This window comes from Chiloscyllium punctatum, chromosome 8, assembly GCF_047496795.1.
Source record: "Chiloscyllium punctatum isolate Juve2018m chromosome 8, sChiPun1.3, whole genome shotgun sequence".
In the NCBI taxonomy this organism is placed as follows: Eukaryota; Metazoa; Chordata; class Chondrichthyes; order Orectolobiformes; family Hemiscylliidae; genus Chiloscyllium; species Chiloscyllium punctatum.
The window spans coordinates 50,484,174-50,628,352 of record NC_092746.1 but is presented as its reverse complement, the minus strand read 5'-3'; the positions used below and the strand labels follow the sequence as shown (position 1 = coordinate 50,628,352).

Below are 144,179 nucleotides of genomic sequence, written 5' to 3'. Positions count from 1 at the left end.
GAAGACTCCAGGACCAAATCTCAAGGAGGACAGAGGAAATGTTTTCAGGAGATGGTGAAGGACTCATTTAAAAGAGGGCAATTTATCATCATTGCATGGGAGGAACTTGCCACAAGCAAATGATATGAACTCTGCAAAGAAAAGCAATAGACGTGGAAGGAAAGAGACCAGAATTCTGGCCTCTGAACACCTCTAGCCTTACCCCCCACCCCTCCCCCCCCCACCCCCACACTCCCCCCCCCCCCCGACCTGCAAGACCATTCGCTACAGCAAGTCATCCTCTCTGTCAAAAGCCATCTGGCTCCAGGTCTGGCCAGCTGAGTCAGCCAAGGACTCTCAAATCATGAAGCCTCAAAGATGGCATCCTCGATTCAAGAGATAGACAACAATGTCACTGCAAATACTATCAGGTCTCCTGCCTCCCAACCTGTTACCACAGAGCTGGTCAAATTAAGTCCAAAGTTCCCACAATTTAAATTTACTCTGAATTTGAATGTATTTTTTCAGGGCAATAAGGGTTGGTGCTCCTATTTTTGAGAATTTGCTTCCAGTTAAAATGCAGCAAAGAGGATCTGAATAAGGACATAGTGAAGACATTCCACAATTGGATAGAACATTGATAAGACTGTACTTGGAGTACTGTATGTATTTTTGGTCCCCTTACCTAAGAAAGTACATCATTGCCAATGAGAGAGGCCAATAAAGGTTCTCAGGATGATGGGACTGTCCTATAAAGATTGGGCAAATTAGTCTGTACTCTCTGGAGCTTCAAAGCATGAGAGGTAATCTTATTGAAATCTAGTTCAAAGTATAGTTAAAAGGCTTAGATACAGGTCCACTGTTTCCCCGGTTCAGGAGACTAGAACAGGGCATACAATTTAAAAATAAGGGCAAGTCACTTGGGATTGATATGAGAACTATTTGTACTCAAAGGGTTGTGAACCTTTGGAATTTCTGACCCCAGAGAGTTGTGGAATCTCAATTATTGGGTATGTTTTAGATAGAGATTAACAGATTTTTAAGTACTAATGATTCAAATAATTGTAATACTAATGATATAATGGCATATGGCATTAGTGTATGAAAAGAGCACAGCAGACCATAATCAGCCATTGTTACATTGAATGGTAGAGCAAGCTCAATGGGCTGAATGGTCTGGGATGAGAGGGATGGTAGACACATGATACTCATGTATTTTACATCAATAGTTTCATTTTTTAAGACCCACTAGAAGTAGCTATCTGCTTCTGGATAAGTAGATTTGCCATAAGATTGAAATAAATTACCTGATCAGGGTAGGACTTATACACTTATTGATAAGGTACAGGGGAGTGTTACTAGAACCTTGGAGTGCAAGTTCATAGCTCCTTGAAAGTGGAGTTGCAGGTAGATAGGATAGTGAAGAAGGTGTTTGGTATGCTTTCCCTTATTGGTCAGAGTATTGAGTACGGGAGTTGGGAGGCCATGTTGCAGCTGTACAGGACATTGGTTAAGCCACTTTGGAATATAGCATGCAGTTCTGGTCTCCCTCCTATGGCATAGATTTAGGGTGAGAAGGGAAAGATTTAAAAGGGACCTAAGGGGCAACTTTTTCATGCAAAGTGTGGTGTGTGTATGGAATGTGCTGCCAGTGGAAGTGGTGGAGGCTGGTACGAATACAACATTTAAAAGCCATCTGGATGGGTATATGAATAGAAAGGGTTTAGAGGGATATGGGTGAATTGCTGGCAAATAGGATTAATTTAGGATATCTTTTTAGCATGGACGGGTTGGACCGAAGGGTCTGTTCCCGTGCTGTACACCTTTATGACTCTATGACTCTAATTTGGGCACAGAGTACATGTTTGTAGAAATCTGGCACAATGAAAACCAATATCCACCAATCTGAAATGAATGTTCTTCTGTTTAACTAGCTAGCAGATGTTCTTAAATGATGAAAATTTGATCTTAATTATTAATTTTACATTAACGTCCCTAGTACATTTTCTAATTCTGCGAGCAATCATTCTGATCAAGATTGATCTAATTAAATGAACATAAAGGTCAGAATATATTATTTATTAGGTGCTTGCATCGTTAAATCTGCCTGTATCCAAATCATCTTATATTTTTGGCTCAAAATAAGTAGATAACATCTTTTTTATCAAAGCTGGACATAGATAATCAGAGGATAAAGGGTCATCACTTATTTCTGTGCACTTAGCTTTTACTGCATCAATTTCCACATTTGAACCCAGCTGGATATAATTCATATTTTGTCTGCTGCTTTTGCCTTTCACATTGGAATCATACACCAATTTCAAGCTTGAAAAAGTGCTGTCAAACTTTTAGATTCAGATCTTGCACTTCAGCAAAACATCCAGCTTTTGGAAAATACACTTCTGCAAACTGAGAGCAAAATGCTGCATTTGTATGACACAAATATTAAAATGGTAGTGAATTGGGATTATGTGAATATTCTGCTGAGTTCCAAAAATGCCAAATATTTGTGCATTACTGGCCATTTTCATATTTTATACACCTTCTTCCATTCTCTGCCAAAGACAGGTTGGACTCACAGGCACCAGTACCGCTATAATGAGTAGGGAAAGGGATCAGATTCCAGATCCACCCCCGCTAGACAGGGATTGAAGCCCAAAGTTTATACACCAATTTGTGGAATTCACTACCCCAAAGTCTGGTGGATGCCAGGACATTGAGTAAATTGAAGGAGGAGATAGACAATTTTTGATTAGTACTGGGGAGGGTAGGAAAGTGGAGTAGAGGCTGAGATGAGATCAGTCATGACTGTATGAAATGGTGGAACAGGCTTCAGTGTGAATTGCCTACTCCTGCTCCTAGTTCTTAAGTTCTATACAATTTGTTCTTCACCAGTTATCTCACCAACTGAGTCAACCAGCCTCCAAGGAGTTCAAGGAGTCCAAGTTACCGTGACAACATATAGTTTCCATGCATGTTACAACATGGAACTATCCATAATGATGGTAGGGGCTTTGATTTCTTCCCATCAAATGACTGACCAGGATTCTCTCCAGCTCTTACATCCTGCCTTTGGCATGTGCTGGAAAGATTTAAAAGTTGATACACAATCTGTTTGGTCTCAGTATGAACTGGATGGGGTGTGCCATGAACCTTGGAGCTTCTGGCTCAGAGGCATGGACACTACTCACTGATCCATAAGCCCTCCTATTTTATTTGCACAAAAAACCAGTATCATTCTCATAAATGCTTTTTAAAAATGCAGATATGTGAATTTGAAACAGAATCTTATTTTCTATTTATCATGTCCATTAGAGGAATTCCTCCAAACCCTGAAAATACAATCTATGGTAAAATCGAGAGGTAATACTCAAAATCAAAGAACTCACATCTGCATATGTTTAACTGCTGCAACGTCAGTATTACAATATCATTGATGACTATATATGCAAAAAGCTACTGCCAAAGGACAAAGCAGTGTTTAACTGGAGAGAACTATAGTTTATCTTGTTGACACTAGAGTCATAAAGTTATGAAGACGTACAGCATGGAAACAGACCCTTTGGTTTACCTCGTCCATGCTGACCAGATATTCTAAATAAATCTAGTCCCATTTGCCAGCATTTCACCCATATCACTCTAAACCCTCCTTGTTCATATACCTAACCAGATGCCTTTCAAATGTAGTAATTGTACTAGTCTCCACCACTCCCTCTGGCAGCACATTCCATGCACACATGCTCTCTGTGTGAAAAGCTGCTCCTTAGGTCCCTTTTAAATCTTTCCCCTCTCACTCTAAATCTATGTCCTCTGGTTTTGGACTCATCCATCCTGAGGAAAAGTCTTTGTCTATTTATCCTATCCATGCCCCTCATGATTTTATTAACCTCTATGAGGTCACCTCTCAGCCTCCGATGCTCCAGAGAAAACAGCCCCAGTCTTTTCAGCCTCTCCTTATAGCAACTGGCAACATCTCTGTAAATATCTTCTGAACCCTTTCAATTTTCACAACATCCTTCCTATTGCAGGGAGACCAGAAATTGAAGGCAGTGTTCCAACAGTGGCCGAACCAATGTCTTGTATAGCCGAAATATGACCCACCACTTCCTATACTCAATGCTCTGACCAATAAAAGCAAGCATACCGAATGCCTTCTTCATTATCCTACCTACCTGTGAGTCCACTTTCAAGGGATTGTGAACCTGCACTCCAAGGTCCCTTTGTTCAGCAATACTGTAGCATCTCATATTTATCAAAATTAACTCCATCAGCCACTCCTAGGCTCATTGGCCCATCTGATCAAAATCTTATTGTACTCTGAGGTAACCTTTTTCATTGTCCACGACACTGCCAATTTTGGAGTCATCTGAAAATTTAATAATTGTACCTCCTATGTTCACATCCAAATCATTTATATAAATGAAACAAGCAGTGGGCCCAGCACCGATCCTTGTGGCACACCAATGGTCACAAGCCTCCAGTCTGAAAAGCAATCTTCCATCACTACCCTCTCTCTTCTACCTTTGAGCCAGTTCTGTATCCAAATGGCCACTTCTCCCTCTATTCTGTGTGATCTAACTTTGCTAACCAGTCTAACATGAAAAACCTTGTTGGAACCTTGTTGAATGCCTCACTAAAGTCTATATAGATCACATCCACACTGTACTATCTTTATCAGTCCTCTTTGTCACCTCTTCAAAATTCTCAATCAAGTTAATGAGACATGATTGCCTGTCACAAAGCCATGTTGACTATTTCTAATCAGTCCTTGCCTATCCAAATACATGTAAATCCTGTCCCTCAAGTCCCTCAGCCTTTCCTCATGAGACCTTCCCTATACCAGACAACATCCTGGTAAATCTCCTCTGCACCTTTTCCAAAGCTTCCAAGTTTTTTCTACAATGGGACCAGAATTGTACCCAATAGTCCAAGTGTGGCTGCACCAGAGTTTTGTACAGCTGCAGCTTGACCTTGTGGCTCTGAAACTCAATCTCTCTACCAATAAATGCTGACATACCGTATGCCTTCTTAACAACCTTATCAACCTGGGCGGCAACTTTCAGGGATCTATGTACATGGACACTGAGATCTCTCTGCTCATTTACACTACCAAGCACCTTACCATTAGCCCAGTACTCTTTACTCCTTCCAAAGTAAATCACCTCTTTTCTGCATTAAACTCTATTTGTCAAATCTCAGCACAGCTCTGCAGCTTATCTATGTCCGTCTGTAACCTGCAACATCCTTCAACACGATCACAACTCCACTAACCTTTGTGTCATCTGCAAATTTACTAACCCATCCTTCTACATCCTCATCCAGGTCATTTATAAAAATGGCAAACAGCAGTGGCCCCAAAACAGATCCTTGCGATACACCACTAGTAACTGAACTCTAGGATGAACATTTCCCATCAACCATCATCCTGTGTCTTCTTTCAGCTAGCCAATATCTGATCCAAACTGCTAAATCACCCTCAATCCCATGTCTCCATATTTTGTGGAATAGACTACCATGGGGAACCTTATCAAATGCCTTACTGGAATCCATATACACCTCATCAACCACTTTACCCTCATCCACCTGTTTGGTCACCTTCTCAAAGAACACAATAAGGTTTGTGAGGCACAATCTACCCTTCACAAAACCGTGTTGACTATCCCTAATCAACTTATTCCTCTCTCGATAATTATAAATCCTATCTCTTGTAACCTTTTTCAGCACTTTACCCATAACTAAAGTGAGGCTCACTGGTCTGTAATTACCAGGTTTTCTCTACAAGGGGACAACATTTGCTATCCTCCAGTCTTCTGGTACTATTCCTGTAGACAATGGTGACATAAAGATCAAAGCCAAAGGCTCTGCAATCTCCTCCCTGGTTTCCCAGAGAATCCTAGGATAAATCCTATCCTGCCCAGGGGACTTATCTATTTTCACTCTTTCCAGAATTGCCAATTTAGATAAATGTAAGATGTTGCATTTTGGGAAGAAAAACCAGGGCTCGACTTATACAGTTAATGGTAGAACTTTGGGCAATGTTGCTGAACAAAGAGACTTAAGGGTACGGGTGCATAATTCCTTGAAAGTGGAGTCGCAGGTGGACAGGGTGGTGAAGAAGGTGTTTTGTAAAAACCAAAAGAATGGTGGATGCTGTAAATCAGAAACAAAAACAGAAATTGCAGGAAAAGTCAGTGGGTCTAGCAGCATCTGTGGAGAGAAATCAGAGTTAACGTTTTTGTTACATTTGCCTTTATTGGTCACTACATGGAGGATAGGAGTTGGGATGTTATTTTGCAGCTGTACAGGACAGGTGAGGCTACTCATGGAATACTGTGTTCAGTTCTGGTCTGCCTGCTATAGGAAAGATGTTGTTAAACTTGAAAAGATTCAGAAAAGATTTATAAGGTGATGTTGCTGGGATTGAGCTATAGGGAGAGGTTGATTAGAGTGGGGTGTTTTTCCCCAGAGTGTCAGAGGCTAAGGGGTGACCTTATTGAGGTTTGCAAATTCACGAGGGGCAATGGATAGGATACATAAAAAAGGGCTGTTCCCCAGGGTAGGGGAATCCAAAACTAGAGGACATAGGCTTAAGGTGAGAGGGGAAAAATTTAAAAGGTACCTGAGGGGCAATTTTTTCACACAGAGGGTGGTGTGTCTATGTAACAAGCTGCCAGGGGTGTCTGTTTGCGTGCTATATAACTGTATGAGTATTTAAAATTCATGAATATGCTCTGCTGAGATCCTCTGTGTTAAATCTGCTGATGTAAACTCAACATCTGCAAAGAACTATTCTGAAGAATACATAGTTACTGAACTGTGTTGCTACTGTAGTACAACAATATCTTATTCAGATTTAGCACAGATCTGTGCAAACTGAGTCTGCAAGTTCACATGATTAAGTCAAATCAAGCTGATCAGAAAGCACGTTTAACTTTTCAAGTGTTCCTGTGTGCAGTTGCATCAAGTTCTGGCCACTATTACTCAAGATAAAACTCAGACCCAGACAAAATCAAAGTCAAAGAAAGAAGAATTCATACTGGAAGATCCCAGAGGAAAGGGAGAAGGGGATTGTCTGGATTAATAAGACCATGGGATGTTTCATCACAAATGGCTCCTAGCATGACGTGGTGATGACAGGAGAACCCAGTCCACATTTTTGAGCCACCTTAGCTGGCCAAAGCAAAGATTTTAATTCTGATTCAAACATAATTCTATCACTCTTCAATTAAAATATAATACTTTTCAAAATTGAGGAGCCAATTACAAGGTTTCCTTGAATGGAAGGAAGAGGAATTTTATGACTTATCAACTCCAAGTGAAATAATAAAACAAAATATCAAATACATATACAAACATAGATTAAAAAACTTTTAAAAAGGGGAGAATAGAACACTGCTCAGGGGGAGAATAGAACACTGATCAGAGGGAGAATAGAACACTGATCGGGGGGGAGAGTAGAACACTGATCGGGGGGAGAATAGAACACCAAGCAGGGGAAGAATAGAACACTGATCAGGGGGAGAATAGAACACTGATCGGGGGAGAATAGAACACTGATCGGGGGGAGAATAGAACTCTGAATGGGGGAGAATAGAACACTGAATGGGGGAGAATAGAACAACAAATGGGGGGAGAATAGAACACTGATCGGGAGAGAATAGAACACTGATCGGGGGGAGAATAGAACTCTGAACGGGGGAGAATAGAACACTGATCGGGGGAGAATAGAACACTGATCGGGGGAGAATAGAACTCTGAATGGAGGAGAATAGAACACCAAGCGGGGGGAGAATAGAACACTGATCATGGGGGAGAATAGAACTCTGAATGGGGAGAATAGCACACCAAGCGGGGGGAGAATAGAGCTCTGAATGGGGGGAGAACACTGATCGGGGGAGAATAGAACACTGAGCTGGGGGATTATAGAACACTGATCAGGGGAGAATAGAACACTGAAGGGGGGCTGGGGAATAGAACACTGAGCAGGGGGAGAATAGAACACTGATCGGGGAGGGGGGGAATAGAACTCTGAATGGGAAGAATAGAACACTGAGCAGGGGGAGAATAGAACTCTGAATGGGGGAGAATAGAACATTGATCGGGGGAGAATAGAACTTTGAATGGGGGAGAATAGAACACCAAGCATGGGGAGAATAGAACACTGATCAGGGGGGAGAATAGAACACTGATCTGGGGAGAATAGAACACCAAGCGTGGGGAGAATAGAACACTGAAGGGGGGCTGGGGAATAGAACACTGAGCAGGGGGAGAATAGTACACCGAATGGGGGAAGAATATAACACTGATCGGGGGGAGAATAGAACACTGATCGGGGGGAGAATAGAACACTGATCAGGGGAGAATAGAACACTGATCGGGGGGAGAATAGAACTCTGAACGGGGGGAGAATAGAACACTGATCGGGGGGAGAATAGAACTCTGAATGGCGGAGAATAGAACACCGAATGGGGGGAGAATAGAACACCGAATAGGGGGGAGAATAGAACACTGATCGGGGGAGAATAGAACACCGAATGGGGGGAGAATAGAACACTGATCGGGGGGAGAATAGTACACCGAATGGGGGGAGAATAGAACACTGATCGGGGGGAGAATAAAACACCGAATGGGGGGAGAATAGAACACTGATCGGGGGGAGAATAGAACTCTGAATGAGGGAGAATAGTACACCGAATGGGGGGAGAATAGAACACTGATCGGGGGGAGAATAAAACACCGAATGGGGGGAGAATAGAACACTGATCGGGGGGAGAATAGAACTCTGAATGAGGGAGAATAGAACACCAAATGGAGGGGAGAATAGAACACTGATCGGGGGAGAATAGAACACTGAGTGGGGGGGAGAATAGAACACCAAGTTGGGGGTATATCGCTTTTCATCAGTGGTATTTAGAAATTTGTCAATCTCTGTTGCACCAAAAGCCTAGACTTTCCAATACATATTTCTATACCTAGCCTCCAAATGTGAAGTTTCAACAGCAGTCCCTTAAATTTCCAAAGACTCCTCATTATCTGGATAATGAACAAATATCAACCTCAGGAAAGATTTCAAAACCTTTGTTGATTGATTGAATAAGCCAAATTTTGTTTAAAGGAAATCAAGGCATATTTGGAAGCACAGTGTTCAATGCCAAAGCACTAAAGATGTGGAATGTTTAAAAGGTCAGATATAAAAGCATGCAGACATCTCGAAAGATTGTAGGCTGGGAGAGATTGCAGAGGGAGGGACGGGAGACCATGGAGGAAACCGAAATCAAAAATGGGAATTTCAAATTCAAGGTGTTGTAGAATAGGGATAGTTTTGGTCAGTGAGTACAAGGATGGTGGGTGAACAGGACTTGTCTTGAGTGAAGCCTATTGAGAACTCAACACGCTTGAGAATGGAGTCCTTTCAATCATGAATTTCCATGGCAGCTTGTGCTACAATGGAAGTGGAAGTCATCAACCATCAAATGTTGAATGGATCCATAAGCATTTCTCAAAGAGCTAGGCAACACTCCCACACTGGAAAGGATGGACTCCATGTTCTGTGAAAAGCACTGTATCAAGTTGGCACTAGACTCCTGCACAATCCTCGGCATTGACCACAGGCTCTCTGGCAAACCCGCCAATACAACAACCATCTTACTATGCATAGCTATCAACCTTTTTTGTAGGTTCCACTTTCAAAGTTCTTACTGAATCCTCCCAAATAGAACATATTCCATACCATGTCTATCTCCAAGCTGGCACCTGTACTAGTCGTTCCCACCATCCTTGCTGCAGCCCATTCAGGCCCACAGTCTTAGCAGGTGTAGATCCTATTTCTGTGCTACAATATCAGAATCTGAGCTGATATCTGTGGATGTGAGAGTGAGTGACAATGATTCTTCTTCATCACCATCTTCCTGCTCCTTCAGCTCTTTCTCTGCCATATCTGCCTGGCCTGGTCACAACTCCAAAAGAAGAAAATCACAAGGTTAGCAATGTGGTGAGGGAATGAGATGGGGTGGTGATTGGGAACAATTAGAGATACATATTCATACCATCTGCTGCTTGTAAACCAGAAGACTTTATGATATGTGGGAGGTCAGAAACAGAATTAGATATGAGGATAGTTTCATCTTCAGTGTCTTCAGCCCCTCTACTAACTAAGGCCTCAATCACAGCCTCGCCAAAAATTGGGATTCTCTGTCCCTTCCGCTGGGGTAAAAACATGACTCACCCAGTTAATTGTTGCTGCCTGAGGTTGTGTCTCATTCTTGCTCCGAAAAAGAGACAGAAACGTCCAGTGAGTGTGAAACAATATTTCAAAGTGATGTGGCTGTCCTGGTTAAATAGCAAGAAGTTGTGCACCCTCTGTGATGTGGGTATGAAGTTCTCAATGATGACACTTATTGAAGATGAGATGAAGTAATGAACTATAGGCATTAATTGTGTTCGGCAGGGATTGTTGGTTGATTAGATCTGGTGAATTAGGCAGTGTTTGAGGCTCGTTGATCAGTTTGTACTTTATGGCATTTGATTTACCTGGGCTACTTGAGTCAGGTCAGTAAACCACTTGCAGCATGTTCAGGACTAGGATCTTGACATTGACTGTGGTGACTATCTGGTTACACTGATCTCGCAGCATCTGTCCATATAATCTCCTGGCTCCCTTTGGACAGAGGGCCTCTCTCTTCCTCATCATATCCTGATGTCTCACACAACATGTTGCACCAATCTTCTTGTAGATCTCACTGTTCTCCAGGCATTTGCAGCAGATGCTCCAGCCAGATTGCACTTCCCCCTCCGCAACTTTGGTTTTATGTCATGCAAGTTAGCCTTAAGTAGTCCTAGCGTGAAGATGGGCCCTCTGCTGAGGTATGCAGCCACTAGATAGGATGAACAGCACTGAGCTGTATGATTCAGTCATTAAAGTGAGAAAGCACCATGAAGCTTACAGCTACCTACGTTGAAAAAAACAAGCTTGGGTGAATCACACATCTTGGTCCCATTTTTTGAGCTTGTCAAATGCTGTGTCCTATAATGCAAAATTACAGAATTTGAATATCTAGTATGCCAAAAACTTGAAATGATTGCAGAAGAGTTTGAAAATGATGCAGTGAACTGAAAATTATTATTAAGACAGCATTTAAGGAGTTGAAAGCCATTTTAAATATATTCTTAAATGCAACAGTCATTTTGGGTTGTCATTGTTATGCTCATGATTACAATAGTTTGCTATTAGTTTCTAATAACCATGGTTATCTTAACTGATTATCTTAGAAAGGAAAGCTGATAAAGTTTGCATAATGTAATTTAGCGACTTGAGAAAGATGATCAGAACCAGATTTCATTCATCGATTTATATGATTTTCAATAACAAATACAAAAAGTTAGGATATTGGTATATTTGTGCTTCATTTGGTAATAGCATATAAATCAGTAAGGGTGCCATTATCAATACTGCAGCTAAACACCTTTTGCATTATTCATAGCACCAGGAATGTTCTCTGCTAATTAGTAACACCGCAACATTTACTCGAACAGCTGTAATAGTTGTCAGAGAGAAGAGTGCCATTATTCCTAATGTCTGTTGTAAAAACTTCCCTGAGTTCAATGCTGTTTCATAAGTGGTTCAGCATTTTAATTTTCTGGGAGCAACTCCCCAGACATGAAAACAACTTCTCCACACATGAAATTCTGGAGCATAACAACAGCATCCCCTTGTGATCAGGTTTGGACATGCATGTCCTGCTGCATAGGGGCAAAAGTGAGGACTGCAGATGCTGGAAACCAGAGTTTAGATCAGAGTGGTGCTGGAAAAGCACAGCAGGTCAGGCAGCACCCTGCTGCACATGTCCATCTTCAAAGGAAACACTTTTTGCAATGCAGCTTACTGTAACAACAGCTGGTTTCTCTGGTGGAATCCGTGAAATTAAACAGGAGCAGTTCAGGACTTTTGTTTTCCATTAATTGTATAACAACTGAAATTTTGCACAAACCTGTATATTGTGCTATCCTTTAGAGTAGACAGAAAATAGCTTTATTTCTCCCTTGGGAAACAGTCATCTACTATCCACAACTCAGATCCAGGCCTAAATTCTCACAGCCTTTGTGAGATCATGCCAATTCACAGCATCCTCTTACAAAAGCTTCACAGTCTTTGCAGCCCTTTCTAACACTGCCCAATGGTGTCTGTTTCTTTGTATTTATCTCTTGCTGTTCAAAGTAGAAAGAAAGGTTACTAGAGCCCACAACAAGTGCGTGGGACTTGCAATTCTCCAGCATAATGGCTTTGATTCATATATCAGTTACAGGCCCAGTGAACAGACTGGTTTTTGTCTTTCGCCTATGGGGGAAAATAACATCAAAGCTCACTCATTAGCCTCGTAATGATCTATTTTCTCAGCACTTCTGTTACAACTTGAAAAGTGGCATATTGGTTAAGAGATTGTATTTAATAGAAATTTATTATTGGGGTCAGAAGATCTCAACGCATCTTGTCTCGCAGAATTTAGGCTAATCTGTCTAGTTTCCCTGATGTTATCAGCCTTAGCATTTAAGGGGAGGTGATGGCCTAATGGCATTATTACTGAACTGTTGACCCAGGAAATGTCCTGAGGATCTGGATTCAAAGCCTACCATGTCAAATTGTGGAAGTTGAATTCAATAGCTACCTGGAATTAAGAGTTTAATGATGATCATGATTCAATTGTGGGAGGAAAAACCCACCTGGCGCATCAATACCCTTTAGGGAAGGAAACTGCCATCCTGATATGTGACTCCAGACCCACAGCAATGTGGTTGACTCTTAACTGCCCTTTGGGCAATAAATGCTGGCCTAGCCAATGATGCCCTCATCCCTTGAATGAATAAAAGAAATATACTTCTTACTACCATAATTGTCGTGGATTGTGGATTCATTTTCCACAGCCCATTTTTCATCTAGTCCTTCTCGACAGCAGTTTGGGTAGCGTCTACAAGGGAACCAGGCACTGCTGGGACTTTTGGAGCTCCAGAGTGCAGGTCTTCCTGCCAATGAGAGGATAGAAGTCTGACCCTGCAAATGACTGAGGCTGCCCACAACACTGTACAGCTCCAGAGAGGCTTGGTCTGCATCTATCAGCTCAGTACTGATTGTTCTTCCTGTCTGGGAGCAAGAGGGAGAGACATTAATTTCTGTCCTATGTCTCTGTGACTAGTGCAAACAGATAATAACTGATCATTAGTTTGCACTGACATTGTATCAGTCCTCGTCCATCTAATGAATGCAGTCATTATATTTATGTAATTCTTCACATGAAAAGATTTTTTGCCTAAATATAAATGTTAGTATAAGAAATGTATAAATGTCAAGCGTAAAACAATGATTCTCATCGACAAAAACATATTTGCTTCAATTGCTTCATGTTTCTTTTCCAAATTCCGAAACTCTGTCAACCTTTTAGCTCTCAGCATGTTTTTAAAGTACGTTGGATCTTCTGATCCCTTCACAGCTCCATCTTGGGCAGCATTTCATCTCTCTTACCTTGCATCTTCTTAAAGTTCGATTTGCGTCATCTTAGCTGCCTGGTATTTCTTCTCAGTGCGAAGAGTGAGTGCAGCCAGTGATAGTGTGACAAATATTTATCTGCTGTCAGTCAACCTCAAAGTAATTCTTTCAAGAATCTTTTTTCAAATCTACGATTGTACAGAGGTGAGTTCAATGTACAGTCAGTCTAGGCAATTTAAAAAGAGCAACATGCACTTTCCCCTCACTGTCTATTTGATTAGGAATTATACTTTGCATATAAATTGCATTCATGACTGACTTATTATTATTTTGCAAAATGATCTATAGCTGCATGGCCTTTGATTTTGCAAAACAAATCCCATGACAAATTTAAAATCCAAGTGGGGAATAGATAAAACTATTATTATAGATCTTTCGAACATGAATGTCTTTGGTATTATATTTTTAAAATATAGAGTGAAGGAGGCATTTGGTATATTTTATATTGTTTATATGTTAGTGATGAAATTCCAGATAATTGTATTTTATATGAACAGAAAGTTCTTGGTATAATTATAATCACTGTGTAAAAGAAGAGCTTGAAGACAAATTACTTTTTAGAAAACAGTAAAAATTGATAGAATGTTCCAGTATTCTTAAGATTGCAATGTATTTTTGCATTCAAATAAGCTCACAAATACACTGGACCTTATTTTCTGTAAAAGTACTGATGAGGTAATCAGCACTGCTATTTGAGAGTTAATCAGACAACAACCTCCGATCATCAAACATGCCATGAATCATCATCACAACTGCAATTCCTCAATGTGCTGCACTGTGTCATCGTATGCCAGCTCATTTAGAGACGTATGAATTTCATGCTGTTATGGAGCACAAACAACTATGGCATTGGGCATATTAGAGCTAAAAATGGAAAAATCTATTCACCAAATTAAACGACTTTACTGACTGAGTGGATTACAATGGTCATGACTGTACTGTCATTATTTACAAATGCTACTAAATTGCTTCTGCAAAGAACAAGGAGATGGAGACTGACTGTTTGGAACCTATCCCACTAATTCCTTTTATCCATCATGATAGCTGTTCACAATTTCAGCACTTGCAATGTTCTTCAGAAACACATCCCCACAGACAGAGGTACTTTGTTGCAGCGCTATATTGCCAAGAGACTTAACATTAAAAGGCAAGCTAACGTTGCTGTGTGATCTATACTAATTAAAATTACCAATTACAGTGGAAATAAATTGTTAAGTGTATGTTATACACTTAATGGTAAGTTCCTGTGGAGTGTTGTCAAACAAAGAGACCTTGAGTGCAGATTCATAGTTCCTTGAAAATGCAGTCGCAGGTAGACAAGGTAGTGAAGAAGGCTTTTGGTATGCTTTCTTTGATTGGTCAGAGTACAGGAGTTGAGAGGCCATGTGGCAGCTGTACAGGACATTAATTAGGCCACTTTTAAAATACTGTGTTCAATTCTGGCCTGCCTGTTATAGGAAAGATGTGAAATTTGAAAATGCTTAGAAAAGATTTACAAGAATGTTGCCAGGGTTGGAGAGTTTGAACTATAGAGAAGTGCTGAACAGACTTGAGCTATTTTCCCTGAAGTGTTGGAGACTGTGGAGCATGGATAGGGTGAATAGTCATGGCCTTTCCCCAGGTTAGGCGAGTACAAAACTAGAGAATCTGGGTTTAATATAAGAGGGGAAAGATTTAAAAGGGACCTTAGGGCAGCATTTTCATGCAGAGGATGGTGCATGTATGGAATAAGCTGCCAGAGGAAGTGGTAGAGGCTGGTACAATTACAACATTTAAAAGGCATCTGGATAGGTGTGTGAATAGGAAGGATTTAGAGGGATATTGGCCAAGTGTTGGCAAATGGGACTAGATTAATTATGATATCTGGTGTGCATGGATGAGTTGGACTGAAGAATCTGTTTTCCTAGACTCTATAAAAAGCTTATTTTCATGCAAACAACCTCTCTTGTTCTGAAAATCAATTATATAAGTGTGGAATTTATTAATTTTAGATTTTAACAATGATTGAGATTTTTTAAAATTAGCTTTTTCCAGTTTTTTGGTGTCTTATATTTCTTAATTTTGTTTTACTTTCTCTTTATTTCAAATTTTGAACAAAATTGGATTTTGAATTTAACTATTATCATTTAAATTTCCTAGTACAGACTTTGGGTTGATCAGATAGCTCCCTAATTTACATTAATTTTCAATAAAATCCTTTAGAACATCTCTAGCAAGTGCCAGTGTAATGAAATGCTGGCACTATAGATTCAGCCAGATTAAAATCTAGACCAATATGTGCTAAGGTGCTGAGCAGTACAGACCAATAAGTTTTAATCTCCAGCCTGTTCTCTAACTTAGGTGATAAAAGGAATGCTACGTTTGGCCTCCATCAGCCTCAAGTCAGGAAAAGTAGCCAAGGTAGCCATTTCTGATCATATCCACTGCTCTTGATTGAATATGCATGTGAAGGCAATGCTGCACTTCAATGTGATATCCCTGCCTCATGGCTGAATAGTTCAGCAGCATTTACTGCCAAGTCTTGCTAATAATGAACAGAGAATGGGTGAGGTGCTGAAAGGTAATTAGTGCTTTGAAAGCCCTCCTAAGCATGTTTCAATACCTTCAGTAAAACAAATGGAAAACATTATGGATCAACGATCTAAGACTCTCATTCATTGTTGGAAACTGGTGACTGAACCTTCTATTTTTTATATAATACAAATAGAATGCACTGAATAATCTCAGCAGGTCTGACAGCATCTGCAGAAATAGGAACAGAATGAATGTCTTGAGTTATATATGACTCATTTTCAATCTTTATTTAGAAGATCCATTCAGCAGCTCCTACAAAATCAGCACACCAAATGGGCAATAAAAGGAGCAAATCTATTTCCCACCATTTTGTAACACTGGATGTTAAAAGAAAATTGTGTTCTGACACTGTACTATTCCTATTACATGCTATTCCTTTTACTCTATTCATCTCCTCTTCTTCCCAACCTTTAATTGGACCTTTCCCATGTGCTTCTGGAAAGATTCCATAGATTTAAATTTAATTCCATAAAATATTTTAATAGCATTATTTTGTACTCCATATTCAGGATGATGTTAAAATTTATTCTGCATCTATCCCTGGTATTCAGTCATAATCCTTGGTTCGTTGGCCTTAGATCCACATTGCAGATTCTCAGTTTAGCAAATTAGTTTCATAATTTCTTTTCCTCTTAAATGTGGATTGTATTCACCCACTCTTTCTCCTGAACTACATGGATTAAAATACCAATCTTCACAACCACCTTCCTCTGAAGATGTTTCCATTTATTTCTGTAGGTACTGAAAATGGAAAACCGATTGCAGTAGATGAGAGAGCAATGACAAAGTTTTGTGACAATATGTCGCCTGAAGGCTATAGGGATGAAAAGGTATGGGGAGAAAGCAGGAGCCATGTACTGAGTTGAATGATCAGCCATGATCATATTGAATGGCAGAGCAAGCTCAAAAGGGTGAATGGTCTACTGCCATTATTTTCTATGTTTCTTTATTTCTGTGTAGGATCCCCACTGGGGCCATGTTTGGGGCACCCATTGTTGCAATAATATGAGAGGGCCCAGATTATGCAGTCCCTCATTGGTATTTTAAAGCACTATTGCAAACAAAGGTTAGTGAATCACCAGGAGGTAATGTTTCAAAGTGGGTCATTTAGTTATGATCCAAGTTTAGATCCCCCCCAGGTAGTCACCATACCTGCCTGTCAGGCAGACTGCATGCTTAATCTCACCAGTCATACATAGCTGGGCCAGACCTTTTGTTCAGATTTAGGTTTATTAGCATGTGCATTCAAGCATAGAGTACAAGAGTACAGTGAAAATTGTATCAAGTTGCCTTTCTTGGCGCCATCTTAGCTACAAAGGTACCTAGCCATGAAATCTTTGGTACAGAAATAGAAAATTAAAATAAGTTAAAATAGATCAGCACTACAGTATATTCTTAGGATAAAAGTAGAAAAGTTAAGTAATAAGTTAAAATGTCGGACAAGTCCTATTGATTGTCCAGTGAGCAGAAGATCTCTGAATCAGAATCTGTACCCAGTCAGTCAGCCAGCTCTGACATTCAGATGATGTCCTTATAAGAAACATTTGCAAACAGCTCTTAGTTTGGTTTACAGTCATTTCAGAAGCTTCCAACTGAAGTCGCAGTTGCAGCCTGCCCAAATAGTCACATGTTTTTGCCTCCATTGGATTTTAACATTATAACATGTTAACCTTATAAATATAAACAAGGCTCCTTCAACAACATCTTCTGAATCAGTGACCTCTCCCACCTAAAGAGACAATGTCAGTAGATGTACAAGATCTGGATTACCAGCAGGAGCATCTCCAAACCACACATCATCCAGACTTGAAACTATATTGACATTCTTTCGTTGTTACTGAGTCAAAATCCTAAAACTAGGAGCAGTTCAAGAAGACAGCTCATCACCACCTTCTCAAGGGCATTTAGGAATGGATAACAAGGATTGCGTTTGGCAGTGAAGCCCACATTCCATGAAATAATACATTTTTAAAATGGTATATATTAGAAAAAAGGTGGTGATATAGTTAGAACATCACTGGACTAATAACCTAGAGGCACAGAATAATGCTTTGATGACAAAGATTCAAATCCTACCATGGAAAGTGATGTAATTCAATTAACAGATCTGAAATATAAAGCTAGTTTCAGGAATTGTGCTATAAAGCTACAATTCTTTGTTGTAAAAACCCATCGAGTTCACTAATGTTCTTTAAAGAAAGAAACCTGCCATTCTTATCCAGATTGACCTTTGCGTGACTCCAGAGCTACTGAACTGTCCTCTGAAATGGCCTTGCAAAGCTTTCAGTTCAAGGACATTGAGGGATGGGCAACAAATACTGGCCTTCCAAGCAGTGCTCTTATCCCACAAAGGAACTAAGAAATGATTGCTTCCAAAAGGAAAGTAAAATTAATATCTGCAGGAATTTTGCATATGCAGGACATTTTACATGCAATAGCCAGCTGATATAAGGTTAGTGTAAATATAACAGAAATTTCCCAGCAATATAGAATTAATAACTTCACAACAGAAACAATATTGTTAGATTCACATTGTATTAGTGGAAATGCTGTTTGACAGCATAAATATTTTTTCAAGAAATAATTAGTGTTCAATACCTTAATGGGATGAATATTTTGAATATTATTTCTTGTATTTCATTTATTTTTATATCTTTTATTCTCTTCATTGTTAATTCTGTACCACACAATTTCATTCTGATTCTATTTGAACACAATGCAAGACTATCCTCACAAAAAAAAACTAAGTTGAGTGTGTTGACTGACATGCTGCAATTCCCTTTAGTTATAATTCCAGTCAGTTTCAATCATCTGAAGTGGGCAGAATAAATTTCACTTGAGTTTTCATTTTCCAATATTCTAGGGAGCAGAATATTGAATAAGTCAGGAAATGTTTTTTTTATTTCTTCTAGCAGATTATCAAACGCGTACATGTCAGCAAATATATTACAGAATCTCAAAATATTTTAATTAAGGGGAGTAAGATTGTGCTTGGTCATAACACATGAGGATAAATGTCATGTGTAAATAGATAATGATCATTTTCATTCCTTTTGAGCTATCTCCATTGAAATTTTCAACATTATTTATTCTCAGTAATGTATTTTGGAAGTTATTTAAAGCAGTATTGCATTGTCAGTGAACTGGCATGTGAGACATTTTACATTTTCTAACCCACACTCTGCAGTAGATTATGTAATTTTAAGCACAATAGCTTTATTGTTTCACCTCCGGCAGTCTGAAGCATATGTCCCATAAATAAAAAGAAATGATTTGTGATATTATGACCAAAACCATGTGTGAATGTTAACAGCACAATAAAACCCGTGTGGTAAATATCACAATGGATTAAAGCCCCGAAAATGGAAATCGTAAGGCGCTTCAGTGCAGCTTGATATGAATTCAATATCAACCTCATTAAATAGAAATATTGCAAATCATTTTCCAGATAGTAAGTCAGAACCAATAGAAACAGTGGTCTCATTACACATTTCCTTTGCTCTGCTCTCAGCTAATAGCATAGGAATAATTCAATGGATTGACATTCACAATAGGAAATCTTGTCCCTTAGGTCTACAGGCTGTGGACTTCAGGGTTCAAATGTTGAGACCAGAAGGAAGTGCTGAGCCCAGAATGTCTAGAAACTAGCCCAAACCAGCTATTTTCACAGAGGTAACTTCAGAATCATCTGCCCCCATGCAGGCCATCCTATCAAGAATGGTAGGCAGGCTCCTGATTCTGCCAATCCAATCCACTCAACTGGAGAGGAGGTCATTGCAAAGACTAGCTGGAGATTTGAGGTTTGTCTCCAATATAGAGTTGCCTCACAAAGGCATAAGAATGAATAATTATTTAAGAGGAGAAATCCTTACCTCATTGCTAAATACGTCTGCTTGGATCATTGGGGTAACATGAGTTATTCAATAGTCATAGCTAACTCCTTGAGGCAAAGAGCCATTGGCTACGATGGCACTTTAGCCCAATAGAATGGTAGAGAAGCTATTTCCATTAGGTTTGCAGTCTGTACAGCAACTAAGAGTTATTCCATTGCCATCAAAAGGCTCGCTGGGTTCTCTAAATCCTCCTTAAGTAGGGCATTTACATAGGCTGGCCACTATGATCCAGTGGGCAGGTAATGTCTGCGTTCACCCCACCCTCTTCTTCCAAGAACATTTCCTGATGACAGGAATTTATCAATGACTATCCCAATACCACTCCCAGCTATTTTCACATTCTTCCCCCATTGCCAATCTCCGTGTCTACCTTCAAAGGAAATTCTTGCCCTCTATGTCAGAAACAATGTCCACATTTTTCCAACCGGTCCAGTATCATTAACTTGCATTAATCTGTTCCAGCACGAATGGCTGGGCCACTGAATCTTGTGAGGCAAGCCCTTTTCCTTAAGTGAACAGGAATCTGGTGCGTGAAAAGTATCTACATGGAATCTCATGTAAAAGCTACCATGAGCTACCTTGATGACTGCTGGCACCCTTAACAGTCAGTTGGAAATGGTCTGCTGATGATTTCAACAGTGCTGCAATAACACTTTGTAATGACAACGGCATGAAAGAGGCATCCTTCATAAATGAATCATTAGAGGGATTGCTGTGGGAAGAGCCATTTGATGCTGATAGGCATCTATGAGTCAGAACGTCGCATCAATTCCCTCATGAATTGGTTATTTTAATTCCATTCTCACTAACTCGACATTGAATTTTCAACATATGTTTGAGTTTCATACAAAGAAGAGGAAATGAAGAAGGGATATTAGAGCTAAATTATCTTACAGTCTGCCCAAAGTTTGTGAGAAGATTTGTAGCTCAGGTGCTCATTGTTGTGGTTCTGTTCGCCGAGCTGGGAATTTGTGTTGCAGACGTTTCGTCCCCTGTCTAGGTGACATCCTCAGTGCTTGGGAGCCTCCTGTGATCTTTCCTCCGGCATTTATAGTGGCCTGTCTCTGCCGCTTCCGGTTGTCAGTTCCAGCTGTCCGTTGCAGTGGTTGGTATATTGGGTCCAGGTCGATGTGCTTATTGATTGAATCTGTGGATGAGTACCATGCCTCCAGGAATTCCCTGGCTGCTCTCTGTTTGACTTGTCCTATAATAGTAGTGTTGTCCCAGTCGAACTCATGTTGCTTGTCATCTGCGTATGTGGCGACTAAGGATAGCTGGTCGTATCGTTTCGTGGCTAGTTGGTGTTCATGGATGCGGATTGTTAGCTGTCTTCCTGTTTGTCCTATGTAGTGTTTTGTGCAGTCCTTGCACGGGATTTTGTACACTACATTGGTTTTGCTCATGCTGAGTATTGGGTCCTTCGTTCTGGTGAGTTTTTGTCCGAGAGTGGCTGTTGGTTTGTGTGCTGTTATGAGTCCTAGTGGTCACAGTAGTCTGGCTGTCAGTTCGGAAATGCTCTTGATATATGGTAGTGTGGCTAGTCCTTTGGGAACGAGGACATGTCACAACCCACACACACAGATGACAAGCAACATGAGTTCGACTGGGACAACACTACTATTATAGGACAAGTCAAACAGAGAACAGCCAGGGAATTCCTAGAGACATGGCACTCATCCACAGATTCAATCAATAAGCACATCGATCTAGACCCAATATACCAGCCACTGCAGCGGACAGCTGGAACTGACAACCGGAAGCGACAGAGACAAACCACTATTAATGCTGGAGGAAACATCACAGAAGCGCTTCACAGGAGGCTCCCAAGCACTGAGGATGTCACCTAGACAGGGGACGAAACGTCTGCAACACAAATTCACAGCTCGGTGAACAGAATTACAGTCTGCCTGATAAGTAAGATAGAACTACATTCTCCACTTTGGTTTGATGCAACCAAGGACTTTGAAAGATGTAAGGGTAGAAATTGTGCTGGACATAACCTATAAATCTTCCCTGAACTCAGGGGAAGTGCCAGAAGACAAACATTACAGCCTTGTTCCAGAAAGTGTGAAAGGATAGTTCCTTCACTTATCGGTCCGTCATTTTAGGGAAAGATTTTGGGAAAGCTTCTAGAAACAATTATTTGGGATGAAATTAGGAGTCACATGGAATAGGGTTGTTTGATTCGGAAGAGTCAGCTTTGATTTATAAAGGGGGAAATCATATTTAATAAACTAACTAGATGTAACAGAGAGGCTCAGAGGGGTTAATTCTGTTGATGTGGCATCTTAGATATCCAGGATACGCTTGACACAATGGCACATGACAGACTTGTCAGGAAAGTTAAAAGACATGACAGAAAATGGACAGTAATTATGTAAATTCAAAATTGGTTGATTAATAGAAAACAGAGCAATGGTGAAAGGATGCTGGAGGAAGGAAAGTAGTGGAGTTATCCAGGAATCAGTATTGGTACCCTTGCTTTTCCTGATATGAATTAATGATCTGGATCTCGGTGTATAGGGGACAGTTTCAAAGTTGGAGATGATAGAAAACTTGAAAGAATTGTAAGCCATAAAAAGGACAATGTGAAACTTCAAAGGGACTTAGACAAGCGGGCAGAGTGGGCTGTTAGGTTGCAGATGAGATTCAAAGGTGTGAGGTCTGAATTTCGAAAGAAGAACATTGAAACATAATACAAAATGGGGAATAGAATTCTAAAGAGGGTCCAGCAGCAGAGGGACCTAGGTGCACAGATTATTTCACATGACTGGACAGCGGAGGGAGCAGTCAGTGTTCTTGGTTTTACTAAACGGGGCATGGACTACAGGAGCAGGGAGATGAGGTTGAACTTGTATAAGACATTTGTTAAATCTCAAATGGAGTATTAGGTACAGTTCTAAGCGCCACATTATGCATTGGAAAGAGTGCAGAAATGATCTACTAGAATGATTCCAGGCATGAGAAACTTCAGTTATCAGGGAAGATTGGAGAAATTGGGACCGCTCTGCTTGAAGAGAAGAATCTAAGAGAAGAAGTTTTCACAATCATGAATAGGCTGGCTAGAGTAGATAGAGAGAAACTGTTCATACTCCTAAAAGAAACATGAATGAGAGGGCATAGGATTAAAGTGATGTGCAAAAGAAGCAAGGGTGATGTGAGAAAAGTGTTAAATTAGAGTGGTGCTGGAAAAGCACAGCAGGTCAGGCAGCATCCGAGGAGCAGGAAAATCGGATGCTGCCTGACCTGCTGTGCTTTTCCAGCACCATTCTAATCTAGACTCTGATCGCCAGCATCTGCAGTCCTCACTGATGCCTGATGTGAGAAAAGAAAAGTGTTTAACTCAGCGAGTAGTTAGGGTATAGAAGCACTGCCTGGAAATATGGTGATGGTAGGTTCAATTGAAGAGGGCATTGGATAATTATTGAGATATGGGGAGAAGATTGAGATATGTAGGAGACTGGCACAAGGTAATGATGCTTATTCCAAGAGCCAGTATAGGCATGATGGGCCAAATGCACATGACCACATGGCGCTGAAACCATGTCTGAGAAATTTACTAGAATCTTTGAGGAGGTAACAAGCAGGATAGATAAAGGAGAAGCATTAGACATAATATATTTATATTTTCAGAAAGCATTTGATAAGGTACCACATATTCAGTTACGTAACAAGATAAGAGCAAGATGACGGCAAAGTAGAACACTCCAGCTGGAGCTTGTCCGCTCCACCTGCTATGCTTCATCTTCTTTCTCTTCTCTTTTTCTCCATCCTAGTGCTTATTTTCCTTCTTCTTCTCCTTCTTTGTTTTTTTTTCCCAGCCTCTGATGACTATTGCCAGCCTCTGGCAAGTGACAATTCCCAGTTTGCAATGATGTCTCCCAGCCTGGCACAGCAGCCTCCTGCAGTGGCCTCCTGGCATTGGTGTGGTGACCACCCAGAATGCTTCAGCATGGCCTTATCCCCTAGGGACCTCCCAGTATGGCGTGGTGACCATCCAACCTGGCACAGCAGCCTCCTACAGTAGCTTCCCTGTGTTGGTATGGTGACCACCCAGCCTGGCGCAGCATGACCTCATACCCTAGGGGCCTCCCAGTGTGGTGTGGCAACCACCCACCCTGGCGCAGCAGCATCCTCCCACAGGGGCATCCTGGTGTGATGTGGTGACCTCGCGGCTTCCTGCAGTGGCCTCCCAGCATGGAATATCACCAGTGCAGTGCGGACTGGAAGCTAAGTGCCAGCACGGTCTGCTGGACTGAACTCCTTTCTGTCATGCTGTACATTTTATTTCTGTATTGTCTAAACTTTTGTAACTAAAGAAGCTATGCCTAGGTACTTTTGCATCCAAGTCGGCACTGTAAATTTTTCATTGTATTCGTTGAGTATATCTGACAGTAAAGGCTATTCTATTCTATTGAAACTGGAGTTAGTATATTAGCCTGGATCAAGAATTGGCTTCTGAATAAAAGGCAGAGAGTTGGGATAAGTGGAGTGGGGTGCATTTTCAGGATGGCAACCTGTAACTAGTGAATTGCCACTAGTGGATGGTTAGTGCGGGGGCCACATTTACTTGCAGTATATGTGAATGCTTGGATGAGGAAAGTGAATGTATACTATATTCGAGTTTGTAGATGACACTAAAATGGGTGGGAAGGCATGTGTTAAGAATGTCTGCAAAGAGATATAGACAGGTTAATTGAGGGGACAAAAACTTGACAATGTGGGGAAATGTAAGGTTATGCAGTTTGGCAGGAAGAATAGAGGAGCTGAATATTATTTAAATGGAGAAAGACTGCAAAAAGATGGAAAACAATGAGATTTTGGAGTCCTTGTCCAGGAATCATAAAGAGCTAGCATCCAAGTTCAGTAGGTAATAGGGAAAGCAAACAAAATACTGGCCTTTATTTCAAAGGGAATGGAATATAAAAATCGGGAGATTTTGCTCAAACTTTATGTGGTACTAGTCAGACCGCAACTGGAATAATGTGAACAGTTTCTTTCTAAGGAAAGATTGGTATTGAAGACAGTCCAGAGAAGATTCACTAGGTTGACACTGTATCGAGGGACTGTATTATCAGGATGATGCATTTGAATAGGTTGTAGCTTGACCCTTTGGAATTTAGAAGAATGAAAGGTGACCTTATTGAAACATTCAAATTTCTAAGAGGATTTGACAAAGTAGATATGGAAAAGTTGTTTCCCCTTGTGAGAGAGGACCGGGCAACATAATTTCAGAATAAGGGGGTTACACATTTAAGACAGAGATGAGGAGGAAATATCTTCTCTCAGAGAGTGGAGAACCTGTGAGGTGACAAGGATAGGTTGTTAGGTATTTGCAAGGCTGAGGTAGACAGATTTTTAATCAACAAAGGAGTCAAGGGTTAAGGAAGAAAGCAGAGTTGAAGATTATTAGATCAGCCATAATCTCATTGAATGATAGAACAGACTCAATAGGTTGAGTGGCGTACTTCTGCTATTACCTAGAAGATAAACCAGAGAACAGCACAATACAGGAACTGGCCTTTTAGCCCACCATTTCTTCACGCAACATGACCTGCCAAGTTTTATGCTCAATGCCCCGACCAATGAAGACATGCATGCCGTACACCCTCTTTATCATCTTATCCCCTTGTGTTTCCACTTTCAATGTACTATGGACGTGCACCCCAAAGTCTCTCTGTTTATCAATGCTCCTAAGGATCCTACCATTTACTGTATACTTTCCTCGTCTTCTGGTCTTATGGTGTAAAATATAGCTAAAAGCACAGGTTCGATCCTTGTAGTTGAGGTAGTTGATTGAGACCTGCCTCCTCATCTTACCGCATGCTTGCAGTGTGGTTACCCTCAAGCAATATACAATAAACCCATCAATTGTCTCTCCACTCTAGAAAGATGCCTTTGGTCATCAGGACAACAAGCACTCCACAGCAACTTTAAAATAAATAAATGGATTCAATGCAAGTTGCTTTCCATGGTGACTCTCGATAGTAGATTATCTAAATTATTGTGCATTTACCTATGTTACATTCTGCAAGCATGCACCAGCTCTTTCAATTTGGAGGAAGAATGCAAACACTAGAAAGTTTGAACATGATTACTCCTGACTTGCTGTGAATATGTGATTTAATATTTCATTGGTGGTCTGATTGTTTCTCTGCATCAACATAGTGATTCAGAGTCTACTACGATACGTTTCTTTTAACTTCATCCTTTAGAGTTTCAGCATTATTCATTTTCTCTGGCTCTGTGCGACCCTTTATCTGTTTAGATGACTTGCGTGTTTTGTCCAACTCATTATGAAATTCCCCGGCTGCCTCCTCAAATTCCATTGCTCCTTTTAGGCGATGGTAAATTTGCACTGAGTGTTTGAAGCCAAGATGTTAATGTGGATTAGAATTTGTAGGAATCCCAAAACAATTGCAGGTCACTCCAGTCAGTATTCTGATATGATAATTTCATTGCTAAAAAGCCAATTTTCTGCCGTGCAGAGTTGATTGGGAGACCAAGCTTTATTATGAAGCTTTAAATCACGCTCAAACTTTTGCCATCTTTGGAACTACTTTTATCGCTGTTGCCTACATGAAACCAAAATATGAGTTATATTGAATGATGTGAATGGCACCGTGGAGATCAGGCCATTTAGCCTGGTATAGCATTGTAATCCTCCTCCCACCCTATCCGAATTCCAGACAAACAGTGTCTGATTTATGATGCCAAACCAAAATACAATATTCAGTGGGGACTTGAATTAAAAAAAGGCTGAAATACTGAGCAGGTTCAGGCAAGATCTGTGGAATGAAAAACAGGATTTGTGAGCTGAACTTGACGAGGTGCCTGATTCTATGGCTTTGCAGCTACAATGTTGGAGAAACAATGGCTGATGCATCAATGTTTCAGGCTGAAGGTGGGATAACCCTCCTCCTGTGGGCAGCAAGTCCCACCTCAAAGGGAGCTGCTGCCTCACTAGAAGCTAGCAACTACTGAGTTCACAAGCAAGATGTCTTACTGCAATCACACAGGGCATTGGTCAGGCCACATCTGTAATATTGCCTGCAGTTTTGGTCTCCTTATCTGAGGAAGGATGTTGTTGTTATAGAGAGATTGCAGCAAAGATTTACCAGATGGATTCCTGGGATGACAAGACTGATATATGAGGAGAGATTGAGTTAGTTAGGATTACATTCACTGGAGTTTAGAAGAATGAGGGGGAAAGCTCACAAAAACCGATAAAATTCTAACAGGATTAAACAGGCTAGATGCAGGAAAGCTCATCCCACTGGTGGGGGAGTCCAGAACCAGAGGTTTAAGGATAAGGGGTAAACCTTACCGGTCTGAAGTGAGGAGTGATTTCTTCAGCCAGAGAGTGGTGAGCCTGTGGAATTCAGTATTTTAGAAAGTGGTTGAGGCCAAAACATGTCTTTTCAAGAAGGTGGTAGATATAGCTATTGTGCCTTAGGGGATCCAGAGATCTGTGTGATGGGGGTGGGGGGGGGGGAGTGGGGGGAGGTGGGGGGGGGGGGATGAAGACAGGTCTAGGTTATTGAGCTCAATGATCCACCTTGATCATATTGAATGGAGGAGCAGGCTCAAGGGCTGGATTAGCCCCCTCCTGCTCCTGACTGATGTTTCTATGTATCTTTGAGAAAGCAGTGCTGCTTCAGGGTTTTATACATGTGTAGGGGTTCTCCTCAAGGACAATTAATGGTGAATAATAAATATTGTGCCTTGCCAAAGTCATGCAACATTCCTTAAACTAATTAAAAACCCCACAGGATCAGATCCAAACAGCCAGGATTGAGCACAGTGGGTAGCCAAAATGTAAGGTGCTCCATCTCCTGCTCAGAGATGGCATCTTTCAGTTTCAGCACTATAATGCTTTAAAATCAAAATATCAGAAATAAATGCATATTTGAAACAATTTAATTTTAATTGCTGAATTGAATTGTTGAAGCAGTGGTGGTAGGAAGTGGCACAGTAGTTCAATGGTTAGCATTGCTGTCTCACAGCACCAGCAACCTGGGTTCAAATCCACCCTTGCATTTTCTCCTGGTGTCTGCATGGGTTACCTCTGGGTGCTCCAGATGTGAGGCTCACAATCCAAAGATGTGTAGATAAGTGGATTGCCCATAGTATCTAGGGATGTGTATGCTTGGTGGATTAGCCATGGGAAATGCAAGATTATGGGATAAGGTGGAGGTGAGTCTGGCTGGGATGCTCTTCAGAGTTTGCAATGGGCCAAATGGCCTGTTTCCACAGTGTAGGGATTCTATAATGAAGTGTTTCTTTTGCCTTTAGTAAAACAGTTCCTTATGTAAGCTTGAGGCAGTTCAAATTATGTGCAAGAACCTGCAACAGCAGAGCCTGCAGAAAGAAACACAGCCATAGAGAGTAGGCAAAGAGAGGACAAACCCAGAGATGTGGAACAGAGCAGAAAAGTTCCTGATTTTGTTTCATCGGCTCATGACTTTTATCTAATTAAACAATCAATTACTTTTAAACCTTAAAGAATTATATAAATACTTTTAATCTGTAAATAAATATGGTCATTTTTATTCATTCACTAAATGTGGTAATCACAAGTTAGACCAGCTTGATTGTCCAGGTTGCTTAGTCCAGGATGATGTCAACCTTCATGAGGTTTGTTGGAGCTGCACTCATCCAGGCAAGTGGGGAATGTTCCGTCACACTCCTGACTTGTGGTTTGTAGATGAGGGACAGATACTGGAAGAAACATAAGGCAAGTTACTCTCCACTGAATTCCGAGCCTTCAACCTAGTTTTGCAGTTATAGTATTTGTTTCTGGTGTTCCTTTTTCATGGTATTTCAGTTTCTGGTCAATGATAACCCCAGGTAGATGGTAAAAGAGGATTCAGCAACGGTAATGCCATTGAATGTCAAGGGGCAATAGCTATATTCTCTCATTGGTGATGGTCATTGCTCCGCACTTGTGTGACACCAGTGTCATGTCATACATGTACATGGTCTTCTCTAGTATCTGAGGTATCGTGAATAGAGCTGAGCATTGTACAATCATTGGCAAACATCCCCACACTGACCTTACAATAGAAGGAGACCATTGGTGAGGAAGCCAAAGATAGTTGTGCTGAGGACACGACCCTGAGAAATGCCTGGAGAGGTGTCCTGGGTCGAAGGTGATTGACGTACAACAATCACAGCCATCTTCTTTTGTGCCAGGTCTAACTCCTAGCAGCAGAAAGTTCTTCTCCTCTTTCTCATTATTTCTGGTTTTGTTCGTGCCCTTTGATGCCATTCACTGTTGTCTTGATGTTATGGCACCTCTGGAGTTCAGCTCTTTTGTCCATGTTTGAACCAAGGCTGTAATGAGGTCAGAAGTTGAATGGCCCTGGTGGAGCAAGTTTCTTGTTAGCAGTATCAATGACACTTTCCATCACTTTGCTAATGATTGAGAGGAAGCTCCAGCCCCCACCGCTTGCACCCCTTTTCTTTCCTGCTCCTACTGCAACCTCCAAGGCAGAAGAATCCTCCAGACTCAGTTAATAATCACTTCCAGAGAGCCAGAGATATATTGACAGCCATCCCAACAACTCATTCTGGAGAACCCTGGCTCTCTCCCACATTTGATGCTGATCAGTTCACCATTAAACATAACAGCAGCTTCTCACAGAATCTCTGTCTTTCACATGTGGGGATGATCTGCCCTGACCAATCATTATTTGATGGGGTGATGTGACCCAAGCTCAGGATTCTGACAGGCTCTCTATGATGTACTTCATCAAATGCCTTCTGGAAATCCAAGTAAAATGTATCCACTGGTTCTCCTTTATCCATAATAAAAGTTACCTCCTCAAAAGATTCCAAGAGACGGTTCAAACTTGATTTCCCTTCCTGAAAACCATATTAAGTCTGCCTGATTTCCTTTAAATTATCCAAATGGCCAGCTATATTATTTATTAATATATCATTTGCTTATTTAACCATGACTTCTAACTTTTCCTTATGACAGATATCAACCTAACTAGCCTGTAGTTTCCTACTTCTGACTCTCCTTTGTAGATAAATGATTTACATTTGCTATCTTCCAAAATAAGGGATCATCCCTGAATCAAGGGAATCTTGGAAAATTAAAACCAATGCATCCACTATCTCACTACCCACTTCTTTTAAGACTCTCAGATGAAGTCCATGAGGGTATTGTCAGCTCCAACAATTTACTCAGTCCCGAGTGATGCTCTTTTGACTGTGATTTTCTTGAGTTCCTTTATCCGTTCAATTTCCTGATTTGTTGCTGCTTCTAGGAATTTACTTGTATCCTCTATAACAAAAACTCATGCAAAATACCTGTTCAATTTATGTGCCATTTCCTTATTTTGCATTATTAATGTGCCAGTCTTTTATTGGGGCTTGATCCTTCAAATGTAGCACTTAAAAATCATGCATGTTGCGAGGAAATCAAAAATAATTGAAGACACACTTGTCAGAATGTTAAAAAACCTGGTTATTTGACCAATGCTAGAGGAACACATGCATGTATTTATTGTTTAATGCTTAATTATTTTTTCCATTTGACTCCATTGTAATGAAATGGATCTCATTTCATATGTCTTGTGCAAGCAAATGTTCAGAACCCTGAAGTATTCATAGATTTTTTTAAAATTCTGGAGCTAAAGGTTTAATCATTTTCAAAAGCAGGTCTGCAACAGAAAAATCTGCAGATTTAAATTCATTGGCAATCTGGCAAAGTCCTTTGTGAGGAATGGAAACTGACTATCTCTCCCTATCAGCTGAAAGTCAACTCTTGAACACATGTCTGCTTTACTGTCCAGGAATACACAAGGTTGAAAAGTCAACACCAACACTGCTGAAGTGGACCAGTGGATTAAACAATCTCATCTGCACCAGTTTACATTCGAGCATACCATGTTGTGAAGGTCATAGTTGAAGAACTACCCCCTTGCATTGCAGGTAAAGATGATCCTCTTGAACTCCAAGTGCTGAAAACCAGTTTAAAAGGAAACAGGATAAAGAACTGTTTCTCATTATGTGGGAATTCAATCATGGTCAAAAGGGATCAGAACTATAGAACAGACTCCAAACTAAGGATTATGAAGCTGATTGTTCACCTACCAATATCTACATTACTGATAACCTCCACAGCAATGACTGTAATATCAACTCTCTGCTCTGCATGAACAATTCAGAAATTGATATTGTTAAACATTTTATTTCATAATCTATGTAGCTTCTATGTTACGTTATTAATTCTTCTCACGTTTAATCATTAATAGACTCATTCTTTGAATAAGGACATCCTGGTTAAATTGGTTTCTTTTAAAACATGTTCATTTGGTTCTGGGAGAAAGTTTTCCACAAGGGAAGGGATCCCTTTTAATTAACGTGGTTCCAACCATCTAAACATGTGGCTGAATAAAGAAGGGGAGGTAGTACACCACTCCTCATCCAGGAGTTTAACAGTTTGTGGTACCTCGTCAGGAAGCATAACAAATTAGGGAATCTCACCCACTTTCTGTTTGCAACAGCAACAAATGCTGGCCTTACCAGCGATGCTCAGATTCCTTAAAAGAATGAAAATAAACAGTGCTTTGGGAAATACTAAAGTGAGAAAAGGTGCTGGAAGAAAAGAAAAACAATTTGCTGGAAAATCTCAGCAGCTCTGGCAGCATGCGAACAGAAATCAGAGTTAACCTTTCAGGTCAAGTTCTGAGGAAGGGTTCCTGGACCCGAAACATTAACTCTGATTTCTTCCCACAAATGCTGCTAGAGCTACTGAGATTTTCCAGCTATTTATGTCTATGCTTCAGATTTGCAGCATCCACGGTTCGTTCAGTGTTTTTGTTTTAAGAAAGCAGTGTTTTCATGAACTCCCTGTTGCATGTCCATTCATGAGGATATCAAGGATGGAAATGACTGGGATCCACTTCAATGCTTCCAATAATTGAATAATCATTCAACATAGTGCCTGAACATTCATTTGACCACCGTATTCGGAAGAAAATGTTATCAATGAATGTACAGGCAGGTAAGTCATCACCTTCAGAGAAAGACCAAAAACTGGAAGTAAAAGAGGCCTGTGATTTATTTTACATCTTTTAGAATACTATGTTGAATAATTTCAGGAATTCAAAATTATGACTAGTGGCTTGAAATCAAATGCAAATTGCCAAGCCTCTATTCAATAAAGAAACATCATATAGTTAAAGAAATAAATAATTTGCTGGCTGGGGGCATTAGGCAGGAAGACTGTGAAGCTCTGGTTTTGGGTGAGGCCAGAGGTTTGTTTGACAGGGTGAATTACTTATTCAAATTGAGCTGCTTTAAAATGGACGAATTGACAAGTTCATGGGCAGCAGCTGAATTGTTTGACCTAGAACCTGTGGGAAAACAGATGGTAGTATTAAGTGATGAATGTAATGTTAAATCCATTCTTTACTTATTCAAAAGCCTAAAATCATTCTGCAAAGGGCACCGGTTTCAAACAGAGTAGAGTTCAGGGAGGCTATCATATGCTTAATTAGGAAAGAAAATTATTCAGCAATCTTTTCCGATATTAAAAAGCAAGCAATCTTTTGTGCTGAAAGAAGAAATATGTTGAGGTTTTCAGACAATGTTGTGCTAAAAGCCAAATCAATAGATGCAAAATTTAATGAGTTTTGTGAGAGATTACATCTCCTGAAGGTTAGTGAAGCTATGGGTTGACCTATTGAAATGTAAAGTTAACATCGACAGGTAATAACTTAGCGGATTTTAGTACTTTCACTGGTACATTCCAGGAACTGTGTATTCACTGTTTCAGCTGCTGACTGTTTTTAATAATGAGATAATGTAGTAAGTGGAAAAATGTCTTTCGAAAACCTTTTTTTTGTGTCTCTAATTAAGAAAAAACATGGCTGCATTCAAATAATAGAACCATCTTAATTTTGAATATACTATCTCTCTGCAATCATTGGTTATTTTATTCCTTTTATTCCTTAATCCTTCTTACATAAAAGTGTTTCTGAGTTAGTTGCTAAAAACATCATCTCAGCATTTGCTGCAGAGTTCAGCAATGTCACTAAGAGCACTGTGGTTTCAAAACCATGGTTATGATATGATAAGCAGAGGTTAGGAGTTATATTATTGAAGCGAGATAGTATGTCTGGAAAAGGTTAGAGGGACAGGAAAAGTTCCATACCCACAAGAACTGGCCTGACTAAATATCTAGAATTTGAATGTCTTTGGTATCTTAATTGGATCTTAACAATGAGATCTTTCCAATCTGGACACAGGTAGAAGAACAGATGGGAGGTGGGCCAAGGCAGGCGTTGATTCTCTGCAGCTCCAACAAAGAGTTAACGCACTGACTCGTGAGTTCAGGAAAGTGCCACAGATCAGAGAGAGATAAGGATGAAGTGAATGCGCTGGATATAAGCTGGAGAGAAAAGAGAGGCCAAACAGAGAAAACAGAACTGCCCCAACTATTAATCGGACAGAATCAGATGGGAGGTTGATAGGAAACTGTCTTAATGCTTGCACTGCAGGAAGCCTGGTAATGGAACATTGTTGGTTCCAGCTGCAAGACTAGTCTCTGTAGTATTAAAGGTAGTTGGCGTCTCAGGCATGCAATAACTATTTCTTGTTGATAAACTGGTCTTAACCAATGGCCAAAAGTGTAAGCGCATATGTTAAACTTTACCCCCTTTAAGCATTCCCAATCACACAAAGAGACAAGACTGAATATTATATATGGATAAAAGAAACATCAGGCACAGTTTGATAGCACCAGTTCAAACCACTGACATCGATGAGTTATTTTCTTTCAGTTCTTCTTCAACTCTTCGCTGATGACACAAGCTTGTGGATATATTGATTCTCAGCTTTTTATTCACTGGTCAAGAATTCACTCTTTCAATGTCTTCGAAGGTCACTTTCCCATTTTCCTTTAAACAGGGATTTGCAGAAAGAACTGCTTTCAAAGGAAAGTTGAAGGAAAGTACCTAGCCACTAGTTATTTTATTTTTATTCCATACACAGGACGATAGGGAGAGATGCTTTCTTTTTGTAGGCTGGATATTTCTGCTGTATTGCCTATTGCTGTTATCTCATATTTTAAGTTTTTAAATTTTCAACAAAAGTATTTCTCAGAAATAGGAAGTTCTATTAGTTCTGTTCACTCAGTTTCTTACTCCAAAAGAAAATGTTGATCTAGAATATATATCAAATCTTCAATTGAAGCAGAAAAATATCAATTTAGTTCTGTAGTGAATTCTTCTGTGTCAGTATATTAAATTATATTGAGTTAACCTAGCTCCAAGTTCAATGCTCTTCGATTAATTCTGTAGAAAAATTCAGCAACTAACTCAAAGAAATACTCTAGCCTTCCTGTTTATTAAAGTTATCATTATAGCATGAATATTTTCCCACACGCCAACTTTTAGGTTCATTTCCCTGCTGTCAACAGCATTTGCTTGTGTTGTCACCAATATCCAATTTCTCAGATTGGAAGAGAGACCAGATTGCAGTAAGTAGCTGATCAGTACTTCTGTTGAAAGGATTACACTCCATTGGAACATCTGTGGTTTTGAAACATATCAGATTCAAATCAATTTTTCAGAAGCTCACTTTCTAACTATTTTTGAGCTACGTATGTCTATTGTGTATGAAGCAACAGTGCCTACACTTTCTAGTGACTTTATTTCAGCCACATCTATCTGCTCAGTGTGAGGGATGTCAGTTGTTTCAGGCCCCAGATCTAAGTTTGTTGATTCTAATTGAACATGAACTGTCCTGTACCTCAAGTTCAATGCACTTCCAACTTTCCATTTCTGAATCATAGCCCTGCTCCTCTTCATCCAAACTATCATGGAATTTCTCCACTTCAAAGCCTATATTGGAACACAGTTGAAAATATTGATACTATAGTTTGACACATCAGGTTCTAAAGGGGAAGTTGTAGTGGGATGTTCAACAACAACATTGTGCAATGTTTAGATATATACAGTGTGTATTCCAGGTCAACATTATTTTTATTTGGAGGAAGAGACTTGAGTGAACAGAATTAATAGAATTGTTCAATTGTAAAATGGCAGCCTGCATGGCCTTAGCATCTCCTTAGAGCAGAGTCATATTAGGGAGGCGATAGCTTAGTGGTACTACAGTTAGGTTGTTAATGCAGAGATCCTGGTAATCTACGAGGGACCTGGGTTTGAATCCCTTCAAGGCAGATGGTGGAATTTGAATTCAATAAAGAATCTGGAATTGAGGGTCTATTGATGACCACTCCATTGTTGGAAGAACCCAGCTGGATCACTAATGTCCTTCAGGGAAAGAAACTGCCATCCTTACCTGGTCAGACCTATGAGGAGTAAGTGAGGACTGGAGATCAGAGTCAAAAGTGTGGTGCTGGAAAAGCACAGCAAGTCAGGCAGCAGTGGGGAGCAGGAAAATCAACGTTTCGGGCATAAGCCCTTTATCAGGAATGAGGCTTGTGGGCTGGAGCTGAAAGTTAAATGGGAGAGGGTGGGGCTGGGGGAGGGAAGGTAGCTGGGAATGCAATAGGATGATGAAGGTGAGGGAGAAGGTGATAGGTCAGAGGGGAGGGTGGAGCAGATAGATAGGAAAGACGATGGACAGGTCAAGAGAGTAGTGCCGAGTTGGAGGCTTGGGACTGGGATAAGGTGGGGGAAGGGGAAATGGGGAAACTGGTGAAATATATCCCTGGGGGTGGGGTCTGTTTGTAGATGACAGAAGTGGCGGAGGATGATTTGAGTTATACGGAGGTTGGTAGGGTGGAAGATAAGGACCGAGGAGGTTTCTGTCCTTGATGTGTTGGCAGCAGGTGCAGGAAATAGAGGAGATGCACTGGAAGGCATTGTCAACCATGTGGGAGGGGAAATTGAGGTCTTTGAAGGAGGAGGCCATCTGGAATTTTCTATGGTGGAATTGGTCATCCTAGGAACAGATGAAGCGGAGGCAGAGGAATTGGGAGTAAGGGATGGCATTTTTACAGGAGGCAGGGTAGGTGGAGGAATAGTCCAGGTAGCTGTGAGAGTCAGTAGGTTAGTAGTGAAACTGGCCTGCTGTGATTTTTCAGCACCATGCTGTGCTTTTCCAGCACTAAGCTCTAGTCAGGGCTATGTGTAACTCCAAGGTAAAAACAATGACTGCAGATGCTGAAAATCAAATACTGGATTAGTGGTGCTGGAAGAGCACAGCAGTTCAGGCAGCATCCAACGAGCAGTGAAATCAACGTTTCGGGCAAAAGCCCACCCACAGTAATGTGGAGGACTCTTAACTGCCCTCTGGGCAATTAGGGATGGGCAATAAATACTAGCCAAGCCATCATCCAGTGAATGAATAATTTTTAAAAATGCCATTTCAAGAGCAGACTGAGAGAGGGGACATGATGCCACTTTCGGATATGTTAAATGATTCCCTCGGATACTGATTTAATTTCTAGAATTTACCTAAATTCTCATATTCTCCTGTACACTGGGAAAAAAGTTACTATTTCTTGAGCACTGTGATCAAAATGTAAATCTGATGGTATAGATAAATCTGCTATAGGACACTGAATATTTGTTTCATATTCTTCTGACTGAATAGACTTTTGTCCATGTTTTAGTCTTTTTAAATAGCAGATTCATGCACATTCCTTGATCAGAACTTTAGATTCAGACTGTTATCTCTTGCTTCAAACAAACCAACGACTTCTTTACCACAATTAGACATTAACTAATTGAATAATGCTGCCTTTGCATTAACCAAAATTTCCTTCCAGAAGATAATTAATTTTAAATTACTATAATCCCTTTGTTCAAAGCTGTAATTGTCTCAAAAAAACAGCCTCCAGAAATTGTGTTGTCAAATCCCTAATTATAAGGATATACTAAGGTCCTGCTTTTGTTTGAGGTAATCTGGCAACATGCAGCTGAATGACTCTTAATTCACTTGCCAGTTGTTGAAAGGTGCTGGTTTGATTAGATGTTGATGTTTTCTTATTACCTGGCATGCATGACACATATAACAGTACTGCATTATATCCTTATGAAGTCTTGGCCTGTAAAATGCCAGCTTGTCAATGCTCAAGGTTTCTATATTCTTACATGCCTAGTCATCAGAATTTCATATGACATTTGCAATATCTCCTTCCAACATCAAGCAGTACCAGTTATCTGATGAACAACAGTCTATTCCTCAGGCCCAGGTCTGGGAGGGTGTCTCCATTTCCTCATCAGAACTCCATTTTAACTTAATACTTTCTGGAACTCCTGCACCTTCCTGACTGTATAAGCAGACTGTAGGTACTTACTTAACTCCAAATCTGCTTTTGAGCCTCAATTAATGAAGATATGCGAAATACTTCCTATGAATTATACCCATACTTAAATAACATTTTGGTAACACAAACATCTGCTTGTTGCATTACTTTGACCTCTGCCATCCACTTTGATTACCTACTGCTTGGGTCACCACACATGTAGGAAAATACCTGAAATGGGTTCTTGAAATTTTCCATCTCTTACAATCACAGAAAGGTTGAATGAGGTCAGTGTTAATTTATAGCTTTCATTCCAACTAAATCATTACCCAGGAGTAATCCAAATCTGTCCACAGATAATTTATCAACAACTCCTACCAACACTGTTCTGGACAATGTCACACTCTAATCACACTTTGAACAATGGAGCCGGGATATACTCTCCACTTATGCCATTTAATCACACTCTGGCTTTAGTATCACTCTCAGGAGGGAAAGCCAGGTCCTTCTCCAGCAAGAATTCAAGTAGCTCCTGTGCCCTTTAAAAATATTTACAGATTTAGCTGCAGCATTTGAAGGGGTTAATCTCCCTTTTGACAAAAACCCTTTCAAACTCTTATCTCCTTATTCACCTCTCCTGCCATCACAGCAATATTTACCTACTGTCTCTTCCTCACATTCCCTACCGAGACTTATCCTTACAAACCCCGATAAATCCCATGGGTCTCCCTCAGCTTTCAGCATCCCCCCCCCCCACCCCCCCCAGGTTTTTAATCAGAAAAGAAACACTTTCACTTTCGAAATTTGCCTCCACTTTCAATATCTTCCTCGAGTTATTCCTTTGCCTGTCACTGTCTTTACTCTGGTGACTTACCTTCCTTTCACTCACTTGTGTTCTACCCTTCTCAACTTTATGAAGGTGACCAAAAAATGGTTTTGTTTTATGATAAATCAGCACATTGTTGTCAGCCAGTACTGCTGCCATCTGGCTGTTGTAATCTTTTGGTCTTCAATATGGGTTCTTATTCCCGGGCCTGATGGGATATATCCTAGGATTATGCGGGAAGCAAGACAGGAAATTGCAGAACTGTTGGCAATGATCTTTTCATCTTCACTGTCAATGGGGGTGGTGCCAGGGGACTGGAGAGTGGCGAATGTTGTGCCCCTGTTCAAAAAAGGGAAAAGGGATAACCCTGGGAATTACAGGCCAGTTAGTCTTACTTTGGTGGTAGGAAAAGTAATGGAAAGGATACTGAGGGATAGGATTTATGAGTATCTGTAAAGACACTGCTTGATTTGGGACAGCCAGCACGGATTTGTGAGGGGTGGGTCTTGCCTTACAAGTCTTATTGAATTCTTTGAAGAGGTGACCAAGCATGTGGATGAGGGTAGAGCAGTGGATGGAGTGTACATGGATTTTAGTAAGGCATTTGATAAGGTTCCCCATGGTAGGCTTATGCGGAAAGTCAGGAGGCATGGGATAGTGGGAAGTTTGGCTAGTTGGATACAGAACTGGCTAACCGGTCGAAGTCAGAGAGTGGTGGTAGATGGTAAATATTCAGCCTGGAGCCCAGTTACAAGTGGAGTTCTGCAGGGATCAGTTCTGGATCCTCTGCTGTTTGTAATTTTTATTAATGACTTGGAAGAGGGAGTCGAAGGGTTGGTCAGTAAATTTGCAGACGATATGAAGATTGGTGGAGTTGTGGACAGTGAGGAGGGCTGTTGTTGGCTGCAAAGAGACTTAGATATGATGCAGAGCTGGGCTGAGGAGTGGCAGGTGGAGTTCAACCCTGTCAAGTGTGAGGTTAGCCATTTTGGAAGGACAAATAAGAATGTGGAATACAGGGTTAACGGTAGGGTTCTTAGTAAGGTGGAGGAGCAGAGGGATCTTGGGGTCTATGTTCATAGATCTTTGAAAGTTGCCACTCAGATGGATAGAGCTTGTAAGAAAGCCTATGGTGTATTAGTGTTCATTAGAAGAGGGATTGAATTCAAGAGTCATGAGGTGATGTTGCAGCTGTATAGGACCTTGGTAAGGCCACATTAGGAGTACTGTGTGCAGTTCTGGTCGCCTCATTTTAGGAAAGATGTGGAAGCTTTGGAGAGGGTGCAGAGGATATTTACCAGGATGTTGCCTGGAATGGAGAATAGGTCGTACAAGGATAGGTTGAGAGTGCTAGGCCTTTTCTCATTGGAACGGCGAAGGATAAGGGGTGACTTGATAGAGGTTTATAAGATGATCAGGGGAATAGATAGAGTAGACAGTCAGAGACTTTTTCCCTGGGTACAACAGAGTGTTACAAGGGGACATAAATTTAAGGTGAAGGGTGGAAGGTATAGGGGGGATGTCAGGGGTAGGTTCTTTACCCAGGGAGTGGTGGGGGCATGGAATGCGCTGCCTGTGGGAGTGGCAGAGTCAGAATCATTGGTGACCTTTAAGCGGCAATTGGATAGGTACATGGATAGGTGCTTAAGCTAGGACAAATGTTCGGCACAACATCGTGGGCCGAAGGGCCTGTTCTATGCTGTATTGTTTTATGTTCTATGTTCTATGTTTATTCCAATATGCAGTGACTTTTTAAGTTCTTCCAAGACATTGGAAGAGAGCTTTATGCATGGTTCAAACTGGGGCAACTTTTTCACAGAGGGTGGTACGGGTACGGAATGAGCTGCCATAGGATGTGGTAGAGGCTGGTACAATTGCAACATTTAAAAGGCATTTGGATGGGTATATGAATAGGAAGGGTTTGGAGGGATATGGGCCGGGTGCTGGCAGATGGGACTAGATTGGGTTAGGATATATGGTTGGCATGAACGGGTTTGACCGAAGGGTCTGTTTCCATGCTGTACATCTCTATGACTCTATGACTCTACTGATGCCTGTAGCCATCTGTCAAAATTACTTTAATGTAGGTTTCTTAAATTTAAAAAAATGCCTGTATGCTTCAGGGACTAAGTCATTTTGCACAGAAACCTCCTCTGACAACAATGCAAACATTCCCTGTGCTTTACCTGTTAACTTGCACTGCAAGGGCAGTGCCCAATTTTCCTTCAGCCATTTCATCTGGCTTTTCCCCCTCTCAAATGACAAAAATGCTTCAAAATCCTTTTCATATAATGCTGGTAAGGCTAGGAAAATCTTAACCTAAAGTCCAGTAAAGAAATGTTCATAACTAGGGATTCCTACATTTGAGCTGAAAATGTGTTGCTGGAAAAGTGCAAGTCAGGCAGCATCCAAGGAGCTGGAGAATCGACGTTTCGGGCATGAGCCCTTCTTCAGGAAACCTGCTGCACTTTTCCAGCAACACATTTTCAGCTCTGATCTCCAGCATCTGCAGTCCTCACTTTCTCCTTGAAGATTCCTACATTTGAGCCTATATCCGTATCTAACATTTTCTCAACTGCAGCATTTTAAGCTTCTACTCCTCTTTCATTGCTCCTGTCCCTCATCCTTTTGCTATTCTAATTCTAGTTTGCATCTCTAGCTTTTTTCATTTTTTCCCCTTATGCTCAAGTTGCTTAAACTCTAACTCAGTACGAACTGGTTCTGATGTCTCACTATTTGAATCAATCACAGAATCCCTGCAGTGTGGAAACAGGCCATTTGGCCCATCAAGTTCATACAGACCCTCCAAATAACATCCTACACAGATCCAAGCCTCCTATCCTATACTTGTAATCCTGCATTTCCCATGGCTAATCCACTTGCATACACATTCTTGGACAATTTCACATGGTCAATCCAGCCAACCTGCTCATATTTGGACTGTGTGAGGAAACTGGAGCAGCAGGAGGAAACCCAAGCAGACACAGGGAGAATGTGCCAACTCCACACACTGTAGCCCAAGAGTGGAATCAAGCTCAGATACCCTGTACTGTGAGGCAGGAGTGCTAGCCACTGAGTCACCATGCCACCTGAACCCAGACCATGGTAGTGAAATAGCCAAATCCTAACCAAAAGATCACCAGGGATGATCTATGGAAAATTCTCTCCCAGAACTAAGTTAACACGTCTGGAATTGAACCCAAGTCCCTGGTGCTGTGAGGCAGTAGTGCTAACCATTGATCACCCGTGTCATCCATGTACTTCAGTACCTAGTCTCTCCTGTATCTCTGTAAGTCCAAGCTCTGTGCTGATCCTTCCATTATCATTGCTTTCTTAGCCCTGGTAGGCAATTTCATTCTTAATTTACTTGCCAATTCAATCAACTGCCATTTTGGAACTCTACGTCCATGGGGGACATTGCTTCCACCTGCAGGAAGGTTTTCACAGCTTCTTGTGCCAGCTTAATTTTTTTTGTCAAAACCAGGTATTTTGTTTTATTCTTTAATACTAACTATAAATCTACACCCAATATTTCATTACTTTTGTTTCAAAATCCCAAAACCTTGTCTCAACTCACTCAAATAGCACATTGGAAATTGAACCCCACTATTGCTACAGTCATCACAATGTAAAAGTTTGATTAAACCATCAAATTGCCCAATTCTACCTAACTGTTTGGTTCATGTTGAAAACGGTGTGTACTTTTTTCATGAACAAGACGACAACTATTTCTAGTACAGTAGTCAATCTTTTAAACCAATGGCAAAAAAAAACCATGCCAAATTAATAATCTATAACTTCACTTTTAAAAGGGATAAAGTTTTCCAACACGCTTAGGGACAAACACAAAGACAGATAAGACATGGGTGGCCAAGAAAAATGAGAGAAACAGTTCAATTGCACCAGTTCAGACTACGGATATCAATGAGTTGTTTTTGTTCAGTTCCTCTCAACTCTTTGCTGATTCTCAGTCTTTCATTCGTTGTTTGAAAATTCACTGTGTTAGGATTTCAAAAAATGTTTTTTCATTTCTACAGATTTCAACAGGAGATTCACCCAGAAAACAGCTTACAAATGAAAGGTGAGAGGAAAGTAATGAGCCATTAGGAACTTTTTTTTCAAAACCTTCCCCATACAGAAGGGAGAGACAGACAGGAGATAGAGAGAGAGAGAGAGAGAGAGAGAGAGAGACACACACAGACAGACAGACAGACAGAAATAGAGATGGGAGGAGAGAGAGAGAGAGAGAGAGATAAATTAAGAGTCTAATGGTGACTATGAAACCATTGTTGATTGTCGGAAAAACCCATCTGGTTCACTAATATATTTTAGGAAGGAAACTGCCATCATTACCTCCTCTGGCCTATATGTGACTCCAGACTCCAGCTATGTGGTTGATGCTTAACTGCTCTCTGGGTTGGGCAATAAATGCTGGCCTAGTCAGTGATACCCTCTTCCCATGAATGAATTTATTAAACGTCAGGCAGATGCTTTCTCTTTGTAGGTTGGGCATTTCTGCTTTACTGGCCACATATAAGGCTGTAGCCTCCTGCCCAAGGACCAATCAATAGGTTGTTACTATGGGAAATTTTCCAGAAGCAACAAAATTAGTGCCAGTTGAAAAGCCAATCAAAAGGTGGTTTATGGGCAGGATTGTCCTCAACACATACAGGCAGTGCCAACTTGTCTGGACCTCTCTCAGTAAAGTAACGTTGATTAGGTAATGCGAAATGTGGTCCAGTAACTTTTTAAAACTGCAAACATCTTTTACAATTTCCTTGGTTTAAAGCGATTTCTTTTCCCATTTTACAATCCACAATACAAAAAAAAGTGGTCTTTATCCGAGAACCAAGAATGATTATTTGTGAAATGACGCTGCAATTTCTGGTACTCTGACGATAATGATAAACCCATATAATGTTGAACAACCGGGTCATTGAGCTGAAGTGTTAGGTAGTTTGGAAGGATTTCAATATGAAGTGTTCGTAAATAAAATGTTAGATACATGTTTATCAATTGTAATATTACATCATACATATGTTAGACAACTAATATTAATTTTTAGTGTTGTCGGTTTTACTTTTTTTATTGCACAAATCAAACACTAATATCAATTTCTCAAAAAAAAAGCCGGTGTAGATATTGATCCCATGATATTTGGTCCAAACCTAGTTTAAAAAAATCTGACTTTTACATCAGCGCACAATCTCCTATTTCTATATTCATCAAAAATATTTTTTTTCATTCAAGATTTGAACAGCAAAATAGTATTTTGCTAATCAGAATCAATTCAATAAGAACTTAAAATTATAAGCCAGTGAGCATATCTACTAAAAGGAATAACTGCCAAAATACCAGTTAAACCTCTCGAGTCTAATGCAAAAAAAACTATTATAAAAGAACCTTTTAGTGAACAGATGTTAGCATTTTAAACAAAGGTAATAACTAATTAATTTGCACATCATATTGTGATATCACATACACTGTGGAATAAGTATTTCAGAAATTAATTCAACATATTGAGTTATTTCAATTCCTCCTGAATAATGTGCTCCCATTGTCATTCATTTCCAAGAAAGATTAATGTGCTCTCATTCCATTCTTTTTCAAAGGAAAATAGATCACCAATCGCAGGAAGGAAAAACTGGGACTTAAATAATAAAGCATATAAAAAAGATACTGGAAGAGGTTCACATCTGTTGTTTTTTTTGTCCTATCTTAAAACACACAAACAAGAGCAGTCTATGCATTACTAATGAATTCCCAGGGTCACTCATGGAGAAAATAGCAGTATTTGGTGAAGATCTTATTGCATTTATCCTAGGTTTTTCAATGCAGTGCTTTGTGTACTCAACAAGTTTGTAAAAGCAAATCTACGACAAAATATTTTTAAAAGACATTCCAAGCAATTTTTGTTGCAATTATAAGCTACTCAGAATAGATACGCAACAGGATATTACAGGGTCCAAGATGTTGTTGTGGTTCTGTTCGCTAAGCTGGGAATTTGTGTTGCAGACGTTTCGTCCCCTGTGCAGGTGACATCCTCAGTGCTTGGGAGCCTCCTGTGAAGCGCTTCTGTGATGTTTCCTCCAGCATTTGTAGTGATTTGTATCTGCCGCTTCCGGTTGTCAGTTCCAGCTGTCCGCTTTAGTGGCTGGTATATTGGGTTCAGGTCGATGTGCTTATTGATTGAATCTGTGGATGAGTACCATGCCTCTAGGAATTCCCTGGCTGTTCTCTGTTTGGATTGTCCTATAATAGTAGTGTTGCCCCAGTCGAATTCACGTTGCTTGTCATCCGCGTGTGTGGCTACTAAGGATAGCTGGTCGTGTCGTTTCGTGGCTAGTTGGTGTTCGTGTATACGGATCGTTAGTTGTCTTCCTGTTTGTCCTGTGTAGTGTTTTATGCAGTCCTTGCATGGGATTTTGTACACTACATTGGTTTTGCTCATGCTGGGTATCGGGTCCTTCGTTCTGGTGAGTTGTTGTCCGGGAGCGGCTGTTGGTTTGTGTGCTGTTATGAGTCCTAGTGGTCGCAGTAGTCTGGCTGTCAGTTCAGAAATGCTCTTGATGTATGGTAGTGTGGCTAGTCCTTTGGGTTACAGCATGTCCTCGTTCAATTGTCTTTCCCTTAGGCATCTGTTGATGAAATTGCGCGGGTATCTGTTTTTGGCGAATACATTGTATAGGTGTTCTTCTTCCTCTTTTTGCAGTTCTGGTATACTACAGTATATTGTAGCCCTTTTGAATAGTGTTTTGATGCAACTTCTTTTGTGTGTGTTGGGGTGGTTGCTTTCGTAGTTCAGGACTTGGTCTGTGTGTGTGGCTTTCCTGTATACCTTTGTGGTGAATTCTCCATTCGGTGTTCTCTGTACCATCACAGACTACCAGGCTTAGGCGGTTAGCACAGGATTCCCATTTCCTGGCTTGTCTTAGTGTTGGGCTAAAACCTATCAACAAAGACGGCATACTCAAACTACTGGACCTGTGCCTCACAACACACTTCACATTCAACAACCAAATATATGAACAAATCAACGGCATACCCATGGGCTCACCCATCTCTGGACTCATAGCAGAAGCGGTAATGCAAAGATTAGAACAAACATTCTTACCGCAAATTCAACCCAAACTCTGGGTCAGATATATGGATGACACCTTTGTAATCATTAAAAATACAGAAATAGAGAACATATACCGGATCATCAACACCACACTCACAGGAATCCGATTCACTAGAGAGGAAGAAAATGACAACCAACTCCCATTCCTAGATGTGATGATACAGAGAACACCTAACGGAGAATTCACCACAAAGGTATACAGGAAAGCCACACACACAGACCAAGTCCTGAACTACGAAAGCAACCACCCCAACACACACAAAAGAAGTTGCATCAAGACACTATTCAAAAAGGGCCACAATACACTGCAGTACACCAGAACTGCAAAAAAAGGAAGAAGAACACCTATACAATGTATTCACCAAAAACAGATACCCGCGCAATTTCATCAACAGATGCCTAAGGGAAAGACAATTGAACGAGGACATGCTGTAACCCAAAGGACTAGCCACACTACCATACATCAAGAGCATTTCTGAACTGACAGCCAAACTACTGCGACCACTAGGACTCATAACAGCACACAAACCAACAGCCACTCTCAGACAACACCTCACCAGAACGAAGGACCCGATACCCAGCATGAGCAAAACCAATGTAGTGTACAAAATCCCATGCAAGGACTGTACAAAACACTACATAGGACAAACAGGAAGACAGCTAACGATCCACATCCATGAACACCAACTAGCCACAAAATGACACAACCAGCTATCCTTAGTAGCCACACATGCAGATGACAAGCAACATGAATTCGTCTGGGACAACACTACTATTATAGGACAAGTCAAACAGAGAACAGCCAGGGAATTCCTAGACGCATAGCACTCATCCACAGATTCAATCAATAAGCACATCAACCTGTACCCAATATACCGACCACTGCAACGGACAGCTGGAACTGACAACCGGAAGCGGCAGATTCAAACCACTACAAATGCCGGAGGAAACATCACAGAAGCGCTTCACAGGAGGCTCCCAAGCACTGAGGATGTCACCTAGACTGGGGACGAAACGTCTGCAACACAAATTCCCAGCTCGGCGAACAGAACATAACAAAGAGCACCCGAGGTACAAGTCTTCTCACAAACTTTGAGGTCCAAGAGTCATATCACATGAAATTTATATTTGAAATGTAATGAAGTGTAAATCATTCTGAAATTTTCCACCCTTTTCCTACAAGAGGTGCTTGATAATAATGTTGTTTGAAGGCCCTGGGAGCATGTGTGCATGGAACGTCCATTTGAATTTCTGAGTGCTGTGGTGATTTCCTGGATTTGACATCTTCACAGGGCGGGCAGAGGGTTTGGGGACCTGTCTACATAAAGGCCTGAAGAGGTAATGGAGGCTGTAGTGCAAGTGCCTCAGGGCCTGCTGGACAATAGAGGGAATGAGCAGAGACTGAATAGGGCAAATGCTACACAGTACCCTCTGCAAATTTGAAGCCAGACTTTCATGATTGAAAGTGACATGAGAATGGAAGACCAAAACAATGCACTTAGCATCTCTGTGTACGTACACATTAAGTACCCTTCTGCATCACTATTCATATCAGAGTGTCCTGAGGCAGAGGCTATCTGCAAAATTATCAACCAGCAAGCAGACTATCAATTGCCTCTTTTCAGGCTGCAGCTCACTTGTGCTCAGTTCCTCACCACTCGCTGGCCCCAACACTAACACAGCCTCCAAAATGTGTACAGTGGGCTGACAGACGGCGTGGCATGGAAAACAAGTGGTCCATGTTGACAGCTTGCTCATCATTACCAGAGAGCAGGAGGAGATTGAATTGAGAGTTGAGATGGAACAGAAGGTTGGATCATTCAGTCATCCTGAATATTTCCCGCTGGCCCACAAATGGAGAACAATATCCTTCTTTGGGCTTAGAAAATGCATGCATGGAAACTTGTTCACCTGCCACCCATGTGCTCACTGACCTGCATTAGCTCCTGATCTTGCAACTGCTTGATTCAAAAATATATCTGTTTCAAATCTCTTCATGGTTTGACTCTCTCTCGGTCATCAGCTCCAGCCTTACAGTTGTCCAGTTTCACACAGTTTAATATGCTTTGATATTAAACTGTGTGAAAATATTTTCCCCATTCCCCCCTTTTCTCCTCCTATCCCTGCAGTACAGTTGTACCTCTAAGTCTCTCCTTTCTTACAGTAGTTGAAACTTATCACTTTGACCAAGCTTTTAATCATGTGATCTAATATTTGACTGCATAGTTCATTATCGTACTTCGCATTTTAATGTTCTTCACATAGTTTAGTATCATAAACTATTAAATATTTTCCACTTGTGTTTGGAGGGAGAGAAATTGTTCTTAAACAGATTTACCAGATCCAGGATTGACTTAAGATAATGCATGAACAGTTCCTGTTTAAGGTGAATTTGAGTCTCATCTGTAGTGTTAACTCTAGGAAGTGAAACATTGCTGATTACATGGGTTGGCAACAAACATTTATTAGACATAATACTCCTGCAAATGAATGCTTTTTAGTAATGTGCTTTCACCCTTCCTAAATGCTCAATTTCCTCCTTTACTCCTCATCTTTATTTATTTATTACATTTCTCAAACATGTCTTCATTTTCACAACAGCATGTTGAATGATTCCCTGATTTGTAATATGTTTTTTCTGTATACTCAGCTACTTCCTTTCATAATGGATTCTTTAATTTTCCCCAATGGCCAGTGTTAGGCTTACTAGCCTCCAGTTTCCTGTTTTCCAAATCCCTCCTTCTGGAAGTGTGTTTATTTTGCAGTTTTCTAATTTGCTGGTACCATTCCAGAATCTGGAAAATTTTCAAAGTTTTACAGACAATTCCTTTAAGACCAGAGATCTATCTGGCTAAGGAGACTTGTCAGTTTTTAGTGTCATTAGTGTTCCAAGTCATCTCTCTTGAGTTATCATTAAAATAATGATCCACCTCCCTTTTGGAGTATTGTGAAGAATAGTACAGAAAACCTGTTTAAAGTATTTTCAATTACCTTGATTCTTTGTTTAATTGTTCAGCCTTCCTCTCTTCAGTTGAAAAATGTGGCGCTGGAAAAGCACATCAGGAGCGTTGACGTTTCGGGCAGAAACCTTTCATCAGGAATATATATATATATATATATATATATTGTATATGTGTGTTGTGTGTGTGTTGGGGCGGGGGGGAAGCTGGGTGGTAAGAAAAGGAGCAGAGAGATAAATTAGGAGAGTGGAGCTGGGGGGCAAGGTAGATGGGAAGAAGGTGATAGGTGGATACAAGTGAAGGGGATTATAGCGAGAGGTGGTGGCCTGGCGCTGTTAGGTGGGAAGCGAGATGGCAAGGTAGGACAGGTCAAGAGGCAGAGTCGTGTCAGAGGGTTGAATCTGGCATGTGGTGGGGGAGGGGAGTTGAGGAAACTGGTGAAGTCAATGTTGATACCGCGTAGTTGAAGGTTCGCAAGGGGAAAAATGAGGCATGCTTCGTGCAGTTGTCCAATAGCTTGGATTAGGCGGTGGAGATGGCCCAGGACTTGCAGATTGGGAGAGGGAGTTGAAGTGTCAGCCAAGGGCGGTAGGGTTGATTGGTGTGTGTCCCCCGGAGATGATCTCTGAAACATTACACAAGTTAGCATCTTCTCTTTCTGATGTAGAGGTAACCAGAGAGCAATGGACGCGGCAAACAAGATGTGCGGATAGGCAAGGAGAGGTGTGCATGCAGGCTTTAAACCTCTTCTGGCAGCAAAGGAAGGTGCAGGGTGTTTGGTGTGTGTGTGTGGGGCGGGGGGGGGGGGGGGGGGGAGAAGAGGGACATGGACCCAACAAGGGAGTCATGGAGGAAATGGTCTCTGTGGCACGTTGATGGGGCGGGGAGAGAAATATCTCTTTGCTGGTAGGGTCTGGATTGTAGGTGGTGGAAATGGTGGGGAATAATGCTTTGTATCCGAAGATTAGTGGGGTGGAAAGTGAGGACCGGTGTGGTGGGGGGAGAGGGAAGGGGATTCTATCCTTGTTGTGGTTGGAGGCTTGGCGTTCAAGGGTGGAGTTGTGGGAAGTGAGAGATATGCTTGATGTAGTCTCCTCTACATCTGGGGAGACAGAATGCCAACACAGAATGTTTCAGAAAACATCCTTGTGACACACACACCAAACAACCACACCGTCCTGTGGCCGACTATTTCAATTCTCCCTCTCTCTTCCCAAGGACATGCACGTCCTGGGCCTCCTCTACCACCAAATCCAAGCCACCGCCAAATGGAGGGAATAAAACCTCATCTTCTGTCTTTGGACCCCTTCGCAAAGCATCAACATAGACTTCACTAGTTTCCAAATCATCCCTCACCCCACTTCATTCCAGATCCAACACTCCAACTTGACTCTGTCCATTTTTCTTCTCATCTATCTGGTCTATCCATCCACCTATCGCCTTCCCCCTCCACCCTCCTATTTATCTCTCAGCCCCCTTCACATTCCTGACCAAGGGCTTATGCCTGAAACTTTGACTCTCCTACTCCTTGAATGCTGCCTGACCTGCTGTGCTTTTCAAGCGCCATACTTTTTAACTCTGACTCTCCAGCCCTCACTTTCTCCTTCCTCTCTAAGGGACCACTGTTTACTTTGACTACTATTTTTATCCCTTTCTTTATTTTCCTGGATTGAGCTTTACTTCTTGTTTTATATTGCTTACTAGTTTTCACATTATAATTTATCCCTTTTTAAAGTCACCCTTTGCTGTTTTCTAAAATGTTTTCATGTTCAGCCCTACCTATGTACTGTCCTCAGCAACACCAACATTGTACTCTGTGCCTTGCACCATAACTCCTCCATAACATCCAGATACTGCACCTGCTGTTCCATTCCTGCAAATGCTGTCATGAGCTGCAAAAGTTTGGAGAACTTCCAGTTTATGGAGAACAGAACATGAAACACCAGTATGTTAGAATGGAAGTTTACAAATGAAAAAGGTACAAATAAGGGTTTCAAGAGCAACTAAGCAAGGGAAAGAGACCTGCCATCCTTGCCTAGTCTGGCCTACATGTAACTCCAGACTGTCAGCAATGTGGCTGACACATAACTATACTGAGCAATAACAAGTGAGTAATAAATATTGGCCTAATCAGTGACTCTGCATCCCAAGAATGAGTTTAAAAAAGGTAATATGATAACACTGAACAAATGATGTTTTATTTGAGAGTCTCATTTGTTTATTTTTACAATTCTGCCATTATCTTTACACTATAAATAATCTCAAGTTTTCTTAAAATATAAAGTGTGCTCATATTTCAAAAAACTCTGACTTGTATGTTTTTTGACAACATAATTTATTATACCAAAGACAGAAAATGTTATTATGCCACAGGAAATGAGGCAAAAATGTCTGGAAAAATTCTGAAGAATCAAATTAACTCAAACTATAATTTACGTAGTACCAATACTTTAGCTCAATAACATTCATGAACATGTACTGACACCATATCATATATTTGGCTGCAAGACTACAAAGCAGACCCACTCTCTAGTGCTGTTCTCAGGTCTACAAATAACAGCATAGTGGCAATCCCTCAGGCTAATATGGCAGCCATAAAGTGCAGACAAAATTCCAATTGGAAAGGTGTCTCAAGTGAGCAGCTCTTAGAAAGTGACAGACACTTCAGAAAGGATGATTGGAGGGTGTTGACAAGATTTAGAGTGAGGAAGGGCGGAGTTCTGACTCAGGGCCCCGAATTCAGACACAAAGCCAAGGGTCTAATGAGGTAAGGAAAGAGGAAGAGTACAAGATAAATATTCAATACTATTTACAAACAGTAAAACAGAGAAAACATTTATGACTATATCACTTGCTGCTGAACATTTCCTATATGAATTGTATTGTAGCATTTAAGAAACTGCAGAGTTTGCTGGTTAAATGAAAGCTGATCTCCTGAGCTCTTGTGCAATTTCTCAGTCTGACAGCTAGAATAGAATAATTTATTATCACTTGTACTTTCAAAAGAAATCCAGTGTTTAAATCACCATACACCAGCACCTATATTCATAACAGAAATCATATATTAAAAAAATCAGACAAAGTTAATCTTTCTTCAATTCACAATGCATGGGTTCCTGAGGTGAAGGAAAAGACAGGAGCAGTATTTTCCACCACTGCAGAAAGCGGACATTAAGCTGCTGAATCTTGGGCCTGACCACCATGCCGCCACAGATGTGATACAAAGCTGATCTCCAAGCTTTATCCAATGCTTCTGTCTCGGACCTTGCCATATGGTCACTATCCCAAAACTCACTCTCCCTCTCTTTTAACGTAGATTATTTTTGATCTTTATTCTAAAAATTCCAGAAATCATGTAAAACTTATAAGCAGCGATTTCTGCCCCAAGGATGTGAGTAAACCCGTGAGTGCTGGAAAAAAACCTCAAAACCAAGAGCAGCTCTGACAGCCAGGATCCTTTCCTATGCAGCTTACGTTTACAAAAAAATCAGATGGGCCAATGGGCTGAGGGGGTGACAGATGGAGTTTAAATTAGATAAATGTGAGGTGCTGCATTTTGATAACGCAAGGGACAGGACTTGTACAGTTAATGGCTGGGCCCTGGGCAGTGTTGCTAAAGAAAGACCCCTGGGGGGTGCAGGTGCATAGTTCCTTAGAAGTGGAGTTGCAGATAGACAGGGTGGTGAAAAAGGCATTTGCCTTTATTGATCAGAACCGAGCTGAGATGTTATGCTGTGGCTGTACAGAATGTTGGTTCGGCCACTTTCAGAATACTGTGTACAATTCTGGTCGTTCTTCTATAGGAAATTTGTTGTTAAACTTGAAAAGGTGCAGGAATGATCTACAAGGATTTGAGTCGTATGGAGAAGTTGAATAGTCTGGGGTTTTCTTTCCTTGGAGTGTCAGAGGCTGAAGGGTGACCTTATAGAGGTCTATAACCTCAGTGGCCTAGAAGGGTGACCTTATAGAGGTCTAGAGGATTTTCAACTTATCGAAAAGACAGGGAGGGCGGCATGGGGGGGGTGGGGGGGGGTTACCTTGTTAGTTAAGAACAAAATTAAATCTATGGCACTGAATGACATAGCGTCGGATGATGTGGAGTCTGTGTGGGTGGAATTGAGGAACCACAAAAGGCAAAACAACCATAATGGGAGTTATGTACAGACCTCCTAACAGTGGTCAGGACCAGAGGCGCAACATGTACTGGGAAATAGAGAAGGCATGTCAGAAAGGCAAGGTCATGGTGATCATGGGAGACTTCAATATGCAGGTGGACTGGGTAAATAATGTTGCCAGTGGATCCAAAGAAAGGGAATTCATGGAATGCTTACAGGATGGCTTTTTGGAACAGAGCCCACAAGGGAGCAGGCTATTCTGGACATGGTGCTATATAATGAACCAGACTTTATAAAAAATCTTAAAGGGAACACTTAGGAAGCAGCAATCATAATACGGTAGAGTTCAGTCTGTAGTTTGAAAGAGAAGACAAAATCGGATGTAATGGTGCTACAGTTAAATAAAAGCAATTATGAGGGCATGAGAGAGGAACTGACGAAAATAGAATGGAAGCAGAGCCTAGTGGGGAAGACAATAGAGCAAAAATGGCAGGAGTTTGTGAGTATAATTGAGGACACTGTACAGAGGTTCATCCCCAAGAAAAGAAAGATTATCTGGGGAGGGATTAGACAGCCATGGCTGACAAAGGACATCAGGAAATGTATTAAAGAAAAAGACAGATCCTATAAAGTGGCCAAGAGCACTGGGAAATCAGAAGATTGGGAAGGCTACAAAAACAAGCAGAGAATAACAAAGAGAGAAATAAGGAAGGAGAGGATCAAATATGAAGGTAGGCTAGCTAGTAATATTAGAAATGATAGTAAAAGTTTCTTTCAATACATAAGAAACAAACGACAGGCAAAAGTAGACATTGGGCCACTTCAAACTGATGCTGGAAGGCTAGTGATGGGAGATAAGGAAATAGCTGGAGAACTTAATAAGTACTTTACGTCAATCTTCACAGTAGAAGACATGAGTAATATCCCAACAATTAAAGGGAGTCGGGGGCTGAGTTGAGTGTGGTTGCCATTACAAAAGAGAAAGTGCTAGAAAAGCTAAAAGGTCTTAAAATTGATAAATCTCCTGGCCCCAATGGGCTACATCCTAGAGTTGAGGGAGGTGGCTGAGAAAATAGCGGAAGCATTGGTTGAGATCTTTCAAAAGTCACTGGAGTCAGGGAAAGTCCCAGATGATTGGAAGATCGCTGTTGTAACCCCCTTGTTCAAGAAAGGATCAAGACAAAAGATGGAAAATTATAGGCCAATTAGCCTAACCTCGGTTGTTGGTAAAATTCTAGAATCCATCATTAAGGATGAGGTTTCTAAATTCTTGGAAGAGCAGGGTCGGATTAGAACAAGTCAACATGGATTTAGTAAGGGGAGGTAGTGCCTGACAAACCTGTTGGAATTCTTTGAAGAGGTGACAAGTAGGTTAGACCAGGGAAACCCAGTGGATGTGGTCTATCTAGACTTCCAAAAGGCCTTGATAAGGTGCCACACGGGAGGCTGCTGAGAAAGGTGAGGACCCATGGTGTTCGAGGTGAGCTACTGGTAAGGATTGAGGATTGGCTGTCTGACAGAAGGCAGAGAGTTGGGATAAAAAGGTTCTTTTTTGGAATGGCAGCCGATGACAAGCAGTGTCCCGCAGGGTTCAGTTTTGGGGCCGCAGCTGTTCACGTTATATATTAATGATCTGGATGAAGGGACTGGGGGCATTCTAGCGAAATTTGCCGATGATACGAAGTTAGGTGGACAGGCAGGTAGTACTGAGCAAGTAGGGAGGCTGCAGAAGGATCTAGACAGTTTGGGAGAGTGGTCCAGGAAATGGCTGATGGAATTCAAAGTGAGCAAATGCGAGGCCTTGAACTTTGGAAAAAAGAATACAAGCATGGACTACTTTCTAAACGGTGAGAAAATTCATAAAGCCAAAGTACAAAGGGATCTGGGAGTGCTAGTCAAGGATTCTCTCAAGGTAAACATGCAGGTTGAGTTTGTGATTAAGAAAGCAAATGCAATGTTGTCATTTATCTCAAGAGGGTTGGAATATAAAAGCAACGATGTGCTACTGAGACTTTATAAAGCTCTGGTTAGGCCCCATTTGGAGTACTGTGTCTAGTTTTGGTCCCCACACCTCAGGAAGGACATACTGGCACTGGAGCGTGTCCCGTGGAGATTCACACGGACGATCCCTGGAATGGTAGGTCTAACATATGAGAAACGGCTGAGGATCCTGGGATTATATTTTTTGGAGTTTAGAAGATTAAGGGGAGATCTATTAGAAACTTACAAGATAATACATGGCTTGGAAAGGGTGGACGCTAGGAAATTGTTTCCGTTAGGTGAGGAAACTAGGACCCGTGGACACAGCCTTAGAAATAGAGGGGGCAAATTCAGAACAGAAATGCGGAGACATTTCTTCAGCCAGAGAGTGGTGGGCCTGTGAAATTCATTGCCGCAGAGTGCAGTGGAGGCCGGGACGCTAAATGTCTTCAAGGCAGAGATTGATAAATTCTTGATGTCAGAAGGAATTAAGGGCTATGGGGAGAATGTGGGTAAGTGGAGTTGAAATACCCATCAGCCATGATTGAATGGCGGAGTGGACTCGATGGGCCGAATGGCCTTACTTCCACTCCTATGTCTTATGGTCTTATAAAATCATGAGCTGCATGGATAGGGTGAATAGACAAGGTCTTTGTCCAAGGTTGGAAATCCAAAACTAGAGAGGGCACAGGTTTAAGGTGATAGGAGAAAGATTTAAAAAGAACCTGAGGGGGAACTTTTCCATGCAGAGGGTGGTGCATGTATGGCAAGAGCTGCCAGAAGAAATGGTGTAGGCTGGTACAATTACAACATTTAAAAGTCATCTGGATGGGTGGACAAAAAGCAAGAGTTTAAAATGGATATGGGCCAAATGCTGGCAAATGGGGGACTAGGTCAGATTGGTATATCTGGTTAGTGTGGCTATATCTGGGCTGAAGGATCTGTTTCTGTGCTGTATAACTCTGACTCCAAACAGAAAATTCTGAGTTCAGCCTCAGCCATTTCTCTTCCCTCCTCTTTGTAGTTGAATGTATCAATAATATTGAACACATACAAAAATACAAAGATACAATGGCAGTAGCAGATTCCCAGCTGTTGTCTGAGAAACATAGCTTACCACAGAACCGAACAAAAGGAAGGTGTGGTGAGACATTACATTATGAGACAATTCCATTAAATATGGGCTGGTTGATCACCAGAGTATGCTGCCAGTCATGCTGAATAGGAAAAGGAAGATGAAGACTGTCAGAAAGCATAAAGCATTCAAATACAAGTGGATATAACATCATGCCCAAAATCTCTGCTTTTCTCCTGAGACAGTATGCACCATTTGACTACATTAGGAAACCAACTGCTCATGACCCCTGCCACTAAAGGTCAAGCTCCTTCATTCTGAATGTGGATGTGGATGGAGGAGTGCTAAGACGAAGCACATGAAAACATCACAAACATAATGGTATCACAGTAATGTTATTAGTATTCACAAGTATTATAAAGTAAATTAGACACCAGCTTCTGGGAGTCTGTCTATGCAATTAAATGCAGAAATCTGAAATTTCTTCTCCAAGTTAACTTGGACCTTCACTACTGTGCAATACCTGATTTTAAGTCTAAATTTATACTTCCTGGTCAACTTGCTTGAACTAAAAATTGAACTAAGAACATGATCAATCTGGATCCTGTTGAATGGTACAGCAGGCTTGAAGGATCAAAGTTGAGAGTGTGGAGCTGAAAAAGCACAGCAGATCAGGCAGCAGAGGATAAGCAAAACCTCTTCATCACTGAAGGACTGAAGGCTGACTCTTGCTCTCAATTCCTATGTTCATCTGGCTCTAAAGCATAACTTTGACTTTACCTGACCAGTTGGGTGTTGGGGTGGGAGCGGCAGGAGAGAAGTGGGTGGGTGGGTGGGCTCAATAGGGGCTATGGAGTCTGGAGGTTGAGGGTCCCTACACAATTATCGGGTCTTAATTCCATTTTGTGTAGTGTCATTGTCACATACTGGCTCCCTCTCCTATTGGGCAGGAAGCAAATCATCAGAAGCCTGAGGACAAGGGAGATTTGTATTATCTGGAGGCTGCGATAAGGGAATCGTGGAGATTTGGGGTTCAAGGAAGTGTCTGATCATGGGGTTGCACAGATAAGCATGCAGGATTCAGTTGGTAGGTTTAAAGAAAAAGAACTTATTTCCTGGATACAACCAGACAACAGCTGGGTTAAATAAAAGATGCAGATGCTAGAGATCTGAAACAAAAACAGAAATTGCTGGAGAAATTCAGCAGGTCTCGTAGCATCTGTGGAGAGAAAGCAGAGTCAATGTTTTGTGTCCAGTGACCCTTTTGGGATTAGCTGCCAGGTCCCCTATGGATCAAGAAACTGGCTATTAACAGTAATATTTTTAAAGTTAAGGAATAAGGCTGGAAATTTTTTAAAGTGCCATCTCAACTCTTGGAGCAGGTAGGTCACTTGTCCAACACGCCATCTCCAGCAAAGCTAGAGGTGGATTGGCAACAGGTCAGATGGAAACCAAAAAAGATTTTAACCATCGGACTGACTTGAACACACCAGCCTGTTTGTGGTTAAAACTTCCTCTTAACTGCCTCAGTGAGGAGGATTCTTTGTTTTATTCCTTGAAGAGCCAGGCTGCTGTCTGCCCTGCCACAGCTCCATGTAGAGGCTGCACAGCTGTATCGGGTAATACGTTATTAGTAAATAGTAAATTGTCAATCAAAACCTACAAAAAACCTACAGACAGCACAGTGAACGGTCAGCAGCTTTCCTTATGACCAGTTTCAATTTTACATTGTATTTACCGTAAAAATGTTACGGTTCAATTTGCAATCAGTAAAAGATTGTCCAAAAATGTTTAGCTTTCTCCTCAGCTGGTCATACATCACATTGTTCAACTTATTTCATGGTTGCAGTCTCACTGCATCCAATGACAACAATATTAATAGAAGTGAAGTCACACGTAAAAAACTTCTGTGCGGAATCTGCTGGGATATGCGACCTGAGAATAATTGAAAATTGACAATTTTTGCATAAACAAGAATAAATCAAACTATCACACAAACATGCACACTCTAAAATAGGAAAAGGTAATCTGCGTTAAAGGAGGAGCACACAGGAACATAAATCTAGAATTTAAATAAATAGCTAACAGAACAGGGAGGCAGGGAAAAAGATTAGTCCTTTGATCAACATTCACAGGACCAATACAACCTTTGCATTCAACCCTGTCCCAATGTTCTACTGAAATATAGCATGCAAGAAAGGTAATGCAATATAGAGAACATATTACCTTTGCTCAGGGTCAAAAGGCTACAGTTCCAGTGATCACAAATGATAGTGCTGTACCTATTGGCATAGAGATAAATTTCCACAACATATTCTTATATAATTAATATAAATAAAAGTAAAAAAGACCAGCACAACAGATAATGCCAGCAAACAAGGTGACAAAATGCAGTGTTTCATAGCTAAGCCTAAGAACTTATAAACGTGATGTGATTTGCACAACAAGATGTACATGTGCTCAAAATGCTGACATTTAGAGCAAATCTCAGCAATAATCTAACATTTGATCTAACTGGACTTCCATGGAATCTTCAACCATATGTGTGTAGCTCAAACTTAATACGAGGACATTTTAAAAGGCATAATTTTAAAATTACATTTTTGTAAAAAATTACATTATGTTAAAACACAATGTTTTTTAGATTTCATCCAAAAGCTCAAAGATCACACAGCAGAAATTCCCATTGATACTTAATAACATCATAACTTTTAAAAGCAGATTATGTGAGGTGGTGTTGAGGCCACTTTCAGTAATTTGTTTCACAATAACATCAGAGCAATGTCCCTCAAAATAAAGAGCATTGCCTCACTATCTTTGACAAGGGTTAGTGTCAACTATTCAAAAACAAATTCCACAAGCACTTTGGCAATGAGAGGTCTTTTTCTAACATTCCTTCAAACAATTAGCATTTAAAACTGTTAAGCAATTTCTGTGGAAAGTGTTGTTTTCAACTTAGATTTTCCCCTCCAGCTGCAGTTAACTCCAGACATCCTGTAGGTAACGTTTCTCTTCACGCAAGTCGGCCAAAATTTTCATGGCAACCAAAGTATCCACGCCCAGCTTTTCTGATACAATCTGAGTCAGAGAACTGGCCACATCTTTAGCCATATTCTTGCCATCTCTGTTTAAGAAGCAAAAATAAAGTCAGTAAAGGGGCACTTTCACTACTCTCAGACATTATGTCTTTTCTTCTAGATCTCACAAAATCCAAAGTGCAGATAGGCAATACTTGCAAGGCACAGATATTCTGCGTACAGTTGAACAATTAAGAATTTTACAGCAGAGCAAATTGAAGTCAGAACCAATTAATGCTTTCAATTAAATTCAGTGTAAAATATTAAAGATGTCACCCAGTTAGAGGAAGGATATTATTAAGCTGGAGAAGGTTCAGAAGAGATTTACTAGGCTGTTTCCGGGTATGGAATGTTTGAGTTAGAAAGAAAGGCTAGATAGACTGGGACTTGATCCACTAGAGCGTAGGAGGTAGAGAGGTGACCTGATGCAAGTTTATAAAATAATGAGAGGTGTGGATAGAATTAATGGCAGCTGTCTTTTCCCTAGGATGGGGAAATTTCAAGACTAGGGGTCACATTTTTAAAAGTGAGAGGAGAAAGACTTATAGAAGACTAAAAGAGGCAACTGTTTTTACACAGAGGATGACTTGTGTGTGGAATGAACTTGAGAAAGCAGTGGATGAGAGTACAATTACAACATTTAAAAAACATTTAGATGGACACATGAATAGGAAAGGTTTGGAGGGATCTGGGCCAGGACCAGGCAGGTGGGACTAGATCAGTTTGCAATTATGTTCGGCATGGACTAGTTGGACTGGAAGGTTTCTGTGCTGTATGACTCTATGACAACAATGTTTACCATCTCATGGAAAAGAGCAATATCAACATCCATTTTGAAAATTGTACCACAGTATAGCATTAGCTTCATTCCAATGGTACAAACTGCACGCAATATAAGAAAACTGAAAGCAATTTACAAATAATGTGCTTATTTGTCTCTGAGATGGAATTACTGCTTGGTTTCCCCACCTTCAATAGTGTACACATTATCTGCAAAAGCTGCCAATGCTGTAAACTCTTTGAACCTGATGTACATCTGCTTATAGACATTTTAAATCAATCTGTTCAGACACATCTCTGGAGCAGGTGGAACTGAAATGTTGGCTTTCTGGCCACAGGTATGGGCACTACCACTGTGCTGTATAAGCCCGGAGATACATCTGTTTACATACTTAGGAAAAATAAACACTTTAGTTTGCTTTTCCCATCTAGCTAGCATAGGGACAGTAAACTGACCAACCTCCATCGTCCTCCTCCCTCCAAAATCATTATCATTACTACATTCCTAAATGCTGCAAGGAAAAAGTATTCATTTTAAAAATTAAAAAAAAAAGTTTAGTATATCAGCTAGTTGCTATACGAACTAAGCTTGTCTGGATACTGTACAAATAGCTCATTGAGATGTTCAAGGTTTAAAAAAAATCAAAACTTCAAACAATTTTTCTTAAATTTTAAAATAAGTATCAACTCAACATTTTTTAAAAGTATTAATGCTTATGATTCCCTTCTAATCCATACCACAATTGAGTTAACAAAAGATAACATTTCAAGTCAGCTTCCAGAAACAACCTGGTTGAAGCCACTACTAATTCCCATTCAAATTATTTTGCCGTTTTCAGATTCTTATTTCACCTCCCCAACGCACAAAACAACTACAAAATAGGAAAGAGTTTACCCTTCACTTCTAGCACTTGTCAAAGTCCTCAAGAAATTGAAACACTTCAAATTTTACATAAAGTACAAGTTTAAAAACCAAAAAAATGGCTTAATTGAAAAATTACAAATAGAGTGCAAAGTGGAGAGTCTCCCAAGCATTTGTGTTTAGTATAGTGGAAAAGGGACACTAGAATCTTTACTGCAATTTCTATGCAATTTTCCCCAAATATTTTCAGTACCGTAAGAGCCACCAAGCTCTTCACCTGTTTTTAGTGAGATGACATCTTGGTAACTTGCACTAGGGACCATGAACTGGAAGATCATTAAAGGAGAAAATTGTCTGCAAACGCTCATTCAGGAAAAAGTTAGGCATTTTAGTGGCCAACACTTGAATCAAAGCCCCTGTCCACCTTGATGGATATTTCACACCTTGAGCTTGTGATTACAACCTGCATGATAGATGATTGAAAACTCATTTCAAAGTTGCGAATGACATTCTGGTTTTGCAGCTTGGATGTTGCTAAGTGAAATTTATAATCACTGCACTGCTTAACTGGGTGCGAATGTCAGCCGGCAAGCACAAGGATTGATGCATGAAAATAATGTCTAATCACTGCTCGGGTGTTATATCATAACACCTCCAGGCGAGTTCAAATTAAGGTCATTGCCAGGAAGAGGGATTTTGGCCCTAACTGCCAATGTTCAAACAGCAAGACACTGTTGCATGTGACTTTGGAATGAGCTTTCAATCTTCTATCAAACATCTATCTTTGTGGCTGACATTAGTATCCAGTTAAGTAATGCAATTATTGTAAATTTCTTATATATTTCTGGATTTAAAAAGGTCCTCCAGCACCTTACCTTGATCACTTTAGTCTCCTCTGAACTTACAACCTTGAGATAGTGATGGTCAGGTAATTCAGGTCAGTTCAGTATCCAATGATTTAAAACATCTTTACTGTTGGCGTCCATGCCTTCAAGCTACTTTAATCTCTAGAATTTGCTTCTTAAATTGTTCCATTTCTGCTTTCCTCTTTTCAGATGCTCCTTGATCCATGCATCACAAAATTGTTATACTACAGGAGACCATTTGTTCCATCATGTCTGGAATAGCTTTTGACATTTTGGCTAGCTACTAGCTTCCTGTGTTTTCTCCGTAACTTGGCATAATGTGTAAACACGATCAAGTATCTTGTGCCTTCTTGAATGCCTCAATTAAGCCTGCCTCCACCACACTAACTACCCGCTCTATTACAAGTTATTCTCATGTCACATTTACTTCTTTTGTAATATACTTCAAAACTGTGCTCTATGGTTCTCAGTCTGGTCATGAGAAGAACTCACCTACTCTGCTCCCCATTTACTCTGTCCAGACTTCTGGTGATTTTGAAAACTTCTATCAGATCTCCCCTACTGAGGAAGGGTCACTAGACCCAAAATGTTTACTCTGATTTCTCTTCACAGATGCTGCCAGACCTGCTGAACTTTTCTAGCAATTTCTGTTTTTGCATCAGATCTCCTCCTTGTTCCATTATCTCAAAGGCTAAATAGTACTAAACTTTTTTTAGATTAGATTCCCTACAGTATGGAAACAAGTCCTTCGGCCCAACAAGTCCACACCGACCCTCAGGAAATTAACCCACCCAGACCTGTTCCCCTACCCTATGCTTATCCCTGATTAATGTACCTAACAATATATGGGCAACTTAGCATGGCCAATTCAACTGACCTGCACATCTTTGGATTGTGGGAGGAAACCGAAGTACCCAGAGGAAACCCACACAGACACAGTGAGAATATGCAAACTCCACACAGAGTCTCGCCAGAGGCACAAATTGAACCCAGGTCCCTGACACTGTGAGGCAGCAGTGCTAACCACTGAGCCACCATGCCACCCTCCAATCTTTCCTCATAACTAGGCTTATCAGCCTGGAACTGTTTTGGTAAATCTTTTCTATACACTCTGCATGTCTTCACATCCTTCCAACAGTTTGGCACCTAGAACGGTACACAATACTCCATCGGAAGTTTAACTAGTTATCTTCTGTAAGTTCAGCATAAACTTTCTGCTTTTATACTTTGTGCTCCTATTAATGAATGCTGGGATAATGTATGATTTGTCAACATTCTCTCTTTACCAGTCCTGTCATCTTTAATGATTTATGTACATATACAATCATGTCTTTCTGCTCCTGCATGCCCCTCAGAACCTATTTAATACTATCTCTATTCTGAGTACCAACATATATCACCTCATGCTTCTCTGCATTGAAATTGATCTGCCACCTATCCACTCCTAAGTTGTCAAAGTTTCTTCAAAGTCCTACATTGTCCACCTCACAGTTTATAATGCTCTCATGATGTTTTTTATATCATGCACAAAATTTGAAACTATCTCCCACTTACCAAGATGTAGGTCATTAGAAAAGCCAAGTAACCCAATACACCTGGGTAACTCTATTATAACCTTTACCCTGCCAGAAAAATACCCACTAACCACTATTCTCTGTTTCTTATCAGTTGGCCAATTTTGACTCCATGTTCCTAATGTCTCTTATTCTATGAGCTATGAAACTTGTCAAGTCTATTGTGTGGTACTGAATCAAATGTTCTTTTTTCAAAGTTCATATGCACTACATCAACAGTATTTCCTTCATCAATACTGATACCTCTTCAAAAAACAAACCCAACACGATACAGTCGGTTCTGACATGACAGTTCAGTTCGCGTGCATGCACGCATTATAAGAAAATCGCACAATAGCTGGACAATTTAAAGTAATAGGGCCAGAATCCCATTCGCACCAATACAGGTCGGGAAAGTTCACATTCTACCAATAACAATCTAGATTCTTCAATCGTGTTAAAGAAACACATGTTATAACAGAAAAGCCAGAGTTAGACAATTTTTCCTTTAATCCAAATTAACTCATTTCTTTCAATGTAACTGATCCTACCCAAATAAATGATTCTAAAGCTCTATCCTCCAGAAGATACACTGACTGCTCATTTGTCCCAATATTCCTTATATCAAATGACGAGCAATAAATCATCATTACTTCACAGGAGGCTCCCAAGCACTGAGGATGTCACCTAGACAGGGGATGAAACATCTGCAACACAAATTCCCAGCTTAGCGAACAGAACCACAACAATAATACATCCGAGAAGTGCCTGGGATGTTATACTGTGTAATCATTGTTCAAAAATTATGCAATAAAACTTGAATTTTAAGTAGCCACGTCTCATTAGCTTAGCACCTGTGTACAAACACTCTCTGTGCACCTTCTCTGCAGCTGTAACACTGTATCCTTCGCTCTGTTCTATTACCATATGCACTTTACCTGCCTGTACTGCAAGCAAAACAAAAAAAACCCTTTCATTGTACCTAGGTACACGTGACAATAATAAATCAAATCAAATCTACCAGTGTGTACTAGTTGACCAAACTAACCTCATTGAGGATTTTTGTCTGTGTAGAACATGGGACACTGCTATCTCCACAAACAAAATTTATTTTTTCCTGTTCATAGAGTCTACTTATAGGAGAAGAAGATCACAATATTGGTTTTCCTCTTCCCACCTGCACACCAGCAAGAAAACAGGCAAATTGACATGCAGGCACCAATGTTAACTGCAAGGAGTTTAGACCCCTTATAAATGTAATTATTTTACACGGTGGTTATTTAACCCTGACCAGCACCTGTGTTGCACATCTGGTGCAATCACCTTGTAACCAGGTCACATGCACCACAGTCATTAGAGGAGATCTGATCATTCCTCCCAAATTACAGTGAGAGCCTGAACATTGTACAAAACTCTCTAAATTAAAACAAATGGTCTTTACTGCATACATTCTGCTAAGTTTAAAGCTTGGCTTTCATAATACCATCTGATTGTTGCCAAACCAATGCCAACCACCAACCTCACAAATTAAAGGTTTTTGAGAAACAGTATTACATTGTGGGTGGTGAACTTCAGCTGAATTTTGCCCAACCCTTTGTAAGTTTTTATTTTGAAATCCATTTCTTCATCTCTTTAGGTCTCCCTTCCCATCAAAATAGAAACATTAAAACGCAACACAAATTCTTTCCCATGTCTAAATCATTTATATCAAACAAATCATGAGAGCTGCACATGGAGCCCACTTTACTTTCAGGGCCCCGGTCCTTCAGTAAAGTCAACAGACTGAAATATACCATTTTCCAACTTTGTCAGACTTCATAAAGAGTGAGGAGAATCTAGAACACTTTATCCTGGTCACAAATTAACCAATAACACAAACAACCAACCACTCTGCTATTAATATTCAGAAAATGGAAAAGATTTAATACTCTGTTCCGAGTACCGAAGTGTATCACCTCATGCTTCACTGCATTGAAATTCATCTGCAACCTATCCACTTCTACGTTTTCAGAGTTCCTTCAAAATGTATGATAAAAAAAATAATAAAAATTGGAATTGACGTTCCAGGATGAAGCTTACATCCAAACCATGCATAAAAATGTTGGCGTGATGCAGGGAATTTTGAGTGGTGGAATTTCTTGCATCACCTGAGAAAAAATTGGTGGGGAATTTGTCAACAAAGCTAACTACGATCCAACAATACTTTCATTTTCAAGGAATTCCTTAACACATTAATGAAAAAACAAAGGCTGTGTAATTGCTGGAGTTACTATATTTGGAAATAATGTAGTTAACAGGGCCAATTGTTAAATTTTAATCAAAAGATTGAGATCCAGGATGTAACAAATATGGTTGTAACTACCTGGTTAAAACAGCCCAATATTGTTGTTTATATGCCATGGAAATATATTAGCTTTAACCTTATCTGTGGAAGGTGTTTAGGGCAATGAATTTGAGTGTGTAGAGATCGGTTACTTAGAACATCTTTTGGTGTCAACTTTTGCCTGTTGTGCCAATTTAAATATTGTGGTGTCAAGGATGTTAAATGTTTTCCTTGTACATTTAATTTTAATGAAGAATTGATCATTAACAATTTTTTTCTAATTTAGTTCATGCAAGTCCAAATTACCCCTTATGTCAACACACATAACAGCAAAATACTGCAGATGCTGGAAATCTCTTTTGTGAGTGTATCAGAGATAACGTTAGGTCTGACATGAAACTTCCGATTTAAAAAAAAGAAAATATTATTACTCTGTAATTACGTTGCCTAATAAATAAGATTTAATGAAAATGAAAAGGTAGCCCCCAGAAAACAGCTCAAGGAAATCACAAAATCCCTACAGGCCATTTCATCCAACAGGTCCACACCGACCCTCCAAGAGTAACCTATCCAGACCTATTCCCCTACCCTATTAATCTCCATCTACCCCTAATTAATGCACCTAACCTATACATCCTTGAACGCTACGGACAATTTAGCTTGGCCAATTCACCTAACCTGCACATGTTTGGCTTGTGGAAGGAAACCGGAGCACCTGGGAGAAAAACCACACAGTCACCCAAGGCTGGAATAAAACCTGGGTACTGGCGCTATGAGACAACCACTGAGCCATTGTATCCCTTGAAAAGAAAATACATGACTGCATTAGGACTTCAGCCCCTGACCCAGGAGAAAGCCCCATTTCAGAGAGCTGCCAGCCAAGCTGATTAGCCTACCAGTCAGTCAGTATCCCAGCAGCCCTAACTCCAAACTGTTCTTCTAATCCAAGTACTGAAGCCCACAGGCCACTTCGTGAGGAGCCAAGATGATGGCTATTGACTTCCAAATATTTAAATGGAATGCAGCAGAGGATGGGGGGGCATGGTGGCGAGCACTGGTTCCTCACTATACCAGGGACTCAGGTTGATTCCACCCTGGGGCAAAGTTTGCACATTCTCCCAGTGTCTGCATGGGTTTCCTCCCACGGTCCAAAGATGTGCATGTAAGGTGAATTGGCAATGCTAAATTGCCCATGTTGTTCTGGGATGTGCAGGCTAGGTGGATGAGCCCTGGGAAGTACAGGGGTTACAGGGTAGGGAGGTGGGTTTGGGTGGGACGGTGTAAACTTGATGGACCGAATGGCCTGCTTCCATGCTGTATGACTTCTAAGAGTACAGGATGTCGGAGAAGCAATCTGTTAAATTAGAAACAATGGCAGCATTGAGAGAGGAGTCAGTGAGGTCAAGCTGGGTATCAACAGTAGAGGTGTAAAGACTGACACATTGTTAATAGATGAGATTTCTGAGCAGCAGAATGAAAATGAGAAGGAGATGGGGGCCCAGGATGGAGCTTTGGTGGGGTGTAACAGGAACAACAATCATTGTAAATGATTTCTTCGCTATGATTAGTTCAATAGGTTTCATCATATGGAACTATCCAAGTGCAATCACCACCCAGCTCGATGAATGTGCACAGACACCAGAGAACTGGTTTACCTTTGTCAGTCACATTATTTGTTGCTGTTATTTGATACTTTGATAAGGGTAATACCTTCTGTGGCAAGTGTAGAAATCCAATTGGAGTTTTTCAATGAGCTGTTCCTGGACACATGGGCATGGACTTGGTGAGCAACATTGTGTGGGTCTTTGGAAAGTGAGGTTGGAGATGAGACAGTAGTTTGTAAGAGCAGCTATGTTGCCTTAACATCTCTCCTGCAGTGTTGGGACATACAACAAGACCTTAGGTACAGCACTAAGATTTTTAAAATCAATTTATAATTGAAATTCAACCCAGTATTTAATTACATTAAAACAAAAAGGATTCGTCAAAGGTCATTTTTATGTCTTGTGAAAGTGACTGACTAAACTCCTTCACATTGGCCAATCATTTTCTCTTCTTCCAAATCATTGTTATTACAGACAGTGAGGTATATTATGTTTAATTCAGATATTCTGCATCAACAGTACTTTCCACCTCAGAAAGAATGTTCATACAATACTCATTCACCAGCTCAAACATCTCAGGTGCCCTTATGACATGGAATGCAGCACTGCCCAGATGTTACAAGTCATATATTTACCTAATTATGCTTGAATTATATGCTTTATTCTGGGTAATTCAGCAATGTATAATTATATGCAACACGACTATGAATCTGCCCATTTCTACTCACCCACATACATAGAAATAACCTTTTTCATCCAGCAACATTTTTGTGACATCTTCAGCAAAGAGAAGAAGTAGATGTTGAACATATTTTGGATTTCCTGCTGTTGTATCCTTGGGTAGATCTCTTGAGAAACAGACTTTCAACTGTGTTAATGTGCCATTATCTTGAAAGCCCTTTAACTCATTTCTGGAAATCACAGGAACAGAACATATTTTTATCATTTCCTTTCTTCCATTTAAATGGTTTATATGTTGCCCTCGTCCCTCCCGATTGCTATACTGAGAATTTTTTTTATTTAAAAAGTTCCCTTCTCCGTGTTCTGTTAAATTTATTGGAGTTCATTATTGTGTGCTGTTGGCAAAGGGAAGAGCAGTAAAGTGTTGGTGAAGTGCAAGTACACAACTTAGATACTCAGAAGGCATTTGAGAAGTTACCACATCAAAAGGTTATTGCAGAAAAATAAAGATCATAGCATGGGAGGTAACAATTCCTTTACTTGTCAGAGTATTGAGTATAAGAATTGGGAGGTCATGTTGCGGAGGTACAGTACAATGGTTAGGCCACTTTTCAAATATTGTGTGCAATTCTGGTTTCCCTCCTATCGGAAGGATGTTGTGAAACTTGAAAAGGTTCAGAAAAGATTTACAAAGATGTTGCTAGGGTTGGAGGATTTGAGGTATACGGAGAGGCTGAATAGGTTGGGGTTGTTTTCCCCTGGAGCATCGAAAGGCTGAGGGTTGACCTTGTAGAGGATTATAAAATCAGGAGTGGCATGGATAGGAAAAATTGACAAGGTTGCTTCCCTGGGTGGGGGGGGGGGGGGGGGGGGGGGGGGGGTGTGTGTGGGGAGTCCAGAACCAGAGGGCATAGGTTTAGGGTGAGAGGGGAAATATTTGAAAGGGACCTAAGAGGCAACTTTTTCATGCAGAGAGTGGTGCCTGTTTGGAACGAGCTGCCAGAGGAAGGTGGTGCAAGCTGGTACAAATACAACATTTAAAAGGTCTCTGGATGGGTATATAACTAGGAAGGATTGAGGGATATGGGTCAAGTGCTACCAAATGGGACTAGATTAGCTTAGGATATCTGGTTGGCATGGAAAAGTCGGACCGAAGGGTCTGTTTCCGTGCTGTACATCTCTGTGACTCTAAATTAGCATGGATGGGAAATTGGTCAGCTAACAGGAAACAGAGTCGGCATAAAGAGATCATTTTTTTGTTGGCAAGATGTAATAGAGCATGTGCCACAGGGATAGCTGCTGGGCCCTCATCTCTTTACTATTTATATAAAATTACTTAGATGAAGGCACTAAAGGCATTTTCACTAAATCCGCTGATGACACAAAGATATGTAGGAAAGTAGGTAGTGAAGGGAACACAAAGAGGCTTCAAAGGGATACCTAAAGGTTAGGTGAACAAGAGACTTGGCAATTGGTATACAATGTGGTAAAACATGAAATTGTCCCTTTTGGCAGAAAGAATAATAAAAAAGTGTATTCTTTCAGTAGTGAGAAATTGCAGAACACTGAGATGCAGACAGATTTGGGTGTCCTAATGCATGAAATCACAAAATGTTAGTATGTAGGTACAGCAAACAGAATATTATTTTTATTGCAAGGAGACTTGAAAGTACTAGTGGGGCTATGCCCGAGTAATGCAGACCAGATCTGGAGTACAGTCAGAGATGCACAGAACTGAAATAGACCCTTCGGTCCAACTCGTCCATGCCGACCAGATATCCCAACTTAATCTTGTTCCACTTGCCAGCACCCAGACCATATGCCTCCAAACCCTTCATATTCATATACCCATCCAGATGCCTTTTAAATGTTGCAATTGTACTAGCCTCCACCACTTCCTTTGGTAGCTTATTCCATGCACACACACCACCCTCTTTGTGAAAATGTTGCCCCATAGGTCTCTTTTATATCTTTTCCCCCTCTCACCCTTTTGTCTTTAGACTTTGTCTATTTATCCTATCCATGCCCCTCATGATTATAAAAGCCTCTAATGAAGGTCACTCCTCAGCCTATTGGCCCATCTGATCAAGATCCTGTTGTAATCGAAGGTAAACTTTTTCGCTGTCCAATACACCTTCACTTTTGGTGTCATTTGCAAACTTACTAACTATGCCTCTTATGCTCACATCCAAATCATTTATGGAAATGACAAAAAGTAGTGGACCCAGTACCGATCCTTGAGGCGCTCCACTGTCACAGACTTCCAGTCCTGTGCACATCATTTGTCACTATACTTAGCAACAATGTAAATGCTTCAGAAGGTTCACGAACCTAAATCCTGGAATGGCAGCACAGTTTTCCATTATTGACAAAAGTTCTTTGCCTAAAATTGTTAATTTCTCTAAATTCTTTCCACAGATCCCAACTGGCCTGCTCACCATTTATGTCAGAGATGTACAGCATGGAAACAGACCCTTCGGTCCAACCCGTCGATGCCGACCAGATATCCTAACCCAATCTAGTCCCACCTGCCAGCACCCGGCCCATATCCCTCCAAACCCTTCCTATTCATATACCCATCCAAATGCCTCTTAAATGTTGCAATTGTACCAGCCTCCACCACATCCCCTGGCAGCTCATTCCATACACGTACCATCCTGTGTGAAAACGTTTCCCCTCTCACCCTAAACCTATGCCCCCTAGTTCTGGACTCCCCGACCCCAGGGAAAAGGCTTTGCCTATTTATCCTATCCATGCCCCTCATAATTTTATAAACCTCTATACAGTCACCCCTCAGCCTCTGAAGCTCCAGGGAAAACAGCCCAGCCTGTTCAGCATCTCCCTATAGCTCAGATCCTCCAACCCTAGCAACATCCTTGTAAATCTTTTCTGAACCTTTTCAAGTTTCACAACATCCTTCCGATAGGAAGGAGACCAGAATTGCATGGAATATTCCAACAATGGCCTAATCAATGTCCAGTGCAGCCGCAAAATGACCTCCCTAGTCCTGTACTCAATACTCTGACCAATAAAGGAAAGCATACCAAACGCCTTCTTTACTATCCTATCTACCTGCGACTCCACTTTCAAGGAGCTATGAACCTGCACTCCAAGGTCTCTTTGTTCAGCAACACTCCCCAGGACCTGACCATTAAGTGTATAAGTCCTGTGTATTAGTGAATTTTTAAAAGTTCACTCATGGGACGTGGCACAGGCTGGCCAGCATTTATTGACCATTTCTGGTTACCCTTGAGAAGGTGGTAGTGAGCTGCCTTCTTGAATGGCTGCAGTCCACATGCTGTAGGTTGACCCACAATGCCATTAGGGAGGGAATTCTAGGATTTTGGCCCACTGACAGTTGAAGGAATGGCAATATATTTCCAAGTCAAAGTGGTGACTGGCTTAGAATGGAACTTACGGGCAGTGGTGTTCCCACGTACCTGCCGCCCTTGTCCTTCGAGAGGGAAGTGGGTGTAGGTTTGGAAAATGCTGTCTTAGAGGCTTGGTGAATTTCTGAAGTGCATCTTGTTGATAGTACATACTCCTGATACAGAAATGTTGGTGGTGGAGGGAGCAGCTTATGGACGTGGCGCCTATCAAGCGAGCTGTTTTGCACAGTGTGTATCAAGTTACCTGAGCATTGCTGCAGTGGCACCATACAAACTGGGGAAGAATTCCATAACATCCTGACTTGTGCCTTATGGATAGTGGACAGAATTTGGGGAAATCAGGAAGTGAGTTACTTGTTGCAGTATTCCTAACTTCTGACCTGCTCTTGCAGCCAGTGTTTATATGGAGAGCCCTGTTCACTTTCTAGTGAATGGTAACCCCAAGGATATTCATAGTGGGGGATTCAGTGATAGTAATACCACTGAATATCAAGAGGCAGTGATCAGATTGACTCCTTATTGGAGATTCTCATTGCCTGGCATTATTCTCACTTATCAGCCCAGGCCTGAATATTGTTCAGATCTCGTTGCATTTGAACATGGACTGCTTCAGTATTTGAGAAAAGTGATACATGGTGCTGAATGTTGTGCAATCATCAATGAACATCCCACTTCTGACCTTATGATGGAGGGAAGGTCATTGATGTAGCAAATGAAGATGGTTGAGCCTAGGACACCACCCTGAGGAACTCTTGCAGAGATGTCCTGGAGCTGAAACCTCCAACAATCACAATCACCTTCCTATGTGCCAGATACAACTCCATTAGAGAGTTTGCCCCCTGATACCCACTGATTACAGTTTTGCCAGGGGTCTTTGATGCCATATTTGGTTGAATGTAGCCTTGTTGTCAAGGGCTGTCACTCTCACTTCACTTCTGAAATTCAGTGGTTTTTGTCCATGTTTGAACCAAAGCTGTAATGAGGTTAGGAGCGGAGTGGACCTGGTGGAACCCAAATTGGATGTCACTGAGCAGGTTATTGCTGAGTAAGTGCTGCTTCATAGCACTGTTAATGACACCTTCCATCAGTTTACTCAGCATTGGAGGACTAGTTAACCTTTGAGACATTACATGTTAGTTGTGACATGTTTATTTCAAATTTCCAACATTCTCCATCTTTTTTCAAGACAATACCCTCACTTTATTTTGAAAAGATTAGTTTTAAGGCTTCTACTCCATTATTTAAAAAACTAATGCTTGAATCACAACTATGTGGTTCAGAGAAGCAGATTGTTTATTTTCTAAAAGGAAATACAAATAATCATTGCGAGTATGTACCAAAATACAATATTTCACTGAAGTTTGAGGGAACAGAGTTAAGATATCTAAGGATAGGGAATGCAAAGGGCTGCTATGCTGTTGCAGATCATTGATTAATTTTTAATTTTATAAAATATGAAGACCCTCAGACCTACTCAGTGTAGTTAGGATTCATATAGCATAGAGTGAGCCCATGCAGAATTGCATTTAAGCCACAACAAAGTCCCCAGAAGTGAATTTAATTATGGGTAATCCAATGATACAACTGAGTGTTATGACAACCACTAAGCACCAGTTTGGAACTGTCACATCAGCAGAAGCTGTTTACAGGCAAGGCCTGTAATTTGCTACAGCACAGCTTCTTTAGAAAGGATCAACCTTGCTCTGTGACTCATCTTTCTGTCAGGCTCCAACTACCTGTTCTTTTAGAGAATTTGATTTTTTTGTTATTACAATTGATGAGAAGCAACACTCCAGAGCTGAATAGCAGCCCTTTTCTGAACTGTCAATGCCAAACAATTTGGTCTGTGGTCCACATGAATTAACTACATGTTGTGGGCAGTATCAAATTACATAACAGGCTTATTTTCCATACAGGGCAAATATCAGCTCATTCCAGATCCAGCACCTCAGGAACAGTGATGCCATTCACCATGAATTAAACCAGGGTTGCATTCTTAGATCTGAAGTACAGCTTGGGAGGATATTTAGAATTGCCTCTAAAGTCAGAGATCTCTTAAACTGTGAGTTTCTATTTGACATTGAAAAATATTTCAACCTAAAAAAAAGTCTAAGTTTTGAAAAGGATAGAATAAGATTTAGCATTGGAGAATATGGATAGCAAAGACAATAATCTGAAAGTACACGTGAAAATTGTTATTGAAGTGTTCAAGTTAAAGTTACAGATCCTGCAAACTTTGGGACAAAATGTTTCCTAGTTAGCACAATTTTCTTTGTATATGTAGTCCCCTGTAATGGGGATCTAAAGTAATGTAGATTTTTTTAAAAACAAAGCTACTTTTACCGAAACAGATAATCTCGATCATGATGTCGGCAGCCATAAAATAGCCAAGTTTCACCAAAAACAGAGTCAGGATTTTCTTCTTTTTGTTTTTGTCTGAAATAGAAAGTCAGCAAACTAAGAAAGCAAGAAGAAAAATTATTTTTAAAATATATACCATCAGTTATCTACGTTAGATTCTTGAAAATATTCCAGCAATAAAATAGCTTTTCCTCCACATGAAATGCTTTATAATCATCTTTCCGAGTCTCTGAATGATCTCTCTTCATGTAATTCTGAGTTCTTACAGCTGCTAACTGGTGAACAGCATCACAGTGAAACCTCATGCTTTCCCACCTGAGGCAGCATACTTACACATTGATGGAGCAGCTGTGTAGTTATCAAGACTAAAGAAACTTAATCATTTCTCTCCTGCTTAATCAAACATGTAAAGCCCCAACGTAGGACCATTATTGTAGCTATTCAGTCGAGGTCAATTAGTTACAGAGAGTAGAGCTGGTGTCAAACTCATTTATCCATTATGTCATACATTAATTCAATTCATTCTAAAATAAATAGATTAAAGTACTTAATTTCTACCCAGTGCCCAAACACATTCAAATTTAAAAGATTATTTTTAAATACTACCTTCTACAATCTTAGAATGTTTTTAATTGCTATAGCTTGTGCTCTTAACTGCACTAATTCCTGAAAACCCACAATCCACCTTCTTTCGTGAATTTCACTAGTTTTAAAAAATGGTTCTATTACAAGTGAATCCTCAAACGTTCACAGCTAAGTCCCTTCCATAACAAATATGCAAAACGTTTACTTAACAAATAGCAGGACAAGTTTTCAGAGATGTTCCTGTTGAATCAATTTCTGCTTTGATGGCATTTGAAATGTGAGCAGCTAAGATAGAATTGTTATCATTTAAAATATGGGGTTGTTTGGAAGCAGACATGAGCATAACTTCATGAAGAACAGCTACAGAGTGAGAAGATAGCTACCATCAAATAACAAACTGTATGTATTACAGAAAACATCTTGGTGGTGGTGTTGTTGCTTGGGGGTGGGGTGGGGTGGGGGTGGGGGCAGAGGTGGAAGAAGAATGAAATGCTTTAGTAATATAAAAGACACTCGTGATGAACTTGTAGCCAGTTTACATGATGTCCATTTGTCTTTATCAAAGACCATGTAACTAGCATGTTACTACCAATTTTGTACATAATAGTAAGGGGCAGGGTGGAAGTGTTGAAAATTACATGCATACATTAAAAATTAAATATTGGAAATTAATAATGAACACCTATTCAGGCAAGAGTCTAGAAAATTTCACTGAAGTTTCACTGAAGAAATAAATAGCATGAAACAATCCCAAAAGAGGTCAGTCTTTGGCAGTTGCCATTTTGGAGCCATACAACTCAGGCGGATATAAGAAGTTTGCTCTCAAATTAAATCGTTTTTTTCACCTATTTGTTCTGACATTGGTAGCTGTAGAGAGGTAGTTAGCTGGAAATTGAAATATTCAGCTCACATGTTCCGATACACATTGCATTTGATCCTGCCTCGTAACAAGGGCAGGACTCAGTGTTTTGAAGCATCAGCCAGATCAGTCTAAGTGTGTATTTGTTCTTTCCATGAGAATGAGATGCAACCAAAAAAAAATGACAGCTAAAATGCTGCTGTTAGCTCTGAGAAACTGAGGGCTCAAAGTTCGTGGAGCCATTTAGTGCAATAGGCTTGGGTGCTCAAAATAGCCCTCAAGCAGCATTTTCTTGGTGCAGTTTTAGAGACAGGAGCTCAAAAGATACCTGAGGCAGTGCCAGCTTACTGAAGCTAACTATCTGTAAAAGTTAGAATCATCCTTATAATTAGAAGCAGAAGTGCAGCATTGGAAGTCTGGTGGAATAGTCTCATAGTAACCAGAAAATGAACATAGTCACTGAAACACTTCAAGTTGAAGCAATATTTGAAGGAGTTCAGAGACTAGGGCCTTTGAAGGTGTAGAATTGGAATCACTTGTGAAATAAACAAAGTTTTAATTAGATCTGGTGACCCACAATGTTGCTCAGGGTCAGCTACTGAGAAATCTACCCTATGTGATATTTGATATGCATTGTGGGGTGTTCAATCACAGTTTGTCTATTCCCTCACAGTAATTCTTTATGTTGGAGTATAAATTGTGTATACAGTAAATGGTTTTACTTTTCTAATTTTGTATAGTAAAAAAATATTTTATTTATTCAAAACCACAGGATTTCAAACTTTGTCCACTTTAAAAGTTACTAGCCTTAACTAGATTTTGTTATTTTGTTACAATCTCAGATGATACCAACAGATAGTATGAAACAAAGCAGACACTGGAAAATCTGAAACAAAAGCAGAAAGTGAAGAAACTCGGTCAATCTGGCAGTATCTGTGGACAGAAAACAAAGTCTTCTTCAGAACCCTGGTCACTGGATACTAAACGTTAACTCTGTTCTCTCTCCATTGATGCTGTCAGACCCACTGAGTTTCTCCAGCAATTTCTGTTTTTGTTTTATTACTGTCACCATTCTCCACACAAAAACCTCACACTGACAAACAAAATGCAACAATACATTCTTGTAATTAAGTAGGAAATGAATAAAGCAATAAAAAAAGGATATACACTGTTGTGCCACAATAATCAGGCCAAGTTACCTTCAAGAAAAAAAGTTAAATGTCTATTTCACTATTGCTTTACTTTCTAGCCCAGGCATTACAAGATTGAAACTGCACAGCAGTGATATCTATTTTACTTTCTACTCAGAACATATGTTCATATCTTTAGGCCACAGCCAACTATCAATATGGAGGGATAATTTGAATGTAAGAAGCCAGATTAAAGTCAATCCTGTCAACTAAAAAAGCACAAAATATTTCATTAGGTTGAATATTTTCCACAACTGCAAATCAATCATCTGTAACTATATCAAAAATATTAAATCGCATCATATTCAGGAGATCCAAGCTCTGCTCCCTGCTGTTGCAATTCTTCTTGTTTATACCATCCACACAATTATATTTCCTGCATTACCAATGAGGAAAGAGAAAGGCACATTTGTGTCTTAAACAATTTACTGGATATTCCATAAGAAAGATGTGGCAATGTTACAAGGTGATTTCTACCAGATATTTATTTTGGTCTTACAAATTAAATTGAATTTTTATTTTGTAAAGTAGAACAAAAACTAAGATTTTTTTTTACAAAAAGTAAAATACCCATTATTAGAAATATGAAATTAAGTAAAAGACAATGCTGGAAAAAGGCAGGCAGAGAGAATCTGGAGAGAAAGACAATTCAGATTGATGGCCTTCTATTCAAACTGTGTTTGTGTCAGGAATGCAATACAGTAGGTTTTAAGTAATTAAAGGGCGAAGGTGGAAAAAGAAAAGAAAGGTAAGTGAAAATGGTTCATGAAGGGATGAGAGAAGAGATTCAATGAAAAAAAAGAGAGGTAGCATTGTACAGCCAAAAAGGGAATGACAAATGGAACAAATAAAGAAACAAAGTTTTGTCTAAAAGAAGCATGAATGGCAGAAATGCTAACAGCTGTCATTAGAAAGCAAACATGAGAATGAAAGTAAAATCAGAACCACACAATAAATAAGAAAGAAATAAGGTAGGGATTATGGTCTAAAATGTTGTTTTACTTTGTTCTCAAAAGGTCCAAATTCAATCCAAAATGAAACCATTTTACAAAAATAAACCTGGAAATGATCAAAGAATTGTGAAGAATTTTAATCATGGGCATCAAGTACCACATTGCCATGTTGGTCAGTGTTTGTTATGATCTGTTTTTGCATTGCTATGGATCTTGGAAACAGCAAACAACTGCATTAAAGTGCCAATGTGTTTCTTTTAAATCAGAAAGGTTCCTTTCTAAAAGAAATGCATATGGATAAACACTGGCTTATTTTTGGAGCACTTAAACAAAACCGTACAAAAAAGGTCCACACCACTGCCCAGTTTTGGCATGAATTAAATCCAACATCTTAAATACCAGCATATTATATATGATCCAGGAACTATAACATTTCAAAGCAACAGAAAAAAATTTAGACATGGGATTCTAATCACCAACTTTTTAAAAAAAAACTAAATATAGTGCTGATAAATCTTATTGTCCTTTTTTTTGATCAACACATTTCACAACAATTTCCTCGTGTCATTCACTTTGTGCCACATTTCAAAATCTTCCTGGCAATATACCTCAAAGGGTACATTTATCTAACATTTGCAGCTGGAGTGCCAATTAATTTCATGTTACACCAATATCCAGATATATTGCAGCCTAAATGTGGGGATTAGGGCCTAATCGGACACCAAAGTGAAGGAGTGGAGCAAACCAGACCTTCTCCAGAGGAGGAGAAAGTGAGGATTGCAGATGCTGGAGATCAGAGCTGGAAATGTGTTGCTGGAAAAGCGCAGCAGGTCAGGCAGCATCCAACGAACAGGAGAATCGACGTTTCGGGCATAAGCCCTTCTTCAGGAATTCCTGAAGAAGGGCTAATGCCAGAAACGTCGATTCTCCTGTTCATTGGATGCTGCCTGACCTGCTGCGCTTTTCCAGCAACACATTTTCAGCTCTCTTCTCCAGAGGAAGTGTTCTTACTCCACTTTGATATCAGGGCAGGCTGGAATTCCAGATCTATACTGTGCAAATTTGATATTGGAAATCAGATGGGCCAAATGGGCAGAGAAGTGGCAGATGGAGTTTAATGCAAGGTGCTGCATATTGGGAAAGCAAATCTTAGCAGGATGTATACACTTAATGGTAAGGTGCTAGGGAGTTTTGCTGAACAAAGACCTTGGAGTACAGGTTCATAGCTCCTTGAAAATTGAGTCCCAGGTAGATAGGATAGTGAAGAAGGCGTTTCGTATGCTTTTTGTAAAAAAGAATTCGGTCAGACAATGGAGTACAGGAGTTGGGAGGTCATGTTGCGGCTGTACAGGACATTGGTTAGGCCACTGTTGGAATATTGCGTGCAATTCTGGTCTCCTTCCTATCGGAGAGATGTTGTGAAACTTGAAAAGATTCAGAAAAGATTTACAAGGATGTTGACAGGGATGGAGGATTTGAGCTATAGGGTGAGGTTAAATAGGCTAGGGCTGTTTTCTCTGGAGCATCGGAGGCTGAGGGGTGACCTTATAGAGGTTTACAAAATTATGAGGGACATGGATAGGGTAAATAGACAAAGACTTTTCCCTGGGGTCAGGGAGTCCAGAACTAGAGGGCATAGGTTTAGGGTGAGACAGGAAAGATATAAAAGAGACCCAAGGGGCACCATTTTCACACAGAGGGTGGTATGGGTATGGAATAAGCTGCCAGAGGAAGTGGTGGAGCCTGGTACAATTGAAACATTTGGATGGGTATATGAATAGGAAGGGTTTGGAGGGATATGGGCCGGGTGCTGGCAGGTGGGACTAGATTGGGTTGGGATATCTGGTCGGCATGGACAGGTTGGACCGAAGGGTCTGTTTCCATGCTGTACATCTCTATGACTCTAATGACAAATTTATAATAGAAATACACCAAACTGCCCAAAGCTTTTTTCATTGTTTAGTGATCTTCTATAATGTAGCACTATTTTATTCTTGCTATAAAATATGGTTGGGAAAATATTAGAGACATTGGGCTGTCCATGAGCCTTGCATATATCTCAATATCCTCCAAATAAGACTGGAAAGAATGTTGCCTTTAGCACCAGTCAAACGCTCCATGACATCAATATTGACTCCAAATCGCTACCTAGCGACTATCCTAAGTAGTCCTAAACCTTGGTGTCCTAACTGACCAAGCTGAACCTTTGATCCCATAATCCTCCATTATAAAGAATTCTTATTTCTCCCTGCAATAATGCCTCTGTCACCTCTGGGACGGTCTATTCCAGTGCTTTATGTTCCAATCCTATATAAAACAGATCATTTAGAACCCTGCTGCTTCATCCTCTCTAACAAAACCATGTTTGACAATTTACCCTGTCTTGCATTGGCTTAAACATTGGCTTCCTGGTGCCTAGTGATCTGAAATATACAAAAATCTATTTACATTGTTTCCTACTTATCTTCCAAGACTACATCCACCTCTTCTCTCAAACTTATTCTGACCACAACCTCTTCTGCAACCTTTCATGCTTGCATCACGCTATTGGGGCTCATGCCTTCAGGCATCTAACACGTATTCTAGAATACTCTTCCTAAATTCACTCTTCTTCTCTAAGATCTTTCACTTCCATCTCCTTCAGCATCTATTCCAACTTTCACTTGTTTGGTTTGTTTCTCTACACTATGGCCCCAATATAGCAAGTAGTTTTACACCATTCACAACTTCTCATAAGGATTAGGTTGTCTACAGAGGACTCTAGTGGTAGTAGTGGAAAAATGCACATGAAAAAAAAATTAAAAACAGTTTGAAGCAAATTGACAAAATAGAGAATCAAAAACTAAAAGAATGTTTCTGGAAAACTATAAAATGCATCACAAATAACAGCACTGAGGAGCAAATTACTTAAGACGCTGGAATCTATACTGAAAACAAAGACTCAAAACATTAGCTTGTTGTTTTAGATTAGATTACTTAGATTAGATTACTTACTGTGTGGAAACATGCCCTTCGGCCCAACAAGTCCACACCGCCCCGCCAAAGCGCAACCCACCCATACCCCTACATCTACCCCTTACCAACACTACGGGCAATTTAGCATGGCCAATTCACCTGACCTGCACATCTTTGGACTGTGGGAGGAAACCGGAGCACCCAGAGGAAACCTACGCAGACACAGGGAGAATGTGCAAACTCCACACAGCCTGAGGCGGGAATTGAACCTGGGTCTCTGGCGCTGTGAGGCAGCAGTGCTAACCACTGTGCCACCGTGCCGCCCACATGTCTCTCCATGGATGCTAGGTAAAAACAATGACTGCAGATGCTGGAAACCAGACTCTGGATTAGTGGTGCTGGAAGAGCACAGCAGTTCAGGCAGCATCCGAGGCGCAGTAAAATTGACGCTTCGGGCAAAAGCCCTTCATTAGGAATACAGGCAGAGAGCCTGAAGGGTGGAAAGATAAGTGAGAGGAAGGTGGGGGTGGGGAGAAAATAGCATGGAGTACAATAGGTGAGTGGGGGAGGGGATGAAGGTGATAGGTCAGGGGTGGGGGGAGGGTGGAGTGGATAGGTGGAAAAGAAGATAGGCAGGTAGGACAAGTCAAGGGGACAGTGCTGAGCTGGAAGTTTGGAAGTGTGGTGAGGTGGGGGAAGGGGAAATGAGGAAACTGTTGAAGTCCACATTGATGCCTTGGGGTTGAAGTGTTCCGAGGTGGAAGATGAGGCGTTCTTCCTCCAGGCGTCTGGTGGTGAGGGAGTGGCGGTGAAGGAGGCCCAGGACCTCCATGTCCTCGGCAGAGTGGGAGGGGCAGTTGAAATGTTGGGCCACAGGGCAGTGTGGTTGTTTGGTGTGGGTGTCTTGGAGATGTTCCCTAAAGCACTCTGCTAGGATGCGTCCAGTCTCCCCAATGTAGAGGAGACCGCATCGGATACAATAAATGATATTGGCGGATGTGCAGGTAAAGCTTTGATGGATGTGGAAGGCTCCTTTAGGGTCTTGGATGGAGGTGAGGGAGGAGATGTGGGCGCAGGTTTTGCAATTCCTTTGGTGGCAGGGGAAGGTGCCAGGATGGGAGTGTGGGTTGTTTGGGGGCGTGGGCCTGACCAGGTAGCCACGGAGGGAACGGTCTTTGTGGAAGGCGGAAAGGGTTGGGGAGGGAAATATATCCCTGGTGGTGGGGTCTGTTTGGAGGTGGCGGAAATGTCAGCGGATGATTTGGTTTATGCGAAGGTTGGTGGGGTGGAAGGTGAGCACCAGGGGGGTTCTGTCCTTGTTACGGTTGGAGGCGTGTGGTCTGAGGGCGGAGGTGCGGGACGTGGGCGAGATGCGTTGGAGGGCATCTTTAACTACATAGGAAGGGAAATTGCGATCTCTAAAGAAGGAGGCCATTTGGTGTGTTCTGTGGTGAAACTGGTCCTCCTGGGAGCAGATACGGCGGAGGCAGAGGAATCGGGAATACGGGATGGCATTTTTGCAAGAGGTAGGGTGGGAAGAGGTGTAATCCAGGTAGCTGTGGGAGTCGGTGGGTTTGTAAAAAATGTCGGTATCAAGTCTGTCGTCATTAATGGAGATGGAGAGGTCCAGGAAGGGGAGGGAGGTGTCAGAGATGGTCCAGGTAAATTTAAGGTCAGGGTGGAATGTGTTGGTGAAGTTAATGAATTGCTCAACCACCTCACGAGAGCATGAGGTGGCTCCAATGCAGTCATCAATGTAGCGGAGGAAGAGGTGGGGAGTGGTGTTGGTGTAATTACGGAAGATCGATTGTTCTACATAGCCAAAGAGACAGGCATAGCTGGGGCCCATACGTGTGCCCATGGCTACCCTTTGGTCTGGAGGAAGTGGGAGAAGTCGAAGGAGAAATTGTTAAGGGTGAGGACCAGTTCAGCCAAACGAATGAGTGTGTCGGTGGAAGGGTACTGTTGGGGACATCGGGAGAGGAAGCAACGGAGAGCTTGGAGGCCCTGGTCATGGCGGATGGAGGTGTAGATGGATAGGATATCCATGGTGAAGATGAGGCGTTGGGGGCCCGGGAAACGGAAGTCTTGGAGGAGGTGGAGGTCTGCTGTGATTAACATTTAGACGATGCTTCATCAGCCATGTCCAGACAGAAACTATGGCATAACAAAAACAAAACATTGTATTGAAAAACTCAGCAGGACTGGCAGAATCTGCAGAGAGATATAGATCCAATATTTTAAGATCAATATGACTCTTGTTTGGAACTGACCGTTGTACATTAATACAAGGAGGTTGGACAAGTATACTAAAAGAACTTTGCTGCAATAATACAAGACTTTGTTGAGACCACATCTGGAGTATTTGGGGCAAATTGCTTCCATATTTGAAGGGTAGGATATGCTTTTGTTGGAGATTGTACAGCAAAGGTTCACTTGATTGGTTTTTGGTATGAGGATTGACCCTAAACAAGAGAACATGTAAATGAGCCAATATTCTTGAGCTTAGAAGAATGAGAGATGGTCTCTTTGAAGCATATGGGATTTTATGCTGAAAGGTGTGTAACATATACACTAGATTGGCACATATTTTCCAATGGCCAGATGATCACATTTAAACATCGATGGGAATTGTGCAGGGGACAATGCAGAACCCCCATTTAAAGGCTTTGCTCAGGAACTTGGAGAATCCACTCAATAATTCCCCTATGTATGGAACCCAATGAAAGCATCTCTTTAAAAAAAAATCAGAGAATTCAGAGGGTTCCACTGATATTAAGTTCCTCAGGATAAGTTAAGACTATTAAATACCTAGTCCAACTCCTGCCTAACTATTAAACTGAAGTCCCAATCTCTCTCTAATATCCAACTACATAAACTTCTTCCAAATCATCAATATGCCTCCACCATTACCATCAACCACCACTGCTCAGCACTAGTTCCACCAAAACTGATATCATCCACTCACCTTCATCTACCCTAACACCATCGCCTAACCAGCCCCCTTGCTATATAATCTTCTATCCACTTGGCGCCTTATCTCCTACCCAGCCAGCATCTGACCTCTCCAGAACCCTAATCTTACACATCTTAGACAATTATCCATTAGATTGGTTTTCACTCAGCACAGAAGGATAAAGGTGCCCATTCAGAAGAACCAGGACGAAGGCTTCTCCTAGCAGACGTAATCAAGTTGTGGGTTCATGGAAACCAATCACCCGATTCAAAGTATTTTGGTTTATAGAGCTTCTGGGACAGAAGTTGTCAGGTCACTAAAACAGAAAAACACATAAGTGTGCAAGGTTCATGCCAGTGGACTCGGAAAGGAATCATAAAAAACTGTCCCTGTAGTCTAATGAGAAAAAAAAACTGGGTAGAGTCAATTAAGTAAAAAGCTAAAGGGTTGAAACAGGAGTGAAGTTTCTCTGGAATTAGTGTATGTGCAAAAGAATGGCCTTGGGAAACAGATTGAAACTTTTGTGATTTGTGATAAGATACTTAAACATACTTGTAGTTTTCTTTTAGTATAACAAACTTATGTTTGTTGTTAAAAACACTTACACAGACTTCTGCGAATATTTTCCAATGACTAACCGCCACATTAACCAACTGGATAAATTAAACACATGATTGCTTGATGCAGGTTTCATTTTGGGAACCAGCAAGTTCAGTATTCCTGAGAAACAGCTTCCTGTGGTATTCCAAGTCACTCGGTTTATAGTTTCTTGCCATTTGTGGCATATATTAATTATTTAATTGAACACATCTTTCAAAATGTCATGTGTGGGATACAGGTGTTGCTGAAAATGCCAATACTGCTTTTCAATCTCTAATTAGCCTTTAGGAGATAGTTAGGTGCCTTTTTCAATTGCTGCTGTCTATCTGGTTTAGGTATACTCAGTGCTGCTGGCAAAAGTATTGCAGGATTTTGACCCAATGACACTGAAGGAATAGTGATACATTAAGTTAGTATAGTCTGCAGCTTGGAGAGGAACTTTCAGGTTGCGTTCCCATCACGCTACTATCCTGTCCTTCTTGAGAGTGTTTGAGGGTTTGGAAGCTGGTGTCTAACTAACATTGGTGAACTTCTGCTATGCATAATCAAGATTAAGCTTGATAGAGTTTTGATTACGGCTCCCACTTACGTTTTTACATTGTAAGAAATTTTGCCACAATTGTTAAAATAAGCATAGAAATACTTAGGAATTAGTATGCATAGCATTAGATCATCTCAGAGACAAACACTCCCTGGAAACATGAAAGTTTCTTCGTTCAGGCTTTATATTGGCATTCCTACGTTGGTCAGACAGGACCTCATATACCCACTTAACCATGCAAGCGTTTACAAAGAACCAGGAAATGACCCCCAAATACAGTGCCAAATAAACAGCTGGTCTTAAGCTAAGAGGGAGGATGGTGATCATCTTGACATCTGGGTTCCTGTCCTATATTCATTGGTTAGAAAACACAAATGATTGACAGTGTAAACTACCACATCCCCAGAAGTAAAAATGTATGTTAGTGCTAGTTAGGCAGCTGCCTTCTTCAGATGAAATATGGACCATGAATGTTGCAGGAAGACCCAAGGGAAAAAGTTCTCCAATACTCTTGGTAGAGAGCAAGATGCTACCATCATTGGCTACTGAAATCTGTACATTATGCCAACTGTCTATTCATCCTCATATGAATTAACTACCCTCATCTGTCATGGATTGTGTCCTTTAACTAGCAGAGGCAGAGGCAATTATACCTAAACTGATGCTTCCTAATAAATGCTTAAAATGACTTAAGTATAGTCAATTGCCTAACTCAGCACCTGTGGCCTTTGAATCCTAAATCTTACCAGTTCCAAGTTCAGATCACCGCAGTAATGAAATTTTGAGCGGAATAGTCCTGACAGATCATCAGTCAGTGACTGCTGTATGGTATCCGTGTTAAGAGCATGTTCTATCACTTCACTGATGCTGTGGAATTAATTCATGTGGCAATAACTGGGCAGATTGTATTTGTCCGGCTTTTTAGACAGGAGATATCTAAGCAATTTTCTGTTTTATCAGACGAATGCCAGTGTTATAGCTGGACTGGATTAGCTTCACTAGAGGCATAACCAGTTTCAGAACGCAAATATTCAGTACTACAACTGGGGTCCATAGCCTTTGCTGTAACCACTTCACTACACAACTTGACATGGTGTGAATTGAATTGGCCAAAGATTACCTTTGTCATAGTGGAGAACTCAGGGAGGAGACCAGCACTGCAGGCAGTTGAAGTGCTTTTTGCATTCTCATGCTGGACTGGAATCATAACAAGAACAACAAATTGACAAGGCAACTTTAGGCATGACTGATGCCACTCTTGGCATGCTCTTCTATACTCCTCAATGAGCCAGAGAACGTTCATGGTATTAGAGAAGACATTTGGCAAAACACAACAGAAATGGCTAATCACAGTTTTGATGATCCATGGGTGCCTAGCTTTAAATTGTTACCATTTATTTTGAATTTATTCCATTTATCTCAGTGATAGTGTCAAATACAATGGATATTGGCAAGATATTCAGCTTTCTTTTCAAGAATTATTCATCTTTATAGAAATTGTATGACACATTTCTGCATTGGTACAAAGTTTAAGGATTTACTGCAGTTTTATGTAAATCAAATGAAAAATTGTAGATTTATTTTCTGGATATAGGCAGAACAACAAAAGGAGGAGATAAATATCTTTCTTTTTGCATTCAATTGCAATGTCACTAACTCCAATTGGGGCTCAACCATTGTGACAGCCAAGATCAGCAAGTATGGAGCAAAGGGATTATGGCAGCTATTCATTTTCTCCATTATGAAGTCTCAGAGCATGAGCACATAACCCAGATGGATACAAAAATGTCTTTACTCCGAAAGGAACAGGGACTTCTCATACTAATTTGCAGAATGCTTCGATTTGTTATCCAGAAATGTACTAGTCATCCCATGACTTTACTTTGTTCCTTAAACTGAAAAGAGTGTGAGTCTTCAAACAGATCGCAGTGACTGTGTATAAATATTAAAACGGTTTTTCAATACACAACTTATATCTAAATGCAGAAATGCAGTAATGTATAATATTGAGATTTAGACTTCATTTGATACCTGAAGCCCATCAGCTATTCATTTTTGCAGAATACTGCAAATCTCTATTCCTCACTCACTAAATAAAATGTATTAAAAATGGACTTTGAAATAAAATGGAAGAACAGAGCTCTCCAAATCTGTTGCGCTTTAACATCCTTACTCTAGATGTCAGGGCAGCTACTTGAAACATCCAATATAGTCTGACAATATCACAACAGGCAATCCAACAGGAGGAAGAGAAACAAGCCACTATTACTTATGTTATTAATACCTAGAAACTTCTACCTGTATTTATCTCAGTACATTACTTCATTTCGAAATGAGATTCTACCATGCTGTTTCATGACAACTAGAATTCTTGGGCATGGACTCTTATTGATCATCACAAGGAAAATAAGCTGCAACAAAACGTGAGTTACATTCTAACTATCAAATAGGCAAACTTCTCGCATTGCAAAAAATCATCAGGATTCTGGTCAAGTTCTCCCCAGAGAGGAGCACAGGAAGATGTTTTTCCATGCATACAGAGAGTTATGATACAGAATGCCTAACTAAAAGAGTGCATTAAATAAATTTAACGATAACTTTCATGAAGGAACTAGATAATACCAACACAGGAGAAATTTTCAGGACTATTAGTAACAGAGAAGGAACATTTTCTTTTTGGGTTGAGATTCAGTGCTGCTAATAAAAATGGTGAGCATGGTTTTCTGATACTTCTGTCTCTTTTGTTTTACCTGTTGCTTTCCTTCTCTCTCATACTGTCTTTGCCAACGAGAGTCACACACCCTGCACCTGTCCTCCACCCCAACAACTGCATTAGAATCACAGAATCCCTACAGTGTGGAAGCTGGGTATTTGGTGCAAAGAGTCCACACCAACCCTTGAAAGAGCATCCCACCCAGACCTACCCTATCCCCTGTAACCCTGCATCTTCCATGGCTAATCCACCTAGCCTACACACCTCTGGATACTATGGTCAATTTAGCTTGGACAATCCACCTATTCTGCACATCTCTGAACTGCGGGAGGAAACCAGAGCATCCGGAGGAAACCCACACAGACATGGGGAGAATGTGTAAGCTCCACACAAACAGTTGCCAAGGTTAGAATCCAAATTTGGTACCTGGTATTGAGGCAGAAATGCTCAACAGTGCACAGTGTCATTCTATGCTGCCTTTCCTGCAGCTGCTGATTATGTTCATTGTATCCCTGCTGGAGCAGTCACAAGGATAGACGATGCCATCAAATAGCAAGTGCACACACTGGAAAACAAGATTATTCACACACCCTCTCCTTTCTACTGGCTGCTTTATTCCCTCAAGCAAAGGGGTATCTTTGCACCATTTCACCTTCTTTCAATAAGATAGTGGTTCTGCCCTACCAGCACTAAACATTAATAACCACACATCCTCTAAATCTGCTTGATCCAAATACACAGAGGAACCTCGATTATCCAAAGGACACAGGTATGGAGTATTTCTGGATGTAGGTTTGCTCGCTGAGCTGGAAGGTTCATTTTCCCATGTTTCGTCACCATACTAGGTAACATCTTCAGTGAGCCTCCGGACGAAGCGCTGATGATTCCTGCTTTCTATTTATACGTTTGGGTTTCTTTGGGTTGCTGTTGTCATTTCCTGTAGTAAACAGGATATACGAACATCAACTAGCCACAAAACAACATGACCCTTTTTCACTAGTATCCTTACATACAGATGAGGAAGGACACCACTTCAATTGGGACAACACATCTATCCTAGGACAAGCCAAACAGAGACACGCATGGGAATTCCTAGAAGCATGGCATTCCAATCGGAATTGTATCAACAAACACATTGACTTTGACCGGATCTACCACCCCGAGAAAAAGAACAGGAAATGACATCACCAACCCAAAGGCACCCAAACATATAAATAGAAAGCAGGAATCATCAACAGTGCTTCATTTGGAAGCTAACTGAAGAGATTACCTAGTATGATGACGAAACATCTGAAAGTGAACCTTCCAGCTCAGCGAGCAAACCTACATCCAGAACCTCAACCTAAGTTACAAATCTTCTCAAAACTCGCTAGGCAGTATTTCATTCAGTTAATCAAATTCTAGATAATTGTATGGCAGATAACCTTGTGATCTTGCCAGATAATCCGATATTTGGATAAAAAAAAAGGTTCCTCTACACTGTTGCACACACACACCACCACAGCAAACAGAGTAGTTTAGAGAAAAGAAGGTATCTGCAGTAACAAAACAAAATCCCCAGTTTTTCCTTCATCCGAAACAATCAACCTCTAAAATTTGCTAAAGAGCACGACACACTTCCATACATCGTTTTTTTAAAGAAAAAAAAGCATTGGTACTGATATAAAGAACAGGTCACATACCTGTGTTGCAGAAAACCTATGAAGGGAGCAATCCCAGTTCCAGGACCCACCATGATAATAGGAGCTGCCGTAACAGCAGGTAGATGGAAAAATGGGTTTTGCCGACTGAAGATCGATGCCTGCAGAAAAAAATGTATTCAGTAGTTCAACATGCAGAAGATCAATTCCAGAATTTGAAATAAAATGTATGAGAAGAATTTTAAACAAAAAAAATTATTTCCAAGACAGTGAGACTGATTTTGGAAGGGGGTGGAAGAGCTGGGTGGGTGTGGAATTTCCTGCTGCTGGAGGAAATGCTGGATTCAGACCTCCAAGCTTGCTCTGCCATTCAAAATGATGATGGCTGATCATATATCTCACCATATATCACCATATTCCCGCTTTCTCCCTTGCCCTGACATCTTTAAAATCTCAATGCTGGATTTCTGGCATGTCCCCACCTTGGACCATTTCAGAATGGTGTGAGAACAGTAACCATTTATTCCCCTTAATATTAAGGCCATAGTGAATACCAACTGTATTACTGCAGTTAGCAGTTCACCCATTGAAACCAAATCCCAGCTGTTAAATGGAAATAGCCTCTTGGCATCAGACTGGGTGGTCCAGCACTCCAACTAATAATAATCACCATGATTTGGAGATGCCGGTGTTGGACTGGGGCATACAAAATTACAAATCACACAAGACCAGGTTATAATCCATCAGGTTTATTTGGAAGCACTAGCTTTCGGAGCGCTGCTCCTTAATCAGGTGGTTGTGGAGTATAAGATTGTAAATTTTTGCTATAAATTCTGTTTTACAGTGTGATGTAACTGAAATTATATGTTGAAAAAAACCTGGATGGTTTGTTAAGTCTCTCATCTTTTAGAATGGGCATGTAGGTTTTAGTTGTTTCATGAAAAAATTCTGGAATTTTTAAAAAATTACATTCTCATGTGAACGCTAACAATAGGTGCTATGTCAGCTCAGGTAATGCATTGAAGGTGTGAGGTGCCCAGTGAGAGGCTGCCTGTGTCCCAATGTTCAGACTGATTCTAATCTAAAAAAGGGATTTACAGAATCCTGCATGGATTATTGTAGTTTTTGAGCAAAATAAAATTCTGCAAGTACAAATTCACCCCACAAACATATGTGGGTGTGCGCGTGGTGGGGGGCGGGAGGAGTATGACTGTCTGTAAGAGTGTGTGTTTGTGTGTATGTGAGTGCAAGTGCGAGTGTAAAGGCCTGTAAATCTGTGAGAAGGTGCGAGTGTACGTGTGAGCATACAAGAGAGGGTCTGCACGAGTCGGTGTCTGTCTGGTGCAGTGGGGTCACCTGTAGTGTGACTTGAACCCAACATCCCAGTTAAGGCCATCCCCACGGGACTGAACTTGGCTATCAGCCTCTGTTCGGCCACTTTGCATTGTTGCCAGTCCCAAAGTCCGCCTTGAAGGATGGTCACCCAAAGGTCTGGAGGTTGAATGTCCTGGACCACTGAAGTGTTCTGACTGGGTGGGAACACTCCTGTCTGTCGATTGTTGTGCAGTGTCCATTTCATCTGTTGCCGGAGCCTCTGTCTAGTGTCAGCAATGGACCATGCCTCACGGAATTCTTACCCGCAGCATAGGAGACAACGTTGGCTGAGTCACACGAGTATCTGCCACATGATGTCCCCATATGTAATGGTGATATCCGTGTCGACACTGACATGTCTTGCAGCATCTACTGTGACAAGGTTGTATGGTGTTGGCTTGAAAGCCGGGCAGTTTGCTGTGGACAACGATCTGTTTGAGGTTTGGGAGTTGTTTAAAAGTTGAGAAGTGGAGGTGTGGGGAAGGTCCTGGCGAGGTGCTCATCCTCATTGGTAATGTGTTGCAGGCTGCAATGAACATGCCATAGTTGTTCAGCTCCTAGGAAGTTGGACAATGAAGGGTTCGCTATTGGCTGCAGCTCGTGTCTGTCTCCTCAGGAGGTCATTATGGTTTCTCACTGTGGCATTTCGGAACTGGTGGTCGATGAGTTGAGCATCATACCCACTTCTTACGAGGGCATCCCTGAGTACTTCCAAAAACTCGTCATGATCCTCCTCACCTGAACAGATCCTCTCTCATACACAAGTTCTCCCTCATACGCTCACACATACACTCCCACACTCAAACGCACCCTCTCAGACTTATACCCCTTTACAGTCACACAGACACTCATACCTACCCCACCCCCCCACATACACACACCCACAGATACGTTTGTGAGGTGAAGTTATATTGCAGAATTACATTTTATTTTGCTCAAAGACCGCATGAATCCACATAAGAGTCTGTAAAGCCCTTTTTTAGATTAGAATCAGTCTGAACATTGGGGCACAGACAGTATCACACCTTCAGTGCATTATCTGGGCCGACACGGTACCTATTGTGAAAGTCCACTTGAGAATGTAATTTTTAAAAAGTTCTGGAATTTACATACGAAAGAACTGAAACCAACATGTTCATTGTAAAAGATGAGAGACTTAACAAACAATCCAGGTCTTTTCAATATATGATTTCAGTTATGTCACACTGTAAACCTTTGCTATAAATCCTGTGTCTTATGATTGTATACTCCAGAACCATTTGATGAAGGAGCAGTGCTCTGAAAGCTAGTGCTTCCAAATAAACCTGTTGGACTATAACCTGATCGTGTTGTTTGAATAATAACCGTCACGTCCTCCACCCTCCCATCGGTGGCTGCATGTGATTGCAAGATGGTTATGGCTGCAGTCACAGCTAGCTCTGTGGTACGAATTTCCCTCTGTATTGGCAAACACTTCTTATTTTAACATTTTCAGACAGCATCTCTATCTTGAAGTGCCATTGCATTCTCCTGTCTAAAAATCAGACATTCCAATTGACAAAGTTCAGTGTGCCCATTCTTCAGTGCCGATTGGGCTCCTATTGGCCCGCTCGAAGCTCATTAGGCCTAACTGTAAAGGGAGGCAGCCAGTTAATGGATCACCATCTTACAGGGTCCCACTGCTGGTAGCTCCAGACTCTAGACCATTATTTAGTCCAGTACCAAGATTGGGGCTTTGGAATCCGGTCAAATATTTTTGGTCCCCGTCTTCTGTACATCTGACCAGTCTAAACCAGTGGTCTGCTGATACCAAAGCAAACTGAAGGTAGACCTGGGAGGGAGTGCAGAAAATTATGAGGAACCAGATGAGACGACTACACTTTTGTCTCAATCTGGTCAAGGACTAGTATCAATTTTTTTTTAAATCGTAGGAGGTAAAAATGTGAGATTTCCAGCATTTGCTGAGAGAATAATGCTAAAAGATTCTACAGTACTGAATAAATAAATCTTTGTTACATCAGTTTAAGAGGAAAGAAATTTCATACTCCCTGTGCATCCAGAACTAACAGGATAGATATGGGTTAACAAATAAACTGATTGTACACCCTACAGAGCACATCAAATAGCAGATACAATAAAGACAGGTCACAAGGATTTCTCAGCAACCCACAGGCTGTTAGTGTCACAGTGGGTCACATTGGTCTCATTAAAATTTTGCCTCCTTCACAATGGGTTCCAATTCTTTGATTTTGATGATCCAGCCTTGAAATTCCCTCAAAAGCCACTTCAACTCAAACTGCTCAGTAATTGCTCACTTTCCAGTGATTCAAATCTCTCCTGAGACCATGTCCCACTGGGCTCTCAGAAACAGCACTTCTGTTTCTAATTGCCAGCACAATTCTGGCTCTTATGTAGACAACGAGTTGGTTACTGCCCTAGATTTCTCAGGAATCCAGTCTCTCTGTATCAGCTACAGCAAGCAAGTACTGGGCATGGACTTTCTTCACCCTCAACTACCAAATGACATGCGGGACTCCAATAAACTCTGAAGAAGGTAATCAGGAGGGCAAAAAGGAGGCAAGAGATAGCCTTGGCTGAGAAGATTAGGGTGAATCCAAAGAGGTTAAGTTTATTTAAGGAAAAAGAATAATGAGAGACAGAACAGAACCTCAAGGAACAAAGTGGACACTTCTGTATAGAACTGCAGGAGATGGGCGGAGTCCTCAATGAATCCTCCTGTGTTTACTGTGAAGAAAGAGATGAAGACCTGTGAACTTGGGCAAGTTAGTGGCCATATCTTAGGGACAGTCCATATCACAGTAAAGGAGATGGTGGATGTGTTAGAATGTACGAAGGCGGATAGATCTCCTGGTCCTGACCAGATATATCCAAGAACACTGCAAGAGGCTAGAGACGAAATTGCGGGAGCCACAGCTGATATTTTTGCATCATCATTCGCCACAGGTGAGGTCCTGAAAGACTGGAGGATAGCGAATGTTGTGCCCTTATTTAACAAGGGCTGCAAAGAAAAACATGGGAGCTGTAGTCCAGTAAGCCTAACATCTGTGGTAGGTAAGTTACTTAAGGTTCTGAGAGATAAGATATACATGCATTTGGAAAGACCGGGTTTAATTAGGAACAGCCAGCATGGCTTTGTGAATGGGAGATCATGCTTGACAAATTTGTTAGAATTCTTTGACGAAGAAGTGACCAGGAAAGTTGACGACAGCAGGACGGTAGATGTAGTCCATGGATTTCAGTAAGGCCTTTGATAAGGTTCCATGTGGTAGGCTGCTCTGGAAGGTTAGATTGCGTGGAATTCAGGGAGAGCTGGCAAAGTGGATACACAATTGCCTTGATGGTAAGAAGCGGAGGGCAATAGTGGAAGAATGCTTATCGGACTGGAGGCCTGTGACTAGTGGAGTGCCTCAGGGATCAGTTCTGGGTCATGACTGTTTGTTATCTATATTAACGATATGGATGAGAATGTACACGGTATGATTAGTAAGTTTGCAAGTGACACTAAAATAAGCGGTATCGTGGACAGTGAGGAAGGTTGTCAGAAATTGCAACAGGACCTTGATCAGCTGGGGAGGTGGACAAAGAAATTGCAAATGGAGTTCAGTATAGATAAGCAAGAGGTCTTGCATTTTGGAAAGTCAAATCAAAGTAGAGCTTCATGGTAAATAGTGTGGCCTTAAGGAGTATAGTGGAACAGAGGGACCTTGAAGTTCAGGTGGACAGTTTTCTGAAAGTGGAGTCACAGATAGACAGGGCAGTGAAGAAAACTTTTGACACACTGGACTTCATCAGTCAGGGCACTGAGTATAGAAGTTGGGAAATTATGTTGCAGTTGTACTGGACGTTGGTGAGTCCACACTTGGAATATTGTGTTCAGTTGTGGTTACCTTGCTATAGGAAGGATGTTGTTAAACTGGAAAGAGTGGAGAAGAAATTTATAATGAGGTTGCCAGGACCCAAGGGACTGAGTTATGAGGAGAGGTTGGACAAGCTCAGACTGTTTTCTTCAGAGTGTAGGAGACGGAGGGGGTATCTTACAGAAGTGTATAGGATCATGACAGGCATGAATAGGGTGAATGCACTCACTCTTTTTCCCAGGTTTGGGGAAATAGAGGGCTGGACGGCATTGGTTTAAGGTTAGAGGGGAAAGAATAAAAGGGAACCTATGGGGCAATGCTTTTACACAGAGGGTGGTACGCATATGGAATAAGCTGCCAATGGAAGTGGCTGAGGCGTGTACATTATCAACATTTAAAAGGCATTTGGACAAAATACACGGATAGGAAAGGTTTAGAAGGATATGGGCTAAGTGCAGGGAAATGGAGTTAGCGTGGATGGACGTTTTGGTCAGCATGGACCAGTTTGGGCCAAAGGACCTATCTCCGTGCTTTATGACTCTAGGAGATAGGTTTATTGGCTGCTCCTGCCTCTCCAACAAAGAATCAGTGATTTACCACTGCCTTCTGTTTCTCTCAAGCTCTTGCTGTTTGAAGACTGCTGACAGCACCTCCACTGCCTGGACGTCGTCAACTCTTTCCAAACACCTGAACTGATCAGCCTAAAAAGGTAGCAACCCTCTGTTTCAGATGCTTTCACACCACTGACCTGGTTCCATGGACAACTTGTCATGCCCATATCCATAATGCAGACACACGATTCCCTTTCAATGACTGGGTCTGTCAGCAGTTTAAAAAAATAAATAAAGGCACAGAGCACATGCATCCTGTCATGTTGCTGCTCTGTGTAAGCGTTGTACTCCTAGCATAGCAGGAAGTGGAGCTTTTCACTGGAGCTTTAAACAAACTAAGTTTGCATTTTGCGACAAAGGTTGCAAATTTATTTCAAGAGTCTAAAGAAAAACACAGTTTACAAGAATATAACTGCCAAACTGAGTCAGAATATAGTGCACTGGAGGCAAGGCTTCACTTTCAGGTGTTATCAAATGGTACATACCTGTGGCAATTCAAAACCATTCGACAAACAGTCACCAATTATAGTTTCATTCTCACAGTTTTGAAGCATTGGTGTAACTTGCTCTGCCAGCCAACCTGTACATACTCCTCTTCGATCTACAGGCTTCTCCGGGCAGGACGGGAACTCCACAATATTGAAAACAAAATGAAGTTTACCAGGATGATACTTGGGTGAACTGTAAAGAAACTTTAAATAAAGCACTGAGTATCCGATACAAGAATGTAAATAACTGGAAAACCTCTTCATTGTAGATATACAATCCCTTTACAGGTCCATTCCCCTGGAAAAATGAGCTGAGCCATCTCCACACACCACCACCCTCTTCCATCTGATCAAGCTTGTCCTAGAATCACAGAATCTCTACAGTGTGGAAGCAGACCATTCGCTCCATCGAGTCCACATCAACCCTCCAAGAAGCATTCACTCAGAACCCCATCCTATCCCTGCAACCTTGCAATTACCATGGCTAATCCACTTGGCCTGCACATCCCAATGGGAAATTTGTATGGTCAATCTACATAGCCTGCATATCCTTGGACTCTGGGAGGAAACTGGTGCACTCAGAGGAAACCCATGCAGACATGGGGAGGATGTCTGTGTGGAGTTCACACAGCTGCTGGAGGCTGGAATCGAACCTGGGTCCCTGGTACAGTGAGGTAGCGATGCTAACTACTGAGCCACCATTTCACCTTGAACAATTTCTCTTAACTCTTCTCACTTTCTTAAGGTCAAGGGGTGGCCATGGGTACCCACACGGGCCCCAGTTACACCTGTCGCTGTGTGGTACAGTCCTTATTCCAGCCCTATGCCAGCCCCCACCCACAACCCTTTCTCCAGTATATTGATGACATTGGTACTGCTTCACACACTCATCGGGAATGGAGAAAGCTTATCTATTTTGCTTCCAATTTCCATCCTGCTCTCACCTTCACCTGCTCCATCTACGACTCCTCCCCTTCCTTGAAATCGGTTTCCATTTCTGGGGAAAGGCTGGCCACTGGTATCCATTACAACCCAACCAACTCCCAGTTACCTTTACTACACACCCTCACACCCTGCTTCCTATAAAGACGCGATTCCATTTTCCCAGTTCCTCCGTCTCCAGCTTGTTTGTTCTGATGATGCTAACTTTGATAAGGGAGCCTTCGAAATGTCTACCTCCTTCATCAACCAAGGATTTCCCCAGTAGTGGTTGACAGGAACCTCAGCTGGGTCCAGCTGTTCTCCTGCACATCAGCCCTCACTCCTCTCATTCCTCCAACTGTCCTCACCTACCACCCCACTAGCATCCACATCCAGAGGATCATTAGCCATCATTTCTGCCACCTCCAGCAGGACGCCACGCCTAGACACATTTCTGTGCACACCAGTGTCAACCTTCTGCAACGACCATTTCCTCCACGGCACCCTGCTCCACTCTTCCTACACTCCTTTTATGAGCTAGGAAACCCCACGGCACCTTTCCCTGCAATCGCAGAACGTGTAACACTTGTCCATCTACTTCCTCCCTCCTCACCATCCAAGGCACGAAACATACCTTCCAGGTGAAGCAGCGATTTATTCATTCAATCTAGTCTACAGTATTGGCTGCACACAATGTGGTCTACTCTATACTGGGGAAACAAAGCATAGATTGGGTGACCACTTCGCAGAACACTTATGTCCTGCCTGCAAAAAGACCTTGAGCTCCCAGTTACCTGCCACTTTAACACACCACCCTGTTTCCTGGCCAACATCTTAGGCTTGCTGCAGTGCTCCAGCAAAGCTCAGTGCAAGCTGGAAGAGCAACACCTCATTTTCCACTTGGAAACCCTGCAGCCTTCTGGACGTAACATTAAGTTTAATAATTTTAGGGCTACAGCACCTTTCCCCATGCTTTCCCCCACCCCCACACACCAGGTCTAGGCATCACATTGGCTGCTACCACACACTACCCATTGTCAGTCACCAATAGCCCTCATCAGCAGCTAATCATTCCCCAAAAAAGTAGTGTGGTGCTGGAAAGCATGTCCAATCAGACAGCATCTGATCCCTGATGAACAGCTTATCCTCTAAATGTTGACTCTCCTGCTCCTCGGATGCTGCCTGACCAGCTGTATTTTTCCAGCACTACACTCTTTGACTGATCTCTAGCATCTGCAATCCTCACTTTCTCCTAGTTATTTATTCCCCAGACTGACCTTTAACCATTCCTTTGTCTGTCCAATTGGTTCTCTTTTTGGGCTCTTTTTCCACCCATCGTTTATTCTCCCCCCCCACCTCCCGTACAGAAACCATCCTTATTCTAGCTACCATAAGCTCTGAAGGGTCACTGCAGTTGGAACATTAAATGATTTCTCTCCACAGTTATTGCCAGGTCTGTTGGGATTTTCCAGCAATTTGTTTGTTTTTGTTTCATATATCCAGCGACCGCATTTCTTTTGGACTTTTTTTTCCAAAAAACTCAGTATTTAATAATGCCCAGTATTGCTCAATACTCAATATCTTGCCTAATTTTGCTTATTCATTTTCCATTTAAAGTACTTATTCACTGGAGCTTAAAAATTCTCCTGCTCCTTGGATGCTGCCTGACCTGCTGCGCTTTTCCAGCAACACATTTTCAGCTCTGATCTCCAGCATCTGCAGTCCTCACTTTCTTCTAACTTATTCACTGGAGTCATACAGACAATATCCATTATTGTTAAATGTCATTAAAATGAGCTCCCGAAGGACTGACAGAAAGGTCTGTTCTTTTAGGGTACTCACTCTCATATAATAGTGATTGACTGGTTCAGAAAAAAAAAACGCTATTTCTAATTTGAACTGTCTTCCATTAAGTAGTGTGATCTAAAGTATACTATTATATTAAATCATGTTTTGTTTCCATTCCATCTCAATTTCTCTCTCATTAACTTGTGCCAAAACATCCTCTGCTCTAGACAATAGCTGTGAACCTTTGAAGAGCTGTGACTTCCTTTCTGAACTTATCCAGTAATGGATCATCCTTTATGGAGGACCCTAATTGCCCCTCCTACTCAGTGTCACTGATTCACTAAATGCAAATTGCCCATGTCGGGGTTGGAGTCTCTTCAAATATTCTGTGGTTTTGCTCCTCACCAGCAACACCTCCACTATTCTGGTCATTATTTTCTCCAGACCAACTGGGATATTGTTGCAGCAGTTTATGAAACATGTTTTTGATATGTGCATCCACATGTTTCACAAAGTCCACTTGGATTTTTTTTTAAATCTGCTGACCACATGCTCTCAAATGTTCCTTTGTGGGAACTTGCTGTACTTTGATTCGAAGTGGTGAATAGCTACCAAGTCCCCACTGTCTATAGAATGCATTCAATGGTGGTAGTGGTTATGTGAGAAGGGGCCAGTAAAGTCACTGGCTTTATTATAAACACACATTCTGCATGTAAAAGGAACATTTGACAAAAAAAAACAAACACCAAATCACACAGGATTCACACAACAGCTAGTCTTCCATTTAGTCTCAACTTGAATTCCAGCTCAGTATATGTAGTTTCAAATTAGCAGATACAAGTGGAGCAGCAGAGAGCTTTGGAAAGTGAATAGAAGAGGTTTAAGGTTTTGACTACTAATGATATAGTTGACATTAGTGACGCAAAGGGATTTTGAAATGCACAAGACAACAAAGGTAGAAGGAATGAAGAGTTATTGGAGGGTGCGGAATTGATTAAAGAGATAGGAAAGGACAAGGAGACAAACAGATCTGAACATATTGTATGATCTAATTTAAAAAGTAACAGAGGGACTAGGAGCCAAAGTAGTACAGCAGATAATAGATGTGGTACAGCTTGGAGGAACAAGGTATTAGATCACTGAATTCTGGTACAGCTGACAAGACGCAGAGGTCAGATGCATTGTTACCTTGAGTTGCAATTATTCCACAGTTATAAATGAGTGACTTGGCAGCAGATAGGCTAAGGGAGTGCAGACATCAGCAAGTTATGAAGATTAAAGGAAGTGGTCTTCATGACAAACTATAGGATTGAAAGTTCAGTTCTGGGTCAAATAGGATGCAGTGATAACAAACAGTAAAGCTAACACAGAACAGGATAGGGATGGGATCAGTGGCAAGAGGATGGGAGTTTAACCGTAGAAGACAAAGATCTTCCAAACAGTTAATTGTTCAACTCAGTTTAACATGTTTCTTTTTTGTTTGGATATTAAAGCTCATGACTATTGAGGATGATCACACCTAAGAACAACATCATTCATCACTGCCAACACAATATAAAACATTACCTGGCTGCTGAGTAGGATCTAACTTGCAGTTTTGGTAAATGTTCTGAAACAGAAAAGAGATTTTAGAAAACAAAAGTTAGGATTGGGAAAGAAAGTAATGTTTAAATCTCTCTTATTTGGTACTTATAGTTAATTTTAATATTAATTTGCGTACAAAGGGAAGTTTTTGGCCATTCTTTGGAGTGATACCTCATGGGAGTTAAGTCATGGGTGAAGAATAGCAATTAACTCCCTTGTCAAAATAAAGTTTTTAAACCATGAAGGATAATATTAAAATAGTAAGCCATGCTGACACTACATTAATTGGTGAAAGCATTCTGAAGTCTTACAACTGAATTTGCTTAAAAGCAGATAATTCCATATATTCCAAGCAATGAAATATCACTTCACAAAGGCTGCAACTAAAACAGACCTATTGTAGCATTGAAAAATACATTGTGCATTTTGACCACTTGAGGCTCACATACACAGATGTCTGAGCAGAGGGAGTCTGATAGGAAAAAGAGAATAATTAAAATAGGATCCATCTTTAACAGTTCATCCAGTTATAAATTCTAAAGATTAAACACAGCCATTCTACAGGACTTGTGACACAGTAGTAATGTCCCTTTGGGCCTCAATTTTAAGTCCAATTTCAGGATGTGATGGCCAAGAAAGTGTCATAACACATCCAAACCATTTGATAAAAACTAATAACAATTACTTTTATCCCAAAGACTTCATGATAAATGATATTTTCATGTTTCAGACATTAAGAGAATACAGTCTGCTTTCTGCGGAAAGTATTTTAAGACATGCTCGGACTGTGTTAGATACACAAAGGAAACATTCCAGTTCAGGTTTAAAAATAAGAAAGCTTTTCCAAGTATGTGCACTCTAACTTTGCAAAAATAACCCTCCAAACAAAGACAAAACTTCAAATTTCAGAAAGGCACATCACTGCACTGCTCATGAATATGATGCTGTCTATGCCCATCTACCAGCTATCAATGTCCATTCACTATCATCTGTATTCCCACACAGGCAAAAGTGATCAGGACATTTCAGAGAGGCAATGGCACAATTTGCAATCACAGACAAAGGAAGTCCAATTTCTCTAGTCTGGAGGTGAAGAATTGAAAGGTAGTTTTGAGACTTAAGCTTGTGCAAGATGAACAACTCCGCAAAAAACACAATTTTTTGTATAATACACAAAACAACTGTCTTCCAACACAGTAAACAAGATGCAAGAGAGATAATCAACTAATATTGCACACGATTGAGTCAACTTGTAACCAAACATGCCTTCAGTGATGCTGAGTGGGAAATCTGAACAAATAATCTAAAGGCAATCTCTCTAGTCGACTGGGTTGAAAAGCACATGGTGTGGAAGTGAGGTGAAAGACCGTCCGAAAGCAAAAAAGTCCCCAGTGAATGCCAGTCAGAAGTGTTGGTGTTATTTCACATAACCAACTGCTGAGAGATTTGGAGAATGAATTATTAACCATCCAACTAGAATCATGAAGAATTTTAATATCCTATCCATCAATCACTCAGTGGACAAGTGGACAAACATATCTCATTCATTAACATGTACGTTCAGTTGCAAGATAGGAAGACAATAACAGCATTCATTTCAAGAGGGCTAGAATACTAGGAGCAGAGATGGACGACTGTGGCTATTCAAGGCTATGATCAGATCACAGAATGCAGTTTTGGGCCCTGTATCTGAGGAAGAATGTGCTGGCCTTGGAGGGGGTCCAGTGGAGGTTTACAAAAATTATTTTGGGGATGAAGGATTTGTCATATGCGGGACGGATAAGGACTCTGGGCCTGTACTCAATGCAGTTTAATAAGATGAGGTGGGGAATTTATTGAAATTTATAGAATATTGAGAGGCCTAGATAGAGTAGAAGTACAGTAGTTGTTTCCACTAGTAGGACAGACTAATGTAGTGACTGTAATGGAATCACTTAGCTGAATAAGAGTTCCTTGATTGGGCCAGATTAACGGCTGACAGACATAAACAGGAGCGTCAAAGGTTCTGAGCACTCAGAGCTGTCTCTGCCAAAGCAGGACCAGTGTCAAGGACTCTTCAGGGGAAATAAAAGGGGACCTAGTGACAGAATACTAGCCACTCTGGAGTTATTTTAAATTGTAATAGAGGGCACAGCCTCAGAGTGAAAGGACAACCCTTTAGTACTGAAATGAGGAGGGATTTCTTCAGCCAGATGGTGATGAATCTGAGCACTCATTGCCACGGAAGGCTGTGGAGGCCAAATCACTGAGTGTATTTAAGACTGAGATAGATAGATTCTTGATTGGTAAGGAGATCAAGGGTTACAGAGAGAAGGCAGGAGACGGAGGTTGAGAAACATATCAGCTATGATCAAATGGCAGAGCAAACTCAATGGGCCGAATGGCCTAATTCTGCTCCGCTATCTTACAGTCTTATTCCAATGTGCGACAACTGCATGTTGCAAGAGTTCTGTGATATTGGCAACGAAGAGTTCAATCTCAGTAACATTTAACATCTTTTAAAAAAAGAAAAAAAAAGTCACTGTCACATAGCACTTGGCTGACATTTTAAATGATAGATCTATATTGGGTGCTATTGATCAAATTCTGAGCTTTTATTTATTAAATGAGTATGTCTGAACGTACACAAATATTTCCTGCAAACGTTGGAGAAGAATGACTAAAACAATTGAATGAATCACTGATTAAATAGATTTAGCACAAAACCAAAGAACTAACCAAACTTAATTAGTTAGTCTATCAAGAGAACAAGTAGCTCTCAAGAGTGTGTACAATTATTGATGTAATTACTAAGAAACAACTTTTCAAGTTACAGCTGCATCAGCACAAGCTCCGATGCAGAATCCACATTATCTCTTGCTTTAGTAAATTGTGGAAAACTGATGCCAGGGAGTTAACGGTAGATATAATCTCAAATCTAACTTTTGCTAACTTTTTTCTCTGAAGGTAATCCAGAGAAGGTTCACTAGGGTGATTTTGGGTTTGGAGGCACCACCTTATGAGGAAAGGTAGAGAAACCTGGGCCTGTACACACTGGAGTTGAGTAGCATGCTGAACCTTGCTTCAAGATTCTTAGGGTAATGTAACAAAGTAAATGTGGAGAGGTCGGTTTCCTTCTGCGGAAAATTCTAGGACCAGGGGGCATGGAACAAGCTACTAGAGATGCTGTTAGAGGTGGGTACAATTATAAAAGGAATTTGGACAGGTACATGGATAGGAACGGTTTAAAGGGATATTGACCAAACACAGGCAAATAGGACTAGTTCAGTTTAGGAAACTGGACTGGCATGGTGGGGTTGAACCGAAGGGTCTGTTTCCATACTATGACTCTACAGCCTGATCTCAGAGTAATTCAGGCACGTCAGGATGGAGGGGAGGAGGCGGAGGCGGAGGCGGAGGCGGAGGCAGAATTTACCCTTCCGGAAGTTGAAAATCTGTGAAATTCTTCACAGCAGATATGCCTTTATTAAGTTCAGATTCAGTGACATCACAGCTCCCCCCTCCCTGTCGAGAGTATTTAGAAGTTGTAAATGTCCAGCAAGATGTGGACAGGAGGTTTCCTTTTCTGGGAGAATCTAGGGCTAGGGGTCAGTTTAAACTTCCAAATCATTCAATTATAACTGAGACCAGGCACACTTTTTCTGAAGTTTGGACACCATTGGCAATCTCTTCCTGCAAAAAAATGGTGGAAGCAATGAAGGCAGAAACGTTGATGCGGCTGTGACTCTGTGTCCATCCTTACTGACATACACAGGCTGCTATAATGTTATACATCCAACTGAAAATCTAGCTCTCATTTTTTAAAAAATGCTGCTCTGCTATCTTACCCCAATTCACAATCGCAAATCTCTCAACTTCACATCATCAATCTCACAACATTCACGTCTGCCTATCCTTTTTCCATTTTCTCCCTTTCCCTCACTGATGCTGACAGGAGAGTTGGTCACTTCAGTTCAATTCCTTTAAACTCACTCCCTAAACTCTTCACTTCTCCTTAGCTTTTAAAAAGAAAAGGTGCCATGTTTACAAAAGCACCTTTAACATCGTAAACCATTGAAGTCATGATTTGGAGATGCTGGTGTTGGACTGGGGTGTACAAAGTTAAAATTCACACAACACCAGGTTATAGTCCAACAGGTTTAATTGGAAGCACACTAGCTTTTAGAGCGACGCTCCTTCATCAGGTGGTAGTGATGAAGGAACGACACTCTCAAAGCTAGTGTGCTTCCGATTAAATCTGTTGTACTATAACCTGATTTTGCTGCGAGTTTTAACTTTGTAAACCACTGAAGGCACTCAACTAAGCCAGATAAGGTGATATTGTAACAGATGACCCATGGTTTGGTTAAATGGAAGGAAATTTGGATTGGTTAGAGGGAGAGAATTCCACAAGGTAACAAATCGTCCTTGATTTTCTGGGGCTGCCCAGTAATTTGGCTTTTTGCCGCACATTTTGGGTCAGTCACTATGTCCTAGATTTCCTCCACCTTTGCAGACTTTGTAACTGCAAGTGCACATTTGTGGCTGTTTGGTAGTTTGTGTATGGGTCTATCCAGAACATGTCGAGGGCTGTGGAATCTGAATTGGCAGCATCAGTTTGGGGTGGATCACACCACTGTAGATAGGGGTTTCATCTACAAGTCAAGTCAAAAGACCAGTCCCTTCCCCACACCCACTTCCCAAAGTCTCATCAGCAAACCCCAGGGTGAAGTTTCTCTCATCCTTTTCCAAGAGAGGTGGTCAACCTGGAATTCCAAATCCTGGCAGCTAAAGGAACAGCTTCCAAAAGTGGTACAATTAAAAATCAGCAATGTTTAAGAAGCTAATCCCAGAGGAATGCAGTTTAGAAAAACAATTAAACAGTCAAAAGTGTACAAAGTCACCATTCCCAGTGCCATCTTGGGTACAAGGTTAAAGAAAAAATAAAGTTATAAGTTGAACATTACCGCCTTTCTTAGTATAAAAGTAGATTTAAAAACTCAGTTAATCACAACATAATATTTCAGTCATGTACCTAATCTCTCTGCAGCTTGATATCAATTTTCCTATTTGTGAAACATTTGAAAAATCTTACAAATCATATACATGAAAGACTCATTTAAGGTCATAAATTGTACATTGCAACATATAATAAAACACCATTTAAATGCAAGTTAACCTTTCAGTTTTGTCAAGGGTCACAGCACAGAACATCAAGTAAACATATAAGTACATGGATTAAAGTAGTAGAGAATGTTCAACATTGACTTTAAAAAAGTTAGAAAATTCATTAGTGCTAACAGAATGCCTATATCCAACAATGCAGCCAAAATCTATGGCAACCATTTAAGCAAAGTGTTTTCAACTCCAACAGGGCATCACATTACATCATGCCAAAGCTTAGACAGAAAGCAGCAGTAGCAAACTCACAACAGAAATCAAATTTAAATGCTGTAATGTAGACACAGATTTAAGATAAATTGGTTTCCATTTGGAGGACCCAAAACTGTGATAACAAACTTGACACCTCTTTCGTATCAGTAATCATCAACTCACATCACAAGTACCAGCACAAACACAGAAAAGTAATCAATAATGGAAAAGATAACGGTAATGGAACACAGCCCATGAGATGACTTAGCTGCTGAGTACAAACACAGCAGCACTGGCAGTTTAACCTTGAAAAAAAAGACAAATGATTAGTTTGTATGTGCAGATGTACTGCTAACTGCTGCAGCTGTAAAATTCTTCCAAGAGCATGCTAAACTCAAGAATTCACAGAAATATTCAAAATTCAGACACTAAACTCGATAATATCTCGTAGTATCAGAATGTAATCAGCAGGAAGGATATATAAGAACAAATATGCAAGAAAATTACACAGAGAATTGCTAGGTGCTTAATCAGGGAGCCAGTGCTGACATAATGTGCCTAACTGGCCTCTTTCTACAGTGTAATGCCTCTGTGATTAAACAAAATGTCAGAGAAGACTCAACAACCTAAACGGATGCCAAAAGGTGGAAACAGAAAACACAAAACATTTATACATTCAAATTTTCACTTAATGGAAAGAGCCCCACAAGCTAACTACCAAACTGAAAAATAAAGACACATGGAGTAGTTCATGCTAAGCTTTTATACTTCATTTTATCTGGAATCTCGACAGCGGGGGGGTAAAGAAAAGTGAGGTGACTAACCTAATAGTAGGCTAAGCGGTGGATGACATGATGGAAGGGCGCGAAGAATATCAAGCAGGCAAATATTATGGTCCCTCATATACCGGGTGTAGTCCGCAGCACCCTGTCTGCTACTCAGCTCTTGTAGTCTCCGTTTCTCAAAAGAATCAGAGGTGTGTTCAGCTAAAGCTCGCAAACATGCCTAAAATACACACACACAGTTTGAAATAAATCAAAATCATGCATAAAAAACTGTTCTTAAAAATAATAACTGCCGTTTTGTGAACACTCTGACTTGCTAGGACCCATCTGTCCTATTCCCTTTCCTTCTCTGTGCCTCTCCTCAAAATAAACTTGAGTGAGTTTTAGCTCCCCATATTCTCTTTTCTTGTCTGGCCAAACATTCTTTTATCTAATAAACTTTGCTTAAATAGAAGCAAATGTATTTCAGTTTAAAGCTGCTAAATAATTTAGAACATAGAACATAGAACATAGAACAATACAGCACAGAACAGGCCCTTCGGCCCACGATGTTGTGCCGAACTTCTATCCTAGCTTAAGCACCCATCCATGTACCTATCCAAATGCCGCTTAAAAGGTCGCCAATGATTCTGACTCTACCACTCCCACGGGCAGCGCATTCCATGCCCCCACCACTCTCTGGGTAAAGAACCCACCCCTGATATCCCCCCTATACCTTCCACCCTTCACCTTAAATTTATGTCCCCTTGTAACACTCTGTTGTACCCGGGGAAAAAGTTTCTGACTGTCTACTCTATCTATTCCCCTGATCATCTTATAAACCTCTATCAAGTCACCCCTCATCCTTCGCCGTTCCAACGAGAAAAGGCCGAGAACTCTCAACCTACCCTCGTATGACCTATTCTCCATTCCAGGCAACATCCTGGTAAATCTTCTCTGCACCCTCTCCAAAGCTTCCACATCTTTCCTAAAGTGAGGCGACCAGAACTGCACACAGTACTCCAAATGTGGCCTAACCAAAGTCCTGTACAGCTGCAACATCACTTCACGACTCTTGAATTCAATCCCTCTGCTAATGAACAATAATACACCATAGGCCTTCTTACAAACTCTATCCACCTGAGTGGCAACTTTCAAAGATCTATGTACATAGACCTCAAGATCCCTCGGTTCCTCCACCTGACCAAGAACCCTACCATTAACCCTGTATTCGGCATTCTTATTTGTTCTTCCAAAATGGATAACCTCACACTTGGCAGGGTGGAACTCCATCTGCCACTCCTCAGCCCAGCTCTGCATCATATCTAAGTCCCTTTGCAAATGACAAATGCCCTCCTCACTGTCCACAACTCCACCTATCTTCGTATCATCTGCAAATTTACTGACCCACCCTTCGACTCCCTCATCCAAGACATTAATAAAAATTACAAACAGCAGAGGACCCAGAACTGATCCCTGCGGAACTCCACTTGTAACTGGGCTCCAGGCTGAATATTTACCATCTACCACCACTCTCTGACTTCGACCGGTTAGCCAGTTTTCGATCCAATTGGCCAAATTTCCCTCTATCCCATGCCTCCTGACTTTCCGCATAAGCCTACCATGGGGAACCTTATCAAATGCCTTACTAAAATCCATGTACACTCCATCCACTGCTCTACCCTCATCCACATGCTTGGTCACCTCCTCAAAGAATTCAATAAGACTTGTAAGGCAAGACCTACCCTTCACAAATCCGTGCTGGCTGTTCCTAATCAAGCAGTGTCTTTCCAGATACTCATAAATCCTATCCCTCAGTACCCTTTCCATTACTTTGCCTACCACAGAAGTAAGACTAACTGGCCTGTAATTCCCGGGGTTATCGCTATTCTCTTTTTTGAATTGGGGCACAACATTCGCTACTCTCCAGTCCCCTGGTACCACCCCCGTTGACAGTGAAGACCAGAAGATCATTGCCAACGGTACTGCAATTTCCTCTCTTGCTTCCCACATAATCCTAGGATATATCCCATCAGGCCCGGGGGACTTGTCTATCCTCAAGTTGTTCAAAATGTCCAACACATCTTCCTTCCTAACAAGTATCTCTTCTAGCTTACCAGTCCGTTTCACACTCTCCTCTTCAACAATATGGTCCCTCTCGTTCGTAAATACTGAAGAGAAGTACTTGTTCAAGACCTCTCCTATCTCTTCCGACTCAATACACAGTCTCCCACTACTGTCCTTGATCGGACCTACCCTCGTTTTTGTCATTCTCAGGTTTCTCACATACGCATAAAATGCCTTGGGGTTATCCTTGATCCTATCCGCCAAGGATTTTTCATGCCCTCTCTTAGCTCTCCTAATCCCTTTCTTCAGGTCCCTTCTGGCTATCCTGTATCCCTCCACTGCTCTGTCTGAACCCTGTTTCCTCAACCTTATGTAAGCCTCCTTCTTCCTCTTTACTAGACAGACATTCAACCTCCCTCGTCCTGCCTGATAGGTACATACATATCAAGGACACGTCGTATCTGCTCCTTGAAAAAGTTCCACATTTCCACCACATCCTTCCCTGACAGCCTATGCTCCCAACTTATGCTCCTCAAATCCTGTCTTACAGCATCGTAATTTCCCTTCCCCCAATTGTAAAATCTACCTTGTTGTGCGCACCTATCTCTCCATAACCAAGGTGAAAGTCACAGAATTGTGGTCACCATCACCAAAATGTTCACCCACTAACAAGCCCATCACTTGTCCCAGTTCATTACCGAGTACCAAATCCAATATGGCCTCCCCTCTGGTTGGACAATCTACATACTGAATTTAGTGCAGTCTTTTCTTATCACTGTGGTATTTTGTATCTATCAATCAATCTGCACTTGCATCTTTTAAACAATGCAACATTTTCTCATCCTGCCCTAACCAGTCTGTTGTAGTGAAAGTGCTTTGTTATCATACTGTGTCTTAGACTTAAGTTTTTCTTTCCTTGGTCCTACTGTGCTTGTTTTGGTTTCCTCAATATTTATTTTTGCATTTCCATACAACCATCCCAATATACTCCTCCCTCTTTCTCCCTTCATGATAAAGTTTTGTTCTTTATTTCACCATTAACTTATCTCACTCCATTCAGGGTCAAAGCTGCATGAGTTTGGGCTCACTAAATGGTATATTATAATCTGCATTCCAGCAATGTTGCTTCAAAGATGCTCCGTTGCCCTTTGTAGAAATGATTGATTTGATGTTTTGCAACTATAATAATTTTTTAAATTCACTTGTGGTACATGGATATTGCCAGCCAGCAATGTCTACATTCCACAAGTGAATAAAAGAAACTGCAAAACTGTCAAAAGTGACCATAACGATCTGTGAAACCGACTGCATCCTTTAACATCTACACGTACGGAAAGTAGTATAGTCAGGGAGTCCAAAAGTTGCTGCCTGTCAATTCCTTGCTCCTCCTCAAAATGCACTGTTGAAGTCCTCACAGATAATAAACTTCTGAGAAAATCTTGCCTTATTCTATCCTAACACTGTTTAAACCCTACTGAGAAAGTTACACATAAATACGATTAACTGGGATCTTCAACAGCATAACAACCTCAGGCCCTGAAAACTAATCTTATATTCGTATGTTGTCAAAGTTGTTCTATTGGAATTAAAATATCAAATTTATACAAAAATTAAATTTGGATATTTCAAATTACTGGTTTGCTGTCTGAAAATTCTTCAATGGAATTCAGTTGCTGGAGATCCCACTGACTTAACACCAGATTCAAATTTACGTCAGAAAACAAAGTCAACAGAGGTCTCTAGGTCTTAGTATACGGCTTCTTTATTGATGTCAATAATGATGCGCATGATTGACAGTGAAATCTAGGCCACTAATTGACAGTTCCCTACCTATTTCCTTAGTTTCTCTCATTTAGTAGTTTTTTAAAGATTTGTTTGTGGGATATGGATGTGGTTGGCTAGCCACCATTTATTGCCCATCCTTATTTGCCCAGATGGGAATTAAGAGTCAACACATTGCTGTGGGTCTGAAGTCAAATGCATGCCAGATCAGATATGGTTGGCAGATTTTCTTCCCTCCAGAAAAGTATTAGTGAATGAAACGGGTTTTTTAAATTACAGTGGTTATATAGTCACCATTAGGCTAGACTTTTTCTCCAGAATTTTATCAAATTCAAAATGTCAACACTTGCCATGGTACCACGATATGTACCACAATGACACACTTCCTCCAAAAAAAAAATGTATATAAGACAGACCATGATGAAAGGAGCATCTGAAGTGAGAAAATGATAAGTTTGATCACCCTATGGTTAATGACGCCCACCCCCTCACCCCAAGGACCTGCAAAATGGATTTCTCATACACTTGAGTGTTTTACAAATATTAAAATTTCAACTAGGTTACGTGGGTCTTCCTAGTTTGTATATATATTATTGAAATCACACATTGAAATCTCATCCTTGTTCCCACAGGCAAGATGGGATAGTTGGTGAGTTACAGTCCAATGATACTTTTTAACAGCATCTGTAATTGTAATATTATTGATTTATCATTGTATGTTGCTATAGCTGTTTAACTGTATGACTTCAAACAGAATTACCTCAGAACTATAACACCTGTGTACATACCTTTTTGGGAACTGATCGTATCTCGAGGCACCAAGTCAGAAGGAATTGCAGTGTGCTTTTCCTTGGTATGTATTCAGGCAGGTGAGCACCTTAAGACAAAATATTATTTTTGTAAGCCTTGCAAAAGGAATTCACATATATACATTTCAGAGCAGCTTACACACCATTTGCACATCAACTTCCACCAAGGTGACAAAATATAACGTTGCTGTAATTAGAGCACCAAACTCATGTCCTCATTTCTATATCAGTTGCATTTGAGAAATGTTCTGAAGTTACCTTAAAAAGCCTTTTAAGTTTATTAGACCAAATCAGCTGATACTCAAAAATCAACCTGCGTAAAATTATACACATTTAAGAAAATGTACGTAAGTTGATCCAGGCCAATGAATCTGTTGTCGCCATAACAATGTCATATCATGTCCGGGAAGTAAACGGCTAAAATCAAAGCTATAGACCACAGCCTAAAACAGGAGGAGGAAACAAAAAGCAAAAATAAAACACACTCTGGATGCTGCTGACCTGAAATTAAAGCAAAAAGAAAAGTTGAAAAACTCAGCAGGTCTGGCAGCATCTGTAGACAGCAAGAAACAACTTAAATGTTTCAAGCCTTCTTCTCAACCTTGCCACATCCAGAAGTGAGGAACAGCAAATCCCAGTGGTAGGGACATATGGGACCATGGGTCTGGTGTTTGCTCCTGCCAAGAATTCAGCACCACACATGTACTCAATTACTTTTCCTACCCCAGGATATTTACTGAAAGACATCTATTCAATTTTCATGCAAATTAATATTATTTCCTTCCATCATGGGTGCCGTTCCAGAGATGCCAACAGCTTGGCTGAAATTTTATTCAAATTAATTGCTCATTTAAGATTATACTGCAGGCTGTGGCCTCATGGTTTACTCCTTTACAAAGTAAATCATTATTAACCTTCGATTTTCTATAATAAACTGGCTGACAATTTATTTGATGATGCCTTAGTTCACACAGGAAAGGATACATAATTTTATATATATATAAAATCAAAAACTGAATTTGTTGCAAGTTGAATCTGTTGATTTGACAATATGGAGTACAAATGACATACTTAAATAAAAATCCAATTTACTTTTATTTGTATCCAACTTGTACTAAAAAGCTTGGGTTGATATGTATCAAGTAACATTTATACAACATTAAGTGTCAGGCAATGACAATAACTACCGCCAACAAGTCAATTTAGCCATCACCCCTTATGTTCAATAGCATCACCATAACCCAATTGCCACTAACATGCAGCAGCATTACCACTATCAGAAACTGAACTGGCCAAGCCACGTAAATACTGAGGTTACAAGAACAGGACAGTGGTTAGGAATTCTGTACTATGTAACTCAACTCAACCACACAAACATTATTCTTCACCCACCAGCAATGTATTCGTATAGTAACAACACCTCTTTTTTTTTACTGACGTATGGGGAATGTGAACAGGTGCAAAACAAACACGCTCCTCAGCCTCAGTCCCCAATAGATACACCCCTGACAGTCCCCCTCACTGCCAACATTTACTTTCCTTGTTGCTGGTTGCTCCTTTAATCAGAAGCGGATTCTCTCCAAATCCTACCATGCTAGTCATTACTGTCATTTTCTTCTGATCAGCCACCCCGATAAATGAATTTTCAGGACGTTAGGAGTACATTCAGAGTGTTTGGAGCACTGCTCCTCACAATTCAAAGCCTGTCCAACATCTGCATGGCACAAGTCAGCACAAGTACAGCTTGACAGCATCCAAGACAAAGGCAGCATCTGGCTCCCCATCCCAACAATTTGCTTCATTAGGGCTCCAGCCACAGCCTGAAACAATTACCGTGCATTGTCTATGTTCATTCATGTAACACTGCTGGCAAGGCCAGCATTTATTGCCAATCCTCACGGAATTTGACCCTATAATTTGCATGGGGTTTGTATACAACATTGCCAAGGTGACAGAAGAAAAAAAAAATCCTGTCAATACAAAGATATCAAAATTAAATGAAAACAAAAAAAAATCTTGAATAAGATTGTTGGTACTTAAAGCTGACAAAGCATTGGGATCAGATCAATTGCATCCAAGGATCTTGAAGTGGGTGTTGAAATTGTAGAGACACTGGCAACAATCTTTCACAGCAATGTTCTCTGCTCTGGTGAGATGCCAGAAGATTACAGAATCGTCAACATTACAGACTTGCTCAAATAAAGTTGAAGGACTAAAAGCAATTATAGATCAGTTAGTTTAACATCACTAAGAGGGAAACAATTTTTCATGACAGGATTAATAGTCATTTGGAGAAAGGTGGTCAGCATGGATTTCTAAAAGGGAAATCTGGTTTAATGAGCTTGGGAGTTTTTTGAAGACATAGTGGAAAGGTTCAATGAGAGTAATGCGGTTGACGTGGTGTACAAGAATGTCCAGAAGGTGTTTGATCCAGTGCCTCGCAATAGATGAGAAAAGTTTAGCTCATGGTACGAAAGGGACAACAACAATGTAGATACAAAATTGGCTGAGTGGTGGAAAACAAAGTAATGGTCAATAAATATGTTTCAGGCTAGAGGGATGATTGTTGTGTAGGCTGTTATTGGGACATTGCTTTGCTTAAAAAAATATCAATTATGAATGATCTAGATCTCAGTATGCAGGGGATACTTTCCAAGCTTGCAGACAATACTAAACTTGGGAGAATTTTAAACTGAGGAGGATGCATGGAACTCCAAAAAGGACATTGACAAGTTGGTGGCCAGGGAAGATAGGTGGCAGATGAAGTTCAATGCAGAGATGCATTGTAAGGTGATGCACTTAGAGTCATAGAGATATACAGCACGGGAACAGACCCTGTGGTCCAACTCATCCATGCCGACCAGATAACCTAACCTAATCTAGTCCCATTTGCCAGTACTTAGCCCATATCCCTCTAAACCCTTCCTATTCATATACCCATCCATTCTGATAACATCATTCTGATAGGAGGGAGACCAGAATTGCACACAATATTCCAAAAGAGACTTTTGGTTGGTAGAACACTGAAAGACAATATAGATTGAGGGGGGTACATTTCAAAAGGGAGTGCAGGAGCAGAAGGACCTGGTGTATATGTGCACATATCATTGAAGATAGCAGGACAGGTGAAGACAGAAGTAAATACATCATATAATGTTATTGGCTTTATTCATAGGGACATATATAGTACAAAGAATAAGGAGGTGGTATTGAACTTGTAAAAAACACATTCAATTTCAGATGGGTTATTGTGTACAGTTCTGGGTGCCATATTATAGGCAAAGGTGCAAAGGCATGATAGAAAGTGCAAAAGCAAGTTACTAGAATGGCTCAAGGAACGAGAAACCTCAGGTATGGAGATAGATCGAAGACATTGGGACTGTTCTCCTTGGAGGTGGAGAAATGTAAAGAGATCGTACTGAGGTTTCCCAAATCACGACCAGGCTGAACAGAGTAGATAGAATGAATCTGTCTTTACTTGTAAAAGAAACAAGAATGGAAGGGCAAAACTTTTAAAGCATTGTGCAAACAAAGCAAGGGTGATGTGAGAGAACTTTTACAGAAAGTCAGCTGTTGGATATGGAAAGCATTCCCTGGAAATATGGTGGAAATAGATTCAATTGAGATTCAAGAGAACATTGATTTTTTTTTGGATTGTAATGATGTACAGGGATATGGGGGATATGGGGAAATGTGCAGGAGACTGGCACTAGTTTACACAGCCAGTACAGGCATGATGATCTGTATGGCCACACTAATAATTGCATGACTGAACTCAGCCTGCTAAAGGAGCTTTTCAAAAACACTACCTTGTGTGCATCGCTATCTCCTGTTTCCTCTCAGAGATTTTAAACCATCTCAACTCTACTCATTACTCTGTCTTCATTTTAGAAACTTTCCCAAATCACACCTTTTGAGTTATTCTTTGGTTATTGTTCTAGACCCCTTTGTCTACAACCTGTTTTGTTATTTCTATAATGTATCCTTCTTATTTTTGTAATCTATTCCAGATATGTACACTACGTACATTAATTTTTATATAAGGTCAGTTGTATTTTCAAGTTGTAATGCAGCAACCATATTTTAAAAAGATACAACAATACAAATGTTATTGAAACATTTCCATTAACAGAACAAAAAGCATAATATCAATGGCTACTTAAATTCAAATTTTAGGATTTGCATCTGCTTTCACAGCTATACATTCTATAACCCAGATACTTGACAGTATCTATCTGCACCATGTTTTAAAGACATTTCAATATCATGGTAATCTATCAAATTCACTTACAAATTTGCTTAATCAATTGAAAACATGCTGCCAGCTACAATTTTCCAACATTAACAAATCAAAGCGAAATGCGCCAGTCACCAATTTGGACAGAAACTGCACTTGTATGGCCCACTGACTGCCAAATTATTCAGGAAGAGAGTCTTCTGGTTTTTATATCAAAGACATTAGCTCAGCCAAAGGGTAATGTTATAATTTAAAAAGACAATTATGATTTTGATTTAATTAGATTAGATTCCCTACAGTATGGAAACAGGCCCTTCGGCTCAACAAGTCCACACCGACCCACCGAAGAGTAACCCACCCAGACCCATTTCCCTTTGACTAATGCACCTAACACTACGGGCAATTTAGCATGGCCAATTCACCTGACCTGCACATCTTTGAGATTACGAGAGGAAACCGGAGCACCCGGAGGAAACCCACACAGACACGGAGAGAATGTGCAAACTCCACACAGCCCTGAGGCTGAAATTGAACCCAGGTCCCTGGCACTGTGAGGCAAAAGTGCAAACCACTGAGCCACCGTGCCACCCTGCACAAAGTGAAACTGCACAATAGGACAATATAAATGAAAGTGTCTCATTTTCGGTTACCTTTTTTCTTATTGTTTGGTATAATACTTATTTCAACCACATGGTCTTTCTTGTTTGCAAGTCCAAGCCTTTGAATTAGTTCTTCCACCTCATTCTTATTATTAGGACATATAATGCTGAAAGCATCTCCAGGTTCATAAGTCATTGAGGTTTTCTGCAAAATAAGAAAATAATTATGTTATGCATTATTTGTAGTGATCCACAGATCACACAAGACTTTATTTCCCCAAATTATGGTGGTGGTGCAGGGTTTGCTGTGTAATAAATCCTCATCACATTATATGGCTTGGCTGGACTGTCTATCACCATAAGGCAAATTTGCTAACACCATCTTCCTTTAAATCTGTACAGCTTAATTGTCTAGTGTGGTGTAGGAAAGCTACTATGCAAACCAACAAAGAGAAGCTCTTCTGCTTTGTTTGAGTGAACCACAATACCAACTAGAGGAAGAACACCTCATTTTCAGTTTAGGCTCTTTATGGTCTTCTGAACTCAACATGGAGTTCAACAATTTCAGCCAATGAACCTTCGCCGCTTCCTTCCCACTCCATCCCCAGCCCCAGCCAGTGTCTGGATTTCTTGGCTTATGCTTTCAGCACAGCTTAGGAACATAGGAACAGGAGTAGGCTATTCAGCCCCTCAAACCTATTCCACCATTCAATGAAATCATGGCTGACCTGTGACCTAATTCCATATAACTGCCTTTGGCCCATATCCCTTAATATCTTGGCTACATAAAAATGCATCCATTTCAGATTTGAAAATAATAACTGATTCAGCATTAACTGCCATTTATGGAAGAGAGAGGAGTTCCAAAAACCTAACACCATTGAGTACAGGAGTTGGGAGGTCATGTTGCAGCTGTACAGGACATTGGTTAGGCCATTTTTGAAATATTGTATGCAATTCTGATCTCCCTCCTATCAGAAGGATGTTTGTGATACATCCTTCACAAAGGACCTTTGAGCCAAGGGACCTAGGTTCAAGTTCCACCTCCATTAGTGGTGTGTCGTAACATGTCGAACAGGTTGATTAAAAAACATCTTCTCTGGGCCTCCTTCACTTCCCAACAACCAGTACTGCTCCCTTTGCCTTTTGTATTTTATAATAACACATCAACTAACTATTGCATTCATTTACCAGGTCTATCTAGATTACACCACGTTACACCGACTATCAACATCCTATGAATCTTTTATGGCAAGCATCAAAATTTCAATGCTGGAAAATGTATAAAGCACTAGAAATGAAATAATTACTTAGTATTTTTTCCTTGTGGTTCTATGCATTGATCTATTTGAGTGCATTGACAAACCAAGGTGAAAAACTACGTGAATTCAAGAAGGCTGTGAAATATCTTGGCCACCATGCGTATCACAATGGGCGGTTTTAAAATGCAGCTTTGTATGGAGGTAACCAAATACAAAGGATATGAAATTAGCTATACTGAAGAAAACATAGGATCGACATTTGTAGAATTTAACTCATCAGGATACCATGGAAGAGCACCAGACAACACATTTAAATTTTAAAAGTCTGCAAACAATAAAAAAGTATTTTGGCTGCTTTTCTTAAAGAAAATTACAGCCAATGACCAGCGTGCAGGAGGGGAGAAGGCAGGTGGAGGGGTGGCAGTGGTATAAACTGAAAAGTCAGGAAGCATGGCTCATTCGTATTACATCTATCCTCGCTCATTTGTTGTCATAAGAAAATTTGATAGTTAAGGTAAGAACTTCCGAATTGATGTTTGATCAGGCTACATCCCTGGTCCTTGCCATAAGCTTTAATAGTGATGTTAACTTACTTCATAATTGGTTTCCTTGTCTTCAATGGTTGAAGCAACAGGATTAAAAATACCAAAATCATACTGCACGAGCAAACGGACATCAGAACCGGAATCTGGCAGACGGTGCACTAATGCATTATCAGATATGCCAAAAGCTCAGGCAGGAAACCTGAGCAACTAAACCAACAGGGAAATGGCATCCTGACAAGTAGTTCAGAAAGGGGAGAATCAGAGATGAAATTAGAAATTACTGGTGAGAGTTTGGAAGGTAGGGGGAACATAGGCCAAGTATGAGTTTAGTAAAGCTAAAATGGCATCTATTTTAATGCCTGGAACCTAAGGAGACCTTGGGGTACAGGTTCATAATTCCCTTGAAGGTGGAGTTGCAGGTAGACAGGGTAGTGAAGGCAGCACTTGGAACACGTTATTGATCAGTGTGTTAAGTACAGTCAGCTCTGCTATAACGCAGTCATTCTGTTCTCATGCAATTCTGTGTTACAACAAAATCGTGTAATAGCAGCACCATTTAAACTAAAAGGGGCCGGAATCCCATTATAACCAAAACACATTTTAAAAGTTCACTTTCGAAACGTTGACGGATTGGGGACAATCACATCATAGCAAGTTCGCATTAATGAAATATGTGCTAGAGGAGAAAGACCTGTACAGGAGTTGGAATGTCATGCAGCAGCTGTACAGGACATTGGTTAGTCCACTTTTGGAAAACTGCCTTCAATTCTAATCCCTGCTATAGGAAGGTGGTTGTTAAATTTGAAAGGGTGCAGAAAAGATTTGCAAGGATGTTGCCAGGTTTGGTGGGTTTCAGCTATAGGGAGAGGCTGAACAGCCTGGGACTGTTTTCCCTGGAGCATTGGAGGCTGCACAGGTTTATAAAATCATGAGGGGCATGGATAGGTTAAATGGCCAAAGTCTTTTTCCCAGAGAAACTAGACGGCATAGGTTTAAGGTGAGAGGGGAAAGATTTAAAAAGCGGACCGAAGGGGAAACTTTTTCACACAGAAGGTGGAGAGCGTATGGAATGAGCTGCCAGAGGTGGTGGTGGAGGCTGGTACAATTACAACATTTAAAAGGCATCCGGATGGGTACACAAGGAGGAAACATTTAGAGGAATTTGGCCAAACGGAGACAAATGGGACTAGTTTAGTTTGGGAAACCTGGTCAGCATGGACGAGTTGGACCGAAGGATCTGCTTCCATGCTGTATGTCTCCAAATTGAGGAGAAAGTGAGGACTGCAGATGCTGGAGATCAGAGTCGAGAGTGTAGTGCTGGAAAAACACAACAGGTCAGGCAGCATCCAAGGACCAGGAGAACCAACGTTTCAGGCATAAGTCCTTCATCAAGAATCAGCAATTTGATTCCTGATGAACTCCCTATGCCCAAAACATCGATTCTCCTGCTCCTCGGATGCTGCCTGACCTACTGTGCTTTTCCAGCACTACACTCTCGACTCTGATCTCCAGCATCTGCAGTCCTCACTTTCTCCCAGTATAACTCTAAGTGTTCTTTACACTGCAGTGAAGGAGGTTATTACAGACAAGCCGGAGTCAGGTCTGTGAACACGGAGATTCAGCTGGCAACACCCAGCTCATTGTCATAGACAACCTGTCACCATTCCACAGACTGAAGACTTTCGACCAGCCAATGACGGAGGCTGGCCCGGTGACAGCTACCCAGCTGGTGTGCAAGAATGTCTGATTAGATGCCATCACACCGAAAAAAATAACAACCCTGCAGTAAAAACAAAGCACTTCAAGACTGAAGAAAGCAAGTTTAGTTCTCCTCATCAGTTGCTGCAAGATCTGGCTTTTAACCAACAAGTCAGAGACTTTCGAAGTGTGAACCAGATACCATGTGCCTCCTGCAAGCAAGTGAAAGTAAGTGAGTATCTCATGAAGAGAAATCAAGGAGTCGCAGGTCTGAACAAGCCAAAAGGACAATTTCAGGAAACCTTGTGGACAGGGACCAATAACCACCTTCCCATTCACCCATCACCACAATACCAATGTTTTTTTTAAATCTGTCTGGTTGGGGAATTTTATAAAGAAATTCAAACTTTAACCAGTAGAGTCATATCTTTACAGTTCATAACTATTTAGCTATAGCTGGAATTTACTTTTTTAATAGTCATTCTTGTCAAGTACAGGAACCTGGCCTATGCTTTCTGTCAACCTCAGTCTAAAAGACAGTAAATTAAGAAACCTAGCGTGTTCTTATAAAACCTTTCACTTGTGAGAACTCTGGGAACAGCAAGGTCAGATTCCCAGCACACCAACCCACTGAAGTGAGACACAGCCCAACATTCCTGGTTATAAGGTATTCAGATGAGATAAAGTGATTTTTTTTTTGCCAGGGGTGGGGGGGTAATTATATTGAACAAGGAATCATTTACTACAGAGAAGAGGGATTATATATCAGAAAAGATCATCAAGTGAAGCCATATGGATAAAAGCACCAAAAGTGGAAACACCCTGATAAGTGTCAATGAAAAAAGGACGAACGAATTTCAGAGAAATGCAAAAATAATGAGGCAGTAAAAGTAGGGGATTTTTACTACCCAAATATTAAAACTGGGATAGTTTTAGTGTGCAAGGTAGGGAGGAAGCAAAGTTCTTAAACTGCATCCAGGAGAACCGTATAGCCAGTAGATAGAAAGTAGGAGCATTTTGGAGAAAGTGACCACAACTCAGTTATGAGAGTTATGGAAAAAGACAAAGAAAGAGTTGGGAATAAAAAAAAGAATAAACTGGGAAAATTATACCGTGGTAAGATATCGTGTGACCCACAGTGGACTGGGCTCAGATAAAGTTATGTCAGAGCAATGGGAGATATTCCCGGAAGAAGCAGGAGTACAAAGTAACTATGTTCTCATAAAAAGAAAAAAAGACCACAGAACTCCTGACATCAAGGGATCTTACGGTTAGAATTAAGAAAGAGAAAGAAGCCCATATACTTATAAAGAAGCTCAGGTATTTAAAGCTCTTACAGGCCGGTCAGTCTAACCTCAGTGGTGGGGATATTATTAGAATATATCTGCACTTGAAAAGGCAGGTATTACTCCAAGACAGTCAGCATTGATCTAATGAGGGAATATCACATTTGACAAATTTGATAGAGAGTGAGTATCATATTCGATGTGGTAGACGTGAACTCTAGAGACTTTTTTGATATGGTCCCTCATAGCAGACTGGTAAAGAAAGAAACAGCTCACGAGATCCAAGGCTAAGTATCACACGGAATCCAAACATGCCTAAAAGGCAGAAAGCAGAAGCATATTTCCAGAGACTGGAAATTTGTTTCCAGAGGGGATCTTCAAGATTCCATGTTGGGGCCTTTGCTGATTTGGATTTTAATCAGGGGTATGATCAAGAACTTTGCAGATGACATGCAAATTGATAGTGTGATAAATAACGAAGAGGATAGCGATAAGATGCTGGAGGATATCAACAGATTTCCATTTGACACACCACTGCGCAAATGACCACTGAACCCAGAAAAGTGTGAAATAATACACTTGGGGAGGGCTAACAAGGCAGGGGATTACACAATGAAAGGTAGGACCCCGGAAAGTACTGAAGGTTAAAGGATCCACAGTTTTCTGAAGATAGCAGGGCAGAGGGATAAAAGGTGGTTTAGGTAGCAATAGCAAAACCGTGCATTTGTCACGTAACCTCCATATCTGAATCTGTAATCCCGGTGTCTGGGAGCAAAAAGTGTTCACCAGGAAGTTCAAACCATAACCTCTAACCACAGCTGACAGTGGCGAAAGCTAACACCCCAAGAAGACACAATGATGCTCTTAATAATCCAACCCAGCGCTTACTAATAGAGTTTTAAAAATTTAAAAACCAGGAAGAGAAGTAACCCTCCACCCTATCCAACAAAAATGATGACACTAAGCTATTCAGTAAATAATGTCTATAATTCCTAACTCTATTTTTCCTCTTTTTTTTTCCCCACTTCTAAGAAAACACAGCAAACCTAAAATAGAGATTTGGGAAGGAAACCATTGCAGAGACATTTCTCAATACCACTCTATACCTTGCTTCCAGAAGGTGATAACAGAGTTATAACTCAAAATCTTATTTCCCAGATTTTCTGCAGGACAGCAAGACTGATGTCAGAAGGGAAGAAAGAACTTTTCATTTACAGAGCACCTTTCATGTCCGGAAGTGCTTCCAAAAAAAAACACTGGTTGTAATGTGTACAGACAGCTGTAATGCAACATCAATTTGGATCCAGCAAGGGATCCCACAAACAGCAATGATATTACTAATATAAAGTCTGCAGGTGTAGAAATTAACAAGACGCATCATCTCCTTCTGTCGCAGAACATTTCCATCTTTGATGGAAACTCAAAAGTGATTCAGGCAGAAAGACTTACTGAAATATCAAGCTCCAAGAATAAGGCAGTTTTCACTGCATCCTCCCGGGTTAGAGAAATTGCTTTAGTCACTGGAACCTGAAACAGAGTGACACCTGGCGCCAATGAGAAGCATTCTTGTTGGCAGACCTGAGGACCAAACAGCGAGTGAAAAAAAAGATTAGAAAGAGCATATATCAACCAGCTGCAGAAGATTTACTGCTCCATACATATACAAATATTCTCGGGACATTTCTGCTCAGCTCTTATACATCCTTCCTGAACCACGCTAATGATTAACTTGAGAACTCATGTATTTGATAAAGTAAATGCACAGCATTGTTTCACATTAACAGTTAACAAATTAGTATTGATTAAATTCCACCTTAACATCACTTATCAAAGATTTTCTGTTCTGTCCAGAACATGCGATGTGCTCAGACCTTTTCCCCAGTGCTCAGCTGACTCTCAGCACTTCGGTACCTCTTACACCCCCACCTCATTCTTAAACACCACAGTGCCTGCTGTAATAACAGGGGTCTTCAGCAGGTCCTCCACCCCTCAGCCTGCCATCCAGTCCTGCCCTTTCCCTGAACCTGTTCCTGCCCTCAGCCTGGAAACCACTTCCACCCTCTCCCTGCATTCCTACCTGGACCCTTCTTCAGCTGTTCTCACCTGTTGTTAACAGAGGTCCTGGCTCCATCTTGTGGCAGAAGCTAAAAGGTGCAAGTGATCCTGTCCAGCTGCTATAACCACTGAGCAATGTCTGCCACTAGATGGAGCCTAGTTCATTTAAAATTGTCCTGTCAAGTACTATCAGGGAGTACCTGTAAATCTATGTAAACACTACAATATATAGAGCTGTATATGGTACTTATATTTATTTTTCAGATTTAGTGATTTACTTTAAAAGATCCTTCAGTTCAGAAAACAGCACTTACCCAGTACAGTATGCCAACCTGAACTTTCTCTCCTGAACTCATTAAAACAGAACAAAAGCCCAGCTGTAGTTGCTAGTTCTCGTCGTTGAAGAAAGTAGCTTAAGACTATGCAGCATAAGGAAGCATCTGCTACAGTAGGAGAACATCTACCACTCAGAATTAATGCATTATCAGACAGAAAGAGAGCTTACAGAATTTAACCTCATGCCAGAATCCAATTCTAACAAATTGATATTGCAAACACGTAAGAAGTAGAAATTAAATGCTAATTCCCAAACTGAGGAATAGGTTTGTGGAAGTGATGCCAACAAACCAATTAAATGTTAAATCAGTCAACTCCACTGTAAAGAATTGTGTCCTTAGCAAACAATAGGATTGAAAAGGAAAAATACAGAGATAGCAATCAAAAATCATTAAAATTGATTACAATGCTAAACTATAGCACTAATTTCAGACAGATGCAATGTCAAGTCAATAAGGCAAGGGAAGTATAAAGCAAAGCACTGTAGGTCCTGGAAATCTGAAATCAAAGATAAAACAGAAAATGCTGGAAATTCTGAGTAGTTTGGATTTAATGTGTGGAAACACAGAAACGGAGGTGACGTTCCAGGTCAGTGACCTTGCATGAGAACTAGGGGGAAAAATAACAAAAGTTCAAGCAGTGAAAAGAGGAGGGGGTGAAAAATGAACAAAAAGGAAGGCTTGTGTCAGAGTGGAATACTGGAGATTAAATGACAAGTGTTGGTAGGGGAGGGCTAACAGGGATAGTAATGTGAACATTGTTAAAAGATGCCTCAAAAAGATGTGAACAGCAAAATTAGCAGCTGCTGACAAAAGGCAAGAAAACAAAAGTAAAACCAAAACCTGTAAAAGAAAAAAAAGAGATTAGAGTCTGATTTGTTTTCTTTGACATGGTTAATGGAATGTGGATAATCAGTGGGTAGAACAGCAATTATTCCTATTGAGAAGAAGGTGACAGTAAGCCACCTCATGAATCACTGCAGTCCATATATGATGTAGGTGCACCCATACAGTGCTGTTAGGGAGACAGGCCAGGATTTTGGCCAGAGGTACAGAAGGACTGGCAATATAGCTCTGAATCAAAATAGTGTTTGACTTGTAGACAAAATCTGCAAATAGTAGTTTTGCCATGTATTTACTGTCATTGTTTTGAAGATCACAGATTTGAAGGGTAGTGTTGAAGGAGTCTCAGTGAATTGCTGTAGTCTTCTACATTGTACAGACTATTGCTAACTGTGTACTGGCAATGGAAGCAGAGTTTTGGTGGATGGGATGCTGAAAGAAGCTGTTTTGCATTGCACAGTGTTAAGTTCTGAGTACTTTTGGAGCTGTGTTCATCCAGGCAAATGAAGAGCATTCCATCACACTCGCAGCCTGTGGAGAGTGGACAGGCTTCAGAGAGTCCAGTGCCAAGTTTGTTGCCCCAACACTCCCAGCCTTTCATTTGCTTTCACAGCCACAGTATTTATATGGCTGGTCCAGTTCAGTTTCTGGTCAATAGCGATGGTGGAGGATTCAGCGACGTTAATCCTATTGACTGCCCAGGCTGGATGGTTAGATTCTCTTAGCAGATATAGTCATTACCTGATGGTGAATAACACTCATTTGACACTATCTATTCAATGCAAGCCTGGATTGTATCCAGGTTTTACTGCATGGGAATGAACTGATTAAGTACCTCAGAAATTAGAACTAGAATTAAACATCATGCTTTCAGGGAAGATTCCTTGATGGAGGGAATGTCATCAAGGAAGCAGCTGTGATTGGCCTCAACCACATTATTTCCTGATTTCCATTTACAATTAAGATTTTTTTATATAAGTCTTTCATACTCTGCTTTTTATTACCCTACAATGAACAAAATTTCTTAGCTCTCCTTGAAAGTGTCTTAACTTAGGTCTTAACTTATCCTTTGATTGATCTTGAATGAAGAGGTCTACTCTATTAAAGATTGGTAATCCAAGACGAAGGATGGGAAGAATTTCTGGCTATAACAGCTGTTCCTTTTTTTGAGGTATTTTAGGTGTTGGAGGAGGAGATTTCCTCAAATCCTAGGAGGCAGCAATTACTGTTATATATGCTGTTGCAGTGAACCTGCACAGTTACTGCCTTTGCTGTTTGAATTCATATATCGTTGGACATCAGAGTGCATCTGGGAAAATTAACAAACAATGAAATTCACAACTGATCTTGGAGGAACTGTTTGAGAGAGGTCACAGCACAGAAACAGACAAGTGGATATTTTAAGCATGGCCTTACAGTAAATCTGCAGTAGTGAATAGAGTGAGCTCTTTCCTGTTTATATGTTTTATTGAGATATGTCTCTTGATTAAACTTAAAATACAAGCCAAAAGTATTAATTTAACCTGGAGCAGTGTTTTGTAGAGGAATAAGGCAGTGCTATTTTCTGGGTCTGCAGATTAACAGAAGCAAAAATGGCCTATAGTAGAGTGATATGCTCATCTTGTTGAATGTGGATTGTATCTGCAATAAATGCCGTTGGCTGCGAATCCTATCAGGTCAAATGGATCGGTTGGACAGACAGTTAGAGGCAATGAGGAATTTACAACAGCAAGGGGATTTGATGGATGGCAGTTATAGGAAGGTAGAAAAGTCACAGATACAGTCACATAGATGGGTGAACTCCAGAAAAGATGAGGTAGACAGACAGTTGGTGCAGGAGTTTTCTGTGGCTATTCCCATTTCAAATAAGTATGCTGCTTTGGAAAATGTAGGGTGTGATGGATTCTCAGGGGAATGTAGCATGAATAGCCAGTTTCTGATATGGAGACTGGCTCTAATGCAATGAGGAGTATGCCAGGTTCCAAGAGATCGATTGTGTTAAGGGACTGTCTAGTCTGAGATATAGACAGACATTTCTGTAGCTAGCAGTGAAAAGTCAGAATGGTGTGTGGTTTCCCTGATGCCAGGATCAAGGATGTCTCAGAGAGGGTGCAGAATGTTCTCATGGGGAAGAGGGGACAGCATTTTCCATATTGAAACCAACGACATAGGAAGGGAAAAAGTTGAGATTCTGAAGGGAGATTACAGAGTTGGCAGGAATTTAAAAAGGAGGTCCTCGAGAGTAGTAATATCTGGATTACTCCTGGTGCCAAGAGCTAGTGAGGGCAGGAATAGGAGGATAGAGCAGATGAATGCATGGCTGAGGAGCTGGTGTATGGGAGAAGGATTCACTTATTTGGATCATTAGAAGCTCTTCTGGGGTAGAAGTGACCTGTACAAGGATGGATTGTACCTAAATTGGAAGGGGGCTAAAACATTGGCAGGGAGATTTGCTCGAGCTGCTCAGGAAGATTTAAACTAGTGAGGTGAGGGGGTGGGACCCAGGGAGATAGTGAGGAAAGAGATCAATCTGAGAACTGGTACAGTTAAGAACAAAGGCGAGTCAAACAGTCAGGGCAGGCAGGGACAAAGCAGAGAACAAGGTAGGAATGATAAATTATTCTGCATTTGTTTCAATGCAAGTGCCCAAACAGGGAAGGCAGATGAACTCCAGGCATGGTTAGGAACATGGGACTGGGATATCATAGCAATTACAGAAACGTGGCTCTGGGATGGACAAGACTGGCAGCTTAATGTTCCAGGATACAAATGCTACAGGAAGGATAGAAAGGGAGGCAAGAGAGGAGGGGAAGTGGCATTTTTAGATAAGGGATAGCATTACAGCTGTACTGAGGGAGGATAGTCCCAGAAATACATCCAGGGAAGTTATTTAGGTGGAATTGAGAAATACGAAAAAAATTATCATCTTATTGGGATTGTATTATAGAACTCCTAATAGTCAGAGGGAAATTGAGAAACAAATTTGTAAGGAGATGTCAGCTATCTGTAAGAAAAATAGGGTGGTTATGGTAGGGGATTTTAACTTTGCAAACATAGACTGAGACTGCCATAGTGTTAAGGGTTTAGATAAAGAGGAATTTGTTAAGCATATACAAGAAATCTTTCTGATTCAGTATGTGGGTGAACCTAGTGAGAAGGTGCAAATCTTGACCTACTCTTAGGAAATAAGGCACAACAGGTGACTGAGGTGTCAGTGGGGGAGCACTTTGGGGCCAGCGACCATAATTCTATTAGATTTAAAATAGTGATGGAAAACGATAGACCAGATCTAACAGTTGATGTTCTAAATTGGAGAGAGGCCAATTTTGATGCTATTTGGCAAGAACAGCTGGAAAATGGGAAGCCTTCAGAAATGAGATAACGAGAATCCAGAGCAAGTACATTCCTGTCAGGGTGAAAGGGAAGGCTGGTAGGTATAGGGAATGCTGGAGGACTAAAGAAATTGAGGGTTTGGTTAAGAAAAAGGAAGCATATCTCAGGTATAGACAGGATACTTAAGAGCGAAATCAGGAGGGCAAAAAGGGGACATAGAGTCAAGGAGAATCCAGAAGGGTTTTTACAAATACATTAAGGACAAAAGAGTAACTAGGGAGAGAATAGGGCCCCTCAAAGATCAGCAAGGCAGCCTTTGTGTGGAGCAGCAGGAGATGGGGCAGATTTACTAAACGAGTATTTTGCATCAGTATTTACTGCGGAAAAGGACATGGAAGATATAGAATGTAGGGAAATAGATATAGTGACATCTTGAAAAATGTCCAGATTACAGAGGAGGAAGTGCTGGATGTCTTGAAACGCATACAAGTGGATAAATTCCCAGGACCTGATCAGATGTACCCTAGAACTTTATGGGAAGCGATTGCTAGGCCTCTTAATGAGACTGGAGGTTGGCTAACGTCGTCCCACTGTTTAAGAAAGATGGTAAGGACAAGTCAGGGAACTATAGACCAGTGAGCCTGATGTCGCTGGTGGGCAAGGTGTTGGAGGGAATCCTGAGGGACAGGATGTACGTGTATTGAGAAAGGCAAGGACTGATTCGGGATAGTCAACATGGCTTTGTGTGTGAATAATCAAGTCTCAAACTTGATTAAGTGATTTTTGAAGAAGTAACAAAGAGGATTGATGAGGGCAGAGCGGTAGATGTGATCTATATGGACTCCAGAAAGGTGTTTGACAAACTCCCCCATGGAAGACTGGTTAGCAAGGTTAGATCTCACGGAATACAGGGAGAACTCGCCATTTGGATACAGAACTGGCTTAAAGGTAGAAGACCGAGTTTGATGGTGGAGAGTTGTTTTTCAGACTGGAGGCCTGTGACCAGTGGAGTGTCACAAGGATTGGTGCTGGGTCCACTACTTTTCTTCATTTATTTAAATGATTCAGATGTGAGCATAAGAGAGATAGTTAGTAAGTTTGCAGATGTCACCAAAATTGGAGGTGTAGTGGACAGCGAAGGTTACCTCAGAATCTGGATCAGATGGGCAATGGGCTGAGAAGTGGCAGATGGAGTTTAATTTCGATAAATGCAAGGTGCTGCATTTCGGGAAAGCAAATCTTAGCAGGTCTTACACACTTAATGGTAAGGTCCTAGGGAATGTTGCTGAACAAGGAGACCTTGGAGTGCAGGTTCACAGCTCCTTGAAATTGGAGACGCAGGTAGATAGGATAGTGAAGAGGGTATTGGGTGTGCTTTCCTTTATTGGTCAGAGTATTGAGTACAGGAGATGGGAGGTCATGTTGCGGCTATACAGGACATTGGTTAGGCCACTGTTGGAATATTGTGTGCAATTTTGGTGTCATTCCTATCGGAAAGATGTTGCGAAACTTGAGAGGGTTCAGAAAAGATTTACAAAGATGTTGCCAGGGTTGGAGGATTTTAGTTATAGGGAGATGCTGAACAGGCTGGGGCTGTTTTCCCTGGAGTGTTGGAGACTGAGGGGTGACCTTATAGGAGGTTTATAAAACCATGAGGGGCATGGATAGGATAAACAGACAAAGTCTTTGGAAGAAGGTTTGTTGACACACTGTCATCATTCAAGTACATTTATGGTATAGAAGGCGTATAAATGATGCCATCAAGTTAGCAGGAGAGTGTGTTTAGAGACAGATGGTCTTACCTGTTCTGTGCTTTCCTGAAACTCCACATTCAGATACTCCACTGGCAGTGAAGGGATATTCAGAGCACTTTCTGACAAGGGCTTTTCAGATTGTACCCAGGTTGGCACTTGACAACATTCCTGAAATCCTGCTACTATAGGATTTTGTTCAACACCCACAGATGAAATAACTGAATCTTTAGTGGTTGGTGGGACATTTGCTTCTAACTTCAACAATTCAATATCTGCCAACTCAGAACTCCTGTCTGCTGTTGAATCATCATTCATAGCCAATATGTTTTCTATACTGTTAATTTCCTCTTTTTGCCCCTGGCATAATTCGTTCAATGCATCCCAAAGACCTTCAATCCAAGGTTCGACCACTAACTCCAACCTATAAACAAACAGAAATTTAATAATTACAGTAACGTTGATTTTCAACGTTCAAAATTACACAGGAAGGGCTGTAACAACATTTCCTTGTTAGCAAAATAAATGTTAGTGTAATTCAGACAAATTAGGAATGAGCTGCTCTAACAAGATTATAAAATAATTAACTTAAGTTTGTTTACATCGTAACAAGAGGACAGCACACAGTAGAATATACCTATAATACACTCAACCAAACTGCTAGCATAACTCTACATAAAATCAGAATCAAACTAACAAGATTTTATCATTAATTATTTTGTTCCATTAATATAGACTCCAATTTCAAGATTGTTGGTGATGCAGAAATATACGTTTCATATACATTTTCCATGTGTTACTGCTTTTCACTCCCCCACCCCACATAAGTGATCATTTTACATACTCATGCTGCCAGTAAGGAGGCTCATTGAGCAGCAGCAAATGTTTGAAATCTCTAAACGTGAATGGTGTTTTGCCCAACTACAATGATCAGAACGCCATAAGTCATGTATGCACTACCTTCGGACATAGCTGGCCAGTGAATGAACCTGGAAAGCAATTCACCGCAGCAGTAACTTTTACATGATCAAGTAGGAACAGAAAGATATTTTAAAAATCAGCACATTTTTGTTACCATAAATCCTCCACAAGAATAACCAACAAGAGCTTAATTTAGAATTTTTGTTTGAAAGACTGTGCAGGCCATAAAGTTAGAATCACTAATTTTAAATCAAGACTAGTATACGGAGAGAGGGCTACAGATACTGGAGATCGGAGTCGAAGAGTGTGGTGCCGGAAAGGCACAGCTGGTCACACAGCATCAGAGGAGCAGGACAGTCAACATTTCGGGCATAAGCTCTTCATCAGGAATTGGTGGTAGCATGTGCATTGTAATTACATGATCAAATCATGTGACCCCTCTGACTGAATTAACAGTAATCTCCTGTGAATTAAAGCTCATTTTAGTTTTTGTCTTAAAAGATGAATTTGCAAACTGATTGCAAGTTAGGATGCACCATATTGTATATTGTGGCACTGGATCCCCTATTATCTTTTGAAATATTTGATCAAAGTGGTCTGATTATCGTCAGTACAGCTGGAACATCTTCGGGCTGACATTTAGCAGATTACATATTCAAACTTCAAAGTTGGACCAAACATTTCTAGTACATGATCAAATTAAAAATCAATTTCATGCTTGGCTTTAGATAATGCATTGCACCAACATTAAAATAATGAATTAACTGGAGTTTTCTGTTTTTTTTAAATAAAGATCTTTGTAAAGCACAAGGATATATATTACTCACGTACCTAGTGCATGTGTACATACTTATTTTCTACTTTTATAGTATTGAAGCTTTTTGTGCCACATTTCCATCAAAGATTTGCAAGATAAATACATTGAACTGCATAAGGAATCGTGCCAAAGAAATTACAGCAAGCCAACAAGAAAATGAGGAGTATTTAAATTGAATCACTTTAAAATTTACTGTAGTATCATTATGACCGTTAGATTTTTTTTCACCAGAACAGGTCAGACTTTATCTTAAAAAAAAGAAATTAGTGATTCAGATGAGTTTTTATGACAACCAACAGTGGTTGCATGGTCACCAACTCAGCTGCCTTATTTCAGGTTTTTATTAATTTCAAATTCTATTAGCCTCATATGATCTAAAACCATGTCTCAAGACCATTAGGCTTGGGTTCCAGGTTACTAGTCCTTTGACATTGCCACTACACCACCCATCTCCCCGGAATAATTAAGAGCTTTAATACCATCAGTGAAATGACAGCGGGGCATGATAAGACGTCTTTGCTACATTAATTCATTTCGTTGATTCTTCAGGACAGGATTGGGGGAGCGGCCCATAGCACAACTATAATACAGGAGTGAATGACAGGAGATGACTTCAAGGTTAATCTGCACATGCAGTAAATCCTAAAATTGCATTTGAATTCAGAGGGTCAATGTGTTAAATAATAGTAACATTTAGTGATCTACAAATTCTAGGCTAATACTTGCACTTAAAAACTTGTCTAGAACAATATTTGAAAGTATTGTTGTTGATAATAAATGTGTATTGTAACACAACCTGCTACAGTATATTTACAGAAATATGTATTGTATTATTTTTAAACAAATACCAGAACTAAATGATTAATATTGTAATTTGGAGTGGCTTGTTGCATGAGACCAATAAGGGACACACAAAGATGAGATCATTGTGAATATGGGATTCTGGAAAAGGATGGAGCAGGTCAGTTAAAGAGGACACAAGAATGGTCAGTAGGTTCTTGGCACAGAGAGGGAAAGATTGTCAGTAAATAACATCTACTAAAAGGAAATAATTGAGATTGGCTACATTCTGAGCAATAAAATCTTACTGAAATGTAACTGAAGGAAGACCTAAAATGTAGAAGGTGAGAGAGAACAAAAAAAAAAGAGAAGTGAAGCTTAGACAGTTTGAAAATAGGAGGCTTCTAACATTCAACTGAAAAGGAAAGGTAACTGTCATCACTAGGGTCATGCCTACAGAGAAGCAAAGCGCAGAGATTAGAGGCCATCTAATATGTAGGTTGCAAATGTAGCAACAATCTGAGATTCTACTTTGCACAGACCTACGCAAACGGTCAGCTACAAGAAAAAGAACTGTTGGATCAATGGTGGCAATTTCCGCCCTAATTAAGAAGAGGAAAGTACTTTTATAAACTTCTAACACTAACATTATCCTATCCAAAGCTTAATGTTCCTTGATTTCCCACAGTTCACATGTTATGCACTGCTTAGTGAAGTGCCTCTGGACCTGCTCCATTGCTAAGTAGTGAGTAAATAGCCAAACAAGATCGGTTTTGAAACAACGACTTCCCCCGATTCTGCTACTTTGGGGAAAATATTGACAGCAACTTTAAAAAAAAAAGCAGAGAGATCAAACCCATAACAATTTCCTTAAAAATCCACTCTGCCAAGCATACCAATGAAAGCAAATGGGCATCTTAAAAATAATATATTTGGCAAGTTCAGAAAAGGAATCATTTACTTTGCATAGTTTTCAATGGCTTCTATTTATCCTTTAACTATTTCCCCCAAAATTCTATATGATGCAATATCACTTAATATATAGCACAGATAAAAATCAACAGTTAGCAGAAGATCTCACTGCTGGCCTTACCCAACACCATCATCTGCATATCCAGTTGCATAGAAATGTTGTGCACCAAGCTGCTGAAGGCATTTATCAATTATCTTTCCACCATTGGCAAAATCACTGTAGTTAGAATCGCCAAGAGCTAGAGAGAATAAATCCATGTCAGTACAATAAATTGTTAGCTAACATTATCTGTAAACCCAGATAACAGTTTATTACCTAATACTGCATATTTCATGTGTGAATAGAAGTTAGCTGGCAAATCACTGTTAAGCTCTTGTGCAAATTTCCTTGCTGTGTCTGGTACTTGTCCAACACCAGTGGTAGAGGAGATTATAACGACTGGAGCACGTTCCTTCTCTAGGTTGAACTGAAGGAATAAGTCAAGAGAAAATGAATGTCTTCAAATATTAAGCCCCTCAGGTTTTCAATACAGTTCAACAATGAAGCAAATGAACTCAGTGAAGCCTGTTACCCAATAGCCCCAAGTGACACCTCTGTAGCATGCACAGATACCAGATGCATGGAGGATGTTTCCAATGGCTGCAGAGTTATTGGGTCACATTCCAAAGACACTGGGCAGCCAATTTAGAACTGAGGGGAGGAGAAATTTCTTCATCCAGTGTGGCGAGCCTGTGGAATTCTCTGCCACAGAAAGCAGATGAGGTCAAAATGCTGAATGGTTTCAAGAAGGAGTTTGATCCCTTTACCCCAAGAACCCCATCTAAGGGTAGGTTGAGAAAGCGGGAACAGGATATGGAGTTGAATGATTATATTCCCTACAGTACAGAAACAGACCCTTCAGCCCAACAAGTCCACATCGACTCTCTGAAGAGTAACCCACCCACACCCTGTATTCACCCCTAGCTAATGCACGGGCAATTTAGCATGGCCAATTCACCTAACCTGCACATCTTTGGACTGTGGGAGGAAACCGGAGCACCCGGAAGAAACCCATGCAGACACGGGGAGAATGTGCAAACTCCACACAGACAATTACCCGAGGCGGGAATTGAACCTGGGTCCCTGGCGCTGTGACAGAACAAGCTCAAGCCTATTTTTAATCTTATTTTTTGTGGTTCTGTGATTCTGAGACAAAACACTCTTTCATGGATATGTAATAGCACTGTAACAATGAATGGCCACAAGCTTTGTTTAAAACATGGTGTAAATTTAACATTTACATATAAGTCAGATTGCCACACAGAGGGACTTCATGTCAGAGAATCAGAGCTTGTTAGGTCCGCACTGACAGCATTCAACCTGGTGCACAAATGCATCTTAATAACAGGGCTGGGATTTCCTGGAGGCCCCAACAATGGCAAATACTTCCTCCAATGACAAGAGGAAAGATAGATTGAACAGGATTCCATAGAAGCATGGTGCACAGCCAATGAGGTGAGTTGCAAAGAACAGTGGGAGAGAAAACATGCTGGGCTTCACTGAGCAAAGCTGTCTGTAAAGCTTACTAAACCGAATTCTGGTAACCAGATTCAGCCTACTCTCTTCATCGCGTGCATGGTCTGCTATAAGAGGATCATTTTCCCTCAGTTACCTGTTCCATTTGGCTCACACAATATATATCAGCTACAAATCCTTTTCCATCTGCTGTCTCAGCAATTTCCTCAGCAATTGCTTTCGCTTGTCCACTTTGTGAGGCATAAAGTATCAAAATTCGATGTTTGGTCTCTAAAGGCATGACCCCACACCAGCTGCGTAAATCAAAACAATTGGTTAGTTCCCATGTATAATGGCAATTGATAAGACTAGCTTGATACATAATTTGCAATTGTATAATACCTTTCATGAACTCAGGATAGCCCCAGAGTATTATGCATAGGTAGACTTTTTAAATGCTGAAAAAGTGTGTTGCTGGAAAAGCACAGCAGGTCAGGCAGCATCCAAGGAGCAGGAGAATCAATATTTTGGGCATAAGCCCTTCTTCAGGAAGGAGGAGGGTGTGCCAAGCAGGCTAAGATAAAAAAGGTAGGGAGGAGGGACTTGGAGGAGGGGCGTTGGGAATGTGATAGGTGGAAGGAGGTTAAGGTGAGGGTGATAGGCCGGAGAAGGGGTGGGAGCGGAGAGGTAGGGAAGAAGATTGCAGGTCAAGAAGGCGGTGCTGAGTCCGAGGTTTGGGACTGAGATAAGTGGCCGGGGGGGGGGGGGGGGGGAAAGAGGGGAAATTCGGAAGCTGGAGAAATCTGCATTCATCTCTTGTAGTTGGAGGGTTCCCAGGCGGAAGCTGAGGCGCTCTTCCTCCAGGCGTCGTGTTGCCATGGTCTGGTGATGGAGGAGGCCTCCTCCATCGCCAGACCATGGCAACACGACACCTCCAACTACAAGGGATGAATGCAAATTTCTCCAGCTTCCTCATTTCCCCTCTTCCCCCCCCCCCCCAACCTTATCTCAGTCCCAACCCTCGGACTCAGCACCACCTTCTTGACCTGCAATCTTCTTCCCTACCTCCTCTCCGGCCTATCACCCTCACCTTAACCTCCTTCCACCTATCACATTCCCAACGCCCCTCCTCCAAGTCTCTCCTCCCTACCTTTTTATCTTAGCCTGCTTGGCACACCCTCCTCCTTCCTGAAGAAGGGCTTATGCCCAAAATGTTGATTCGCCTGCTCCTTGGATGCTGCCTGACCTGCTGCGCTTTTCCAGCAACACATTTTTCAGCTCTGATCTCCAGCATCTGCAGTCCTCACTTTCTCCTAGACTTTTTTTAAAATTTCAATTGTTGATATAGGAAAAGTGACAGCCAATTTTCACACAGGTTCTACAAACAGCAATGTGGATAATTTACCTTATAAATCATTGCCAACAGCTCCATTAAAATTCTCAGTGGTTTTCAAATTCCTCCAGGGCCTCACTGGTCTAACTGTGTAACTTAACTCCAACTTAAACTTCTGAAATCTCTCTATACTCATCCAATTCTGGCCTTTGCTGTCCCTGATCTCAATTGGCCTATGATTAACAATCCTTCCCTCAACATCTCGCCTGCTCTTTTAAGACACTCCTTAAGATCTGCCTCTTGCATTAAACGTCAAGTTACCGGTCTCAAAATCCCTTTGCTGCTCAGTACTATCTCTTTTTAATAATGCTCCTGTGAAGCATTTTAGGCTATCTTACTTAAAAAAGTGAAACATTAAATGATTGAGGAATAAATATTGATCACAGCACTAGGGTATCTCCATTACTTTTCTTTAAAATTAGTGCAGCAGTATATATCATTCCAACCTTGGAGCACAGGCAAGGCTTTTAATTAAATGTAATTTGAAAAATGCTGCCACCAATATTGCAGCATTCCCTCAGTTCTGCACTGGAGTGTCAGTCTCATTTGCTTCCTCAACCCTCAGAACTTAAGCATAACTTCAAAGCCTTCTGTTTCAGAGGAAAGAATGCCTAGAAATTGAACAAGTGCTAATAGTCCCATATGATAGGTCAACTTGCTATTGCTTTTAGATTATGGCTAACAATCCTCTCAAATCAATAATGTGACTTACAGCTCAAAAAAAAAGAAATGACTTTTCATCTTGCAATTCTCAGGACAACTGGAAAGAAATATCAGTGAAAATGAAAACATGGTTGCAGAGCACTGATTGATTGTCCTGAGAAATCAAATCTACTTGCCAATGCTTGGACCAACAACAGACAATTGGTCAACTATTTTGAGTCAATACAAGCACAGTGTACACCTGCGTTCCTTCGGTCTGCAATAAAGAGCCCCGCATAATTATGCGTAACTTCCAGTACTCACAAGCCCATTGAGTTGATTCTCAATAATAAAACAAATTACAGATTCCAGACTATCGAGCAAGTGCTGTCCAATTTTGGAATCCCTTCTTATATTGGGCATTGTTGCGAGTTTTGCAAGTCCAGGGTCTGCTTGTTGCATACAACTGAAGGGACATCCATAAGTGCTTGAGACATACAGCCTACATACCTGCCATCACATTGGTACTGAAACTCATGAACCACCATTACTTATTTGTGTGATAGGCAGAACATCTTTTTGGCCTGACAGCAGCATCTTGTAAGTGGCAGACACCAACCATGTTACACTCGTACAGAAGGAACTTGAAACAACTAGGTTAACCTGTTACTCAAACTTCAGGGTAAATGGGAGGTAAACATAGCACTTTTCAGTTTAGGATCAAAAAAAAAAGTGATAACTTAAGCTCATTCATGAATTTACATAATGTACAGTGAGAAATGAACAAACCAGGATGGCAAAATGACCAGACCAAAGGTAGCTTTTATCGCAAAGGAAGGTGAAGACATAGAAACAGAGTCAATAAAGTGTAGTGCTGGAAAAAGCACAGCAGATCAGGCAGCTACTGAGGAGCAGGAGTTGACATTTTTGGATCGTGGAGAGGGAAGGGGGCTGAGAAATAAAGAGAGGGGTGTGGCGCTAGGGGAAAGGGGATGGGGCTAAGGGAAAGGTTATTGAGATGGTGACAGAAGCATTCAAGGCTGGGAGGTTTAAGACACTGCATGCAATATGGCATTAGTTTGTGGCAACTCACATATTAATACACAACGTTTGGTTCTTTGCAGACAGAAAGACTGTGCATGAAATGAGTCAGCTTCAAACTCAACAAAGTTGATGATAACATTCTCTGGTTCATTTCTCAAGACGATACCTTAACCAAAATCAGTAAACCTGTCTGGCTGAACATTTAAATGATGCTTCACCATGGTAATACCACTACCAATCAGCACTTTTCACTCACACAGTATAAATGATGTTTTCCCTCTATTACTTCTTCTGAATGGTCATGAGTGCAAGACAAAAAAAAAGACAACAACAAAACATAGCATTCAAACTACATTACAGAATACCCATTCATATAGGATCTCCATACAACTTGGAAGAAATAGCCATGACTGGGCAAATAATATCTATTACTGTAACAGTCAGCACTGGGAAATCTGGGTCAAATTACAAGTCAGAAGCAATGTACAGCTGTTCTTTGCGAAGGTTTTAAATAGCTACAAGATACAGTACAGTATAGTAGCAAGGACTTTGCTCCTGATGCATGCAATGGGAAGGAATAGTAAAGGGATTCTTCAGTCCATTTTAATGTCAATATGACTGCTTCAGAGTTGTTTTGTATTTTGATGATGAAGCATGAAAACCTATTGACAGCTATATTAGCTATGATACAATTATTCAGTTTGACAAGATATTTTCAATATTATGTTGTGGAGGTGCCGATGTTGGACTGGAGTGGACAACATCAAAAGTCACACGACACCACATTATTGACCAACGGGTTTATTTGAAATCACAAGAACAAGCACTGCTCCTTCATCAGGTGAAATCCTCGCTCTGAAAGTATGTGATTTCAAATCAACATATTGGACTATAAACTGTGGTTGTGTGACTTATGGTAATATTATAATAATGGATGTAGGTTTGCTCGCTGAGCTGGAAGGTTCGTTATCAAACATTTCGTCACCATACTCGGTAAATCTTCAGTGAGCCTCCAGATGAAGCACTGGCGGTGTAGCCAGTTTTTTATTTATATGTTTGGGTTTCCTGGGGTTGATGATATCATTTCCTGTTCTTTTTCTCAGGAAGTGGTAAATGGGATCCAATTCAATGTTAGAGTGGTACTGGAAAAGCACGGAAAGTCAGGCAGCATCCGAGGAGCAGGAAAATCGATGTTTCAGGCAAAAGCCCTTCATCAGGAATGAATCAGCCCTCATTCCTGATGAAGGGCTTTTGCCTGAAACATCGATTTCCTGCTCCTCAGATGCTGCCTGACTTTGTGCTTTTCCAGTACCACTCTAATTTTGACTCTAATTTCCAGCAACTGCAGTACCCACCTCCATCCAATTCAATGTGTTTGTTGATAGTGTTCCAGTTGGAATGCCATGCTCTTAGGAATTCTCATGCGTGTCTGTTTGGCTTGTCCTAAGATGGATGTGGTCCCTGTCGAAGTGGTGTCTTTCCTCATCCGTATGGAAGGATACTAGTGAGAGTGGGTCTTGTCTTTTCGTGGCCAGTTGATGCTCATGTATCCTGGTGGCTAGTTTTCCATCTGTTTGTACAATGTAATGGCAATAATTTATAAGGTAAATTGTCAAACACTACATTGGACAAACAGGCAGAAAACTAGCCACCAGGATACATGAACATCAATTAGCCACAAAAACACTTGACCCACTCTCACTGGTATCCTTCCATACGGATGAGGAAGGATACCACTTCGGGAGCCAGGGAGATAGTGAGGAAAAAGAGATCAATCTGAGACTGGTACAGTTGAGAACAGAAGCGAGTCAAACAGTCAGGGCAAGCAGGAACAAGGTAGGACTGATAAATTAAACTGCATTTATTTCAATGCAAGAGGCCTAATAGGGAAGGCAGATGAACTCAGGGCATGGTTAGGAACACGGGACTGGGATATCATAGCAATTACAAAAACATGGCTCAGGGATGGACAAGACTGACAGCTTAATGTTTCAGGATACAAATACTACAGGAAGGATAGAAAGAAAGACGAGAGGAGGGGGAGTGGTGTTTTTGATAAGGGATAGTATTACAGCTGTGCTAAGGGAGGATATTCCCGGAAATATATCCAGGGAGGTTATTTGGGTGGAACTGAGAAATAAGAAAGGGATGATCACCTTATTGGGATTGTATTTTAGATCTCCTAATAGTCAGAGGGAAATTGAGAAACAAACTTGTTAGGAGATCTCAGCTATCTGTAAGAATAGGGTGGTTATGGTAGGGGATTTTAATTTTCCAAACATAGACTGGGACTGCCATAGTGTTAAGGGTTTAGATGGAGAGGAATTTGTTAAGTGTGCACAAGAAAGCTTTCTGATTCAGTATGTGGATGTACCTACGCGAGAAGGAGCAAAACTTGACCTACTCTTGGGAAATAAGGCAGGGCAGGTGACTGAGGTGTTAGTGGGGGAGCACTTTGGGGCCAGCGACCATAATTCTATTAGATTTAAAACAGTGATGGAAAAGGATAGACAAGATCTAAAAGTTGAAGTTCTAAGTTGGAGAAAGGCGAATTTTGACAGTATTAGGCAAGAACTTACATAAGCTGACTGGGGGCAAATGTTCACAGGTAAAGGGATGGCTGGAAAATGGGATGCCTTCAGAAATGAGATAACAAGAATCCAGAGAAAGTATATTCCTGTCAGGGTGAAAGGGAAGGCTGGTAGGTATAGGGAATGCTGGATGACTAAAGAAATTGAGGGTTTGGTCAAGAAAAAGAAGGAAGCATATGTCAGGTATAGACAGGATAGATTGAGTGAATCCTTAGAAGAGTATAAAGGCAGTAGGAGTATACTTAAGAGGGAAATCAGGAGGGCAAAAAGGGGACATGAGATAGCTTTGGCAAATAGAATTAAAGAGAATCCAAAGGGTTTTTACAAATATATTAAAGACAAAAGGGTAACTAGGGAGAGAATAGGGCCCCTCAAAGATCAGCAAGGTGGCCTTTGTGTGGAGCCGCAGAAAATGGGAGAGATACTAAATGAGTATTTTGCATCAGTATTTACTGTGGAAAAGGACATGGAAGATATAGAATGTAGGGAAATAGATGGTGACATCTTGCAAAATGTCCAGATTACAGAGGAGGAAGTGCTGGATGTCTTGAAATGAATAAAGGTGGATAAATCCCCAGGTGTACCTGAGAACTCTGAGGGAAACTAGAGAAGTGATTGCTGGGCCTCTTGCTGAGATAATTGTATCATCGATAGTACAGGTGAGGTGCCAGAAGACTGAAGGTTGGCTAACATAGTGTTACTGTTTAAGAAGGGTGGAAACGACAAGCCAGGGAACTATAGAGCAGTGAGCCTGACCTTGTTGGTGGGCAAGTTGTTGGAGGGACTCCTGAGGGACAGGATGTACATGTATTTGGAAAGGCATAGTCAACATGGCTTTGTGCGTGGGAAATCATGTCTCACAAACTTGATTGAGTTTTTTGAAGAAGTAACAAAGAGATTGATGAGGGCAGGGCAGTAGATGTGATCTTTATGGACTTCTGTAAGGCGTTTGACAAGACTCCCCATGGGAGACTGGTGAGCAAGGTTACATCTCACGGGATACAGGAAGAACTGGCCATTTGGATACAGAACTGGCTCAAAAGGTAGAAGACCGAGGGTGGTGGTAGAGGGTTGTTTTTCAGACTGGAGGCCTGTGACCAGTGGAGTGCCACAAGGATCAATGCTGGGTCCACTATGTTTTGTCATTTATAGAAGTGATTTGGATGTGAGCATAAGAGGTATAGTTAGTAAGTTTGCAGATGACACCAAAATTGGAGGACAGCGAAGAAGGTTACTTCAGATTATAATGGGATCTTGATCAGGTGGGCCAATGGACTGAGAAGTGACAGATGGAGTTCAATTCAGATAAATGCGAGGTGCTGCATTTTGGGAAAGCAAATCTTGGCAGGAATTATACACTTAATGGTAAGGTCCTGGGGAATATTGGTGAACAAAGAGACCATGGAGCGCAGGTTCATAGCTCCTTGAAAGTGGAGTCACAGGTAGATAGGATAGTGAAGAAGGTGTTGCGTATGCTTTCCTTTATTGGTCAGAGTACTGAGTACAGGAGTTGGCAAGTCATGTTGCGGCTGTACAGGACATTGGTTAGACCACTTATGGAATAGTGTGCAATTCTGGTCTCCTTCCTATCGGAAAGATGCTGTGAAACTTGAAAGGGTTCAGAAAAGATTTACAAGGATTTGCTAGGGTTGGAGGGTTTGAGCTAACAGGAGATGCTGAACAGGCTAGGGCTGTTTTCCATGGAGCATCGGAGGTTGAGGGGTGACCTTATAGAGGTTTACAAAATTATGAGGGACATGGATAGGATAAATAGACAAAGTCTTTTCCCTGGGATGGGGGGGGGGGGGGGGAAGAGTCCAGAACTAGAGGGCATAGGTTTAGGGTGAGATATTAAAGAGACCTAAGGGGCAACATTTTCACGCAGAGGGTGGTATGTGTATGGAATGAACTGCCAAAGGACGTGGTGGAGGCTGGTACAATTGCAACATTTAAAAGGCATTTTGGATGGGTATATGAATATGAAGGGTTTGGAGGGATATGGGCCAGGTGCTGGCAGGTGGGACTAGATTGGGCTGAGATATCTGGTCGGCATGTACAGGTTGGACCGAAGGGTCTGTTTCTGTGCTGTACATGAGTCTATGAGTCTATGACTGGGACAACACATCCACCCCAACGCAAGCCAAACAGAGACTAGCACAAGAATTCCTAGAAGCATGGCATTCCAACCAGAACGCTATCAACAAACACATTGACTTGGATCCCATTTACCACCCCCTGAGAAAAAGAATCAGAAATGACATCACCATAGAAAATGATGTCACCACAGATAATGACATCACCAACCCAAGGAAACCCAAACATATAAACAGAAAGCAGGCTACACCACCAGTCCTTCATCAGGAGGGTCACTGAAGATGTTACCTAGTACGGTGACTAAACATCTGAAAATGAACCTTCCACCTGAGCTACATTCAGAGGTGCAACCTGAGGTACAAATCTTCTCAAAACTCTCTGATATAATAATGATTGTAGAATATCATAACTTATTGGAAAGCAATTCTCTTGTGATGCAGTGGTTGTATCCCTCCCATGAGCCAGGCTGCCTGGGGACAAGTTCCACTTGTTTCAGAGGCACATATATAATATAATGCCGGAAATTCTACTGTCAAGACCATTTGATCAGTCCAGCAACTCTTTTTGGTGTGTGACATTTGCTCATAAATTTAATCAATAATCCCAATATTAAGTTGCAGCAGCTTATGAGAAAGGAATTGAGGAAGCAGAGTTATTGAGGTGCATTCAGGAAAGATAACTTGGCAAATATGTGACAAGTCCAACAATCATTACAGTTCTGGGGTTAATTTTAAGAACTTAAGTTAACAGGTGGAAATAGTGGCAGCAGGAGAATATTTTAGCAGTAATGACTAATATTCAGTTAAAATTTGAGCATAATTATGGGAAATGACAAATATAGAACCAAAGTTAGAATTCTTAAACATTGGCAAGGCCAGTCTTACAAATCTAAGGAGTGATTTAGCAGAATGGGTTGGAAACAAACAGTTTGAAGGTAAATCAGCGTCAGAACAGTGAAAACATTCAAGGTGGAAGATTCAAGTGGTTCAGAGCAAACATGTTCCCAATGAAAGGCAGCACAGATTTGTTAAGTGGAGATCATGAAGATTTTGTCTGGTATTGTTTCAGAAAGTAGCAAGGAGAATTAATGAAGGCGGCGTTGACATTGTCTACATGGATTTTAGCAAGGTTTTTAAACAAGGTTTAAAAGCGTACTGGTTTAAAAGAAATATCAATGGGAACTAGGTGAACATTGCAAGTTGGATAAAATAAAAATCAGTGGCAAGAAACAAAGCAATTATCAATGGATACTTTTGTGATGCTAAGGGTTACTCTAGTGAGGTTCCACAGAGCTTCGTACTCAGTTCCCGCTTTTCTTTGAAATGTAGATTAATAATTTAGACACAAAGTCACAAGGAATTATTGGGAATTATTACAAAAACTGGCCACCTGGTTGATAGGAGGATATCTGTAGATTGTAAAAGTTGTCAATAAATTTGCAGACAAGTATGTTTAAAGCAGAGATTCTAGTTAAGCAAATGGCGAAAGATTATCAGGAGTAGGCAAGAATGTCAAGCTAAAGTTAAAACCACATTGGTCATGATCAAGCTTAATGGCAGAAGAGGCTGAAAGGACCAAGTGGCCTATGTCCACTCCTAACTCATACATCATATCCCAGAAAAGCTCTGATAAAAGGTAAGTGGTGAGCCAAAATAGGTCTTTAAAATTAGAAAAATGATAGAGTGGACAGACAGATGCCATCAACAGAAAACTATCACCAAGAAATGTCTACTGAAAGCTGAAGGAAGTCTTTTTTCCTGATAAAAAGCTGCAAGTGTAACCTGTGGGTTTAGCATTGAAGGGAGCATATTCGCCAGCATGATCTGTTTGCATTGAATGGCCTGTTTCCGTACCTTCGGACAAACTTGTACTTCATTCCCCCTTCCCAAAATTGGTTCACAAGAACGGCAATATATCTAAACATATTGTACACCCTCCAAAAGAAAACTATAATTTTTATTTTGACTTTCCAATCACCCTCACTCCACTCCAGACAAAACTGCAAAAGGCTAGGGACTGTTCCTCGAAAATTTCCACTGATTTAAAGGGCACCGGTGAGCTATGGCACTTTTATTTTGTGAAAAATTGAAGATGGCGCAAACCGAAAGAGCAGCACGTGGGATTTACATGATCAGATTATTTGTTACAAGTAAATACTATAAAATGATTAGGGACCTCGAGAGCGATACACGAACTACAATCTACAGAGCAGAACAAAAACATGCGTTACTTACGTAGGAGGACTGGGGGTGATAATTGTCCTTTTTCTAAGCGTCACAGTAAGAAATACCCGTCGGGGACAAATTACAAGACGGTCATGAATAGCCCTGAATCGAGGGAAACGTGCTGTGCGAACCGATCCCACTTTCTCAGTGATTCTGACAAGTATCCAACTCCAACTCGATACTTTCAGCGTTCCACTCATTGGCAACATCGGCGCAAGCGCAGGGAAAACAGAACCAACCCACCTGATTGACAGCCAAAGTACCCAATCATCATGTGGCCTCGTGCACGATTATCCAATGAATGCAATCCGTGTGAAATGGGCGGGACGAAGGTCCTGGAGGGGGCGATGGTGATGTCAGTAGAGTCACAGAGATGTACTGCATGGAAACAGACCCTTCCGTCCAACCTGTCCATGCTGACCAGATATCCCAACCCAATCTAGTCCCACCTGCCAGCACCTGGCCCATATCCCTCCAAACCCTTCCTATTCATACACCCATCCAAATGCCTCTTAAATGTTGCAATTGTACCAGCCTCCACCTCTGGCAGTTCATTCCATACACGTACCACCCTCTGCGTGAAAAAGTTGCCCCTTAGATCTCTTTTATATCTTTCCCCTCTCACCCTAAACCTATGCCCTCTAGTTCTGGACTCCCCAACCCCAAGGAAAAGACTTTGCCTATTTATCCTATCCATGCCCTTCATAATTTTGTAAACCTCTATAAGGTCACCCCTCAGCCTCCGACGCTCCGGGAAAACAGCCCCAGCCTGTTCAGCAGCTCCCTGTAGCTCAGATCCTCCAACCCTGCAACATCCTTGTAAATCTTTTCTGAACCCTTTCAAGTTTCACAACATCTTTCCGATAGGAAGGAGACCAGAATTGCACTCAATATTCCAATAGTGGCCTAACCAATGTCCTGTACAGTCGCAACATGACCTCCCAACTCCTGTACTGAATACTCTGACCAATAAAGGACTTTGATAATAATTTTCTGTTTCCTTCTCACTTGCTCCTCTGTTTGTCTATCCTTAAATTTACTTAATTAAGGAGATAAGTTATTGGTCTCATCCTTCCAGATGTCCAATAACCATGCTCCTGCTCTGACAGAATCTCAGCCCTATTCGAGAGTGTGGTGCTGGAAAAGCATCCCAGGAGCAGGAGAAGTGACGTTTTGGGCAAAAGCCCTTCAACAGCTTTTCATCCTTCCTGATGAAGGGCATTTGCCCGAAACGTCGATTCTCCTGCTTCTCGGATGCTGCCTGACCTGCTGTGCTTTTTCCAGCACCACACACGCTCAACTCTAATCTCCAGCATCTGCAATCCTCACTTTTGCTCAGCCCTATTCAATCTATCACAAAGGAGATCTCCAAAGAGTACTAAAATAAATTTTACTTTCGGGCAACTCGGTTACCAATGTTTGTTATTTTCGATCAACCTGTTCAGGCATGTTATGACACACCTCTGAGGCAAATGGGTCTTGACCCCAGAACTTTTGGCTGAGAATCAGAAGTCAGGTGACACCAGGTTGTAGTCCTACAGGTTTATTTGGAAATCCCCCAAGATTTTGGAGCCCTGCTCCTTTGTCGGGTGAGAGGGCTTGTGCTGAGAAGGCTTGTGATTTCAAATAAACTTGCTGGATTATAACCTGGTGCCCTGTGATGTCTGACTTTGTCACCTTGGTCTAACACCAACACCTCCCCATTCTGGCGCAGAGATAGGGACACCACTGACTGCACCACAAGATCCCATTTGCTAATTTTCTATCCGACTTGATGTGGAGGTGCTGGTGTTGGATTGGGGTGGAAAAGGTCAGAGGTCCCACAACACCAGGTTATAATCCAACAGGTTTATTTGGAATCACAAGCTTTCCAAGTGCTGTCTCTTCATCACCTGACAAAAGGGCAGTTCTTAGAAAGTTTGTGATACCAAATTTACCTGTTGGATTATAACCTAGTATCAAGTGACTTCTGACCTCTATCTGACTTGATATATCACTCATTTAAGTCATTTGTTTTTTTTCTTGCATTAAGTAACTAAATTGGGCTGTGGAATTATGGAGCTGCAACTCAGTGTAGC

At 40.9% G+C, this 144,179-nt stretch overlaps 1 protein-coding gene across 6 annotated transcripts; it reads right to left on the bottom strand.

Moving 5' to 3' along the window:
* Positions 1-50,323: 50,323 nt before the first annotated feature.
* Positions 50,324-142,310, bottom strand: mtrr (5-methyltetrahydrofolate-homocysteine methyltransferase reductase). 6 transcript variants are annotated; one of them, XR_011961338.1, is made up of 16 exons: positions 142,111-142,310; positions 132,270-132,426; positions 130,934-131,084; positions 130,739-130,856; positions 127,179-127,551; positions 120,260-120,388; positions 114,071-114,224; positions 109,163-109,251; positions 104,586-104,766; positions 98,392-98,434; positions 94,114-94,309; positions 87,829-87,947; positions 72,777-72,869; positions 67,092-67,274; positions 57,525-58,422; positions 50,324-57,233 (listed from the first exon to the last, which is right to left on the bottom strand). XR_011961338.1 is itself a non-coding variant. In XM_072575515.1 (16 exons), the coding sequence occupies exons 3-16, from the start codon at positions 132,411-132,413 to the stop codon at positions 58,278-58,280; spliced, it is 2,118 nt and encodes a 705-aa protein (XP_072431616.1). In that variant the 5' UTR covers positions 132,414-132,426; positions 136,547-136,761; positions 142,111-142,254; the 3' UTR covers positions 50,324-58,277. The 6 variants fall into 6 exon arrangements, 3 of the variants coding, with proteins under 3 accessions (XP_072431616.1, XP_072431615.1, XP_072431617.1); XM_072575515.1 differs by adding an exon at positions 136,547-136,761 and having other exon boundaries at positions 50,324-58,422; positions 142,111-142,254; XR_011961339.1 differs by lacking the exon at positions 50,324-57,233 and adding an exon at positions 66,470-66,630 and having other exon boundaries at positions 58,265-58,422; positions 142,111-142,307.
* Positions 142,311-144,179: the final 1,869 nt, after the last annotated feature.

Bases quoted from the DNA above. Each gene is read 5' to 3' on its own strand.
- mtrr (XM_072575514.1), bottom strand. From the start codon at position 142,310: ATGTTGCCAATGAGTGGAACGCTGAAAGTATCGAGTTGGAGTTGGATA. The intron at 120,389-127,178 runs GTAAGACCATCT...TTTGGTCCTCAG, and splicing joins TTCAGGAAAGCACAGAACAG to GTCTGCCAACAAGAATGCTT. The intron at 87,948-94,113 runs GTATGTACCATT...TTTTTTCTGCAG, and splicing joins ATGGTTTTGAATTGCCACAG to GCATCGATCTTCAGTCGGCA.